The sequence below is a fragment of the Nannobrachium achirus genome, assembly GCF_963921795.1.
Source record: "Nannobrachium achirus genome assembly, chromosome: 8".
NCBI lineage: Eukaryota > Metazoa > Chordata > Actinopteri > Myctophiformes > Myctophidae > Nannobrachium > Nannobrachium achirus.
Window position 1 is genome coordinate 47,897,830 of NC_137817.1, and position 118,314 is coordinate 48,016,143.

Consider the following 118,314-nt stretch of genomic DNA (forward strand, 5'->3'; position numbering starts at 1 on the left):
ATAATGTTCTCATTTTGATCACAAGACCCAGTTACTGAATGTCAAGTCTTCAGGTTTTCTTCAGAACATATAACACTTTTACTATGACACTAAAGCTGCATATTAGGATTCCAACTAGTACTAATGGTTCTCAAATGTTTAATTTGTTTGGGTCCATTTCGTACTCAGACCTGATGGTCATTCAAGGCAAGCTCTTTATTTGTGTTTCTGGTAATATTATTGTCCACTCATTTTGTATGTCCGTGGCAAAAAAAAAGTTATTATATACTATTAGAAGTTTGCATAGGAAAAGGTAAAGTTTCATGACAATGCAGTTAACGGGTATAAGGTCAACTAAAAGGATAATCTCAGGAAAGCCGAGGCTTCTTTACATTAAGATTATTATTATATTTTTAAATTCATATAACAATGAATGACATAGAACACAGTACTATGCAGAAGATATCATCAGAAAGGTGTATATCACAGGGTAAGGTTAGGCTAGGTTTATTGTTTTTCAGAGCGGTTTTAAAGGAAGTTAGGGGATTTACACTCCTTTAAAGCCTTCGGTAGGGCATTCCACATTTTAGCGGTATAGCAGGAGAACGAATTTTACCCTTTGTTTGAGCCGAATCTGGGTTGAAGATGATTCGTGACACTGCCTCTGGTGATGTAATTGTGGACATCCTTGAAGTTTTGGAAGTATTTTGTCAGGTACATGGGTATCTTAGTTGTGTAGTGCAGTGGTTCTCAGCCTTTTCAGGCCACAACCCCCAAAATAATTATATTTCAACTGGGGACCCCCCACCCTGACAAGCACTAAAAGTTTAGGCAATCTCTGCCTCTAATATCTGACAATTTGGCCAATGTTTAATTTGTCATTTTAGAGGTATTAAAAAGTCCTTAAATTATCACTTTAGAAATGTGCTATAGCCTACACTTAAACTTTATAGTGTGGTTTGCTGTTGAGCGAGAACACAATTGCACACTAAAGTTAATCATCTGGGGACCCCGGACCCCCCCAAAATAAAACCCACAGGTTGAGAACCATTGGTGTAGTAGTGCAGTGTTATTATCAAAGTGGATTCCAGGGACTCTGAGGGTTCGTTTGTTTATGGGGTCTAAATGGACCCATACAAGTCTGTAACCCTGACAGTTTACAAATGGAACCGAATGAACCCTGAGGGGTCCATTTGGTTCCATTTGTACACTGTCAGAGTTCAGGAGAAACCTTGAAATGTAATAGTTAAGTTTGACAACCATTGGTGTAGTCGTGTATCTTGTACACCAGAGTGCAGATATCGACAGCAGATGGCGCCCGCACCGCCGTATAGAGAAACAAAGAAGAAGCTTCGGCTGTGGTAGCGGACTCCTGCCACCAGGGGGCTGTCGATACAATCCTGATGCAATCTGATCTTTTTACCAGTAGACCCGCGCAGCTCGTGTGTTGAGGAGGTAGGAGGAGAAGGCCTTTATCTTTATTTATTTTTAGCACAATTCCGTGTCGTTTAGCCGTGCACACTGAGCAACAAACATACACATATTAAATATTAGCAGCGCCTGCACGATTCAAAGGAAGCTACGCAACGGAAAAACCGCGCCTTCTGCACGTTCGGGTGTCCGTTAGCATTATTAGCAGCTTAGCTAACTCGTCGACGGAACGTTCAACGTCGCATGCGTCCAGGTTTGATATTTCATTCATTCAAACTGTCGTTTTCTCCATCTCAAACTGTTATTAATGCAGAAATGCGTGTTTTGTGCACAAGTTTAGTGGACCAAATGTTCGCTAAACGGCGCATTAATAATAATGTGGCTGCCGCCTACCGGTGTTGTAAGCCTGGTTTTAAGCTAGCCTAGCCCGCGTATGCTAAGTGGCATCAACAAACAGAATGACGCCATCGGCTCGGCGGGTTGTGTTGTGAGTGTTGTGCTATGGTGTTGTGCAGTGGTGGGAAAAAGTACTCACTCGTTTTATTGAAGTAAAAGTATCAATACTGCAATATGGAAATACTCTGTTACAAGTCCGGAATTCTAAAAATGTATTTGTAAAGTAAAAAAAATACCTAAAATGACATGTACTTGGTCACTTTACACCACATTAACTTTTTGAGGCACGTGTCCTTTGGACAAGTACATTTCCCATTCACTTGTCCGGGCACAAAAGTCACATCTCCGGATAAAAATTAGACATTTCACAGTGATTTCTTTGTTAAATGCATGCATAGGACTAGGAGTCATACATTAAAATAGAATGAATAACAAAAGGACTGCTAACGAACCTCCTTGCTCCCCCCACCCTCCACTCCATTGTATGGGCTATAGTCTGCATTACAGCAGCACAAAGCTGCTAGGGGCATCACCGACAAATTGAAACCATGCGCCACTTGTCCAATGGACATGTACATTTTTAATGAACTTGTCCGGAAGGATTTATTACTTGTCCTGGACAATAGGACAAGCTTTAATGTCAAGCCCTGACTGGTGTTTTGTTTTTAACGTGCATTGTGTGTGTTTTGTTTTGTTTTCCAAGGGTAAAAGGACATCCAGTCAGACAGACACCATGAGTGTAGACGTAAAGAAGCTCAAAGTGAACGAGCTCAAGGAGGAGCTCCAGCGCCGCGGCCTGGACACCAAGGGCCTGAAGGCGGACCTGGTGGAGCGGCTCAAAGTGGCCCTGGAGTCCGAGACCGGAGCTCCGGACAACCTGGACAAGGAGGAGGAGGCCGACGATCAGTTCTCTGCCGGAGAGGGACCTCCAGATGACGAGGAGGAGGAAGAGGTAGGGATGGGACGATACGCGATATTATTGTTTATCGTGATAAAAAACAGTCACGATAATCGTATCGTGGAGATTTAATTTATCGTGACATCGTCCTCCGTCATGCACTGGGATCAATTCACCTTTTATTTGCTGAGCTGCATAACCGGTACCACTTAAACCCTCTATAATTGGTAAAAGGTACTTATAATACACGTACTTGATACACTCTTTTTTTTCACTCTCTATCAATGTCTTTGCCAAAAAATTGCTGATCTACAAGCTCTCAACGCGCGTTGAGAGCTTGTAGATCTGCTATTTTTGGCAAATGTTCCGCCACCAGGATGATGGATTTTGATTATCGTGATAATATCGTAAATCGTGATTTCTTTTGTCACAATAATCGTGATATGAAGTTTTTATATCGTCCCATCCCTGGGTAGAGGTGGGCGATATGGTAATAAATATCGTTGAGACAATACAATGTCTCAGCGATATGCCTTCTCAGAGATTCGCATATACTGTGATAGAATGAGGGAGCCTTATAAAAAATCCTGTTGAATTGTTAATGCAGAGATTCATTGCAGAATTCAATTTAATCCTGCATTTTGGTCTAAATCAGTAGTTCTCAAACTTTCAAATGTCAAGGACCCCCCTTAACTCTGACGGTGGTGGTCTGTTACTCCTTTTAGTTTTTGTTACCTTGTAGTAGTTGTACTGTTAAGTAACTTGAAAAATAACCATAAAAAAAAAAACATGAAAAAGAATCGTGATAAGATTGTGTATCGTGATACAGCTTCGAAAAATATTGTGATATTGTATTTTTCCTTTTCGCCCACCCCAAGGAGGAGGACATGGGTGATGATGATGACGACGATGAGCTCTCCAGAGACGGCCCTCCGGTTCAGTTTTCCAGGGACAGACCTCCAGACATTGGAGGTGTTGTTGATGACGACGACGATGATGATGAGGAGGAGCTCTCCAGAGACGTCCCTCCGGTTCAGTTGTCCCGGGCCGGACCGCCAGACATACAGGAGATCATCGATGATGATGATGAGGAGGAGGAGTTATCCCGGGACGTGCCGAGTGAAGAAGATGAGGACGGCAAAGGCAAGTGGTTTTATGACTCTTTAAACTCATATGAAGATTTTATTTTATTTTATTGAATACTTTCCTAACAGTTCGCTTAGGAAAAGTACAGGACAGTATAGTTCAACTATAAGGTCTACTAATAGGATTTAAACTCAAGAAAGCACTATGTTTACATCGGGGTCCTTTGTACTCAATTCAATGAGAGAACTCATGCAAACATGATGTTCATTATTTACCCACATCCTGAAAGTGTTTTTTTTTTGTTTGTGAAACATTGTACATTTACAGTGTAAATCTAGGCTACTTTAAGCCCAGTAGTCTACAGTGGTTTATAATGCCATGTGAAGAATGTATTGCATATTGCCATATATACTATCTTGCTATTGGTGGCTGTTCATTCCTCCGGTCTTTGACTAATTGCCCATATCGGGGTTTTTGGGCCAACTGCCAACATATTTGTCATGAACTTTCTGGCGCTGCCCTCTGGTAGATATATTTTTGAACTTGAGAGAATTTATCTTTGCACTGACTGTCTTCATAAGCTCCCAAAATTGTATTGAATAAAGTTTTGGGAGCTTATGAAGGTGTGCAGTTCTCGTGTATTAGTATTTAACCAAATGTGATTGTGGGCACCTGTTGCGTCTATGCACAATCTATGAAGGTCAATGTGAAGGTTTGCATGAATTCCAAAACAACAACAACAAAGTTGTCCAGGCGTTAAATGTCTTCTTTTCAACTGCAGACGAAGCCGTCGAGGACGTCGAAAGAGTTGTGATCCAAGACCAGGAGGAGGAGGAGGACAAAGATTCGGGGGGAGATTTCGAGGCGGAGCAAGCAGAGGACGAGAGCGAGCCCGCTCCACAGATCCGCAGCATGCCCGACTTCACAGCGGACGTGGATGCCAGCCGGGACGACATGAAGCCCAGCGAGGACAGCAGGGATGACCTGTTGCCCGGCGACGACAGCATGGACGCCGTTATTCCCGGTAACGACAGCCGTGACGTCGCGATGCCCGATGACGACAGCGAGGATGCCGTCGTAATACCTGTCAAGTCCAAACCTCTGGAAGAACCAGAGGTCAAGCCGGAGGTTAAACAAGGTGACGTGACGTTGCACGGTTTTACAGTCCTGGGAATCCAGGTGTAAAGTCTACTAAAATCTAGAGACCAGTTGTCTACATCCCCTCCAGGTCCGGACAGTTGCATTGCTGGTTTACCACTGTATGAATGTAAAACGGTTTAAGACGGAAGGTATTTTTTGACCATTTTACATGCCTCGACATAATGATCTTATTACTACGGTAAAATTGTATCATACATGACCACATGACTGACTACTATGATTCTTTTCAATGAGACACCCAGCTTGCCCTCATGGTTATTTAGGTTGTCCTGAGACTGTGAGGTAGGGGTTCAATCCCTGGCCGAGTCATATCAAAGTGACGAATGGCACAATGCCTCACTGCTTGGCAATACATTTTGGATTGCGGCTTGGCATTCAAGGGTCGGATTGGGGCTAAGTCTCTGTGACATACTAGCATCATGTCCAGGGGTTGTACTTGCATATCAGGCGTCCTCACACTAAGGAAGCAGGAAATGGGCTTCCGACCTGTGGGCCATATGGCGCAGGAACTGTTCCCAAGGCTCTACTTACTTGATAAACCACGAATAGCATTAGTTATTTTGTCTTGGAACTTTCACAGATTGTCTGAACATCACAGCGCTGGTCTGTGGCCACTTCCATGTTTGCCCTTCCAGTATGTTTTGCTTTGAAAACATTACTACGGCAACTGTGACCATAAATGCCAAGAATGTTGTTTTGATGGCATGTTCTTTAAACAGATAGATGCTAGGTTTGCCTATTATCCTAGTTAGTTTTCTTTGCACTCTTATTTACATGACCAATTACCCTGTCGTTTGTTGATTGGTCTTCATGTCATTTAATGCCAATCTTGCACTTAATTAGCTCGGGATAAGGGCGTCTGCTAGATGTGTAAATAAATTACATATTAGAACTTTTGGTGACTTTTGGTGCCAAAGGTCTTATAGTTGCACTTGTTGACCAGTCAACTGAATTCTCATGCCAATAAAGCTAATAAAGAATTAAATTATCAACATTGTAACTAATATGTAATCACTGTCGTTCAAACAGAGATTAAAAAGGAGAAAGATGAGGAGAGCTCCACTGCAGAGACACCACAGGCAGAGCCTCAGCCTCCAGTGGCCAGTGAGTCGAAGCCACAGGCGGACCACCAGCCAGCTGACAGTGAAGTCAAGACAGAAGGCGAGAAACCCCAGAGCCGCAAGAGACCCCATGACGAAGCCAACAGGGGCTACGGGTACTATGAGCACCGGGAAGAGAAAAGGTATAGTTTACAGACAAAACCTGTTTGCTGGTTGTGTGTGCGACTGTACGTGGTGTGCTTTGATAAAGTTATTAGGTTTGTTGGAAGTGTAATTCATTTGTATTTTGCAGGTCCCGTACGCCACAGCCTCCTGCTGAGGACGAGGAAGAGAACATTGATAATACTCTGGTTACGATTGATACATGTAAGTATGGGGTTGCCATTTGACCCCTTGATTTAATTTCTAAAATAAATAAATACTGCTGTTTTTGTATTGTCTTATTTTAATTATCGTTATCAACACCGGACCCACTGAAATGACAATACATTTGAATCATCTGTTTTTGCAGACAACTGTGACCTGCACTTCAAGGTGTCCAGAGATCGCTACACTGGTTATCCCCTGACCATCGAGGGCTTTGCCTACCTGTGGGCTGGAGCCCGCGCCACTCACGGTGTCTTCAGTGGCCGTGTCTGTTATGAGCTGAAGGTTAGTTGTTTGCCCGATTAATTAAGGCCCAAATGTCAGTGTGTCAAAACGGATTAAATATTGATCTATAGACATTTTTACATAATTACACAAACGGTGTGCTTGCATGTATTTATGTTCTTGTCCCAGGATGTAGTGTTTATGTTAACGGCTCGCAAATGGGTTGAACCACCAGGGTTCATTAAGCCTGATAAAACCCTTTCCCTGTTTCCTTCCTAAGATCAATGAGGAAATCCCTGTAAAACATCTGCCCAGCAGTGAGGCTGATCCCCACGTTGTTCGCATTGGATGGTCCCTGAACAGCTGCAGCATTCAGCTCGGTGAGAAGAGTAGTCATAGTGACTAATATGAACATTTAACCACCGTCAAAGTTTTCAGCAATGGCAGATTTACAAGCTTACAACACATTGTAACATGTTGTGAGCTTGTAGATCGGCTAGACATTAACCAAACTAAAATAAATGCGGGGAGTCGGGCAGTGTGTTTGTTTTGAACAGAAGGAATGAATATTGTGGTGCTGTATTTCAGGCGAGGAGCCCTTCTCCTTTGGCTACGGAGGGACGGGAAAGAAATCCTCTGACTGCAAGTTTTTTGATTATGGAGAGAAGTTTGGTGAAAATGACGTCATTGGTTGTTACATTGTAAGTAGTTGTGGTATTATAGTTTGTTTGTATTTTGTATATACTTTATTTTGTAGGCCAAAATGGATTTTCAGGGTTTACTTTTATTTCTGTATTTCTTTTTATTATTTGTCCAATTTCAGAAATGCTTACTCTGACATTACTTTCAAACAAAGTTGGGGGTTGTAAGTGTACTGTACACATACCATACAAATGGAGCTTGGGTTATTCATTGTCACCAGGATCTTTATGGATCACATGTCAATATGCTATGTCTCCATGTTTTTGTTTTTGCTATACTTCCACTTTGAATTCAACGATGCACCCTTTACTGAGATCAGATGTGAATAATTGAAGAGAGTGCTACTTTGCTGCATTGCGATCACACTTTGAAAATGGCACTGCTGAAAAGATATAGTATCTTTTATAGTTTCTTTGAAATTATAGACAATATATATTATTGTATATCCAGCAGTAGATGTATAATCATTGTTTCCAGCCATAACCTCCCAACTTTCCCCTTTGTTTTTGTTGACTAACTTTAGGACTTTGACAAAGATGATGGAGATGTGGAGATGTCTTACTCTAAGAACGGAGAGACGCTGGGCTCGGCGTTCACATGCAGCAAGGAGTCGCTGTCGGGCCGCGCCCTCTTCCCCCACGTCCTGGTGAAGAACTGTGCCATCGAGTTCAACTTCGGCCAGAGGCCGCAGCCATTCTTCCCGGTGCCGGAGGGATACACCTTCATCCACGACGTCAGCCTGGAGAACAAGATCCGAGGCACCGAGGGACCCAGCGTCAAGTCTGATTGCGAGGTAGGACCACGCCACAGCGTGGATGTGGGGATCCCACGGTCTGATTATTTTCTTAAAAGATGATTCTATCGAGTTTCGAGAGGGAAGAAATAAATACATTAATGGCAATGCATTGTGAGCATATAGATCAGCTATACGCTATTTTTGAAGATTTGTATCACCTAGATTCTAGGTGATACAAATCTTCTAGGTCCTAGAATGGGCGCTCGAGCCTTGCTTAAGCTATGCTGCTAGGCTAGCAGTTTTCATGGGAAGTTCACAGACGGTGCACAGTAGCCAAATCTGAATCTCACATTTCTACCTCATATCTTAGTGACAATAAGATTGAGCTTACAGTCAAGTTTAGTTTCGCTATGTATTTAGATTGGTAAAAGTTGTCTGGCGCACAGCCATATAAATGTGACTGGAGTGGCTGAGTAAACAGCCACTCCAGTGATCGGCTCTGCCTTGTTCCTAACCGCAACACTGTCCTGCCAATCACTAACGCACACCCTCTCGTGTAATCTTGCTTAATTGTATTATATTTGGTGTTTGGAAAACTATACCAAAATGACGGGGCTGCAGAGCATTTTTTTAAGTTGTTTATGCAAAAACTATTGGTAGTTGTCGAATCAGTGTGTTCCTATTGGTTTCACTCACACGATGTAGATCTGGCGTCATTTAAATGAATATGTATGAAGTAGTTTGGGTAATTTCTTTCAGATTTTGATGATGGTGGGCCTGCCTGCTTGTGGGAAGACAACTTGGGCCATAAAACATGCTGAGACCCACCCTGACAAGAAATACAACATCTTGGGAACCAACGCGATCATGGACAAGATGAAGGTCATGCTCAATGCCATTTTCATAGAGTGCTTTTCCTTTGCATAGAGCCGAATCAGCTCAGCTTGAGACTAGCTTGACGTCACATGCAACCTTCTGCCTAGGAGAGTGCTAAACAATTAACTAATCACTAATGCTACCAGGGAACTGTCTATTTATCCTGTACAGTCTCACAGGAACTGTTCTGGTAACATTTTAGGATAGAAATAGGCCATGATAGTGCTCATTGTGAATTCAATTCACATTTATGTCTAGTTTGAAAGCTTAACAGCACATTTGGTATCCCCAGGTGATGGCAAAAATACCTGGTACTTTTTTGTTAATTGAAAACACATGGTTGAGTTGAGCAATGGAGAAGTGAATAAATTCAGTTGAAGCTTAATGGTTTAGTAGTTAAAATAATGTAAAGGATGCACATGCTACTTACTGGCTTTCTTTTATTTCTGAAAAACAGTTTATAGGCCAATGCAATGCTTTTATTGTAGCCTAGGATGGTCATTTGAAAAAAATTAAATTGGCGTTTGAATAATCGAATACCAGTATTCATTATTAATAGTGGTAGAATAGTCGACTTTGATTTTGGTCAGTGATGCACATCCCTAGGCTGAGCGTAAAGTGACCCCCAGGCCTGTGCTGCTGGACCCCTACAGGTGATGGGCCTCCGCCGGCAGCGGAACTACGCGGGCCGCTGGGACATTCTGATCCAGCAGGCCACCCAGTGTCTCAACAGGCTCATCGAGATCGCCGCCCGGAAAAAAAGGAACTACATCCTGGACCAGGTACTGCCAACACGCACTCTGCTCTCATTACACCGTTGATGTGCTCTGACATGCTCAACCAACCCTTTCTAATGGTCTATTTATTTATCTTTCAGGGATGTATGAATTTTGTATTGCTATGCTAAGCCTTGATCAGCCTCTTGTCACTTGCTTGTTATGTATTGTAAAAAAGAAAAATGGCTCTCATTTAAGTGACAGAATACTCCACGTTGTCATCCCTCAGTATATATTTTGTACTTTTCCTATCTTGTCATGATCCAGTATTGTTTTGTCTTGTGAATTTTCAACAATGTACAAAGTAAACCATGACTATGTAAAGATGTTGAGAAACAAGTAAGCTCTACCTGGTGAGTAAGAAAAACACCTTCTGTTGCTATGGTAATTTTAAGAGAGACAGTCAATAGCTTCCTTTTTGTTTTACTTATCAGTTAGATATACTTGGAACTGTTGAGTGTTTAAAAAAAATGTGACCCCGAAGGTAAGTGAAGACTAACCCATTTTCAGCTTTTCAGCACCGTGTGTTCAGCAAAAAATTGCCAACTAAAGGTAGGTGGGTCTCTCCCTGGGCGTGTCCAAGGACAACGTGAGTATCAGCAGGTAGGTCTTACTTGTCTGTCTGTCTGTCTTATGAGGTCAAGAAAGATGCGTATGAAGACCAGGTGAGTCCAGGTATGTGTGGGCACTACCAGCAGGTTAGACCTCAAGGACAGGGCAGGGAAGGAGCAGTTCTGACTTTAGGATGTTGTTATTATCAAGATTATAACGCCATTCAAAGTAATGATGTTTATTGCTATTCAGCCAGAGGACCGTCAGAAATGAGGACAATGAGGTGCAGTCATTGATCTAAATATTACTAGAATGCTGCTAAAACTTGGACCTAATATTTTTTGACAGACTAGAACACAGGATGTTAAGTTGAGTGAAGGAATAACATCTATTACGTAACAACGCACCTATTGTTATAAAACACATTTTTTGTTTCAATATGCATTTTCCTACTTTCTCCTTGACTTGTCAATAAACAACTAAACGAGTTAGTTCCAACGACTGAACGAATGAAAAGGTTGACAGAATGACAGCTTAGCTTAGATGTTGGAAGGGGTTGGGATGCAAGATGGACTCCGGAAGGGCAGCATTACAAGGTAAGCCTGTGGAGTGATGAGAGGCCATTAGTATAAAACTGAAGTAAATACAAACCCATAGACATGACAAACCAAGCCAAACCTCTCTCACTTCATTATTGCAGGGTTCCAGCCTTCTTCCCGGCGGAAAGCCGATTACGACAAGTAAAACGCTAACAAACAAGCTTCTACTTCTTTCTTGTCACCATTGCTAGACAAATGTATATGGATCAGCCCAGAGACGAAAAATGCGTCCTTTTGAAGGTTTTCAACGCAAGGCTATTGTAATTTGTCCCACGGACGAGGATTTTAAAGAGCGAACATTAAAGCAACAGGGTCAGCAGGGGAAGGATGTGCCCGATCATGCTGTTTTAGAAATGAAAGGTAGGAACGATGTGTAAAAAAAAAAAAAAAAAAAAAAAACACAACCAACAAACTTATTTTTTTCTTTCTGTTTTTATGTCTTAAATCAATCTTGGAAGATGAACCTACCCCGCCTTTCCCTTTTACCCAATCCCCTATCATAGTCTCATTTGGCTTTGGCCCGATTTTTCAGATTTGGACTTTATTTTATTTTTTATTTTTTAAACAGGCCACCTGAATTGAAATTATCCACCTTACTCTCCCGCCTCCCCCCTTATCTTCCACCCACCATACAACTTCTCCCCTCAATGCACTGCAAACTGAGACCTGGTCTGTGAGTTGGGGTGGCTGTGCACTTTCAGAATGAACATTTCCATGATTGGCTAACCCAGTATGTGACGTTCTAAACTTGTTCTTGGTTAACCTTTTAGTGCTATTAGTACACATTAACCTTTTAGTACACATTTTGGTACGTTTGGCTGAAGTTTTCAGAAGTTGTATTGAAACCTCAGGGGCCCTTGGTTTGCAGTGCTCTCCCTTCCTCCCTCCTCCAGTCTCCTAGTTGTTTTGTCCTTACACCTGTTCTGAAGTCTTCTCTACTGTGTTTGCTTGAACAAATGTTCCCTCCACGTTCCTTCTGGAGGTAATGTTTGTTCCATACCCTGCCAAACACATTGCCACCTGCTTTCATCTACTTGCCTTTTTTAGTTTTTCTTTCTCTGTTGTGTTCCGTTGCCTCTGCGTGGTATTAATTGTGTTACATTTTGTCTTCCGGTGGTGTGGCCGCTCTGGTCCTCACTACCTTCCCCCTCCCCGTCTCTCTCACCCCATCCCTTTCTCGTTGGGCGGGTGCGTGTCTTCTGTCCCGTTCCCGTGGTTACTCCCTGTTCTCCGTTACCAAGCCAACTTTACCCTCCCCAACGCTGGCGACTTCCTGGACGATGTGACGTTCGCCGAGGTGCAGCGTGAAGAGGCTGAGAAGCTTGTGAAGCAGTACAACGAGGAGGGACGCAAGGCCGGGCCGCCGCCCGACAAGCGCTTCGACAACAGGCCGGGCGGCTTCCGTGGGCGCGGTGGCAGCGGAGGTGGCGGTGGCGGCGGCAGCGGGGGCTTCCAGCGCTATGAAAGCCGCGATGGAAACCGCGGCGGCAGTGGCTACCAGAGCCGAGGAGGAAACGGAGGCGACGGATACAGAGGAGGTTTGAGACATGCTAATATTATTTGTTAGGGGTCACGATACATGGTTGATGATACGATACATGGACGATATTGGTTCAGTCATGGCGATATGGTACGATTCGATTCAATGATTTAAAATCGATATAAATGTAGTAACTATTTAGCAAAGAAATTAAATCTGTGGGAAATGTGTCAATAGTGCAGTTTTTTACGTGAAAAATGTATTATGAATATGATACATATAAAAATATAAATAACTAGACTCTCATTCTCTAGCAAATACACAGACATTATATTTCAACACATGGACAAACCCACACCTTGACATGAACACAGATTACACACATTTATCGATAGACCAAGAGTAGCTATATTGATGGAATAGAAAAGTAATTAGACTCTTTTTAATTTTTCTTCTTAAAATGGATAAATGCAAGGCACGTACCTGTACAGAAACCACAATTGTCACCTTTCATGATTCAAATAAAAAAAATGGCAAAAGTAGCAGATCTACAAGCTCAAAGCGTGCCGCGTTTCAAGCTGCTACTTCCGGCATTCATTTTAGAAAAAAAGTCAGAATATTGAGGTAGGTTTCTGCCCGACTGAGACGAATGTACAGGAGAAGCTGCATTCGAAGGTTTTATCACAATAGCAATGTTTTTACCGTGCCTTGTCTTTGTCAGGTTACAATCGCAACAATAACCAGAACCGGTGGAGTGGCGGCAGCGGTGGTGGCGGCGGCGGCGGCGGCAGCAGCAGCAGCAGCGGCGGCGGCGGCGGCTACCGCGACAGCGGTTCAAATGGACGAGGTGGAGGATACAACCGCAACCCACCACCTCCTGCTGCAAGCAGCTACAACCGCCCTTCCAACTACAGCAAGGGAGGAGGATACAGTCAGCAGCAGGTACGCAACAGTTAACATTACATGATGGTGCACCTGTTCTGCCACTCTCGTAGAATGTGAAAAAGAAAATGTGTGCGCAGTCGTCTGTGAGGAACCTCGGCCCATCTGACTCCAACATGTTGTGATCAAATTGCTCCATAGAGTAACGTGGGAAGTGTCGAGTGTAAACACGTCTTAGGCGTGTTTACAGTGTGTTAAAGAAGTAATTTGTGATCTTGTAAGACCTAGAATTTACTTGCAGAACTGGAATTGGGTGGATTTGGGTGTACATTCAAATCATCAATCAACATGGTGCCAGCTGGTTTTATTTATTTACAATTGTGGGCCAAGCATGTACTGAATTGAATTACTCATGTTGGGTCAAAGGCAACACTAGATGGCAGTCTTGTACACGTTGCTACTGTCTTGGAAGTAATTGTTAAAATGTCTAAAATGAGTCTGTTTTGCTGTCGTAGAACTGGAATTGGTTCATGATTCACATCACAGCCTTACTGTCAGGATGCTGTTATTGCAATTCCATAATGACAAAAAAAACCCTAGGCTACTATTAGATAGAGTCACATTGAAAAGTTGTCTTCTTTCTTCTTCCAGTCTTACAGCCAGCCGGGCTACAACCAAGGCTACAACCAGGGCAGCTACAACCAAGGATACTACGGCAACTACAGCCAGTATCCAGGCTACAGTCAGAGCTACAGCCAGACGCCCGCTGCTCCTGCCCAGACGTACAGCCAGCAGCCGCCTGCTGCCGCACAGACGCCAACACAGACCCAGCAGAGCTACAACCAGCAGTACCAGCAGGTACCTGGAAATGACGTAAAGTTTTTTTTATTTTTTACTCTACCAAATTTCTGTTGGCAAATGTTCCGCCCCCGGATGATGGATGTTGGGGATATTTAGATTAATATCGCGATAATATCATAAATCGCAATTTCTTTGGTCACAGTAATTGTGACATAAAGTTTTCAAATTGTCCCATCCCCAACAGTGGTGCAAACATTTTCAGGTCAAGGCCCCCGAAATGGATACGTATAGCCCACAGATCCCAACTGGGGAAAAGATTTTATTTTTCAAGTGATAACTTTCATACTACAGGGCTTCCACCACGTAAATCCTACTTATTTATTTTGTATGTCAAAAAGCCTTGCCTCGCGATGTGTTTTGAGTTTGGAGATGGGCTATTTTGCTACTTCACCTACCTGCTGGCGAGATGTGTCCAAGTAATTGAAAAGGATTGGGAAAGAAATTAACAGGGGATAAACCATTACTTAATGCTGCAATCCGGAAGTTATTAACAACATAATAACTAGTACATCTACAGTGGTTGGTGGTGGTCTCCTTAACTCTTACATTGAGACATTTGGACCCTGGTGTCAGGTTGGACACCTAGTGGTTGAGAAGTGCTACTGCGACAAACTCTGCAAGCGCAGTGGTCTCTGTGCACAACTGTAGCCACGGTTCTCTAGAAGTACCTTTTTCCTCATTAGCATATATGAACACGTATCAAGGTGTCTTATTTGTGTCTGTTCCAAATGTACAGAGCCTATATCTCCAAGAAGGTATTCCATCTTGATTAGCTTTGGGATCCATCTCTTAATGGCCTGATTTCTTAATAGTTCCCTTTACAACTCATATATATGGGGTTCCATTTCCAAATGGACCCTTACAGGTCTGTAACTCTTTGAGTTTACAAATGGAAATCAAAATTTGTATTTTTACAAATTTTCATTTGTAAACTCACCACTTATGGTGGTCCTTGCAATGTAAAATTCTGAACATTAACTGTATAGTAGACATTCAGTCCACATACCAGCTCTGACAGTGTGATAAAACCGGTTCCAGAAAAGGTTCCATGTCATGGAACCAATTCCAGGTTCCTCAATGTTGGATCCGATTCCTCCGGTTCCTGATCCCAACCCTAGTCTTGATGGAGGCTAGAAGTCTGCATAGGACATGAAACTTGTTGATTATAACTTTAATTGATTCAATGTCTTTCCCTTTTCCCCCTCTAGTATGCTCAGCAGTGGCAGCAATACTACCAGAACCAGAGCCAGTGGAACCAGTATTACAGCCAGTATGGCAACTACGGACAGGGACAGGGCAGCCAGGGATCGTCTGGCTCCCAGTAAAACGCCACTGTCCCCTGCTCCTTGGAGCCTCCGCCCAGCATCGTATCCTGAATTAACCCTCCAAACAGGATTTTAATATGTACAGTCACGCCTACCTTTTAACCACTTAAACCCTATATACTTCCTTAACCGGGGGTCCCCTTCTCTTGTTGGCCTATTATGACACGGCCAGAATGCGGGACGCTAGGGTTCAACTGGTTACAGGTCTTTGTAGCCCTCATTCCCTTCAACTCAAGTCAATTCACATTACAGTAAATGTACACATTAGGGCTGCAACGATATTGGTCAGAAGTATTAATAAAAACATACTACGACGATCATGTGTGTGGTTGCGGTAGGAATTGTGTTAACGTGCGTCTTATCTTATTTCTTTCTGTGTACTGAAAAACGTGTAACACATAACTAGAGGGGGCGTCTTCACGTTTTCCATTTGCTTAGTTTTAATACATTAGCGACGCTTTCAAATGTGCACAACGGCACCAGAATCTAATCCGCTTGGGGAAAACATTGCTTTGGCAACGGTAAGATTTTATTTTTGCAACTGATCGTGCAGCCCTAGTACGCATCACCTGTATAGTTTGTTGATCGCTCTTTTGTTTTCTTATTTTCTTTTAATTAACTGATGTCTTACTCTGAAGCCATGGCTGTGAGTTGGTAGAGTAATAGTAGATGTGTAATGAATGTTATTTCAGCTGTTTGCATTTTGAATGTGGTTTGTCTGTCTCAACCAGACTGCTGCATTTTCTACAGATAGAAGTAAGAACATAGTATGTTATATTCCTGAGATGCATATGGTACAGGTTTAAAAAGAAAAAGAAGCATTGGAGCAAGACAAGAATAGGCTGCGACTGAATCAGTTTGCTTGTTTGACGGCTTAACCAAGAACAAAAAAAGATGCATGCTTTTTTTTCATAGAAGCTTTCCCCATGCCTTCTCCTTTTTATTTTTAGTTACCACATTGCTTTTCTTTCTTCGTATTCACTCCCAATAGACGTTGACATGAAAGAATATTTTTTTTAATAGATGTTGATGTAGTATTTAATCGTCCATACAGTCCCTTGATTGAGCAGGATTTCGTAGTTGTGTGCAAAAGTTCTTTTTTTATGCTTTTTCTTTTTTTGTTCAAACATTTCTTTTATTTTGTTTTTTTGATTGGTGTTCCAATGAATCCCGAACATTTATATCCTGTTCTTCCCATCATTTTTTTTTTCTAACTGAACGTTGAGAACCTGATAAGAAAAGATATCACACACTGTCTGTGTCTTTATACAATAAAAAGCATTTGAATATTCCTGGAGACATCCATGAGAGTTGTTTGCTTTTTTTTTTTTTCCAGTCTTTATCAGTCACTTAGATGGATATTGACGTGACTTGAGGAGCCGCAGTTCCGCCACTTCAAATTGAGTGTAGCATACAGGGGCGTCACACCAAACTCTGGGCCCCCCATGAATGTTAACTATTGAAAAATAGCAGATATACAAGCTCACAGCGCAGCACCGAGTGCCACGCTGCGAGCTTGTAGATCTGCTATTTTTGAAAAATTGTGAAAAAGTGTGCAAGAAACCCAAGTTTCCATGTCAGTGATGCTCAAACTTTTTCATGTGAAGGACCCCCAAAATGATATGAATTTGGCCACGGACCCCCATCTCAAAATATTTAGTTCCAGGGACCCCCCCCCCCCCGGAAGCAAAATTTGAGTTACAAATGTCTGCTTAAAAAATACATATTCAAAGATTTGCACACATTTTCACGACCTTTCAAAAATAGCAGATCTACAAGCTCGCAGCGCGGCACCGATATCTGCTATTTTTCAATAGCTAAAGTTACTAGGGCCCCTCCACCTTGGGCCCTGGTAACTCAGTCCCACTTTCCTACCCCTTGTGACGCCCCTGGTTGCATACATACTGTGATGTATACATCATTAAAAACATGGAGCAAGATAAGTTTAGGCTACGACTTGAGACCTCTTAACTTGTGCACTTGTCGATGATGGATTTAGCACCAGACGACAAAACCAGAAAACGGGTTCTTCATAAAGTAGAAAAAAGTGGCTTTTGGAGAACAAAAAAGTCATTTTGAAAGTCGAAAACAAAGATCTGGTCAAAACCCAAAAAGTTGTACAACCGTGACTGAATGAATCTTCCTGAAGTCCATTACACGTAACTTATGTCATTTTATAGCATCCTAGTTGCAATGGCCTGTAGCGCAGTGCCCCCTGGCGACCTTTTCCCAAGTGTTTTCAGGTGGCAGGATGTTCTGCTGTCCATGTGGAGAGTGAGAATGTCTGGCCTGCACGTTTCAGTCTGGTTCTCTGCTGTTGTCTTTGTAGAGCTGCAGTTCCTCCATCTTGTCCCGCAGTAGAGTAGTAGAGACTGGCATGGAGGACCCTCTGGCTCTCTGAGGCAGTGTGTTGGCCTGAAAGATGACAAAAAGCAGCACTGTAGACCCAAGAGAATCCCTTGACACAGATTAAACAACTGGCACAATTTTCGGTTAACTTATATTAACCGTTGATGTTGATACTCCAACACTTAAATACAGTATTCAAGTGTACTTATAACTTTAATACAATACTAAAGTGTACTTCTACTGTGACTGTCCACCACTACAAGTTTGAATAATTTGAACAGGCTGATAATTCTTCACCTGTCATTTGAGATACCCGTCAGTCACAGTGTGTGACGGTCGCAGTAAGGGTTCAGGCTAATTGAGAATCTTGTGAACATTCAGGTAGAACGTAGGATCACACTTTTTGATTGCCTGCGACAACATTTTAGTTTTACAGTGAGTGCATTTTAGTGTGTGTGAGGGTGGGGTGCCCCCACCAGGCCCCAATGGGAGCTTGTCGCTGTTACTACGTTCATCTTTTCGACACCCGACTCTAACCCTCACCCTAACCCTCCAGTCGAAATGATGGGCGTTCGCAAAAGCGAGATTTCCCCGCCCCAATGGGTTGTGGCCCTAAACAACCACATAGTCTGCCTATGGCAGTGGCCGGCCCTGTCACCATCGCAATGAATCCTGCGTCATTGCTTCACCTTTACTGCCGGGAGGGAGTGGTGGTGGTGTCCCCGCTGCTTGTCTCTCCTGTCCGGCATCCACACGCCCGGGTCCGTCTGCGTGGAGCAGTCACTGATGCTGTTCTTCCCTCCGTCGGAGCAGGAGGTGCCCTTGGAGGCGTCCGTCTCGTTGCAGTGGGGGAACACAAAGGCGTTCTCCTCCTCTGTGGAGCCTAACGGGCACACAGGGTCTGAGTGAGTTTGGGGTCGGACCAGGACAGGTAGAGTAGAGCAGTGGTTCTCAACCTTGTCAGGCCGTGACCCCTAAAATAATCATATTTTAACTGGAGACCCGACGAGCACTAAGAGTTGAGGCATTACATTTTCTTCTAAATCCTTCTGAGGTTTTTGAAAAACGCATGTTTCTACGTCAGTGGTTCTCTAAACATTTTCATGTCAGGGACCCCTAGAATTATACGTGATTGTCCTCTGACCCCCCCATCTCAAAATATTATGTATCAGGGACCCACCCAGAAGCTGTGATGTTGTATCTGCTTATTGTAAGTCGCTTTGGATTAAAAGCGTCTGCTAAATGCCTAAACTGTAAGCTGTAAGCAAATATTTGAGTTTTTCGAAAAATAGCAGGTTTTAGCTATGCTTTAGCTATTTTTCAATAGCTAAAGCATGTGAAGAGAAGAGAGTCGCACACTCAGTAGTTCCTCTCAAGCAGGTGCGTAGGTCACAAAGTAGTCGAATGAATGAATTTCAGTGAAGAAATACACCCGCACACTGCCACTTGCAGGTTCCAATGAGGAAGGTCTAACGACCGAAACGTTGCTTTTAATAAATTGATACTTGGAACCTGCAAGTGGCAGTGTGTGGGTGTATTTCTTCACTGAAATTCATTCATTCGAGTAGCTAAAGCATAGAACGATTCCAGGTCTATGGGTTCAAAAAGAGAATGACGTACTCCAGCTGTTGCCCTTGGTTCTGAAGTCCGGTGCAGGCGTGCACGGGCAGGAACCGGCCGACGCCTTGTGTTTCTTCAAGCACTCTTTTGCCACCAGATCCCTGCAGTGTTTGTGACAGTTCACCCCACAGTCTAGAGGAGATGGGTTTAAACCAGAGAGACAGAGACAGAGTGAAATGATCAGTGGAAAAGTGGAAAGTAACATATCGTCGTTGTCGGATGAAAACCTTGTATGTCCAAAACCGTTCGGTTTGCATTTATCATTTTGAAAATGATTTAAACTAGTGAAAACAGCCGATCTACAAGCACACAACGCCTCGCACCGCGAGGCGTTGTGTGCTTGTAGATCTGCTGTTTTCACTACTTTTGTGCAACAGCCTTGTATGATGAAGCAGGGCTTTACTTTGCGAAAGAACATACAAATTTGAAACTTGGAGATATGTACTTTTACACATAATTTGTTATACTTTAAATTTGACTCCACTACATCTCAGAGTCAAATATTGTACTTTTTACTCCACTACAATCATTAAAAAAACGTTATTTGATTAATTATTAGTTACTTTGTAAATTTTGTTAGGCCTATTACAAAACTATTTCAGATGTATATATTCTTGGCAATTTAAAAATTGACGATCTACAAGCTCACAATGCGACGTTGTGAGCTATTTGATTTTTATACATTTTAAAACGTGTTAAACGTATTGAATGAATTCCGTACTATTACTTGGAACAGAGTATCATTCTACATTGCAGTATTTATACTTTTACTTAAGTAAAACATTTCTACTTTTTCCACCAGTTGGTGATAAGGCACCGTTTTGGGAAAGATTCCCGCCCCTGAATTCGGTGCTGCTCAGATAGAATCTACCTTTACTGACAAGCCTAGCTTCTTTGTTCAAGGAACGGTAGAGAGACAGGAAAGAGGGGGTAGATAGAAAAGAAAGGGGTGATGCGTGACACACTGTTGCTGCATGTCACATTCCAATTCAGGACACCAAAGTGAGGTCTGTGCGTTTTCTCTTTTATTTTATTTCATCAAAGACATCAGTGCTCAACCAAGATGCTAATCTTGTTTTTTAACGTGATTGTGACATGTCAGTTGAACCACATGAACCCTAGCGTGCGTCCCTATTCTGGGGCAAACATTTGACGAAAAATAGCTGCTCCACATGCTCACAACGTGTTGCAGATCAGCTATTTTCTGCTGAGAGATTAAAGGTTATGGACCCCTGGGGAACTCCAGTCAGCAAAGGGTTTTAAGCTGTCATATCTTACCTTTGCAGTGGTAGCCCTGTTTGATGACTCCCCATAACTACAAGAGAGGAGGCAAGAATTCAGATATGAGTCAGTAGCGTAGCTGCGCTGAACCGGGCTGACATTAAAACATAACAAACAACAAAATCAAAACACGGACGATGACTAGTAAAACTGTACACTCACAAAACCTCTGCACTTGTCGCAGAACGTCGGCCGCTTGTACGTGGTCTCGTGGAAGTTGTGCACGGCGTTGAAGTTGTAGCCCAGCTTGGCGCACACGGACATTCCCCTCATGAAGTAAGAGGTGATTTCCTCATGACTGATCTGGCCCTGTCTGGGGTTGGAGGAACGCAAGATGACTGGAGCCGAGCCAGAGCAGACATTTAATACAGTGGTTCTCAACCTTTTCAGGCCGCGACCCCCAAAAGAATCATATTTTAACTGGGGACCCCCCCCCCCCCCCCCAGCCTACGAGCACTAAGAGTTGATGCATTAGGTCTACATTTTGTATAACATGGTTCTATTGTGAAAATAGCCGATCTACATGCTCTCAACGCCTCGCAACACGAGGCGTTGTGAGCATGTAGATCTGCTATTTTCACAATTTCTGCCACTAATATTTGACAATTTGGCCAATGTTTTATCAATTTGTCATTTTAGAAGTATTAAAAAAGACCTTAAATTGTCACTTTAGAAATGTGCAGATACCCTCTATACACTTAAACTTTATGTTGGTTTTTATACTGTTGAGTGAGAAAACAGTGTTGCACATTATGTTATGTCATCTGGGGACCCCCCAAAATAATTTGGGAACCTCCCTGGGGGTCCCGACCCACAGGTTGAGAACCACTGATTCAATACACTTCTTGTTACAGTAGTTATTGAATCAGTCTTGAAGACAGCAGGTCTTCAAGCACCTTCGTGGGCTGTGAAGTCACGTCATAAGTCACCTTAGTGCAGTGGTTCTCTATAGGTTTTGGTTCAGGGCACCCCTGTAAATAACGCCTGAATTACACTATAACTTTTCAGGTGACTGAAATACGACTAAAACTAAATGAAATGTTAATGAAAAGACTATGACTAAACTAAATCTAACAATCTTCAGTCATAATTAACACTGGATGTGACAGATTGTGAGCTGGTAGATCTGATTGACTATTTTCTAAATAATGGTGATATTGATTTGAAGTTGTCGCCCAGCCCAAGTCCATTCTCTTTTTTCTGACTTTATTGATAGTGAACAGTAGACTAACAGGAAAAGGGGAGAGAGAGATGGGGAGTGACACGCAGCATTGGCTGCAAAGGTCTTCAGGATCGGGAGTCGAACCCGCGACACATCTGCAGCCTAGGTGCCTGGACAGCTAGACTAGTCACCCTAGCCACCCAGACCATTCATTTAAAAAAAAATAATAGAAGTAGACAATTATTTGAGCTACTTCTGATTTTTGAGTGGTTCACAACAAAGAAAGAATTCTCCACCTCATCCATTAGTTTTTACACCGTAATGTGTTTCACACAATGACTCAAAGTTCCCAACTAATGGTTCCTGTGCCTGTGCCCTTATCAGCCAGGTACTCAAACTAAAAACTAAAACCTTTCATTCTTACAAAGCATAGAAACACTACAGAAGCATGACCACCTGCCCCCACTACTCTTCTCATGAAGATGCTTCCGTGCCAGGGACCCGTACACAGAACATATTCAATATGCATAAAAGAAAACATTAAGAGGGTCACTCTCACAAATATATGCCATTATGCCTCAAGGGTTCAACCATCAGTGATGAAAGCTGGATAGACAAAATAGGCATTCATTCATTCAATCGTCAGGCCACGGTCACACTGCACTTTTATGCTGCCTCTGAGGGCAGATTCTGCCAAAGCATTTCAATGGGAATGGAGGGGTTTGCTGCCATTTGTGTATTTCTGCAAAAATAAAAGAAAAAAGAAAGAAACCGCTCCATTCCCATTGTAATGCATTGGCATTATCCTCCCTCATAGCTAGAATGAAAGTGCGGTGTGAACGTGCCCTTATTCATTTATTGGTGTTTTACAGAGTCCTGAAAAGCAGTGGTGGAAATTAACTTTAGTACATGTACTATTTGGAGGTTTATAGTGGAGTATACTTCCATACTCGCGTTGCGAGGCGTTGTGTACTTGAGCAAAGAACCTTTTACTTGAGCAAAGAACAAGGGTACTTTTTACACCGCTGCTAAAAAAGACACCTTAAAAGCAGAGGCGGTGCCGCGAACTGTGCTTCCTCACCTTTCAGTTTCGTGCGTGCAAAAGGAGAAGGGGAAGTTGGCCGCTATCTTCTCAAAGTCCTCCAGGGCCATGCAGCCCTCTTGGTTCTGGTCGTAATTCATCATTATGGACTGCAGGGGGAGACAAAGGCAACTGTCAGCGAAATGAGCTGAGTTTCACTTTTGCAAGACACGCAGCAGGGTTGTTGAGTTGGTTCTGCTTTAGCGATGAGGAAGTGAAAGAAGAAGAAGAATGGGGCCATTGGCAGGGTTAGAGTGAACATAAGAGGATATGTCACGGCTTACATGTCTGCAGGCACCCAGGGGTGTGATAGATCAGTGGTTCTCAACCTTTTCATGACAATGACCCCCCAAAATAATCATATTTTAACTGGTGACCCCCCACCACCCTGACATTAAGAGGCATTACATTTTGTATAACACGGTTCTATTGAGAAAATAGCAGATCTACATGCTCACAACAGGCGTTGTGAGCTTGTACATTGGCTATTTTCACAATCTCTGCCTCTAATATTTGACAATTTGGCCAATGTTTAATTTGATATTTTAGAGGTATTAAAAAGGAGCTATAGTCAACTTTTTCTTGAAAAACGGATGCTAAAATAAAAATAATGTTTCGAAAATATTTTATAAAAAAATAAGCTTCATATATGTGTTTCTTTTCAAAAATGACCACAAAAAGCGTAAAATAATGATAAAATAACCATTTTGGCCATTGTCAGACTGACACTTTGTTTACATTCTAGTCTATAGACTAGGATGTAAACAAAGTGTCGGCCCTACAATGAAAAAGTTGACTATAGCTCCTTTAAATTGTCACTTTAGAAACGTGCAGATACCCTCTATACACTTAAACATTATGTTGGTTTGTTTACTGTTGAGTGAGAAAACAAATGTTGCACATTAAGTGAATCATCTGAGGACCCCCCTAACCCTAACCCAAAAAAAAAAAAAAAAATTTGGGGACCCCACTGGGGGTCCCAACCCACAGGTTGAGAACCACTGTGATAGATAAGCACAAGCGCAGTTAGAAGTTGGTCTGCCTTTCAGCCAGATGCATGGAGTGTGCTCTTGTGCCATCTATTGCAGTACTCCAGAAGTCCATCATTTTCATTGTACACGTTATGACTCATACCCTGGGTGAGGCTGTCTCGGGTGCAGGCTATAGAGCGTTTTCCTTGAGCGCTCCCCTGTAGAGAGCGCCGCCACCATTGCTGCGGTGTAAACAGCAGCCAGTGGTTCAGTAGAAGTAACATGATTGAAAATGGGAATATTGTACTTAACCCTGCAAGACCCGAATTCATTTCTACTGGCCAAAAGGGTTATGTTTTTGTAAGGTTTTATAGCCATAAATCATAAATCATACTCTAATTTACATTTTGGGGATACTTTTCACAATAATAACATATGTACATGTTCTAATCTAGACATTCTAATGATCACCAAAAAAAAATATTACAGGCATTTTACTTATGTTTTTGTGAGGTATAGCTTCAGTGAAAAAGTGAGATGTTGTTTGTCCAGACTCTGGACTCCATAGATCTGGAAGTTGTGTGAATATCAGCCTCTGTGGGGGGTATTTATATGCAAATATTGTGGCCAATGGCATTGTAATACTAAACAATAGGATCCAATGGTGATGTTAATGTGAAAAAAAGAACAGGAAAACTCATTATTTAAACTCTTTTTTTGATAAAATAAAAATGTTGCCAAAAAGCCACGCTGGGCCTCGCAGGGTTAAGTACAGTACTTAAGTAAATGTAGGCTACTGGTTACTTTACACTACTGCAGGGGTCTTCAACCGACGTTTTCAGGCCAAGGACCCCTTAGTTAAGAGACAGATGAAGCAGGGACCCCCACAACCTGTTCACAGATTCCATATAGTTTCATCTTTTGACAGCACAATCATTTTGGATTCATGTCAATTTGTGTTTTCAGATATTTAACCACTTGAACTGTCAATACTTAAAACACTTGACCTTTCACTCTGTACTTGGTCTGCTCTTGTTCCCCTCTACAACAAAGCTCTTTGCCGAAAATAGCCGATCTACAAGCTTGTAGATCTGCTATTTTTGTCTAAAGCTGTCAGAATATGGACGCTAGGGTTCAAGTTATAAAAAAGGAGAAACAACGTTTCTATCACTGAAATATCTGTAGTAACTCTGAGGACCCCCTGTTGAAGACCCCTGCACTACTGTAGTAACTCTGAGGACCCCCTGTTGAAGACCCCTGCACTACAGCGGCGTCCTCTACAGGGGCCACACCAGTGCCCTCTGGTCCTATATCCCAACGCACCCTGGGTTACAAAAAGACCCGCCCCCATCTGCTTCTGATTGGCCTACCGAACTTCCGTTTCTGTGACGCACATGGAAGCGTGCTTCAGAATTCCGTTAGCTTGCCTTCCCTTTTTTTTTTTTTACAGCGGGAGGAGGCAGACATCTACCTTTCTATGTCTATGATCCTCTGGATTCAAAGCCCTGTTCGGTACTCACGTCCACCAGATGTTTGACGTGTTTGGAGATGGTGTTGGGGTCCAGCCTCGGTTTGACCCCGGAGCCCCACTCTGCCACCACGTCCACCGGCGGTTTGACGGGAGTCACAGGCTGGGAGGGAGAGAGAGAGAGAGAGAGAGAGAGAGAGAGAGAGAGAGAGAGAGAGAGACCTTTAAACACGCTTTTAGTAACCTTTGATTTACACTCAAACACACTCAGTCATCAGGACAATCCTACAAAATGCATGCTTTAAACACCCACAATAATATGTATTATTTTCTTAAAGAGACAAAACCAGTAGGGGTGGATATTGGCAAGAATCTTGCGATGCAATACGTATCACGATACTTGGGTCACGATGCAATAATATCACGATATATTGCGAATCTTTGTGATACGATACTATTGTGATATATCAGCTTTGAAAGCTGAAGACGCTGCTCTATTGTTATTGTTTTCGTCGCAGCCATTTTCTCGAGAGACTTCACTCACTGAACCGTGGGAAGGGGAAGTATAGCTACTATAGTAAAGCGACATCTAGAGGCAGCGGAGTGTCAGAACCGGACTTCTACCATTGGTTCCTATGCATGGGAATATATTTTACTTTCTACAAAGTAACGTGATACTACGGCCTGAAGTATCGATACAGTATTGGCAAATAAACTATCGCGATGTATTGCCAAATCGGTTATATTGCCCACCCCTAAAAAAACAGTGAATCTTGATCAATGCTACACAAGATGCTCCCCTTGCCCCCACATCTCAACAAATCATTCTAGACAGGACATCATTTTATAATAGGAAAACTATTCTGAGACAAGCTGCTACCCACCCTTTTGCCACGAGTTAAGCTTTGACCCACCCTGATGCTCCTTGGATTTTGTTCCTTCTTGAAAGCCAGATACAAATTTTTACCTGCTCAACCAAAGAATTAAAGAATCCCACCCGTCTCTTTTGTGATGCTTGTTACTTTGGCCCAAATATAAACTTCAGCTCTTCATTGAAACAGTTAAACCATCCCTGTTGCAGTGCAAACAAACCACCAAGCCTTGGGCAACTTAACCACAGATGTTTGAGAGAGAGAGAGAGAGAGAGAGAGAGAGAGAGAGAGAGAGACGAGCCATGATGCGACAGGGATGATGTTAGTTGAACACATACACCCACCACAGAACACGCTAACGTATTCCCCTTTGATGTGGCTACCTTTGATGATTTCTCAACAATCCGGTCGATGGATGCTATTTCTTTTGTTTTGTACCAGAATTGACACCCACAGCCACGGCATGATGCCGTTGTCCTTCCTTGAGTGGAAACGGGGCCACCATGATACAGAGTAAAACCCTCTACTCTGAGAGTGTACAAATGATGTATGCTCTCAATTATTATTATGTTATCAAACACAGTACTGAGGGTGCAGTGTCTTTGTCTTTCCCCCTTGCCCCCCATCCCCCTTCTTCTTCTTCTTCTTCTTCTTCTGTTTCTTTTTTGAGCGGTGCAAACCGCTCCTATAAGTGGCTGTGCGTGTGTCCGTAGCCTTTTTCCTCAGAGTTTTGCCATAGTAAAATGTGTGTGCGTAGCATCATGTTTGTCTAGTGATGTCATATGTCGTATGTCTGTAGCCTTTTTCCTCAGCGTTTTGCCATAGCAAAATGTGTGTGTGTAGCATAGCCTGTACATCCTAGACTTAAATCCTAGTCAGAAGATGTTATGCAAGCACGACCACCGCTCACTTCATATTGGGTGTGATTTTTTTCTATGGAAATGGGAACTATGCACAAAAATGAATTTCACTCACTTTTGTACTTCTGTAAACCTGTGATGTGACAATAAAGCTGATTCTGATACATCAACACTGAGGATTCTACTGTGTATGACAGGTGTCATGATAGTGCCATGTTACAAACTCACAAAAGGTTCAATATTATAGGTTAATTGATTGTGAATGATGAAATTCTTATAAGAGACATTTCAGCGTCTTGATTCGACCATGAGACACTAAAGATTTTACTGTGTAAGGGTCTCGATTCTACCATTCATCATCAACTTCACTGTGTAGGCTATGGATATAGTGTGTTGTACTTGTATGTTGTGAAATGTCCTGTTGGACCTTGCGCTAAGGGTATACTGTACGTGCCAAGGCATCGAACATATTAATTACTCAAATTGTCTTGTGGGCAGCTTAGACATAAATAGATAGGACGCCTCATTGGAGCACATCCGTACCACCCCCATATTATCTGGGTAAGCTGCTCGCCATAACTCCACTGCAAGAAATATGTGAGTGATATAGAAGTACCTGAGATTTAACTTTTGTTCTGTTTTATAGCCATTATTGTTACTATCTATAAGGTGTTTTGGTATGAAACCCGCATTTCTTATGTAACCTATATCCTATGTCATAACATAACTACATGTCTCTCATATCTCTAACAAACCAAACTATGAAAATCGGTTGAGTATTCAGCGAGTTAGGATTGTTTAAATTGTGGAGACATCCTGCTTCAATAGACATACATGCTTTAGGAGGCACATACTGTATATTCGATCCCGCAGAATGGAAGTGAACAGGACGCTGATACTTCTGCCTTGTATGTGTGATCATGCGTTAAATGTCAGTACTACACGATCATACTCTGATCGTTTAATATAAAATTACAACTTTGTTTTTTTATAACAAGGGTTCATATTTTAGATAGTCATTAGAGAGAACAAAAGATGAGTTTTAAAATGTAAAACAATAGAAAGCAGTAAATGAAAACATTTTAACACTCATATTTTCTTTTCTCTAATTACAATCTAAAATATGAACCCATGTTGTAAAAAAACAAAGTTGTCCTTTAATAGTGCACCACATGGGGCGCCCGCTGGCCTAGTGGTCAAGGCGCGTGCCACATACTAGGCTATGATGCCTGCTGGCGTCGCCGGTTCGATTCCCAATCCGGACAACCTTTGCTGCGTGTCGTTCCCCATCTCTCTCCCCATTTCCTGTCGGTCTACTATCCTATCAAATAAAGGCATAAAAAGCCCAAAAACAAACCTTAAAAAAAAAGGAAAAAGAATAGTGCACCACATGCTAAAACAAATTGTTTGTGGCTCTGAATACTAACCTGCGTCTTAGGGTTCCTGGGCTCCTTGGTGTAAGACAGCTCATAGATCTCGTCTTCCGTGTAGTACAGATCTAGTGAGAGCTGAGGAAATAACAGGCAGAGGATAGAGCTTACATGTAAACCCATTAAGACCTGAGGCCGATTCTACAAAAGCCTTCTAAATCAGTAGTTTTCACACTTTCAACATTTTTCAAAACTTTTCAAAAATAGCAGATGTAAAAGCTCGCAGCGTGGCACAAAGTGACGCCCTGTGAGCTTGTAGAGCTGCTATTTTTGGAGCCGTGTGCAGAGCACATGGGCTCCCTCTGAGTGGCAATGTGTGTCCTGTCTCACCAGAGTCTGTGTCCAGTCGAGCATGAACAGGATCTGCCCATGCGCAATTCTTTGGATGGGATTTATGTCACTTTGAAGTGAGCCGATTTTTTGGATGGGATTTATGTCACTTTGAAGTGAGCCGATTTTTTGGATGGGATTTATGTCACTTTGAAGTGAGCCGATTTTTTGGATGGGATTTATGTCACTTTGAAGTGAGCCGAATCTCTGGGATCCGTTCTTTTCAAAGAGCCGTTCAAAAGTTATTTATTTTGTAAATACTTTGTAGATTTTGATTATAATTACAAATCACTTCAATCAAAAACATAGACCTGGAACTGCTCAAATTCACGGCTCCACTTCGAACCGAGGTTTGATTTTTTAATATGCACAACACAGAAAAACGAAAATGACACAGACGCTTTCCCCGTTTTAATGGGTGGTGTTCCCCATAACCATTCTCCCACGTAATAAATTATCAACCAGAAAGGTGTGCGCAGTAGAGCGCAAATCTCCACCAGTTGGCACGTGTTAGTAATCATAATAGTGATGTATACGAGTGAGCTAATGGGGTAGAGTGGCCGGTAGAGTGGCCTTCACTTTGACAAAATATGTAACAAATATAATGCTGGCCGGCACAGATTAGCTGTGGACACACACACACACACACACACACACACACACACACACACACACACACACACACACACACACACACACACACACAATCCTGGTGGAGATTAATTACATGCGTCAAACAAAGTTCACAGGTGATTGAGGAAATGAAGGTGAAACTTTGGCCAAAACATGCTTTGGGTTTTCTTCTTTTGTTACTTTCAAGAGGGAGGCAGGGTAAGAGCTGAGTGGGAGAGACCGACAGTAGGACCCGTGCACCCAGGATGACTTAGTTCTACTGGATCTCTTCTCTACTAGTCTCTCCCAAACATTTTTATGTTTTATTTGTTGACGAAATTATCATTATAAGAGAAAAAACGTAGCCAGAGAATCATTGTCTTTACTTATTTATATCCATAATAATAAATGTTTTCCTTAAAAAAACCTGCACTATGCACACGTTTCACATAGATACTTCTTTTTGCTAAATAGTTATTGTATCGGATTTTAAATTATTGAATTGTAGCGTGTTGTATTGCCATGAACCAATATCGTCAACGTATCATATCGTCAACCACGTATCGTGATGCGTATCGTATCGCTGTTAAAATGTATCTAGAAAAAGGTAGTCGACGGGCATTATTTTGCCATACTGTAGCTTTAGTCGACGAAAATGAACACTGGCTCTCTGCCCCGGTGTCTTAGTGCAGTGGTTCTCAAAGTGGATTCCGGGGACTCTGTGGGTTCCTTTAGTTGGGTCTAAATTGACCCATACAAGTATGTAACCCTGACAGTGTACAAATGGAACCAAATGAACCCGTTAGGGTTCATTTGGTTCCATTTGTACACTGTCAAGAGTTAAGGTAAGACCTTGAAATTTGACAGTTTGTGAAACGCTGTCTCAGTGCACTCACGGTGAGCAGGTGAAGGAGGTCCTTGTTGGATTCAAAGGGCGGCGCCTGGCGGTGGATGGCCAGCAGGTCAGTGATGTTGCTGTGCAGGTGCTGCAGCTTGCCCAGGTTGATCTTGTCCTCGTCCAGGTAGTCGGGCAGGGCCTCGTTCAGCGAGATCAGGTCCTTCAGGTGCACGCCCAGGATGGGCACCTTGAAGCCGGAGCACTCGCCGTACACGCGCCGGTAGTTGCTGTAGTTGCTGCGCGAGGAGAGCAGCTCTGTCATCTCGCCCAGCGCCTGGAGAGCGGAGATATGAAGAGTGGGAGAGGAAGGAAGGAATCAGCTTCAGCGCCCAGAGAAACTTCTCATTGCCAATTATACGCCTCATATTGGTTAGTTCAGAGGTCTTCAACGTTTTCAGGCCAAGGACCCCTTAGTTGAGAGAGAGATGAAGCAGGGACCCCCACAACCTGTTCATAGGTTCCATATAGTTTCATCGTTTGACAGCACAATTCGTCAGTGTATTTTGGATTCATTTCAGATATTTAACCACTTATTTAACCAATACTTAATAAACTTGACCTTTCACAATCTACTCTACAATCTACACTGCGAGGCGTTGTGAGCTTGTAGATCTGCTATTTTTGGCAAAAGTTCTCAGAATAGGAACTAGGGTTCAAGCTAGGGTTCAAGTGGTTAATATAAAAAAGGAGAAAAAAAATCACACAAAGATTTGGAGGACCCCCTGTAGTAACTCTGAGGACCCCCTAGGGGTCCCGGACCTCCTGTTGAAGATCCTTAGGTTAGTTAGTGTCAATGGCTACGAGCCAGACGGACAGGGCTGGTTACGGTCCATAGCCTTTGCAGGACAAATATCTTATAGCCTGGACAGAGGATTGTCCCGCAATTATGAATTCACAAAAAGATTAACAGTTATTGACCTATTGTTATTATTTCTTTTGATATATCAATATTTCCCAAGACAAATCAGAATGCATCCCTCTTATGTACGTTACCCGTAACCTAGCAAGTAAGTAGCAGCGTAATTTTAGTTTTCTCCGAAATAACGTCACTGTAGTATAATACCAGTAAGACTCCCTAATCGGGAGATAAGCGACCGTCAGGTCACATGTATACACAAATAGGACGGATCCATGTTGATGACATGACTCTAGACCGCTTTGCGTGTTTAGGGCAAAATCTGTAGGAGCAGTGTCCAAAAATGTTTTTGAAAAAAATCGGCCTGATGGTGGCGCTAAATGGGACAGATCCATGTTGATGACATGACTCTAGACCAGGGTTCCCCAATAGGCGGCCCGCGATCCATTTGCGGCCCGTGGGGGGCTACCGTCTGGCCCCCACCAACCCCAGTAATAATGGTGGTATAAGAGCAGCAACAACACTAGTATATCGTCGTTGTCGGGTGGAAACCTCTGTCTCCAAATGTGTACGTTCTTTCACAAAGCAAAGCCCTGCTTCATCGTACGAGGCCGTCGCACAAAAGTAGTGAAAACAGCAGATCTACAAGCACACAACGCCTCGCGGTGCGAGGCGTTGTGTGCTTGTAGATCGGCTGTTTTCACTAGTTTAAATCATTTTTAAAATGATGAATGCAAAACGAACGGTTTTGGACATACAAGATTTTCACCCAAACAAAGACGATATCTGAACTGTCGCTGGAGTAGCAGGAATGCCACCGTCGCCCCCTGCAATGCTGTGGCCCTCGGCTTGGTACCCTAGACATAATTCGGCCATTGGGGAAAACTAATTGGGGAACCCTGCTCTAGACATACTGTGTACCGCTTTGCGTGATTTTAGGGCAACATTTTTAGGAGCAGTGTCCAAAAATGTGTTTTGCAATAACGCAGGTCATGCTATACTGTGGGATATGGTACTGGTATGCTGATCTTCGCCGTTGCCTTTCATTGCATCCTGCCTCCAATACTCTTACCGCACTTCCATGCCAATGACCTGTGCACAGAAAAACACTGAACACCGATATGAATGTATGGGTGAATGTAATGCACAATCTATGCAAATTGCTTTGGAAGAAAGCGCTATATACAGTAAATGCACCATTTACCGTGTATATAAATGCACCATTTTCCACAACAAACGGTTAACCACGAACATTTTGTTCATTTCTATTGTCACGGTCACGTGGCCCCCCGGGTTCAAGTCATTTTTGCTATTGTGGACCCCCTGCCTAATCTAGTTGAATAGCCCTGACATGGAGCCTCCGTCCTACTCCTCCCGCCCAACACTCCCTGCTGACAGTTGCCAGCACAGACTGTTATAATACATGCAGGGATAAATATCACCCCATTGTGTTCGTACAGACGCTCGACAAAGACTAAATGCACGCGGCGGTGGGACAGAACTACTGCACCACCCGAGCGTCCAATAACTGTCGGGCAGAAACCTCGTATCTCCAAGTTTCAGATGTGTACGTTTTTTCGTAAAGTAAAGCCCTGCTTCATCATACAAGACTATCGCACAAAACGAACGAAAATAGCAGATCTACAAGCACACAACGCCTCGCACCGCGAGGCGTTGTGTGCTTGTAGATCGGCTATTTTCACTAGTTTCAATCATTTTTTTATATGATAAATACAAAACGAACGGTTTCGGACATACAAGGTTTCCACCTTACAACAACGAATTGTATGTTCCAACCGGTAAGCTCAGCAGGGGTACGGTACCTTAGTGACGTCCGGCGGCAGGAGGTTGGAGGTGTCTTTGAGCCTGGAGATGGAGCTGTGACACAGACCCCCGGTCACTGCCATCAGGGTGTTGAAGTTCTGCAGGGCACGCAACTTCTACGGATCAAGAGATGATGGACAAATCAGTACGTGCAGAGAATGTTAGAGAGTCAGGGGCTGACATTGCTAAAAGGGCCATTTGGTGAAAATATCGAAAATAGCTGACCTCCAAGCTCACAACGCGTCGCGCTGCGACGTGTTGTGAGCTTGAAGGTCGGCTATTTTCGGTGCTTGATACCACATTGAACTAAGCATAATCAAGTCAATACTGGAGATGTGGCGTGGATTTCTACCCAGAGAGGGCAATTCTTTCAACATAAGATGCTGCATTCAAGTTCAGGAGAGTTTGGACAAGGCAATTCTCTTGAATGCTGCCTTCAGGTATGGCATGGAAAGAGGGCATTTTCCATTTCTTTCACCATAGTAAAAACTGCTTTCCTGGTCTGGAGAGGGCAGACGGATAAAGGGGCAGGGGTTCAAGCCCCCTTTGATGTCTATTGTGTGCACCATCGTGCCTGCAGTACAGCCCTAGCTACGGGATGAGGTTGCTTTTTTTAAACGTAGCTTTGAAGCAACAAAAAATTACAGTACAAAAGTGTAAGCATCAAAACATACTTACTGTATCAAAAGTAAAAGTACTCGTAGAATGTTCCTACAAGCTCACAAGCTCACAATGCGTCACTTTGCAACGCAGCTTGTAAATCTGCTATTTTCAAGCAGTCAAAGTATAAAATAGAAGTGGTTAAAGCAATGATAATAATCTGAATCTTTAAAGTAAATAGTAACTAAAGTTTTCAAATTGTGTTGAGAGTAAAAGTACAATATTTGCCTCTGAGATGTAGTGGAGTAGAAGGGAAATATTTAAAAAATAAATATAAATAACTCAGAAGTGTACTTACTGGAAGTACTACTTGAGTTACTTTACACCTCTGGTAGGAAGCACTGAAAAAATGTAAGGGCTGAGGTTGTCACGGTCATTGTAAACAAATCACCGGTTTCGTAACCAGTTTACATTTATTTTGTACCGACAAATAATATGGACAAAAGAACATGAATCACCATTATAAACCCAGAGCCCAACAAGAACGCTGGACATAAATGAAGTGATTCACCGTGTTGTTGTGCAATACTCGGCACGTGCACAGCATTACCTGTGCACGTGCCTAATATTGCACAACAACAATTTATTAGGTTGTGAGCAGAGCTTTCATCTTGAGGGACAGACGTCAACGCTGTGCGAAAGGCCACGGAAAACAATTTTACAAGTGACCCAGTTCTGGGCCAGCCAGGCCTTTGTTTGTCAAGACGGGGAGCCTGCCCATTACTAGGAGTGTAAGTTAGCAGGAGTTAATACAGTACTTTCTTCCTCTTTGACAAAAAAAAAAGATAAGCCTCCATATGTCCATGTCGTCTCAGGGTAATGAAAAATAATAAAATCTGCCCACCAATGAAGGGGTGCATCTCTCCACTCCGACATGTCTCCTTTCCGACATGTCTCCATTCCGACACTAACCCTATCTCTAACCCTAACCCTAAACCTAACCCCTATGGGAGTGTCGCCACTCCGACAATAAGAAGTCAATTTCGGAGTGGCGACATGTCGGAATGGAGAGAGCCTCCCCCAACGAAGTACTCCCGTTTACATTTTTCTTTTTAATTACCAAATACATTTTTGCAAACTTCATCTGTAAATGGTGGATTTGTATAGCGCCTTTATCCAAGGCGCTTTATATAGATTGTGCATTACATTCACCCATTCACACACACACTCATACACCGATGGCAGAGGAAACCATGGAAGGCTCCAACCTGCTCACCGGGAGCAACTAGGGATTCAGAGTCTTGCTCAAGGACTCTTCGACACTAACTCTGTGTGCCAATGTTATTCTTTTTCATTACATGTTGAGCTTTTGATCCAGCACCCAGCAGCCTAGTAGGTCCGGGATGTGCTGCATGTCTTTTGTCTTTTTCTCATGTTGTCTGTCTGAGGCAGCAAACTTACAGTATATAACCGAGCAATCGTCAGACCAATGCTACAGGGTTAGGGTTCGGGTTCGAACAGTGATAATCAAATGAACACTACGCTCCCTCCCCATCTATTTTTGTTAACGTTAATCTTAACATTTTGTGGTGACAGAATGACTCACCTTCACTCAAATACGCGGTGCGTCCGAGCATCTATAGCGTTGCACTCTTGTGTAAATGTGCGTACGTTTTATTTATCTGCCTGGGTTCAGGGTAGCAGTGAAGATGTGGTGTGGAACGTCATTGATTTGTGCATTCTCTCAGTGAGAAGTGCTCTAAAAAGACTGCAGACTGCACAAACAGACAGCACTAAATTTAATATATTGTACATTTTATTTATTTTTACTTTACATTTTCATCCCATGGTTTTTGTAACCCATTTCTTTCACCCAGTGTCAATTGTCTAATGTTATCCTGGGTGCTACACTCCCTGGGGAGAGCTCATGCTTCCTTCAATGCACGAGGAGTCTTGTAGTCTTTTCAACTGACAGGGGGGACCTTCTCCGGTTGGACGTAGAGCGTGGAAGGAACATGTTATTCCAACCAGTTCCTTTCCCAGCTTTACTCTACCAGTGGGTGAAGTTAAGGCTGTGAGGATCCAGGACACAGCTTTGATGGGTTGTTTCAAATGTGGGGTCCTGAGTTAATGGGGTATAACTAGCATCATATAGAAAACTCACTGACACAAAGAGAAGATATGTACTGTAACTAGGGCCAATAAATGAGGTCAGATTCTACCATATAGGTAGAATAAAAGTTTGGTCTCACCGTGCCCTTAAATATTATTGGCAGCTAGTAATAAAGCAAGGCTATAGTACAAAGCAGAACCTCCAATTTGTGAGCAGTGGCTGAGCATTGTGCAGGAGCTATTTGTAATGGACTCATTTGGAACTCATAAACCTGAGATTGCAAGAGACTCTCTATTCCTCAAAAAAATGGGAGAAATGGACTGAACTCAACAAAGAAGACACTACTAACAATGGTGGACTGGAATATGATGCTTGATAATGCTATGAGTGTGACTGTCCTTTTCTTGCACTAGTATGCTTGAACTGCACCTACTGTACAAAGAATATAGGCCTACTGTAAAGTTGAACTAACCTATTGCACATATACTGTGTGAAGTTGTTTACACAAAGTTAATAGCAGCTACTGGAAAAAAAATGCCGTTGGTGTATTACAATACAAATGTTTATGCACATGTACATTTGATGAGTAAGCCATTTCTACCACTTTTACCAGAAAACACAGTTGTAACTTGCAAAGATCTTTAGTTACAATCATTAATTGTTTCAGTGGGCGGGGTCCATGAGCCAACTCAAGGTTGTTGACTGATTTACCACTGTTTTAAGCCAATCAGAATCCAGTATTTGAACATGTGACCACAAAAAGTGGTAGAATGCTCTTTTTATTGTCTCTTTGCTCTTCTTTTCCACTCTTTCTTTTCCTTAAATCTTTCCACGTTATTTTTATTCTGCTATTGTTATTTAGAAAAAATAACAATCATGTTTTCTGTGCTTGTAGATCTGCTATTTCCATTAGTTTTGTGCGACAGTCTTGTATGATGAAGCAGGGCCTTACTTTACGAAAACGAGTGGTGCAGTGGTTAAGTAACCGTCCACCGCCACGGTGAATGCCGGTTTTGTCGAGCGTCCATACAAACACAATTTCCAGGGCAGGGAGGTTGAAAAAAGAAATGAATACGGTGAGTTTACCTGGGCAACATGGATGTATTTGGTGAAGACCTCGGCTCTCTGCTGGGCCGTGTGTCTGCTGAGAATCATGAGCTGGACCCACTGGGACACGCCGTTGCACATCATGACCGAGCGCTCCAGCGAAGGATTGTCCCTCACAGAGCCCCGTATCACGTAGCTGCGGTAGTCCAGGAACTGTAGCGAAAAGGACAAGGGGGGCAGTGGAAAGATGAGAGGACTAAGAACTAAGACTAGCGGAGGAGAGATCCAGTAGAACTAAGACTAGCGGAGAAGAGATCCAGTAGAACTAAAACTAATGGAGAAGAGATCCAGTAGAACTAAAAGACAAGTCGGGCTTTGTTGTGTGCGGGTGTTGCGCCTCAGAAATAGCCGATTTACTTGTAGATCGGCTATTATTCGATAGAAGATCTACAAATTTAGCATCATTATCAAATGCAGTAGACTGAATCAGCTGTAGATTTTAGTTGACTAACATCTTATGACATTTAATGAACTAAAACTAAGACTAAAACCAAGACTAAAAAATTACCTAAACGAAATCAGAATGAACAGTTATACCAAACCTCTACCAAAGTGTCATTTAGCTTGAACCCATTATTGTCTGCTTTATCTATGAGCAGATATACAAGCTATGAGTTTGTATATCTGCAGTTTTTTCAATAGCTAAAGTATAACATAATTCCTGATCTTAACCCATTCAGAAAGGGTACACATTATTGTGTATTATTATTGTTTTATGCTTTAGCTATTGAAAAATAGCAGATATGCAGGCTCGGTGCCGCGCTGCGAGCTTGTAGAGCTGCTATTTTTGAAAAATCATGAAAATTAGAATTTTGACCCGATTCTATAGGTGTCTTTTGAATCCTTCTAAGACTTTTTGAAAAACCTATGTTATTATGTCAGCAATCTGGCCAGCCATCGTCAAAGAAAAGGTCCTTTTCACTTAACTGGAGCTCAGTTAGTCTGCTCTTGAGAGACTACTATTTCAGTGGTTCTCAAACCTTTTTCATGTGAAGGACCCCCAAAATGATATGTATTTGGCCACGGACCCCCATCTCAAAATATCTAGTTCCAGGGACCCCCCAGAAGCAACATTTGAGTACAAACGTTAGCTTTGAAAATACATATAGTCAAAGATTTGCACACATTTTCACTACTTTTTTCAGGAGTGGCAGATCTACAAGCTCGCAGCGCGGCACTCGGTGCCACGCTGTGAGCTTGTATATCTGCTGTTTTTCACTGGTTAAAGCATTCAATAATTCTAGGCCTAAATGGGTTTTAATCACATGTATCCTCCTCATTGTGAGGTGAAAACGAGCATGAATTAATTGAAAATGGCCGATCTAAGATCTCAAGTTGTTGCTGTGCGTTGTGTGCTTGTAGATCAGCTGTTGTTTTTTTTTGGTCAAAGATATTTTTATACAGTAAGAATTAAAGGAGTAGTTCACACACAAAAAAGAAAAGAAAGATGAGAGGTTACATGTGTTTAAATGACAAGGGTTACAGTGGACAGAGGAGAGGTTACATGGGTTTAAAGGACAAGGGGGGCAGTGGACAGAGGGGAGGTTACATGGGTTTAAATGACAAGGGGGGCAGTGGAAAGAGGGGAGGTTACATGGGTTTAAAGGACAAGGGTTGCAGTGGAAAGAGGAGAGGTTACATGGGTTTAAAGGACAAGGGGGGCAGTGGACAGAGGAGAGGTTACATGGGTTTAAAGGACAAGGGGGGCAGTGGACAGAGGGGAGGTTACATGGGTTTAAATGACAAGGGGGGCAGTGGACAGAGGAGAGGTTACATGGATTTCATCCATAAAACCACAAATCCCCATAATATGGATACCCTGATGTAGTCGTTTTCAACCTTTTTCATATCAAGGTCCATTATTTATTCAGCGTTTGAGCCACGGACCACCAAATCTGATGAGATTTAGCCTCTCAGACCGAGAACCTAGAATATTTTGTTATCGTTGCACAAGATTTTGTCCACAATTCCATACTGTATTGATGTGGTACGAATAGGAGAGTTAACAGGCCAAAGTTGATCAAAATAACAATTATTCTACTTTCTCTAATTGTGTAGACTTCTTGTAGATTGAGTAATGCAGGTGTTTAACAATAAGTCAATTCTTGAAAGTGTAGTGTCATTTAGCTGGGGACCACCTGGAACCCCCACCAGGACCACTGGTGGTCCCCGGACCACTGGTTGAAAACCACTGCCCTGATGTCATCAATTTAACGTTATAGATCTGGCCTGGACTCCATATCTAGGCAACCCCTGCCACGGAACTCCATTATAGGCATAAAAGGGACACAGACAGACAGACAGACGGTTACAATGGGTACTCTGATGCGGGTACAACGGGGTAACGCATAAACCCGGGTGTGGAATACATTTCCAACTTGCATCATTTCGACCCATTAACAAATTCTAGTGTCAGAATTGTAAGAAAAAAGTATCTTGGTTGCAGTTATGATTAAATGAAGTTCTTCCACACAACAAAGGGCTTGAACAAACAAAAGGAAACACTCCAGCAGTAAGAACGTGCATGTGAGTGGGTGAGGTGTGAATTGGGAGGTGGAGGAGGGGGGTGGGGGTAGGTGGGGTTGGGGTAAACCGTGGTTTAGTATCCAGAGCCTGGTTCAAGGAAAGGGCACAGGGTAGGGTTGTGATATTAACCCTGGTGAGACTAACTAACTGCAGGAAATAACATCAAAGACAACACAATTATGTTCAACAACTTATCCTAATGAGCAGTGTGATTGTTTAAAAGGGCAATTCAAAGGGCTTTATTGGCACCGGAAAATATACGTTAACACATTGCCAAAGCAAAAGTGGAACAACACAATCAAAACAAAACAATGCATGCACAACTGAAAAGGAAACTCACAGAGATGTTACAGAAGTTCTTGAACTCCAGGTAGCTGAGGTGCTCAGCCATCTCGTCGGGCTCCATGTGGTCGAAGATCAAAGACACCTTCCTCTTCTTCACCGCGGGCGTCTCCGATATGTAGACGTGAGAGCTTCTGGGGGAAACACCGCCACATTGTTGTTTTATTTCTTATATTCTATTATCTGTTTTATATTAGAATGTTTTGTTCGTTGTTTTTTTTTTGAGGATATGGACTGAGGTCGATTCTAAAAAACGCCTTCTAAATCTTGACCTAAGTTTTTTGTTCAAATATTTATGTTGCTATATACTGTATACTGTAGCAACAAGAACCCCAAAAGGGGTTCCCGTCCAAATTGGGTTCAACAAATTAACACAGCCATGATAATTCATAAGTCACATTATTTAATCAATATGTCCAAAACAGTTACTTTTTCAGGATTGCAATTCTAAAATAGCAAAGGTAGCAGATCTACAAGATCAAGCAGTGTATGATCAAGCAGTTCATTCATTTACGAAAAAACACAAAATGTTTCAATATGGAGATGAGAGATTTCTGCCCAACAGCCCACAGTATATTAAAAAAATCAAACCTCGGTTCGAAGTGGAGCGGTGAATTTGAGCAGCTGTACCCTATGTGAGTGGGTGAGTGAGTGTAAACTGTGCCTGTGAGTGAGTGGTGAGTGTGCCTGGCCTGCACAAAACAGCGCCCCTCCTTTAACTAGTGTTTTGTGTGTGGCCACTCAAGGTATTGCCAGACTACGGACACGGCCAGCCACCCAGCCAGCCACCCAGCCAGCCACCCAGCCACATACCCACAGACATACCTGTTCATTGGGAGCGCTTTCACCGCTCCAAAAAGACAAGTGAAATTGATTGACAAGAGCGTCGCCACTGCATGCACACAAGGTTTTAGTAAAGGCATGGGTCGTGGTTGTATTGTATTGTCCAACTCAAGGTGCACATTTACTGGCCCAAGACCATCTCAAACAATAAACTTCTCAGCACCACTCAGCAAGATGACATGGACAGCATCCGTGTCCTCAAAATGGACAACACTATCCCAAGAGTCGCATTACAATGGACCCCAGAAGGCAAAAGGAAAGGCATTAGCCTGAGGTCCGCTCAGAGAGTGGGCGGGTCTATGGGCTGGAGCCAGGCTAATAAGAGAAGATAGCCAGAGACAGATGGTAGTGGAGTGACTTTACTGTTGCCCCGTTATGCGCCAGCCGGCATAATGAGGATAACTAAAAAGTAAGTTATGTTAGAATGTTAATACAATATTATTATTAACTAGTACATCTGCAGTGGTTGGAGGTGGCCTCCCTACTCTTTCCATCAGTGGCGTAAATATGGCCCGTGCAGCCAGTGCGCTGCACCGGGGCCTAGACACGCAGGGGGGCCATTAATGAAGGAAGAAGAAGAAGAAGAAAAAACAATGGGCGGCAGATATGCAAAGGCAGTTGAGAAAATATTGAAGCAGCCTGATGGCTTGGTCAAAATCTCGCACTGGGGTCTGGCGGGGGCACGCCACTGCTTTCCATTGAGACATGTAGACCCTGGTGTCGGTTGGCACGCCTACTTGTTGACAAGTAGTACTGCCTCAAGCTCATATGTCCAATATTTCCCCAGGCCAAGCAGGGACGCGTCTATTTATTCTGCATCTAGTTTAAGGCAACACCCAAATTTAGAGAGAACATTTTTAACTCATATTTGCTTCTGGGGGTCCCTGGAACAAAATATTTTGAGATGGGGGTCCGTGGCCAAATACATCTAATTTTTGGGGGCCTTGACATGACAAAGTTTGAGAACCACTGATATAGGCCGATTCTACAAAATTCTACAAAACAGTTTTCTGAAAAAACGTAAGTTGCTTTATACACGCAGCAGGCGTTGCCTCTTGGCTGAACGGTGGAGATAGATTGAGAGGGTATACAGGACATCCAGTAAAATGCACAGATTTGCAGTGCTAACATCGTGACCACTCACGGGCAGGAGGTGTCGCTGTACATCTGAGAGGTGTTCTCCTCTCCGTCGGGCCGGACCAGAGCCCACAGGTCCCCCATGATCTGCTCCAGCAGGGGGTCTGCCTCGAACACGGCCGGTACCTGGCTGATCCACTGCCTTACCCAGGACAGGACAGAGAAAACGCACATGTTTACTTATGGTGTATGTGGCAACAAGATCCTGTATGTGGGAATACCAAGGGTGAGTGAGAAAATTGCAGCCAGGAGAATGAGACTCGCAGGACACTGCCAAAGGCATCAGGAGCTGCCAGCCAGCAAATTGTTGCTGTGGGAGCCAACACATGGGCACCGGTCACGAGGACGCCCCACACTAACATAATGTGGATGTACTCAAGAAAGACGCAGGAGCGCAAAGCACCAACAAGCTGTTAGGATGTATGGAGAACCGAGATGACTGGTCGAGGACGACCTAGACCTAGAGAGTATATGCCCCAGAAACCACAGCGGAGCCAGCAGTTCAGCCAGCAGTTCTGACTCAGACGCATACATGCAGGGGAGATATTTGGAATGTAATGATCAAATGATTCAACTGAAACTCCACTATTACCGTATTTTCCGGACTATAAGGCGCACTCAAAAGCCTTTAATTTTCTCAAAAAACTACAGTGCGCCTTATAGTCCAGTGCGCCTTATATATGGACCATTCATTGACATTGACATTCCCTTTAGCACAGCTCCATCTGTTGGATGCATAACGCAACGGTAGCGTCTATTATGTGCGCCTTATAGTCAGGTGCGCCTTATATATGAAAACAGTTTGAAAATAGACCATTCATTGACAGTGCGCCTTATAGTCAGGTGCGCCTTATAGTCCAGAAAATACTGTAATACAAGTTTTTGGTTAAAAGAAAACTTTGTCCTCGTTTTGTTAAAAGGTTAAAGCTCTATTTTCAGATTCTTCAGCTTGTGGTTCAGTTAAAATTTTGTCCACTCATTTTGTCTGTTTCATCACTTCCAATTTCACTTCTTTATCCTGTATCCTGTATGAGTTCCCCTCTCCCGATTGGACGAAACCGCTATCCTGTGTTTACTAAACAGCAACCCTGTTACTGCTGTACAAACAATATAGCAATGATTACTATCAGAACGTATAGATCTATTTAATACTCATTTTAACAAAAATATATCACTTACAGCTCATTTAAATGATAAATATCTGACATATGAATGCGAATCATCCTCACTATTCACTTGTGTAGTGGCGCGACTACAGAAACTCATGCACACACAGTGACCACACGTGGTTTGATGAAGTCATACACACACACACACACACACACACACACACACACACACACACACACACACACACACACACACACTAACCTGATAAGATGACAGATCTGTGGTCTCCTCAGTCCCCTCTTCTCAAGGGGACAGTCCTTATAGGTGCCAGAATGTCAAGGAAGATCAATGATATGACAGCTCAGCTCACGACACAGCGGACGGCAAACACACAACACACTTCAAATCGGCTTTGTCCAAAGTCAGTAAATACGGCAGCGTGAAACAAAGCCACTTCTGTTATATTGTGTTAGAGATTAACTCTCATGTGACTGGGACCAATAGGGACCTGGATAGGCCAATAGCGGTGCACTCTTATGATGAGGATGATAATGATGATGGTGGTGCTGTGAGTGCAAACCCATTGTAATAATATAATAATACTAGCTACCTGTCTTGTCCCACAGGGGAACTTCAGTTTTCAGCTTAACCCAGCTGATTAGGGTGTCTTGCTCAGGGTGACTTCGACACATTGCTGAGAGCTGGAATCGTACCTGGGACCTCCAGGGCCTCTGGAGTCTGGAGTCCTAGGCGGGCTCACTAGCTATGGCCCCCCTACCTGTATTTATGTCACTCTGTTAACTGTTCTGCTGCCGTTGACAATCCTCACCGTCATTGAAAGGGTTAAAACCATGGTGCCATTGACGGTGAGGACTGCCAATCTTACTGTATATATACAGTAAAGGTATGATGTACGTCGCTCCCGTCGCGCCCGCATCGGTAATGTCCGCGATTTGTTTACAACGCACGTCGGGCGCGCACGCGAAGTGAACGTCCTCCATAGTAAATCCATTGAGAGGCCCATAAAGAGACTTCATTTACTCCAAAAGAGACATTGTACAGTATACATGGCCTGTATAAGGTACACAAATACACTCGGCTGGGCGCAGCCATGTTTCTCTTCTGGGCTCACACTGTCATGTGACTAGATGACGTAATCGTTGCCGGCAAGTGATAATCCAAAAAAACAAAAACAACCCCCTTCCGGCCCTTCAAAATAATAGCGGCGGCCTACGGAGGAAACGGCGCGGCACCAAGGCACCAAGCAAACTTCAGATTAAAAGGCAGTAATTGTGTTAAAAGGTTTACCCACCTGAGGGCACTAAAAGAAGCAACACAAGCTTGGGCTGAAACACACTTGGTAGACAGCCCACACGGAAGGCTTTGAGCCGCATGTGTGTACTGATTTACAAGATTTGTTGATAAAATCTGTAGGAGTTATATAAAAATTCGGCCTCCTGGTGGCGCTATAAAAGGCAGATGTGAAAAATGCAGGGAAAAGGTTTTTCCTTGACCTTTCCTTGAAATAGTGTAGATACAATATTTTACACTGATCGGTGGAGTTATACGTAGGTAAAAACACAAATCGGCCTGTTATATTTGTGCCACCATGATTTGAACATTTTGAAGTGGCATTTCTTCCTCGGCCAAGTGGGAATGTGCGTGCACAATTTCACCAAAATTGCATGCTGTGTGCATGATTTGAGGCATTTTGTTCAAAATGGACCAATCCTGCAAACTTTGGAAGCCAATCTTAGCCAATCAGGAGGATGGAATATGGAACATTGGACAGATCCATGTTGATCACATGACTATTAGAGATACTGTCTACAAATCTGCGTGATTTTTGGACAAAATCCGTACGAGTACTGTAAAAAAATTGTGTTTTGCAAATATCAACCTCATGGTGACGCTAGAACAAACCCATGTGAAAAATGTGGGACAGAGGTTCTGTATTGGCATCCAGGGAGTGACCGGGTCAACGGTGCCAGAGATTAGCTGGTAACAGACGGACGACACACAGATACACACGGATGGACGGACACACGGACGGATGGACAGGGGGCAAAACGTAGAGAAAAAAAACAATGAGAGACAGTGAGGGACAATCAGCAGACCGTTATAAAGGATATAGGTTGAGGAGTTTCTGGGCGAAGGTCTGGGACGGGACCACCCAGCTGTGCATCATCAGCGTCATATGGACCAGCTGGGAGCCTCTGGTGCTGGTCAGCTTGCCCTCTGAGTCTGAAACCAACACAACACAACCACTTAAAGCAGGGGTCTTCAACGTTTTCAGGCCAAGGACCCCTTAGTTGAGAGAGAGATGAAGCAGGGACCCCCACAACCTTATCATAGATTCCATAGTTTCATCCTTTGACAGCACAATCGTCAGTGTATTTTGGATTCATGTCAATGTGTGTTTCAGATATTTATCCATTTGGATCGGCCAATACTTAATAAACTTGACCTTTCACTCTGTACTCTGCTCCTTTTCCCCTCTACACCAAACCTCTTTGCCGAAAATAGCCGATCTACAAGCTCACAACGCCTCGCAGCGCGAGGCGTTGTGAGCTTGTAGATCTGCTATTTTTGGCAAAAGTTCTCCGAATATGGACGTTAGGGTTCAAGTGGTTAATTTAAGAAAGGAGAAAAAGGTTTCTATCACACAAAAATGTGGATGACCCCCTGTAGTAACTCTGAGGACCCCCTAGGGGTCCCAGACCCCCTGTTGAAGACCCCTGACTTAAAGGTTTACTGACAGGACGTTAAGAGCATACCTTCTACAAGTGGCTAGTTAAAAGGTAGTGGTAAGTGATTTCAATCAATCAGCCTTCCTCCAATCATGATCAAGTGGGGGAGGGCTTTGGAGCGTGTAAGGCCCGCCCCCACTCGACCATGATTGGAGGAAGGCCCCACTCTATCCTGATTGGAGGAAAACCTGTCTCCTCCACTTGAAACTGAAACTGCATATTTCTCCTCGCAGGGGATAAATATGGACCAAACACCCGCTAGTAACTAGTACTATCAGAACATATTACTTGCGCCAGCAGAGCGTGCAAGTAGTGTGTGTTGGCTGCGTATGTAATATGTCGGTGTTTGCCTGTGTTTAAGCCCGTAGCCCAATCAGGGACCAGCATTTCTGTCAACGTCATCATTAACAGCCAATGAGGGACCAGCATTCCTGGTGATGTCAGTGGTGAGCGCACCTCATGGCGCACTCTGCTGGCGCACAAGTAGGAGCTATGAAAGACAGTCACGTTTGTTGGAAGCGACAGTACAACCCAGTGAATGAAATAATTCCAAAAGAGACTAACGGACCAAAAGAATTGAGACAGCGCTGTATGAGTTCATCCAGGCTGGCAGCGCCGGGGCTGGGGGGCGCCGGGCTGGGGGACTGCAAGGCTCGGTTTATGTCCTGGGGGCTCGGACACGTGTTCCTCCTCCTCGACACCGGCTTCTTGCTCTTGACCCGAACAGGGCTCTCCGCGTGGGGTTTCCTGAGAGAGAGGGAGAGAGAGAGAGAGAGAGAGAGAGGGTGGTGAGGACCGTAGAGAGTAAGCAGGGGCATTATTCAGGGGATGTCAATTGCCACCCCCTAGTGTTAATTTTTGCTGATTAATCTGATTTACCGGTAATCGTTTTCAAACATGTTCTCTTTTTGCCCCCCAAACCATCCACAAAATTTGCTAAGTGGGGCTAATGTGCCAACTTATTTTTTTCTTTTTCTCTTTCTGAAATTACGCCTATGATGATATTGAACGTTTTTGATGCTACTTTATATGTTGATGAATTGAATACCAAGGACTCTAACGGAAACTAGACCGCAAGGACTTTTTTGGTGTGTTCCTTTTAGGTAGGGTGTTTTGACAATACTAATTCTTTTTGGTTTTGACTGTAGTTGTGCTGTTCTTTTGTCTACTAGAATATTCAATCAATCAACCAATCAATCAACCAATCAATCAATCAATCAATCAATCAATCAACCAATCAATCAATCAATCAGAGTAATAAATCAGAGTAATAAATAGAGAAAGTGATCAACAGAGAGGAGAGAGAGACAGAGACAGACAGAGAGGGGCAGGGGGAGAAAGAGTCAGACTAACTAGGCAACAGTGCAACACTGTGGTGAGTGTATTCAGGTTGTTACTGCATGAAGCACTCCTTGCATCTGATCAAACCTAACTGTGTCACAGTCACAGTTCTCTGAATAGAACCATCCCTACGTCAGGCTGAGACCAACAACACAGCTTGCTATCTGCACAACAATCACATTTAGCATCAACAGTGTCATGCCTTTACATTACATGCTGAAATAATTTGCAATTAAATTAATTTATCTGGTTGTTTTTATTTAATCAAGAAAGTAAAAAATAAAGGAATAGAAAAGAATATATAAATAAGGGGAACGAGACCTCTTCCAAGCACATGCTGGGATGGTATTAAAATACGACTGGTATTAAAATCGTTTGGGATTACACTTTGCATTGGGGAGCTGGCTTCATGATCAAAAGCACAAGAGGCCATGACGAAATCATAATTAAGAGAAACACCAGTGGCTAACATAGGTGAATGTTATGATGTGTTGATGTGTGTTATTTAACATGTAACCAGGAAGTGTGACTTCAGAGAACAGAGCTCACAACAAGTTCCCTGAATGACCAGATCTACATCCCCTTATCTAGGCCTCGCTTCAACCACACTCACGCACATACACATACACACACACACACACACACACACACACACACACACACACACACACACACACACACACACACACACACACACACACACACTCTTTATCCAGAGCGACTTTATAGTAAGCAGTGGGGGAAAGTAACTAATTAATTAAGTAAAATTTTTAGGTATTTGTACTTCACGTGAGTATTTCTGATTTCCATTACTTTTTACTTCGACTCCACTACATCTCGGTTCCAAATATCGTACTTTTACTCCACTACAATTATTTATAAAACTTAAAGGAGCTATAGTCAACTTTTTCATTGTAGGTGTACATCCTAGTCTACAGACTAGGATGTAAACAAAGTACGGGCCCTGTAAATGTAAACAAAGGGCCAAAATGATTATTTTATCATTATTTTACGCTTTTTGTGGTCATTTTTTAATTGAAACACATATATGAAGCTTATTTTTTTATAAAATATTTTCGAAACATTATTTATATTTTAGCATCCGTTTTTCAAGAAAAAGTTGACTATAGCTCCTTTAAGTTACTACTATGCAGATATAAATTATAATATTATAAAACATACATAACCCACTTATGTATGTTCTGATCTACAAGCCCACAACGCGTCGCATCGCTATTTTCAAACAATTTGTACTTCTACTTTTGGTACTTATATTTCGATACCAATATACTTTTGTACTTTTACACAAGTACATTTTGAATTATGGACTTTTACTTTTAACAGAGTATTTCTACATTGCAATATTGATACTTTTTTAGTACAACATTTGAGTATTATTTCCACCACTGATAGTAAGCAAGGTAAACACATGGAATGAGAGACAGACAGTGCAGTGCCAGAGACAGAGACAGTTGCCCAGTACAAACACTGCCTTTTACAGTTAGCCACTGGAGGATTGATTTTGGGGTTTGTATTGCAAATCACAATTTGATGACATCACACCATTGTACTTTACAATACAAACCCCAAAATCAATCCTCCAGTTCTAGGCAACACAGAAGAGGGGGAACTTTTTTTTGAGCGGGCTAACCGCTCCTATAGACCGCTTTTTTACCAAAACTATGATGTCACAAATGATGATGACATGAGTTCGCTAGACCAATGAAACACTTCGATTCTGTTGATCTGTCCATGATGTCATAGTCACAGAGGCACCCGATTGGTTCACCCTGATTTAGAACGCGTTTAGGCCGCGTAAATTACGTCATAAAAAATTATTGAGCGGTGCTAACCTTCAATTTCAAAATTGTATTAGATGAATATCACTTATAAGCGATAAAATAACCACACTTTTAGACAGACTGTGGAAAATCTTACAGGTTATAAATGATAGGCAACTAATACAAGTTTTAAATACAAATAAACAGCTTTTGAAAAAAAAAAAATTATGCTGTCACTAATGATGATAACATGAGTTAACAAGACCAATGAAACACTTCGATTCTGTTCATTTGTCCATGATTTCATAGGCACAGAGGCACCTGATTGGTTCACTCTGATTTAGAACGCGTCTAGGCCGCAGAAAATACGTTATAAAAAAGTGATGTCATAGACACGGAGGCACCTGATTGGTTCACCCTTTAGGCCATTGAATTTGTTGACGAACAGATCATCTTCTGGCCTCTGTCGTTCTGCACCATCTTGAAGAAGGATCTTTTTTCTAGAACATCCTGACTCAAGGTCTGTGGTTCTGGAATCTCCTTGACAAGGGTCTGTGGTTCTTTTGTATTCTTGCCCAGGGTCTGTGTTTCCGGAGCCTACTGGTCCATGCTCTTCGGGCACTTACAGAAGGTCTTCTTGAAAGATTCAGTCAAGTCAGTGGTCTTGAACATAGCTGACAGCTGTTCTACTTGGCCCTCGCCCTCTGAGTAGTCTTTGGCGGTCCAGACCAAGGTTTTGGCTGATGATGATCTCATGGGTTTGAGCTCCATGGCCTGGTAGATGGTGTGGTTGGCACACACCTTCAGCATCTGCTCACGCCTCATCAGGATGTGGTAGAAGTGTTTGACAGGGTGAAAGAGAATTCTGATTTTTCTCTTCTATTCACTCTTTGACTGCCACCAGGCTGTTAATGGCCAGGCTGTTTGTCTGACCTCCTGTCTGTTCTCCCTCTGTCTCCCCCTTGCTTTATAACTCACAAGAAGCTCTATTTGGCTCTATCTGTTTTCAGACAGCGACATTTAGGAGTTTCTCCTGCAAATGGAGTTTCTGGTGACACATAAATGTGCACGATAAATTGTTATTAGCCTTTGGTCTGGTCAAGGATACTAACAAACCTGGCTGGTATGTTGCGCATAATATACTCCTGATGGTGTAACCGACATAATCTGTTTCCAAGAGGCAACCCAGCACTTCTTCACGTTGGCCGTCAGTCAAAGTTAGAGGGAAAAGTCTGACCAACCACATATCCTGGACCTTTCTGGCACAAATCGACCACCACCCAGGATTCAAGACAGCGACCACACTACATCACCCTCGCAGACTATGGTTGCTGTTTCGAATCCTGGGTTTTGTTCAATATGAGCCGGTGTAAAGGTCAGGACACACGAAAACCTTATATAGTCTGAGCAGACCTCTAGACTGACATCATACACAACAAAAAGAATATTGCCATGCATGCCTATCAACACTGATTCGCGCAGGCGCCCTTGCAGGAATTAGTTTGCACCGCTCACTTCGCACAGGTGCGATTTTTTTATTTCCACATAACTCCTCTAAGGTATATTAATGACATAGTTCAATATTAAACATGGGTGGTCTTCCCCTTTAAGTAGTTTTCCCCCTTTGTTCTGCATAGTACTGTGTTCTATCTGTCTGTCATTCAATCTTATATGAGTTTGAAAAAAAAAAGGATCTAAATGTAAATAAGCCATGTGCTTTCCTGAGCGAATCCTTTTAGTTGAAAAAGTGAACTCTACTGTCATGAAACTGTACCTTTTCCTATGCAAACTTCTAATAAATTCTTCAATCAATCAATCAAGCCCATCGAACTGGTTCTAAATTGCCTGGCTCCAGCCCATAGACCCGCCCACTCTCTGAGCGGACTGGTTTTGGTCTGGTGTTGTCATATGACGCTTAACTTGATATGGTATCTTGGCGTACCAGCCAATGAAATCAATGCAAGACGGAGGAGGGGGTGGGTCTAACTTTTGAAAATCAACAGAAACAGTGGAGAGGGGGAGCTCAGCCAAAGCTCTTAATTGCTCCCTTTGAACTTCAAAGGGGGGTTGTGCACACCTCGTTAGCATCAAAGACAACGACCTGTTTGATGCCTGTCATAGAGGGGAGGGGGAGGGGGGAATGTTTTTGTGTACACACAAGTCAAACACAACCCCTCCCACCAGATCTCTTGTGATTGGGAATTTCAAATTTCAAATCCCCTCCCCTTTGAAATCTCTTGTCAATGGGACAATGTCAGACTCAAGCTCAGCGCAGAGTCTGAAATCAGGCTAGGTTCTAAAGCCAGACTGCCTCTGTGTAGAGATGGGATGTATGGCTCTTTAAAGTGAGCCGGATCTCTGGGATCCGTTCCTTTCAAAGAGCCGTTCAAAAGACTAGCTCATTCTAGTTACTAGTTACTTTGTAGATTTTGATTATTATTTCAAATCACTTCAACCCTACAGTATATACATTTATTTTGGACATATATACCGGTAGGTACATACCTGTCATTTGAAAATAGCAGATCTACAAGCTCACAATGCGTAGCAACTATTTTCAAATGATTTTTCTACATTTTATTCATTTGAAAACCTGTGAAACAGGACATTGACCTCTAAGGACCTTCCAGGGAGGGTGTTTTTGTGCGTCTTGCCGCATCACCCTTTCTTGTTTTTTTATTTTCTTTTGCTAGTTGTTTTTATCGCTCTGACATTTGGACACTGCACTATTAGGTTGTGTTAGTAGTTTTTTTTTTTGTATTTCTGCTTGTGTTTGACATGATGTAGAGATACTTGTTGCACTAACTAGCATTGACTGTTATGGTCTCTTTGATGTGGGCACTGTATTATTTTTGATAGTCGTGCTTTAGGACACTTTATGTATATATTATTCGTTCCCTTTCCTGTTGTACCTTGCTCTTACTGTACTTACTGTACTCTGTTCTTGTTTTTTTCTTTTTATCTTTTTCATACTTCTCTGTAACTTTGTAAATAATCTTATACTGCTGTGCTGCCTCTGGGCAACTAATTGGAGAGACAGCCGCTGGCCGCCGCGTCCACGTCCATGGACGCGACCGTGGACGCGTCCATGGACGCGGCCGCGAAAAAAACGTCCGTGGACGCGAGGCCGCGTCCACGGACGCAAACGGCCGGCCGTCCCGGCCGTGGACGCGACCGTGGACGCGGCCGTGGACGCAGACGGCCGGGGACGCGGCCGTGGACGCGGCCGTGGACGAGGCCGCGGCCGTGGACGCAAACGGCCGGCCGTGGACGCAAACGGCCGGCCGTGGACGGGTCCATGGACGAGGTCGCGAAAAAAAGGCAGCGAAAAAGAAAAAAAAAGGTGTCTATTGTATGTATTTTTTGATGGAGAATTCAAATATGACCTTCTTTTTTGCATAGGACAACTCTAACCTGCATCAATTGGTATTTTATAATTGCCAATTGTACCCTATCCATCTAAAAAACAAATTGGATGTCTATTGTATGTATTTTTTGATGGAGAATTCAAATATTACCTTCTTTTTGGGATAGGACAACTCTAACCTGCATCAATTGGTATTTTATAATTGCCAATTGTACCCTATCCATCTCAAAAACAAATTGGATGTCTATTGTATGTATTTTTTGATGGGGAATTCAAATGTTACCTTCTTTTTTAGATATGACAACTCTGACCTGCATCAATTGGTGCATCAACCTACTTACTATCTATCTATCTATCTATCTATCTATCTATCTATCTATCTATCTATCTATCTATCTATCCATCTATCCATCTATCTATCCATCTATTTATTTATACTTCACCTTTAGTCCAGAAGAGAGTTCAGCCTCAGGAACTTGCACACATGGAACTGTGTCATGACTGTGTCATGGAGCTAAAACAGAGCCATGTTAAATACTCACAAAGACTCTGATGGACCAATCAGGGTGGTGGTGGGGGGAGGGATCAACAATAGACAGAAACTGGATAATGCTTTGTTAACTGTCCCACCTAAGTCCCTGCTAGTCTGAACAAACATCACCTTCCCTCTCATAACACTACTACTACTACATTTATATAAAGCTGCTCTTGCATTTGAATTCAAGTCTGACACAAGTTAAGGTTAACTTAGGTAGTATTTCATTTTGCTGGCTTTTAGGGTCTGTGTGAGTGTGTAGGCTCACAAATTATTATAATTGTCATTAAGTGACTCTGAGATCTATCCATCCATCCATCCATCCATCCATCCATCCATCCATCCATCCATCCATTTATACTTACTTTTTACATTTTCTATAAATATTTATTTCTATATAAAACTCAGTTGTGTGGAGTTATTGTGTGCCTTTTCTTGTTGCTAAAGAGTCCATTTGTTCACTAGACATTAAGTCAAGGTTACTATTTTGAGTTGAAGCTAAGTGTTTTATTGCTTTGTGGTTTAACATGATTTAAAAGGCAAATTCATTGTTATGGTTACTTTAGAAGACTGCTTTTGCATTCATGAGTTAAGAGAGCCAAGCTAATTCAAAGAGTTAGGTTAAAGGAACACAAAACATGACCTAACTCACAGCTGCCATTGGACAGACAGTTACAACATACTCTTATCTTTCACAGAACAGACAATTATCATTTATTTGATCTATTTGAGACTATGTAGCTGCTCTAGGGGAAATAGAGCATTATATCAGCCTATTCAATTGATAATGACCAATGGGTGCCAGTTTCTAAGTAGTTAAAGCATATTAACATAACAATATATGTGGCCTAGACATGGACATTGCCCAATCAACTCGTAATCTACAGAAATGTCCACCACATCACACAGTATAAAACCTAGTAGGCTTAGTGGATTACCTATGTTAAATCATGTCAGGTTAGTTTGGTTCAAGATTCAAGTATAATAATTTATGAGACAAAAATGTAAACAGCACAAATGTACAATCACATCTAGGCTAGAATGATAACATAAAGTCCTGACTACTCCTTGTTATTGTGGTCCTAAATACTACAATGATTAGTTTGGATGCATTGCTTCTATCATGTCCAATTAAAAATAAATACATTACATACATACAGAAATCTGCCTTCTCCTGTATTGTATTAGTGACATTCATTATAAATAGTAAAATAACAGGACAGAGCAAAAAAGGCCTCTGTTGTGTCTTTATCTGATCACATGCAATCAGACACTCACACTGCACAGCAATACTTTATTACAGGCTCAAGGCCCACAGGGTAGGAAGACCATACATTACAAAGATAATAATTAAAAAAACAACAACAGAGTACATTCACCAAGCCCCAACAGAGCTAAAAAGGCACTCATGCCAGTGGCCTCTAACGGTAGACATGTACCTGACAGAGTTTTCCCCACATTGGTTACAGATATAAGGTTTCTCTCCGGTGTGAATTTGTTGGTGTATTTTGATATGTTCCAGTCTAGGAAAGCTCTTTCCACACTGGTCACAGCAATAAGGTTTCTTTCCAGTGTGATTTTTCTGGTGTGCTTTGAGATGATGAATATCACTGAACCTTTTCTCACACTGGACACAGCAGTATATGGCTTCTCACCAGTGTGGATTTGCAGGTGTCTTTTCAGAGCCGTCTTCAGAGTGAACCTTTTCCCACATTGGTGACAGCAGTAAGGTCTCTCTCAAGTGTGAATCTTCTTGTGTTGTACGAGGCTAGATTTTACAGTGAAACGTTTGCCACAGTGTTCACAGCAGTAAGGCTTTTCTTCGGTGTGAAATCTCTGGTGTACTTTCAGAGCAGCCGTTAAACTGAACTTTTCCCCACATTGGACACAGCTGTACGGTTTCTCTCCTGTGTGAATTCGTTCATGTATTTTGAGATAAGACAATCGAGTAAAGCTTTTCCCACACTGGTCACAGCAATAGGGCTTCTCTCTAGTGTGAATTCTCTGGTGTTCTTTTAAAATCCCCTTTTGAACAAATCTTTTCCCACACTGGTCACAACAATAAGGTTTCTCTCCAGTATGTGAACGCTTATGATCTTTTAATTGTCCAGACGAGCAAAATACTTCCCACATTGTTCACAGCTGAATGGCTTCACTCCGGTATGAATTCTCTGGTCTACTTTGAGATAATAAATTGAGCTGAAGGCTTTTTCCACATTGGTCACAACAGTACTGTCTTGGTTTAACTGAGGACAGCACAGGACAGGGAGAGAAAACACACACCTGATAAGAGCCAGATTCACACATTGATCAGCATTTAAGTAACATCATCATTATTATTGTTGAGTCTGAAAAGAACAATACAATGTGATAGATCTTTACACATCTGACCCATAACATTATTAGCAATTCACATGGTTACTATAATAGGTGAGTCTTCTAGCTTTTAAAAAAAATATATGTCATTAATTCTTTCTCTTACTAAGTGGAACATCCCACTTCTTAATTGTATATTATTTGGAAAGGGTTGAGTAGCAAAATGTTTGCCATAAATTCAATGCTGAGTTGCATTTGTTTTCCTACATTTCCCCTTCAATGTATTATTACAATGTATTTACTATTTCTTACTTAGGTCTACTTAACTTTGTATTTTTACATTATTATATTGATCAACATTAACACATAGTGTGTGTTAGGTTAGGTTAGTTGCAGAGGCCTTTTTTGCAGAGGCCTTTTTTGCTCTGTCCTGTTATTTTACTATTTATAATGAATGTCACTAATACAATACAGGAGAAGGCAGATTTCTGTATATGTAATGTATTTATTTTTAATTGGACATGATAGAAGCAATGCATCCAAACTAATCATTGTAGTATTTAGGACCACAATAACAAGGAGTAGTCAGGACTTTATGTTATCATTCTAGCCTAGATGTGATTGTACATTTGTGCACATTTTTGGCTCATAAATTATTATACTTGAACCTTGAACCAAACTAACCTGACATGATTTAACATAGGTAATCCACTAAGCCTACTAGGTTTTATACTGTGTGATGTGGTGGACATTTCTGTAGATTACGAGTTGATTGGGCAATATCCATGTCTAGGCCACATATATTGTTATGTTAATATGCTTTAACTACTTAGAAACTGGCACCCATTGGTCATTATCAATTGAATAGGCTGATATAATGCTCTATTTCCCCTAGAGCAGCTACATAGTCTCAAATAGATCAAATAAATGATAATTGTCTGTTCTGTGAAAGATAAGAGTATGTTGTAACTGTCTGTCCAATGGCAGCTGTGAGTTAGGTCATGTTTTGTGTTCCTTTAACCTAACTCTTTGAATTAGCTTGGCTCTCTTAACTCATGAATGCAAAAGCAGTCTTCTAAAGTAACCATAACAATGAATTTGCCTTTTAAATCATGTTAAACCACAAAGCAATAAAACACTTAGCTTCAACTCAAAATAGTAACCTTGACTTAATGTCTAGTGAACAAATGGACTCTTTAGCAACAAGAAAGGGCACACAATAACTCCACACAACTGAGTTTTATATAGAAATAAATATTTATAGAAAATGTAAACAGTAAGTATAAATAAATAGATGGATGGATGGATGGATGGATGGCTAGATCTCAGAGTCACTTAATGACAATTATAATAATTTGTGAGCCTACACACTCACACAGACCCTAAAAGCCAGCAAAATGAAATACTACCTAAGTTAACCTTAACTTGTGTCAGACTTGAATTCAAATGCAAGAGCAGCTTTATATAAATGTAGTAGTAGTAGTGTTATGAGAGGGAAGGTGATGTTTGTTCAGACTAGCAGGGACTTAGGTGGGACAGTTAACAAAGCATTATCCAGTTTCTGTCTATTGTTGATCCCTCCCCCCACCACCACCCTGATTGGTCCATCAGAGTCATTGTGAGTATTTAACATAGCTCTGTTTTAGCTCCATGACACAGTCATGACACAGTTCCATGTGTGCAAGTTCCTGAGGCTGAACTCTCTTCTGGACTAAAGGTGAAGTATAGATAGATAGATAGATAGATAGATAGATAGATAGATAGATAGATAGATAGATAGATAGATAGATAGATAGATAGATAGATAGATAGATAGACAGACAGACAGATAGATAGATAGATAGATAGTAAGTAGGTTGATGCACCAATTGATTTAGGTTAGAGTTGTCATATCTAAAAAAGAAGGTAACATTTGAATTCCCCATCAAAAAATACATACAATAGACATCCAATTTGTTTTTGAGATGGATAGGGTACAATTGGCAATTATAAAATACCAATTGATGCAGGTTAGAGTTGTCCTATCCCAAAAAGAAATTAATATTTGAATTCTCCATCAAAAAATACATACAATAGACATCCAATTTGTTTTTTAGATGGATGGGGTACAATTGGCAATTATAAAATACCAATTGATGCAGGTTAGAGTTGTCCTATGCAAAAAAGAAGGTCATATTTGAAATCTCCATCAAAAAATACATACAATAGCCACCTTTTTTTTCTTTTTCGCTGCCTTTTTTTCGCGGCCTCGTCCATGGACCCGTCCACGGCCGGCCGTTTGCGTCCACGGCCGGCCGTTTGCGTCCACGGCCGCGGCCTCGTCCACGGCCGCGTCCACGGCCGCGTCCCCGGCCGTCTGCGTCCACGGCCGCGTCCACGGCCGGGACGGCCGGCCGTTTGCGTCCGTGGACGCGGCCTCGCGTCCACGGACGTTTTTTTCGCGGCCGCGTCCATGGACGCGTCCACGGCCGCGTCCATGGACGTGGACGCGGCGGCCAACGGCTCTTGCTGACTAATTGTCCCCTTGGGATAATAAAGGTATCTATCTATCTATCTACATTCAGCATAATGAGTACTTTCTACTATTGGTACTTTAAGTGCATTTTTATACCAATACTTTTGTACTTTTACTCAAGTGCATTTTAATTCCAAACTTCTACTTGTGGTATAGTATTTCTACATTGCAGTATTGTTACTTTTACATAAGTAAAAAAATGTTTGTACTTTTTTCCACAACTGTTCATTTAGAAAGGAACGGCTCCCTACTGCGAACCGGATCCCATCGTTCATTTCAAAGAGCCGTTCAAAAGACTCGATTCGTTCACGAACATCCCATCTCTACCTCTGTGCCTCCTCACTCCTCCTCCTGTCCTGTCCTCTCTCCTGTCCTCCTCCTTGGTCTCGCCTCATTACACTGGAGTACTGAACCACTTACACAAGAATCGCTAATCGTCACAACACACGGGTACGTTGGCACGCTGTGTCAATGTGGGCAGGGGTGGTAAGGAAGGACACGGGGAGGTCACGGTCTCTGCCACCTGGTATGGGTTTACAGATTATGGCCGTCAACTGTTCTATCCAGGTTCAATCAGGGACTAATGTATCACCAAGCTGGGAGCCTGGTGACAGAAATGAACAACCAAGTAGGAACGTAATTGACTGTATAGCTGGGCCCTCAGGACCACAGCTAAGGTCCAATTGAGTAGAAAACCAACAGTTCGCAACGATCGACACGGCGACTCGCTTGCTGCCGCTCACTCGGCGGTGTCTCGCATGGCTCAAGGTCGCCTGAGACGACGTGCCTCCGTCGCATTTGTTGGGAAAGTAATGTCGGAGTCGGTGTCTATGTTTTCTAGGTCTTGCATTCAGCCAATGAGAACGCAGGGAGGGCGGCGCTTGCCCGAATGTCGCTACGATTCACTATTATGCTTCTCAAATAGGCTCTATGCACAGCAGCCATATTGCAAAGAGTTTGGGCCCCTGCCTTACTTCGTTCACAGGTGTTACCAATGACACTAATGAAGGATCTGTTCCATTTAGAGTAGCGCAGCCAGTAATTTCAAGGACCATCATAACTCATTATAATTGAGAATGTACATATGGAAAACCAGTAAGGACACTTTCAAACCCACTGGTATAGCAGAGACTAGAGCGTTTCCAGTGAGCCAACATGCACAATATCAGCACCCTGACTCTGTTTGACCAGAATGGAACAGAGCCTTAATCAGTAGCATTGGTTACACCTGTGAATACCTTTGTAAGGAAGGCCCCAAGATGCCATCTCCCTCCTTTTGTTGGCTAGCTACTTACTTCTGAGGTATGAGTGGTTTTGGTCCTTCACACCAAAGAAAGAATTCTCCATCTCATCCATTCGTTTTTAGATTTCATTCATACAAACATAGAAACACTCCAGAACCATGTCAGCCTGCCCTGCCCTCACTACTCTTCTCACAAAGACCCTTCTGTGCCAGGGACCTGCACACAGAACACATTGAAATGCATACTTCATATTTTCTCAAATTCAAAGCCTGTGCACTAAAGAGGTCTGGCACAAATATACAGTAGTCCTTCCTCTAAAACATCAAAATGTGTAATTGTATAAAGCAGTCATTACATTACATTATGGTCCTATAGTAGGCTACCTAAAGTACCTACAGTATAGCACATACCTGTACAGTACTGTGCAATGGACATGGACATGGACATGCTTTTATACTATAGCACATAACACTGGACAGCAGGCAACATGCTGATGTAGCCTAACGAGTTTTGGGTAACGGTAATTTTCATCCTGTATACAACCATCTTATATAATTTGGTCCACGGGCCTCCAGTTGAATATCACTGCTCTAAACAGTGATATATAGGCCTAAGTGTTGTTGGGGGGGTATAAAAAAGGCATATAAAAGGCAATATGGATACCTTACTTAATCCCATTCAAAAATCTTGTTCTTTACATGTTCTCATTCAAAAGCAGATTGCTCAACACGTCTGTGAGCATGCTGACATCACTGATAGTAAACAGTGTAGCCTCCATTGGTAACAGCCGCATGCTGAAACAATGCCCGGCATCACTGACTGACATCACGGAACACCATATATGGGCATAAACAGGTGAAACAATCACTGATAGTGTCACCGCCATTGGTAACAGCCGCATGTTGAAACAATGCCCACATGTCTGTCTGACATGATGAAACAAGTGACCAAATTTGGAGATGACTAACATCACTGACTGACATCACTACAGTGCCCAAATTTGGAGATGACGTCACATACTAGCCTGGACACAGAACACCATATGGGCATAAAAGAGAGCCAGACAGACAGAGATAAGAGATTCATATAATGTATGGGCATGAAAGGGACACAGACAGACAGACAGACAGACAGACAGACAGACAGACAGACAGACAGACAGACAGACATCAATGGTGACTTTTCTGCCCAACAGGCACCGGTCTGGGTTTTCCAACATTACTTCTGAGACTCCTCAGGGACATTCAATACCTCATATACTGTGCACTCATATACTGTGCACAGCCCCGGGCCCCAGGACTATATACAGTAATTTTAGATAAACTACATTATTAGGTTATTAATATTCTGATAGTTTGTTTATGTGGTACAGTACAGATACCTGGACTTTCCTGCCCCAAACATGATGACCAGCAGTAACTGTAACTCCCATTCAGAATGACTTAATTTGTCTTTTTCTTTTTATGTCTAAAGAAATTAGATTTGATGAAGATAAGAGTGAACATTATCTTAACACAAGTGTTAGGCTTTTTTGTCTCCTTTGCCTTATTCGGATTTGCCTTTTTCAGAGATTGGGGTAGGTGTAAAGAATAGCCAAAAAAGAAAAAAGAAAAAAAAAAGAAGACCCTAAAGATAAGAAAAAACATGGTTGCGTTTAGTTCTAACTCAGGTGGGGGTATCACAGAATCTGAGGGCCTCTGCTGCTAGACTATTATTAGGGCTCTATTATGATCCAGGTCTTATGCCTTATGCCTTAACTTCTTTGCCTTTTTTTTACTATTTTGAAGAAAAAAAATTAAATACTTCAAATGCTGATCTAGATCTGCACGTTGTGAGCTTGCAGATCAGCTATTTGAAATATTTAAAAAAATATGTCTATATAGTAAAAAAAAGGCAAAGAAGTTAAGGCATAAGGCATAAGACCTGGATCATAATAGAGTGTGGTATCAAGTACTGAAAATAGCCAACCTCCAAGCTCACAATGCATCGCGCTGCGACGCGTCGTGAGCTTGGAGATCTGCTATTTTCAATATTTTCACCAAAAGAAAAGTTTTAGAAAAGTCAGCTCCTGCCTCTCTAAAATTCTCTGCACATCCCTGGGTCAAACCTATACCAGGTGACTAACCATGACTTGGAGGGGTTCCCTCTCATCAACCCTTGCCCTCTTGATCGAAGTGGGTCAGTTCTCGAATCTCGATCCCCTCCTATTTGTGCTAAAGCAGGTATCGCACAGGAATCATCTCTTCTTTTGTAGCTACCAATGTGCGTTTAGAGACTGGAGGTCAGTGACTCCCACGCATGCAAATCCAACTGCGTGGAATCGATTTGCATTCGTCATTTTCTTAGAGAGAGACACCAAGCGTGACTAAATATAGGACAATACGCTCTCTATAACTATTAATAACATTCCAGACTGTGTGTGTGTGTGTGTGTGTGTGTGTGTGTGTGTGTGTGTGTGTGTGTGTGTGTGTGTGTGTGTGTGTACGAGAGAGAGAGAGAGAGAGAGAGAGAGAGAGAGAGAGAGAGAGAGAGAGAGAGAGAGAGAGAGAGAGATGGTGATGACATTGAACAATGAGGAAAAGCCATCAGATGATCAGACATGACATTGAACAATGGGGAAAAGCCATCAGACATGACATTGAACAATGAGGAAAAGCCATCAGACTTGGTCATATGTAATAAAGGTCGTGTTTCAGAAACAGCCCACACACCTCCTTTCTTCGTTCCCCTCTTCCTTCATCCTTGCTCTATTCAGTCCATTCACAAAAAGTCTTCTTTTTTTTCATTGGATGCATACATTCCTGGCCAGAAGTCCAGTGCAGTGCCCCTGCACTCTCTCTCTCTCTCTCTACACACCCACGTGCATGTGAGCACGCAGCCATGCACACACACACACACACACACACACACACACACACACACACACACACACACACACACACACACACACACACACACTGGTGGGGAATATGCAAATTCCTCTTTCTTTCTGTCCTTAATTGATTAATTGAAGCCAGGGGCCTTTGAAGGTCTTGCTTGTTTGCTGCTGCTCACTCACTCTCTCTCTCTCTCTCTCTCTCTCTCTCTCTCTCTCTCTCTCTCTCTCTCTCTCTCTCTCTCTCTCTCTCTTACACACACACACACACACACACACACACACACACACACACACACACACACACACACACACACACACACACACACACACACACACACAGCCTAGTCTCTTGTTCCTCTTCCACATCGTGGGACAAATAAATGGGTTCAAATGAACCATTCATCCATTTATTTTCGTCCAGCAGACTGTACAGACTGTATAGGAAATGTTCAAACCCTGACGAAGACGTTTTAGAGTTTGAAACCTTGAGTGTCTAAATGTCTTTATCAGGGTTTGATACATCTATACACACTCACACAGGCTCGGTGGACGTTGTTACAGCATGAAGAGTGTGTTCCTATCAGTGAATAGTATTCAACACATCGCTTCTTTCTTACATTTGCAGTCATTGCTCTGTCGGGTGGAAACCAAAACTGTTTCAGGATTCAAATTCAAAAACAGCAAAAGCTGCTTGCAGATCTATTATTAGCCCGCGGACCCCCATTCGAAATGATACACCAGGGACCCCCATAAGAGAAGATTTGTATGGCTCTATAGCAGTGATTCCCAACCATTTTAATTTCAAGGACCCCCAGTTTGACATGCATTAGGCTACAGACCCCCATTTAGTGGCATTTCTATCTCTGAGACTATCTCATTTGTATTGTAGAATCAATGTTAATTTAACTCTGAGTGTGTACAAATGGAAGCAAATTGGGGTCCATTTGTGCACTCTCTGAGTGCACAAATTAGGGTCCATTTGGTTCCTAACTATCATTTATCTGGGGACCCCCCGGAACCCACTATAGCGCATTTTCCACAGGCCCAACACCACACCACTCCACACCACACCGCCCACTTGTGTCAGGTTTTCCACTACAAGGAACTGGGTAGAGTGGTGTGAAAGTGGTACTAAACGGGGTACTAAAAAGTATCCAGTCTAGAGCAGGTCTGAGCTAGGCCACACAGGGCCAAACACTTCATAATGACTGATCATTCACTGACTTTTCATTTAGACCACCAGGATATAGTTGTAATACATGATAATAGATTCTATTGTGTTATAACCACTATTATAATCTATTATAGTGTATTATAATTATCATAGTAATACATTAATACTTTATAGTTTATTATAATTACAGTTATAATCCATTATAGTGTATTATAATTTAGGATAGTTGTAATACAAATTTATATTGTATTATAATCACAGTTAAAAGGGTCAATTTGTTTCTTACCGATAGGGGTACTTTTGTGTAATGGAAAATGTGGATATTTTTATGTGGTGCGGTGTGGTGTGGTGTGGTGTAGTGTGGTGTGGTGCTAAAGCTGCAGTCGAAAACTGGCTTTTGAGAACCAATGAAGTAGGGTGTTCATTTACGAAAAGTGTTTGTGGATTGGCTGTTTTTGAAAATATTTGGAATTTATCAATATCACTTCAGTTAAACCACTTTTACTTAAAGGGGAAACCACCCATTTTCAATAATGAACTATGTCATTTATATACCTTTGAGTTGTTATGTGGAAATAAGAAAAAAGTCCCCCCCCCCCCTTCTGTGTTGGCTAGAACTGGGGCAAAGTACACCATGTTGATGTCCCCCCTGAATAGGGATGCTGGGGTTTAAGTGGTTAAACGCCAAGTATAGAAGTTATTTTTGATCCGTCCTGAATGGAAACAGATATTTTCTCTGGTAAGTTTTCCTCGCGAAACATACTGTATCTTAGGGGGAAAGATTTACATATTTGACATAAATGTACTGTAAAGTAATAATGTAATTCAGGGGTGCCGTGGATGAAAAGGTTATTTACAGGGGTGCCCTGAGGGCTGAGGCCTGAGCCAAAGATGTTCATAAACAGAACCGCTGGTGTATATGATGCGAGGTCGATATGTACATTCATACAGTGTCATATAAACGTCATGTATCCATTTAGGGTACACACACAGTCCACACCACCTGCAGTCCACCTTAAATGTGGATGCCTGTGTGTACATCACATCTCTAAGCTCTGACAACCTTAACAGTGACACCCACAGCTCTGCTCTCTTTCCAGGTAATCAGATAAGAGAGAGCTGTGGTCACAAACTACAACAGATGGAGAGAGAGAGAGAGAGAGAGAGAGAGAGAGAGAGAGAGAGAGAGAGAGAGAGAGAAAGAGATGACAGTGCAGACTGCTATGCAAAGTTTGGTTTAGCAATAGTCTAGTAACTCTAGTTATTTGCCACACATCTGATCTGACCTGTATGTAGGCTACTGTTGTAGTTATTCCCCAAACGAACTTCATTCGATAAATTGAGTACAAACTATCTAAGGACCCCAATGGAAACAATTAAGCCATAGTGCTTTCTTGGGTTTAAAATCCTCTTAGCACTAGCAAGACATGAACTTAATATATTTATATATCATATACTATATCTTCCTGTACTTGTTTGTGCCAACTGTTAATAAAGTATTCAATCAATCAAACATATGTATATGTGTTAATAGCCAGGCTACATAGAACATTACGACTTTAAATGTCAAAGTTTGGGCCTCAAAACCTTGAAGTAACCCGGGGGATACTAGACTTTTGAGGCTTCAGGCTGGGGCCGCGACTCTCTCCACCACATTCACACCCCTTCAGACCTCCTCCCACAGGGATACTCAGTCCCACCTGGGTTGCCAGTGTAGCGGCGGGGCTTCCGCGTGAAAGTCCAATATCTTCACCATTAGATCAAAGAGACATCTTTTTGGTCTGATATTAGACTTTTGAGGCTTCAGGCTGGAGACTCTCTCTGCCACAGGTCTTAATGTCTCAATTTCTCAAATGAAAACATAAATAAATAAATGTGTGGCGACTTCACGGTGTGTATACGTCATGAATGATTTTCCAACACAATTGACACAGGCATGTACATGAGGGCATGCTTGTGTGCAGTAGACACAACCCGTGGAGAACATGGCATTATTTTGACGTTCATTATTCTGACAGCTGACATGCAGGCAAGGCAACAACAAAAATCATAGCACTGATTGCGTGTGTGTGTGTGTGTGTGTGTGTGTGTGTGTGTGTGTGTGTGTGTGTGTGTGTGTGTGTGTGTGAACTGTATCTTAAAGTGTCAAACAGTTCATAACCGTCACTGTGTGATGTTATGCGAGATCTTTTAGGTACAAGTACGTCAGGCTGTGTGGAAAATAGAAAAAACACCCACTCTTTCTCAAGAAACTTGACAAAAAGCCACAAAGGTTCACACAGTAGGCCACACACACACACACACACACACACACACACACACACACACACACACACACACACACACACACACACACACACACACACACACACACACATGCACTGACTGTACCCTGAAACCCTGAAAACAGTCAAACAGACACATGTCACCCAGCTGAGTTCACATATCCATAATATAGCCATACTGTATTGACATCTAGACCTATACTGCACACAGTATGAAACGGAGCTGCTACCTTTAAATGCATTTTGAGAAACTATTTGTTCCAAAAGCTTTATACCCCGTTTATAAAATGTGAAATAGCTCTTTACACAATGCTGTACCCCCTCCAACTGTATTATGTTCCCCATTTTCAACTGTTTTTATTTTATTTGTGACACTTGCTTTGGGCAATGTAAACGTGTTTTCTCATGCCAATAAAGCTCCTTTGAAATTGAATTGAATTGTATTCTGCCTGCGTGCAACTATCTGCGCCCCCCCTCCAGTCCCAACACATCCATTCATTCATTCATGTCACGGTATGGTACGGTACCTCTTGGCTTTGTTCATACTAGCTGCCGAGCTCTTGCTCTTCTCGTCGGATCTCCTCCTACGCTGCAGGGCATCCTCCGCCGGGGCATCCATCTGAACTTCTCCTCCGCCGGTGCATCACAGGCTCACCAGCCCCACCATCACCATCACCATCACCATCATCTTAGCTGCTCCACTCCAACTCCTCCAGCTCCGGGCCCCTCCTCCTGCTCCCGGCGGCGTGAGGTGAGCACTGAGCGGCGTTCTGGATGGATGGATGGAGACCGGAGAGGAGAGGAGTGGTCGAGTGGAGAGGGGTTGATGATCGATGTTCTGCCTACACTCCTAGGCTAGCCTGTTAGACCTGGTGTAACGCTCCTGTCACTGCATGTCAGCCCGCACTCTGATATGAAACTCTGTCACTTTTGTCTGCAAACAACCCCCACACAGCTGACTGAGTTGACTGCATATATGAATATGCCTATTAAACAAAATTCCTTCATGAGAACCAACGAGACCAAAACAAAGTCATTAAAAAGTCAATACACGTCCACACACACGAGCGCTCTCTCAGCATAAACAAATCGGCATCTTAAATGGAGGAACTGGCTTGTATCTATGAGAGTCTAGATAGGGAACTTGTCTGGCGGCGTGTCGTGTGTATACTAGCAAGGCAAGCGTGGTGGTGGTGGTGTGTGCGTGCGTGCTTGCTTGCGTGCGTGCGTGCATGTGTGTGTGTAGGGGAGGGGGAACAGTGATAGTACAGAGGAAGAGGAGAGAGAGAGAGAGAGAGAGAGAGAGAGAGAGAGAGAGAGAGAGAGAGAGAGAGTATGTGTGATAGTGATGAGCAATCATCTTAGTAGAGAGAGAAGTGCATAACATCTGCGGTTCCTCGTCAGAACAGAAATAGGCCACACCTATAGAACTTTGATCTAGTCTGAAACTATAGAGCTATCTATCAGTCAGTTGAAGCCTTGTGGTTGTTGTAACAAAAGAAAAAAACACGTTTCCTTTTAACTAGGCTATTGCAACTGTTAATGTTTATTTAGTCTCAGTGGTTCTCAAAGTGTGGTCCTTGAGGAAGTTCCAGGGGGTCCCCAGCTAAATGATAGTTAGGAACCAAATGGACCCTTATGGGTGTGTAACTCAGACTCTGAGTTTGTATCTGGAACCAAATGGACCCTAATAGTCACAGATATAAATTAACATTGATTTTACAACATAAATTGGGGTCTCAAGAGATTACAAAATACCATTAAATGGGGGTCCGTATAGCCTAATAATGCATGTCAAACTGGGTGTCCTTGAAATTAAAAGGGTTTGGAATCACAGCTAGAGCAGTAGGCTACAATTCTTCTCTTATCGGGGTCCCTGGAATATCTTTTCAAATGGAGTCCATGGGCTGATTAAGTATCCATTTGGGGGTCCTTTACATGAAAAAGTTTGAGAAGCAGTGCTCTAGACCAGTGTTTCTCAAACTTTTCCCACTTAACTCTGACCAGTTAGGGTCCATTTGGTTCCATTTGTACACTGTCAGAATAATAGACTTGTATGGGTCCATTTTTAGATCCCCCAAAAGGAACCCATAGAGTCCCTGGAATCAACTTTGAGAAACACTGCTCTAGACTAGACTAGGATGTCTAGCTATCTATCTATCTGGGTGAGCACTGCTGCAGCAAAGACACTATAGGAACAGTGGAGGTAGTGTTTGTGCTTTTGAATTTAAACTGTGCAGCTGGACGTGGTGGCCCTCAAAGACACCCTTGTTCAAACACACCAAAGGCAGGGGGAAGAGAAGTCGAGAGGAGATCCAACAGGGGATATTTTAATGTTCTGTGACTGCAGAGGTGTCTGTCTCAATGCTGGAGGAGGAAGCCGAGAGAGGTGGTGGGCGAGATGGCCATTCAGCACCAGGGGAGATAGTGCTATGCATGATGAAGCAAGAAGCACCCCCAGAGTCTGGGTGGTTCAAAACCATAGATTAGAATGCAGAATGGGCTGTGAGAGCTGAGAGGGGAGGGCTGAAGCGGTAGGGGGGCGGGAGGGGGAGACCTTTTCCTGACAATGTGTCAATCACTTTACAGTAATCTGTAGCAATGGTCTAGAAACAGGAAGGGTTGCGTAGCTGTATACGTAAGCACAACAACTCAACTGGTGTTTGACAATCTGGGACTGTTTGACTGACATCTATTCTCGGCTATTCCACCAATTATTCACGTACACATACTTCTTTCTTTCTTCCTTTATTTATTCAGGGGAGCCCATTGAGAGCAAGCTCTCCTCAAGGACACCCTGATCACAGCATATATAAAACACAAACAAGTAATGAAAAATAACACAACAACAAGCAGTCGAATCACAGTACAACGTAACAGATGCAAAAATATAATTGTTACACAAAGCAGGTACAGTCACTATAGTATGTAGTGTGGAGCACTTTAAATTCCTCCATTGAGACCAATTGACTTTCAGAGGGTCCTGAAGTTTGTCCCATTTTTGTGGAGCATAATACATGAAGGCAGTCTTTCCTTGCTCACTGTTCATACGTGGACAGGTATATCTAATGTGTGCCTATGAACATGTTGAATGTCCAGTGACTATTCGATCTACACATGCTAATACGCATGTAAACCTAGAAGCTCAAGGTTCAAGGTTGTACTTCATTGTTACATCATTGTTACATCTTGTTACAGGTACAAAAGAGTTCCTTCAGACAATGCAGCAGCATAACAACAGCAGAATAAAAATAACGTCGAAAGATTTAAGGAAAATAAAGAGAGTGCAAAAGAAGAGCAAAGAGAGAATAAAAAGAGCATCATCAAATGTACATGTGCATAAAGGTCTGGTATACACCAACAGCATTTGTTTTTTTTTGGTAGCTGTTACCTTAACTTTGTGTAAACAACTTCACTCTATGTGCAACAGGTTACGGTAGTTTAATCAACTTGATTTGATTGATTGAAGATTTTATTAGAGGTTTGAATAGGAAAAGGTAGGCTACAGAACAGTACAGTTCACAGGTACAAGGTCAACCAAAAGGATAAAAAAAGACAAGAAAGCTTTTGGCTTGTTTAAATTGGGGTCCCTTTTACAACTAATACAACAACAACTTCACAGTATATTATTTGATTGATTGATTGACTGACTGACTGACTGACTGACTGACTGAAGAATTAGAATTTTCTTAGGAAAAGGTACACTTTCATAACAGTTCAGCAACTACAGTTCACTGGTACAAGGTCAACTGAAAGGATAAAGAAAGCACATTTCTTCATATAACATGTGCAGTAGGTGCAGGTGCATTTCAAGCACAATGCTGGTCTGACCAGAACACAAGGAGGTCATCTGTGTAAATCAGTTGTTTGTTACTTTAGAAAGACCTCGGCTACAGCAAACTGCAGTGTGCAAACATGTCATACTTTGAGCCTCTATGTCAAGGATGGTAGGATGTTGCCACCTTGTGGCCTGATATTGAAACTACAGTAACCAGGGTGATGGAGTCATATTACCTCAGGACGGTGCCATAGAGTTAGGACGGTGCTTTAGAGTTTTATTTTATGATTTTGTATTGTAGGAGTGCGGTTGCAGACAGAGAAACTAACTACGGAGATTTATTCCTCTTGAACCAAGTTAGCACTCAATTTAATTCAGACAGTGAACAACAACAAAACACCTGTCGCAGAGCAGGTAATACGTCAACACCCGCAGGTGTGGAATGCCTTTGGTAAGTAGAATCACAGTAAAACAAACAAGGGCTAGAATACAACGCAGTGAATTAGCCTATAACTGTAATAATCACACAAACAATCAACTGGTTTTCTGTCCAACATTTGACCCCAAATGTGGTCTATGTGTCTCTCACACACACACACACACACACACACACACACACACACACACACACACACACACACACACACACACACACACACACACACACACACACACACACACACACACACACACACACACACACACACACACACACACACACACCATTTATCTAATTCAGATTACAATCCATTGACAGATAGTTAATTAAATGTTCTTTACTGGACAGCTATTTTGAGTATGAATCTGGTGTTTTCTTGAATCTCTTACTTGAAGCCAAAGATGACAATCTTGGAGTCATCATTGGGCCACTCACACACAGTAAGATATAGGTCACTGTAGATGTCCTCTCCTGCAAATAGCCGCACATGATGGACAGACACTAGAGTTATACTGTGTGAGCTGAAAGGCCTCTGGGACGAGGCGTACAATAACAAGATAGGCTTTACCAAAACGATAGTTACTGAGGCCTACTGAAGGCCTCTCTACTCCTAACTATCAAGTATTAGTATCATCATACAGACCTAGATATTAATATAATCAATGAATACATGATCTACTCTATAACGTGACACACATAATCAATCATGATAACCTCTAATCTACGACACAGTCCAGTCATCTCCGGAGTTGGACAAAGTTTCAGTCCAATGCGACCTACATTATAAAATAAAAGTTGAATATTTGAATATATTCAGTGATTAGTTCCTTGGCCTCCTTAGCAGCCTGCACAATAATGCTGGTGCTCATCGGGTCCAGTGGTTTTGTCTGTGGCCTAAATACTAAGGGGACAAACGTCTGGAGCTGAGCGTGCTCTGCTGTCAGTTGATTAAGAGAGAAGGACCGACGGGTGCAGACTCTCAGTGAACGTTCTACAGAAACAGCCGAAACACGTCTGTAAATTAAAGAAAAGGTTGAGAATCACTGCTTTCTAAACCAGTGGTTCTCAACCTTTTCAGGCCACAACCCCCAAAAGAATCATATTTTAACTGGCGAGTACTAAGTGTTAAGGCATTACATTTTGTATAACACGGCTCTATTGTGAAAATAGCAGATCTACTGTACATGCTCACAATGCCTCACAACGCAATTTCTGCCTCTAATATTTGGCAATTTGGCCAATGTTTAATTTGTAATTTTAGAGGTAGGCTATTAAAAAGTCCTTAAATTGTCAATTTAGAAATGTGAAGATACCCTCTATACGCTTAAACTTTATGTTGGTTAATTTACTGTTGAGGGAGAAAACAATGTTGCACATTAAGTTAATCATCAGGGGACCCCTCCAAAAACATTTCTCAAGTCACACTCACTTGAGGGTCTCTGCAGACATCTGGAGGTTGTAGTTCCTCTCTGGCTCAGGGAGGCTCTGGAAGTCCACAAGACAGGGATGAAGCTTCTTGTTGTCGTCCCTGAACTGTGAGAGAACACAAGGAAAGTTAGAGGCTACTCATTCCAGCAACAGACAGCTTGAAACACTATTACCACTGTTGACACACACACACACACACACACACACACACACACACACACACACACACACACACACACACACACACACACACACACACACACACACACACACACACACACACACACACACACAAACACACACACACAGAAGTGATTCACAAGCTTTGACTGAGCCAAAGAGGTGTCCTGCTACTCACCGATCCATAGGTCCAGCCCTGCTCGATGCGTGTGACCGCCCACAGCTCGTGGATGTTCTCTGCCAACTTCTCCCGGATACGCTCCAAATGGGGCGGCAGCACGATCTACGATGCAAAGCACAACATAACAGGTAGGTAGGTACGCCACGATGATATACTAGTGTTGATGCTACTGGTGGTGGGGGCCAGACAGTAGCCCCTCGCGGCCCGCGTATGGCCCACGGGCCGCCTATTGGGGAACCCTGCTGTACAGTATGTTGTATTGTTGTGGTTGATGTTTTTTTTACCTGCACCGTGTCCACAGGGCAGGGTGTGAAGGAGGTGTGGGTCAGGGACTGGGTGGGGCCCAGCAGGTTGCGGACGCCGTCAAAGTCGTGCTTGTACTCCTTGATGGGCTCGATGCGCATCCTGTCCTTGGGCAGCAGGGCCTCGTAGCACGGTGCTGCTTGTAAAAGTCCAAGCCATGTTTGAACACAAGGATAGGATTTACGGGTATGATATGCTTAACACTGAGTGTACACATGGAACCAAATAGACCTGTAAAGGTCCATTTGGTTCTATTTGAACACTCTCAGATTGTCATTCAGGGCTAGCTCTTTATTGATCTAAACTGACCCATACAAGTCTGTAACTCTGACAATGTACAAATGGAACCAAATGAACCCTGGTTCCATTTGTACACTGTCAGAGCTAATGGGAGACATTGAAATTTTAAAGTTTGAGAAACACTGCTGTCAGGTATACGTGAAGCCACTTACTTGATTCCGGCAGAGAAGCTGATGACGGGGAAGAAGAGGCCGTCCACGTTGAAGTTCTCAAACATGCCCTGGACGGGGTGGCCGTTGATACGGAAGGAAATGCTGGGAACGCTCAGGTCCAGGCAGCACGAGACCACGTCGTCCGCTGCCAGGGTGTGAGCACCAGGGGACGCCACCTGGCGAGGGACTGTCCCTGTGTGTCGGGTTACAAAGTAAAAGTCAGTCTGGATTCTCCGGAATTCAAAATTGACTTGAAGTACAAAGGTATTGTCCGGATAAAAATGAGACATTTCACAGTAATTTCTTTCTTAAATGCATGCATAGGAGTCAGACATTGAAATAGAATAAATAACAAAACGACCACCCTTGCTCTCTCCACCCTCCACTCCATAGTATCACCAGTCCATAGTCTGCATACAGCACAAAAGCTGCTAGGAGCGTCACAGAAAAAGAGCCACTTGTCCAACGGACAGGTACATTTTTAATGAGCTTGTCCGGGAGGAGTTATTACTTGTCCCAGACAACAGGACAAGCCTTAATGTCAAGCCCTGATATTGATGTCAAATTATCATTAAAATCGTATTATTTTGCTAATTATTTGGGAGACCACTTGCAGTATCCTCATGGCCAACCAGTAGGCCCACAGTTTGGGCATCACTTTATTTGGAATTCTTTTGCAAAATGTTTCATTCCTTTTCCCTTTTTCTCTCACCTGACCACAGGTTGAGGCCGTCATAGCCGTAGGAGTAGAGGTCATCACCCACTCCGTTGCCTCCCCAGCCCTCTCCTCCTCCAGGGTAGGGGCTGTAGCCCTCCGTCAGAGCCCAGCCCACACGCAGGTGGGAGGCCTGCGCTGTAACGAACGCCTCCACGTGGTCCACCATCACCTCAAAGTACCACTTCTTAAACTGCGTGGACCCCTCACACGTACCCAGGAAGATGTTGGGCCTCACACTGAGGGATGAAACGGAAGAGAATCTGTATCCCTCACTTTGACACATTTTCAGACCACAATTTTTCTGCTGCTATCGATCAAAACTTTCAACCTGATTGCTGTGTTGTAGGGCAAACATTTCATTCGCCAGCCATAACATTCTGAAATGCCACTGAAGTCGTGCAGAAAACATCGATAAATGTGAAAACTACGACTCCTACTTCCTGTTTTCTTTTGCTATTACCCTCAAAGATTGTCCTTGTTCCCTGTGATAGCGATCTGGACTTCAGAAAATCTCAATCAGGTCTGGGGACATAAACCATATGGGTTTGCCAGGCCATGCATGTCTGTGAAATGCATGGTGGGAATTGTAGGAGAATTTTCTCTTCCAATATACAGTTGACCAGGAAGACCAGGGACTGCTGGATTCTGTGTTTCGACTAACTGTACTGCCCTCTGGTGCCCCACCGACAGAAGTGCAAATACCTGGTTACGTGTAGTTCACGATGGCAGTCTGCTGCAGGAGGTCACGACCCGGAAGCAGATTTTCCGTGATGAGGTTCTGATTGGACCTCACAGCCACACCGTTACACACACACAGAGAGCGCAGGACGTCCAACACCTAGGAGGAGAGAGAGAGAGAGAGAGAGAGAGAGAGAGAGAGAGAGAGACACACGGGAGGAAATGATGTCCGACTGCATGAACATTGACACGGTATGCCACCTTCAGCCTGATTTATACTTTGTTGTACAACGTACAAATTAGGTTTTCGGTGGCGCCGCAAAAGCACATTCCTGGCGTGCATTTCATACTTGGCATTGAAATGTTTGAGCGTGTGTGTGTGTGTGTGTGTGTGCGTGCGTGCGTGCGTGCGTGCGTGTCCGTCCGTCTGTCCTAAGAAAGGACCAACCTTGTGGTTGCGTCCATGTTTGTCCAGAAGAGAGATGATGGACTTGATGTGGTTCTCCTGGATGATGTTGAGTACTTCAGGACTCTCTATCAAGACACAGTACAGCACCTCCAGAATACCTGAACAGGCCAACAACAATAATGATTAGTTTGTTTGTTTGTTTAAATATTTTAGTGCGACCTCACGGTCGCAAGGTTCCCTCCTGATTGGCTACAATTGCCTTCTAAAGTTTGTGTATGCGACCTGACGGTCGCTTATCTCCCGATTGGGACCGTACCTATGTTCCCCAGGTTCTATGTTCCCCAGGTTCTATGTTCCCCACTTTCTTACCACCTAAACCTACCCCTAACCCTACCCCTAACCCTAACCTCACTAAACTAATGCTGTGAGGTGGGGAACATAGAACCTGGGGAACAAAGAACCTGGGGAACATAGGTTGGACCCCTCCCGATTAGGGAGTCTTACTGGTAGATATTGAAGTGGAGATGGACAGGAAACAGGGAGAGAGAGATGGAGAGAGGCATGCAGCAAAGACTGTCGGGAACGGGACTCGAACACGCAATGCTACATTAGAGCCAAACTGCCCAGACCGCTAGGCTAGCTGTCCGGGCCATGATTAGTTACTTTAAATGTGTTGTTTAGTATGATTCATTACAATTTGTTTTTAAAACGTGCTTCACATTGAATACTGTTTAAAGAGCTTGTAAGCTAATGTTTGCTCTACTGCTAAAAGCGCTCGTATGCTTCAGAGTTCAAGTAAATGGCACAGCCTCAGGATATGTACTGTTCCTGAGGCAAAGATGTCCTACATCTGAAACTGTGGAATCTCCTCCCAGAGGGAAGGGATTTGAAGACGGAGCTATAGCAGGCTGAGAGGAGTCCGCCATCACCTTCTGTTGTCATTGCGTCTGATACGTGTGACATATGGAGGAGACACAGGGAAGGTCACAGAAAGTGATGACGATCTCAGAATCTGTGCGTATACAACTCTTTCAAACTGTTCACCCTCTCAAGGGCAGTTGTGTTGAAGCTTTTCAAGTCTAGCCTCTGATGTTCACCTCCCACTTCAAAGCGTGCAGTGATTCTCAATCGACATGGACCCCCGTTATTTGATATGATTTGTATCTTTCGGACACCAATCTAAACTGCAAATTCCTTGAGTGAGCAGTGCTATTTATTAGTTAATCCTCCTGTGAAGCTTGGCCAATGTGGGATGGGTGATACATACGTATAAACAGACACAGGACATTATGTACAAACAGACAAAGACAGATGTAGGAGCTGTTAGCACTGAAAACGAAAAAGGGGGAAAAGCTACTGCTGAGCCTTTAGTTCTTTTTTTCCCCTCTTAGTTTTATGTTAGCTATAATATCCCTGGTATGCAGTTACTATGAGAACAAGTGAGTCGCAGCAGCAGGCGTGCAGTACCTGAGGAGGCCTCCAGGCGGTCCAGCTTGCTGACCAGCCAGTCCAGGTTGTCACAGAACAGAGCACAGTTGGAGTGGTTCCCTCTGATCAGAGAGGCTGTTGGTTGGAGAAGACACACATTTGAATAATGATGACATAATGTCAGCAGCACTGTATTCTAACTGTTTGAGAAGAAGGCACTGCATCTACATAATGTCTGGATGTGCAAAGTGATAGATTTACATCCATGCAGTGTGCCTGTATACATGCGTTTTAATCTACAAGCTCGCAACGTGTCACATCACGATGGTCCCTTTTCAATCAAAATAACTTTGGTTCTAGAACTGGTTAGGTTCTAGCTTCTTGGAACCTTGGTGCTTTGATGGAACCAGCAGCCATTTTTTGGTTCCAGTTCCGAACCAACTTTTAGGGTTCTGAACCAATTCATTTTCAGTGAAAACACTGAACTGGTTCGATATTAGGCAGGAAAAAATAATTGAACCAGTTCAACCCTGAGATGGTAAAAGGCAAAAACGATGTGTTGTGAGCTGGTAGATCTGTCAATTTCTCTATTCTTGATACTTTTAGAAGATTCTTTTTACATTCTGGCCTATGATGACATCCCCAAAATAGGGACGGCCAGGCTGAAAGGGTTAGGGCTAGGGTAACCTCGCCTACCAGGCTTTCTCCCGGGAGAGAGCCTGGTGCTCGTTCACAACAGACCCTTTGGTTTCCGCCTAAAGCGCGGAAACCACTAGAAGAAGCGGCGTCGCTTTGATTTGGTTCCCACCGTTTGTTTCCCCAATCCCTATTAAAATGCTCGAGTAGCCTAGTGTGGTTTTGCCGGTCGCTAAAAGTTGGACTAAAACATGCATATACCAAACTAATTTTTCAAAAGCAAAACTACTCCGCATCGAGGAGTTTATTAGGTAGGCCATAAAAGTATGTCCTTGAGCGCAGGGGAATTATTTTGGGTTAAAACTGTTTCCGGTGGATAGTTCCGGCCAAATTGTAGTCCTTGAGTACTACAACATGACGTTTTGTGGTTTCCGCTCCAGACCGGTTACAAACCCGAAAAGTGAAGTGATCCCAGACTAGGGCTAGGGTATACATCAGCGATGCAATGAACTGCACGCAATGAACTATAGTCAAGAATTGGGAACAGCCTTATCGAGATGCGAGTCGCGTCCGAAGACAGATGGTGGCGAGGACAGGTTTCTGGTTTATTTTTTAGACTCTTGGACAGCTGCTGCACAGCAGAGGACAGACAGGGCGTCCTACCCAGCAGCTCGTAGAGCAGGTTGACGATCTCCTTCCAGGCCTCTCCGGCCTCCTCTCCGGCGAACTCTGAGAAGTGGGCGGCCGTGTTGTAGACGTTCAGCCGGTCCACGCACTCCAGCACGATGGTGATCATGCCCTGGTGACGTCCACAAGAGAGAAGGAATGATCAGTTTGTGTAGCTAGATCATCAAATGTGTGCCCATTTTCACTGAATAATAGCCTATTATGACATTAGGAACGCTGTATAGGGCAGGGGTTTTCAAACCCCCGTAATGGACCAATCCCCAATCACATACACACCCATTGTAACTGTTACAATGGGTGTGTATGTGATTGGGGATTGGTCCATTACCACTGTAAATAACTTGTTCATCCACGGCACCCCTGAATTACACTGTTCATTTTTACAACCTTATGTCATATTAGAGAAATATCTGTTTCCATCAGAACTGACTGAAAACAACTATACACTGAACCCCAGCAAGAATCAGTTGAGAAAAAACTTTTACAGGCGAATCCACGTTCAGCCAAAAATCACCATTTGGCTCCCGGACTAGCATCTTGCTCACCTGGCTCACACGACCACATGAGCCTGGCCGGGGACAAGCAGGACGGCCCTGGACTGTTGGGCGGAGTAGAAGAGCACCAGGACTGTGAAGAGGACGAAGACATACCGGAGAGGGAAAGGTGGAAGCAGATGTGTAAAGCATCTGAGATGACTCGCTCTGTTCACCTGCAGGAGAAACAAAGTACATAATAGATGAGAAATTTGAATTGTTTATTATGATGATTTTGGGGGGAAGGTACACCAAAAATAGCCGATCTACAAGCTCACAACGCTGTGACGCATTGTGAGCTGCTATTTTTGGTGAAGAGAGTTGGCTGTAGATGGAAAAAAGTACTCATCAAGTACAGTGCAAATCAGGTGTGTCTTACTAAGCATAGATAGGTCTACAGTTCACTTTCGACCTCCTCCATGACTCACGCTTTTCTTTTTCTTGTTCGCTGTCTGTGTTCGCCTTTGCTTGTACAACTAACGCACTTCTGTCTGAGATCTGCAACAATCAACACCGTGGCCCACAACGCACACATGCAGCACCCGCCTTCCTGCTGTGGCTGCGTGTGACGTAAGACGTTGAACACGCAGTGACGTGAGACGTTGAATACAGAAAGGAGTTTAAGTCGAGGGCGACCTCTGGTGGCCAAATCGCGATTCGTTTAAAAAAAAAACGATTTTCACCGTCCCCCAATAAAATCGATTTAAATCGATTTTTTCGTACATCGTGACAGGCCTAGCAGGCGGTTGAGAGTAGGTGGTCGTGGAGCAGAAAGTCCAGTAGCCAGTTTTGTGTTGGAAAAAGAAAGAAAGAATGCAAAAAGGCAATGCTGTGAAGCTTATAACGGAAGGAAAGGTAAAGAAAAGGAAAGGTTGGGAGGCAATCGGCTCAATTCTGCCTCTAATATTTGACAGTTTGACCAATGTTTACTGTCAGTTGTAGGCTACAGTTCGCTGCCTGTGTTTATGGCTTTAACCTTTTTGAGTGTTTTAATCTTTGCAGTGTTTAGCATATGTGTGGGCCTAAACGATAAGAGCCTAAAATGTGAATTAATTATTGACGTCAATAAACGGAGGAAACATCAGTTTCCATACGTTATAATAGTATTTGGGGTTATTCCATGGAAAGGGATCTCTCAAGCATTAGAACAATATGGTTCCAGATCAATTCTTTCTACGTTAACACAGAGATACAAAGGTTTTATACACATTGTGGGTTACATATGACGTCTTTACGTCTTTACGTCAGTCGACATATTAATGTGCTCCGTTTCCTAGGCAACTAGGGTTGGCGTGACACCAGAACTTTAAACAACTCTGTGGTTAACTTCATATTATGGTTTTCTGTGAGAGATTCTACCAAAACAATGATGATAACTGATGGAATTTAGATCATATTCCATATGGATAAACAGTTTTCCCCAACCATAATAAAGTACTCCACACAATGAATGAGACCACACCGGGGAATATGCGTTTTTTGGTAAGTTATATTGAAAATATAGTTCAGAGTTCAAATGGTAGCAAGTACAGCAAGTACAGTAGAGCAAAATCACCCATCGTAGCTCTCAGGTTAATAGACAGTTGACATGATTTTATATAGTTACTGTGAAGCAGTATGATGTAATATCGTGACCGTGGTCACCTCATCGGCTGACCTGACCTTTATCAATGGTCAGAACACAACAGAATTGTTGATTAAAGATGGTTTGCCAGTTACATACTGTATCAGGCCCTTGTACAGTGTCAAGGCTGTAGGAACAACAACGTTAGAACAACAGGGTTTGTTTTGGAACAGGGTGGCAAACAGCACAATCAAAGAGTTAAGATATTTGACCGTTATACACAAATTGGTACACACTATATTAATATTATTTTAAATAATATTAATCCATCAATTCCATCCCCTTGTACCAATTTGGGATAGGTCAAAGAAAAATAAACAACAAGGGAAGAAGACATGGGTTAAACTTTTTAAAGGTATTTGAAACAGAACATAATAGTTGAACAGTTTAAGTCAAAAACATTTCGATAGCTTTAAGTTTTAAAGAGGAGAGTCAAAAGAACTGTATATTTCCAAAGGTATTTAAGTATTTTTAAAGGTATTTAAATCAGAATACAACCAAAGGTAAAAATATTTTGATAATGAAAGATAAAGGACTGTATAATTTGGAATCATTAGGGGGAGTGCGTCAAAGGGCAGTCTGAGATTAAACCAAGGATATTTTCTCTTATAATTTGGGGCCTGTAACGTTTAGTTAACATGAGTTAGAATATTTTTATGAGAGTGAGGAGAAAATCACACGTTCCTTAAAATATATTGATAGGAAAAGGAAACCTTTGATCCATCAATAACAAACATTGTCCTGTCGCACCATGACAAACTTTATCACTAAATTTAGAATCTTTCCAAAGTTTCTTCACAGCCTCACCTGGGTTGATGGTGGGATGCACTACAAAGAGTGCCTTTAATGAAAGAGAATATATATATATATATATATATATATATATATATATATATATATATATTTTTTTTTTAACGTTTTGATTTGTTTGGTGAAGTCGCCTCACCTGAGAATTTTAAAAATTTGATTAGTGTGGTGGAGCGGTCATGGTCCATTCCTTGCTTGACCTATGACCTTCGCCAGGGTGTCCCAGCCAGGGTGGACTTTTTGACTCCACAACAGTAAGGTAGGACCTCTGTCCTCATCATTTCAGTAAGGTTTTATAACCAAATATGACATTTCAGTATTTAACATTTCCAAGACGAGGCTATGAGATCTTATCAAAATAAGAGAGTTGTATGTTGTGACAAGACAGCTGTAAATATTAACAAAAATTATATAGGAACTCATGTGACTTGAATCCTCGTACTCACGAAAAATGATCCTTCGTCACAGATCATGGGAAGAGATATGGACCGTCTGTCATAGATAAGTCAATTAATCTGAAAAATAAAATAAACATCAGAATTACTTGGAAGTTAAGACCATTGGGTGTATTTATGTATAGAAAGGTTTGATTTGTTTTAGATATACATCACCAAGGGACACGGTTTGTGTCTAATTGTAATAAGTTTGTTCTGTTAGGGGGAAACAGATTTAAACAGGGTTAAGCAGAATGAAATATATATATATTCTGAAATAAAATGAGATGAAAATGTAGTGGAATATGTAAATATGAAATCAGAAAATAAAATATGAATTCAGAAAATGAAAATATGAAAGAAGTTAAAATGGAAAGATATTAAAATAAATTAAAAATGAAAAAATATTAAATTCTCCTTCATTCTCCAAACACATTCCCTCCCGTTTGGCACAGACAAAAATTGGGTGTGACAAAAATTGTAAAATATGGTCAAATGGGAAACAGATTGTCAAGTGTACAGACGTACAGTGATTCTGCTCACTGTCAGAGTTAGAGTGAGCTTCCAAGCCTGTGAGGGGGGGAGTGTATCATAACAAGATAAGCATTTACCAAACTATTAAAATGGTTAGAAAACCAGAAAATGAATGAAACTTAAAGAAATAAAATAAGAAAAATGAAATAGAAACACATAACATAATCATAATGTCATTCTTTTTTTTCTTCTTTTTTTTTTCTCATATGTGTAATACTGTATAAGCTGTCAATAGAGTCGTAATAATTGTGGGATTTGACTAGTTTTTTTTTTTTTTTTTTTATATATTCTGAACAAGGTCCCCGCCTGCAGTCGGCAGCTGGGGAGTAAGTAACTTAAGTACCTTTACTCGAGTAAAGAGAATGAAGGATTACCCAAAATAAACTGATAGGCCTCTTCCATCTTTAACCCATACTGCAGTTTACGTGTTAAAGATGGATTTCGGCAAATATTGGTGAAAGTAACGTTTTTGGTACATGTCCCTAAAATGTGGTTTAACAGAAAAGGATTACTAAATAATTGAGGATCTATTTTGAGTTGGTTGGGGGATGTTGACATTAATAATAAATCTCACACACACAGACCCTCTAACCTTGAAGGCCTGTCTTCCAGCAGACAGGCACACTATCAGTTGTTTTTTGTTGTGTTTTGAAAGGAATGAAAACAATCTCAACAAGTCAGCCAGCGTTCAGTTGTTACAGGAAATAGTGTATTTCACGACAAAACAGAAGGACAGAAGAAAACCCGTTAAAAATAAAATTGAAATAAAACAGTCAGTCAGTCAGTCAGTCAGTCAAGTTGGTTAGCGAGTGTAGTGGAGTTTCCACTATACCTGTCTATCCAGGTCGATTCCATCCTGTCATAATAATGAAATAACTTAAGTAAAAATAATCCCTGTCACCTGTCATTGAAAAAAAATAATTAAGGCAGAGGGAGAAAAACCAAAGACAGATTCAAATATAACCCCAGTGCATTGTTATCCAAAGGTCATATGTACACATAATTCAGACAGGGAGGTAAACCGGGCAAGTGGGTAGAACAGAGGGAGAAAAAGAAAGTGAGACCCCTTTTTCGAGAGAGAGCGAGGTCAAACACAGAGTAAAAATGCTTGTGGCCTCTCAAAATAAAATCAGGAAAATGAGATAAAAACAGATTATTGAGCCATTCCAGCAATCCCCTCAAGTTTTTTCAAAATAAAACAATAAAATAACACATAGGCCGTGCCAGCCTATAAGCAGCGTAAGCAGCTCACGCGAGCAGCAGGCATTGAGCAAGCAAGCAGCATAAGCCAAGCACATATTGTACCGTATTGTACACAGAAGTAGCACCGCTCACTTCATACTTGGTTTGATTTTCCTGCTTTCATAATAGACAAACCGAAATGTAACCAGGGGAGGAAAATTGGATTAGAGATGATTAGACAGATAATATATCAAAAACATTTAACACATGGGTTTGTCAGTCAGAACTTGATTTTTTTTTTTTTTCTCTCAGAAGTCGTACTTAGTCAAAAGTAAACAAAATATATAGTACCATTATCTCGGGGCGTCCCCAGGGTCAAAAGAGTGTTTGTTCTTTTCGGGACATTGTAATCCATGAAAGTCACGTAGCAGATCTACAAGCTCACAACGCGCCCCATCGCGTTGTGAAAGGCAGTGCCAGCCAGGTTCGGCTGGGGGGGGGGGGGGGGGGGCATTGTCAAGCCCTTCAGAAAACATTGTTTGCGTTGTCTGTTCCTTCCTAATGAGGTTTGCAGATCTACAAGCTCACAACGCGTCCCATCGCGTTGTGAGTGAAAGGCATCCAGTGGCAAATAATGTCCGATTTCTCCGCAGCTCCGCACATATCCATTGAAATGTTCCAGGAAATGATTGGGTCAGGGTATTAACATCTCATCCGTGTGGGTCCAGGTTTTACACGATAAAAACACTGCTTCTCGGAGCAGGGGGCTTTTTTAGCTTGAATGGTCATGTTTCTTAAAAATGTTCTTGGGAGCGCTGAGATAAAAAGCTCCTGTATTCAACATCTCAGAGTCGCCTGAGACGGAAATAAAAAATAAATAAAATAAGATAAGACTGAGACGAAAACGAAGACGTGTAAGCGTAAAGCATGAAGATTTCCGTCAGAACGTTCTGTTCTGGAACATAAAGGAAATCTACCAATTAAAATAACCACGCTATTTCTTATGTGATTAAGTGGCTCTAATCAGCCGTATTGGGTACCGTACTGGCCGAAGAGACATTCCTTCAGAACAAAATATGTTCTGGCCCCAAAAAAAAGATTTCCGTCAGAACGTCTTGAAAAAGCTGTTCTGGAGCATAAAATGAAATCTATACTGATGTCTCGTACTGATACACCAACCTTAGACAAGCAATCTCCGTGGCCAAACGGCTGCTATGTCCTCAAAACATGTAACAAAAAGCGACAAAACAATAGACTAAAACATTAAACAATAAAAACGCAGCTGTGTTAAGAGCTAGCTAGACTCTTAAGACAGCAGGTATAAACGTATGACCTGGGTTCTGTTGAATGAGGACTTAGTGTGTGAGAATGAAGCATGTCGCCCTCTCAAAGTCTCTGTGCGTTGAGATGAGGGGAGAGAGATCGTCCGTGAAAGGCTCCTGGTGTGGAACGTTGTGCCAGAGCCAAACCTGGCCGCCTCCATTTCGGCTTTCTTCAGACCGTTGTGAGGTTTTATCGATATGTTGATGTGGGAGAGAGTCATCATATCCGAATTCCTTTCTCCATATGGGCAAAAATGGTGCAATTGTGGGGCACCTAGAAACAACCTGTTTCATTTCCTCATTGTCTATCTTAGCCATTAAAGCTGTTATCAGTTCATTCTCCAAGCTTTGAAGAGACGCTTCAAACTCAAAGGTGTTGTTCCGTTTGTAAAAAGGTTGTTTAGATTTCGGCAGGTGTTTTCTGCCTCCCTGTGCATTTCCCATTTTGGAGCTGGTCGGGTAGGTGGAGGATGAAATAAAAGCTAGTTTGCTTGCAGGGGAAACGTCTGATAATATCCTCGGCTGGTTGTTACTAGCAGAGATGAACGAAGTGGGATTCCAAAACAAACTGTCCAGCCCTATCGAATCCATAAACGTCAACTCAGTAGAAATCCGTAACTGGTTCTAGCAGCGGAGAAGAGAATGAGTCCAACAAAGTTGAGTCCCCAATATCTCCTCGGAGCTAATCCGGCAATCGAATGGGCCATTTGATGGAATTTAGATCATATTCCATATGGATAAACAGTTTTCCCCAACCATAATAAAGTACTCCACACAATGAATGAGACCACACCGGGGAATATGCGTTTTTTGGTAAGTTATATTGAAAATATAGTTCAGAGTTCAAATGGTAGCAAGTACAGCAAGTACAGTAGAGCAAAATCACCCATCGTAGCTCTCAGGTTAATAGACAGTTGACATGATTTTATATAGTTACTGTGAAGCAGTATGATGTAATATCGTGACCGTGGTCACCTCATCGGCTGACCTGACCTTTATCAATGGTCAGAACACAACAGAATTGTTGATTAAAGATGGTTTGCCAGTTACATACTGTATCAGGCCCTTGTACAGTGTCAAGGCTGTAGGAACAACAACGTTAGAACAACAGGGTTTGTTTTGGAACAGGGTGGCAAACAGCACAATCAAAGAGTTAAGATATTTGACCGTTATACACAAATTGGTACACACTATATTAATATTATTTTAAATAATATTAATCTATCAATAACAGCCTCAGAGGCACAGACATTCAGTGGTGGAAAAAGTACTCACATTTTGTACTTAAGTAAAAGTATCAATTCTGCAATGTAGATGTACTCCGTTACAAGTAAAAGTCTGAAATTCAAAATGTACTTGAGTAAAAGTATGAACGTATTGGCATCAAAATGTACTTAAAGCACCAAAAGTAAAAGTACAAAATGTTTGAAAATAGCAGATCTACAAGCTCACAACGCGTCGCGATGCGACGCGTTGTGAGCTTGTAGATCGGCTATTTTCAAAAAGCCGATGTAACCCACGTTTAAAATGGGTATGTACAAAGTATTACAAGAAATGAATAAATATGAACAGTTCATTAAAATGCATAACTAATTCATTAAAACACTCAAGTGATGAATAAATACAGAATTCATATGTTTGGGTTAAAATGGGAATGGTTTTATTATGTTTAGAAGCAGCAATAAAACTGTACATGTACAGAAAACACAACATATGCCTTTAAGTGGCAGATGACATACTTCCCCTTTAAGGGCAGAGTGTGTGTGCAGCCTGTCATTACCTGGAGAGGAGAGAGAGAGGAGTGAACGTCAGAAGTCAGAACTGAAAAGTGAATTGATTTAAGATAATAAAACTACTAGAAACTGTTTGATTACAAGCCTAAAAGTGTGACAAGCAAGCCACCTTTTGGGGGAACGTTTGGTCAAACCTGGGAGCAGCCCTTGTACAGGAAGAAGCTGTTTGTTTGTGTTTGTACAGCCAATTGTTTTGGTGAGTTACAAACGGAATCATTGCACTAAATCATTGTTTTTGCACTTGTAATGAAAACGTTTTGCATTATTTAAGGAATACAAGGGTAATGTGCATGTTTCTGGTGTTAAATGTGAAGATTTATCCATGGTAAAAAACGGATTTAAGTAATCAGAGTAACTGAGCTGGGCAGCCAGCTGACAGCAATTAGCCATCAATTTGGGCCTAGTTGTCTACAGCAGCTAGTGTTAATTGGCCCACAGTCACACAGTGCCTGAATCACCAGCTTTATTTTATTTTTTGGACTGAACTTACAGTATTGAGGCACCACCATGTGCCTTCGGATTCAGACACACTGAGCTTAAAGAGGACAGTATTAAAGTGTCATATTGTTTCTTTTTGGATCTAACCGATAAAGGACTGAGCCACAGAATCAGATATATTTTATTTTTGAATCAGAGAACATTTTATTTTGAATTGAACATTGAGCATTGAAGTACATACTTTTTTGTATTTTCTTATTTTCATTACATTTCATGTGATTGAAATTCATTGTTCTACTTTGATTTTGGATACTTACCTCTACTTGTGAAAATTGATCATCCATATTTTGGTTTGGGTTTTTACCTGTGGAGAAGAAGAAAAAGAAAAGAGTTAACTCAGGATATTTGAACATAGATAGAAACAAAATAAATAGACTAGTTTACTCAAATTAGTTTTACTTATCTAAAATAGTTGACCTAAAATAGGAAACTAAAATAGGTTAAAGAAGTAAAATAGAAAAGGGAAAGTGAAGAACTTACCTTTAATTGGGATACCCGCGGGATTTTCTTTATTTTTTGGATTTACAAGGTTATTGTACTGTATCTGTTGTGTGTTGTTTGTCTTTTTGTCTAACTACTTGCTATTTACTTATATAAAACTTTGCCGGCTATTGAATGTAAAGGAAGTGGTCTCTGGTCTATCATTTTATTGTGTCCCACTCTTCCTACGAACCTAGAAACTAGCCCAGTGATCAAGCCCGGGGATACGGGTGTTACACCTAGGTATGAAATAGGGCTACAGTGGTTTATGTGTGTTTAATAACATTATAATGTATACCTGCAAAGTAACTAGTAAAGTTTTAAAATAATTGTAGTGGAGTAAAAGTACAATATTTGGCTCTGAGATGTAGTGGAGTAGAAGTAAAAGTATTGGAAATTGGAAATACTCAAGTAAAGTACAAATTACTCAAAAGTGTACTTAAGTACATTACTTAAGTAAATGTACTTAGTTACTTTACAACACTGCAGACATTTTAACCAAAGCTCACTCATAATCCTACACCAACAGTGCATCTCTCATGGCTCACTCTTTCCACATGTTCCACAGCTGGCCGGACAGGTTTCTCAGCACCTGTTCAGGGAACTTCCACACCGTGCGTGTGTCCCCTTGAACATTGTCAGTGACGACTTTCTTAGTGCAGGGTAAGTGTGCGTGTTCTAATGGAAAATTACCAGTTGATTACTGGCTTTATGTGCAGTTTATTATGTGGTACTAACTGGTGCATGTGTTACTAAACACACACTGTCTCTTTGTGTCCAGACACTTTCTTCTTGGGTTTACCAAGTGTGGCCGCTACGTTCTGTCCTACACCAGTGACTGGGGAGAGGGCGATGATTTCTCTCTCTACCATCTGTATTGGTGGGAGTTTAATCTGCACAGACTCAAACAGGTAATGTATGTGCAAACATGCACAATATTAGTTTTGCTAACATTACTTTACGTTATACATAAATAAAATGTGTGTACATCTGTAAAAATGAACAGAGTGGGGCATACAACTAGAATGTCCAGCTGAGTTGTATTATAGTACTGGCAAGTCCCTTTTCTCATATGCTTGCCTCTTTTTTTTCCTGACTCTCTTTCTACCAAGGTCCATCATATGCGGCTATTTGCAGGAGAGGACATCGACAGTGACCTATATATTACTGTGTGTGAGTGGCCCAATGATGACTCCAAGATTGTCATCTTTGGCTTCAAGTAAGAGATTCAAGAAAACACCAGATTCATACTCAAAATAGCTGTCCAGTAAAGAACATTTAATTAACTATCTGTCAATGGATTGTAATCTGAATTAGATAAATGGGGTGTGTGTGTGTGTGTGTGTGTGTGTGTGTGTGTGTGTGTGTGTGTGTGTGTGTGTGTGTGTGTGTGTGTGTGTGTGTGTGTGTGTGTGTGTGTGTGTGTGTGACAGACACATAGACCACATTTGGGGTCAAATGTTGGACAGGTCTGTGAGGGGCTGAACAGACAGCCAGCAGTCTATGAGGCTGTGCAGGCCAATGTCCGAAAACAACAGGACAGGGTCAGGAAGCTGGAGCAGGGCAGGGATGACCACCTGGCAGTTGGGGAGAATGTTCTGAAAAAGAACATCAGGGAGGAGCAGAGGAAGGGTGGGAAAATGGCCCCAGAGATGCTGGGGCCATTTACCATCACTGACATAAAGGGGAAAGTGGTGTACTTGGTAGGGACCAAACATGAGAAGCTAATTGCTAATTTGGACCAGCTGAAACGCTATATAGAGCCAGAGGAGAGGATTCCAGCAAAGCTTAAGCTAGCTGGAACCTCTTCTTTGGCTCACCCCCCTCCACCACTTTCCCCTTTATGTCAGCCTCCTGCTCCCCACCCTCCCCAACTGTCACCCAGTCCCTCCAGCCCTCTTCCTGGCCTGGACCCTGGGCCTGCACAGCCTCTGTTCAGCCCCTCTGGGCCTCCTCCTGTCCACCAATCACCACCACCACCTCCACCTCCATTCAGCCACTCTGGGCCTCCTCCTGGCCACCAGTCGTCACCACCACCACCACCACCACCACCATTCAGCCCCTCTGGGCCTCCTCCTGGCCACCAGTCCCCACCACCTGGCCCCCTCCACACCACCTCCAGCCCTCCAACCTGCAGCCCTAACGCCATTGGTAAATCCCATTCAATAATGTAACATCAAGAATAATAATGCCATCTACAATATCAAATGACAACTTTTTTATTTATTTTTTAGTCCTCAACGATATATGGACCGGGGCCGTCAAGGGTGTAGTAGTGTGGGCAAAAATGGGCCCATACGCACTACTCACCCTTGACATGCTAAGTGTGGCACCACAGGAAAAGCTGACAGATGCAGTAAGTCTTGTTTTGTGAGCAAGTGTTGTAATTGATATTAAAGTGATTTTTAATTGTATACATTTTTTTGTGTGTAGAAAATAAATGCATATCTGACATGGGTGGCCAAAAGGGCCCAAAGGGCCATCCATGTCTTCTCTATCAAGGACAGGGATGAATACCAGAAGAGAGAGGTGTACGTCACCATTGCTGCCTCAGCCACTTCAATACGCACAGGTAAACGACTCAGAGGCTGCTAAGCTGGCACCTGGGGCCCGTTGCACGAAACCTAGATTAGGGATAAAGCCTGGCTTTATCAGCTATCCTGGCTTTAGTAAGTCTGAGTCAGAGCTCAATCGGTTTCATGAAAGCTGAGTTTATTCTACTTCCGTGAAACAGGCCCCTGATGCGACAACGGTGTTCTGTAATAAGTTATACACTTGTGCTCTTTTCCCTGCTGTCTCTCCAGGTGGTGAATGGGCTGGCTATGTGCTCAACAGCAGGTACCAGGTGGTTTATCCCTTCCCCACCTTCCAGCCAGCCTTCCAGCTGAAAAAAGACCAGGTCATCCTTTTAAATACCAGCTACTCACTGATAGCCTGTGGCATCTCCCTCTGCGCAGGTAACACACACACACACACACACACACTCACACTCACACTCTCACACACACTCTTCTTTTAATGTTTTTCAGGACTCCTCATAGAAATTATGTATGGTGGTATGAAAATAATTCTGTTACTATTGTGTACAAAATGTGAAACCCTAGTTTGCCTGGACTATAAGCCAATCAAATAAATCAAGCTTTTTTTTATATACCAATCCAATCGTAGTTGAATTTTTAGATTCGATTATTCTGTTACATAAACCAGCATTTTATCATTTCACATCTTGACTTAATATTACAACAGTAGTTATAGTGAATATTGGCAATATCTCTACTGTGTGGCCAGTATGGTACATTTGTTAACTGCAGAGGGCCATCATAATAAACAATTCAAATTTCTCATCTATTATGTACTTTGTTTCTCCTGCAGGTGAACAGAGCGAGTCATCTCAGATGCTTTACACATCTGCTTCCACCTTTCCCTCTCCGGTATGCCTTCGTCCTCTTCACAGTCCTGGTGCTCTTCTACTCCGCCCAACAGTCCAGGGCCGTCCTGCTTGTCCCCGGCCAGGCTCATGTGGTCGTGTGAGCCAGGTGAGCAAGATGCTAGTCCGGGAGCCAAATGGTGATTTTTGGCTGAACGTGGATTCGCCTGTAAAAGTTTTTTTCTCAACTGATTCTTGTAGCTTGGGGTCACCTCTTAAGGATTCAAGATGATGACCAGTGATATCCATTGAGCATTTTTTATTAATAAAAAATGCTTTTTTCTATTAATAAAAAATGCTCAATGGATATCACTAGTCATCATCTTGAATCCTTAAGAGGTGACCCCAAGCTACAAGAATCAGTTGAGAAAAAAACGTTTACAGGCGAATCCATGTTCACCCCCATGGGTTAAACTGCAAACAGCAGGTTTGCTTTTGGCAATATTTTATAATTGTCAAAGGCTTGGGGGAGAGTATGTTTTCGCCCCTGTCCGTCCGTCTGTCCGTGTGTGCATGCGTGCGTGCGTGCGTCCGTGTGTCCTCCAGTTTGTTACCAGCTAATCTCCGGCGCCGTTGGCCCGGTCGCTGCCAAACTGAGCACACACACTCCCTGAATGCCAATTCAGATTTTCACATGGGCCTGTTCTAGCGCCACCAGGAGGCTTTTGGCCAGTACTCCTACAGATTTTGTCCAAAAATCACACAAATCGGTAGACAGTATCTCTACAGTCATGTGATCAACATGGATCTGTCTGATTGTCCATATTCCATCCTGATTGGCTGAGATTGTTTTCAAAGTTTGTAAGATTGGTCAGTGTTGAACAAAATGCCTCAAATCACGAACACAGCGTGCAATTTTTGTGAAATTGTGCACGCACATTCCCACTAGGCAGAGGAAGAAATGCCACTTCAAACTTTTCAAATCAGCCTCATGGTGGCCGCCTGGCCTGGTGGAGACCTGTGCTCGGAAGAGCACTGTTTCTAGTTATATCATGTTTTTAGACCCCACGCACGCACGCACGCACGCACTGTTTCTAGTTATATCATGTTTTTAGACCGCACGCACGCACGCACCCCACATTGTCTCTCATACCCTATTTGAGAAGCACTGTGCTAGACTCTAGAACCTAGTCTAGGTTATGTGGATGATAATGTGCTGTTGCTCTTTGTCTCTCTAGGTTATGTGGAGGATAAGGTGGAGCAGTTGACGCTGGACTTTGAGGCTTTTGCACCCATCCTCCACTCGGAGCAGGTGATGTCGCCCGCTGCCTCGTCCTCGTCGTCTTCCCCGCCAACCCCACCGTCATCCTTGTCTCAAGAGGCGAGTCTCAACGAGCCTGGCTACGTCAACTACACCCGCTTGCACTACCGCCTGCCACAGCCAGGGGCAGCGGAGCAAGATGCCGGAGGTAAGGTTTTAACACACACACACACACACACACACACACACACACACACACACACACACACACACACACACACACACACACATACACACACACACACACACCACTTTCTCTCTCATACCCCATTTGTAGGAAGTAGTGTAGGTTATGTGGATGTTGATGTGCTCTTGCTCTGTGTCTGTCTAGTGGATGTTGATATGGAGGTGAAGCTGCCATTCACTGTCACCGATCTGAAGGGAAGGAACCTGCAGTTGGTCACCGGTTCACATAACGGACAGGTGTGTGTTTGTTTCACTACATCTGGGCACTGAAAGGGAAACGACACACATACTGTTGATTCTGTACGTGTCGTTGTGAGCTTGTAGATCTGCTGTTTTCACTAGTTTTGGTACCGGGCAAACGTCTATTTTCTATTTTGGGTCACGGGCTAAAACGTTCTAAAGGGCCATACACACTGAGCAGTATAACTATAAAAGTATATATTTAAAAATCTAGTTGATGGCAGTGTTCAGAGACTATAACAACATTGAACGATATGCTTGGTGGGAATGGCACCTAAGTGTACAGGACTAGGAGGCGGGTATGGTGTTGTAAGGTTGTTGTCTGCCGTCTATTGCAGAGTGTGTGTGTGGAGCAGTTAACGCTGGACTTTGAGCATCTCATAAACGAGGTGATCAGGAGCGAGGCCCCTCAGTTCTGCTCTCACACTGTTGAGGACTTTGATGTTTTCATACTGGAGGTAAACCAATGCACACAAGCACCAATACTGTATATACTGTATGTGTGTGTACTGTATATATTATTAAAATGTAGTTTGTCATTTTGGGGTCCTTGACATAAATAAAATTGAGAACCACTAACCCCACCTGGCGTTTCTGTACTTTAGGTTACAGCAGAGCGAATGGAGGAGTTGGTGATGCAGGAGGAGGTCTGTGAGGGGCTGAACAGACAGCCAGCAGTCTATGAGGCTGTGCAGGCCAATGTCCGAAAACAACAGGACAGGGTCAGGAAGCTGGAGCAGGGCAGGGATGACCACCTGGCAGTTGGGGAGAAGGTTCTGAAAAAGAACATCAGGGAGGAGCAGGGAAATCTCTGGGAACTTTGAGTATCTCATAAACGAGGTGATCAGGAGCGAGGCCCCTCAGTTCTGCTCTCACACTGTTGAGGACTTTGATGTTTTCATACTGGAGGTAAACCAATGCACACAAGCACCACCAATACTGTATATACTGTATGTGTGAAATCTCTGGGAAAATGGCCCCAGAGATGCTGGGGCCATTTACCATCACTGACATAAAGGGGAAAGTGGTGTACTTGGTAGGGACCAAACATGAGAAGCTAATTGCTAATTTGGACCAGCTGAAACGCTATATAGAGCCAGAGGAGAGGATTCCAGCAAAGCTTAAGCTAGCTGGAACCTCTTCTTTGGCTCACCCCCCTCCACCACTTTCCCCTTTATGTCAGCCTCCTGCTCCCCACCCTCCCCAACTGTCACCCAGTCCCTCCAGCCCTCTTCCTGGCCTGGACCCTGGGCCTGCACAGCCTCCGTTCAGCCCCTCTGGGCCTCCTCCTGTCCACCAATCACCACCTCCACCTCCATTCAGCCACTCTGGGCCTCCTCCTGGCCACAAGTCGCCACCACCACCACCATTCAGCCCCTCTGGGCCTCCTCCTGGCCACCAGTCCCCACCACCTGGCCCCCTCCACACCACCTCCAGCCCTCCAACCTGCAGCCCTAACGCCATTGGTAAATCCCATTCAATAATGTAACATCAAGAATAATAATGCCATCTACAATATCAAATGACAACTTTTTTCTTTTTTTTTTTAGTCCTCAACGATATATGGACCGGGGACGTCAAGGGTGTAGTAGTGTGGGCAAAAATGGGCCCATACGCACTACTCACCCTTGACATGCTAAGTGTGGCACCACAGGAAAAGCTGACAGATGCAGTAAGTCTTGTTTTGTGAGCAAGTGTTGTAATTGATATTAAAGTGATTTTTAATTGTATACATTTTTTTGTGTGTAGACAATAAATGCATATCTGACATGGGTGGCCAAAAGGGCCCAAAGGGCCATCCATGTCTTCTCTATCAAGGAGATGCAGTTGCTGTGGGACCAAAAACGGAGGGGGGTAAAAAACGTAAGTATAATGTTTGCTTTTAAAAGTCTGGGTTATGATCACACCATAGTCACAAATGTAATTATCAATTGCAGATCGATGTCCTTGCATTTGACGTGGTCATGGGAGTGGTCCAGAAGCATGACCACTACACTCTAGTAGTAAGTGAACTTTAATCAATGCAAATTATGCAACGATATTTACAACTAATCTTTTGAAGTATTAAAGTATCCTATCTGCTGAAGGTGATGTATGTCAAAGACAACAAATGCATATTCATAAACCCCTTGGGAGCAACACCTGCAGAAATCAAACACTGCCAAACGGTAACAAGGCAAGTAACTCCTAAATGTATTGTGCTTCAAGTATGTTCCATGGTTTCTGATATGCAAGTAACAAGGGAAATCTTTTTTTCCTCAGATCTTATATGCGCAGGATGAGAGGCGGGACCATCTCACATTGGCAGTGTGAAACCGTCTCTCATCCTGCGCAAAGAGACGCCGTTTCCTGTGGGGTGTTTGTTTGCAAAGTAAGATTATATAGCCTAGAATATGTGTTCAAATAACACTTTAATACATTGTAAAATAACATTAACCTGTGTTCTAAGATGGCTGAGCACCTGATCCTGGACACTCCTGGGATTGAGCAGGGCCTCCTGGGAGACCTCAAGGCAATGAGAATGAGCATTGCCCTGAATCTCCTTGAGGACTCTGGTACGCTTCAATCAGATTTACAGTATACACAGACACACCTACTGTAGTGTGTGTGCGCCCTCACCAAAACATTTGACTTCACTTAAATCAAAATATGTTTTACAGATGACATGACCAGCATATGCAGGTGGTGTGGGGAGGAAACTCCTCTGGGAATGGCAACTATAGATGACTGGGTAGGAAACCTTTAAAGTTCTTTAGATGGAGAGCAATTTTTTTTTAAATAAATAAAAACATAATAATAATAACAATGTATCCATCTTTTTCCAGATTCAATGCTCAACGTGTTCATTGTGGTTCCACTGGGTATGTGCAGATAAGCCTAATCTAAAGGAGGATTACGCCTGCGCAACCTGCACATAACCCAGTGGAATCACAATGCCCATCTCCACTCCACCTCCAGTCATTGTTGGTGTGTGTGTGTGTGTGTGTGTGTGTGTGTGTGTGTGTGTGTGTGTGTGTGTGTGTGTGTGTGTGTGTGTGTGTGTGTGTGTGTGTGTGTGTGTGTGTGTGTGTTTTAAAGAGCATTTGTGTTCAATCACTGCACACTAGGTGTGTGTGTTTTTTTTAATCACTGCACACTAGGTGTGTGTGTTTTTTATTATTATTATTATTATTATATTTATGTTTACTTTCCTTTATTTTTGTTCTTTTGGCCCAAAAAAGCCGACCTGATAAGGGCCTGCTCACTCCTCATGCATTGAAGGAAGCATGAGCTCAGTTTCAGGCTCCCCAGGTTGGCAGAGGGAGAGCAGTGCCCAAGATGATATCTTGAGCAATTGGCACTGAGTGAAAAATGGGTTACAAAATTGTGGGATAAAAAAATAGACCTAGTCTGGATGACCATGCAGACTTCTGCAAAGGTTAACATTGGAGGCCTATTTACGTGGCATGCAATTTTGACAGATGCTAGGTTCATTATTATCTAAAACCCTGGAGTCTGCAGAATGCAGATTATTAATTGTTCTCACAGTTTGCTGAGGCAACGTTTGTCTTGTTGCAGTGTACCCTGCTTATTGTAAGTCTCTCTGGATGAAAGCATCTGCTAAATGACTAAACTTTACGTTCAACCCTACCAAAGTACATTATGATGTATTTGTAAAGGTTACAACCTGATACACAGAAGCATACTGCAATGTATCACTGATCAGGAACAATCAGAAATGTGCCCGTTTGGGCCCTTTCGTGGCAATTATTGTTACACTGTAGAAGAGACTATAAAGGCAAGAATCGTACTCTTGTGTGCCATGTATGGTATGTGACAAATAAAAGAATGCTACTTTTGAATCATGTGGTTGTGTGATTTACTTGGTCCTCTTTATTTGCTCTTTGTGTAATGGGGGAATTTCATGTACATGGTGACTATCAGAGCATAGGGCTGTCCTGGATAATATTGTCAAGTCTAAGTGGACATGCCTAGCCTCTGTGCAACGGCTGCAACTGCATCTTATAACATAGGCTTACAACTTCTAGGTGATTACATCAAATCACCTTAAAATTAGACTGTTCATGAGGTCAGTTATGAGGTCATGCTATAAACTGTCTGAATAGATTTCATAATTAGAAGTTTGTATAAGAAAAGTACAGGGCAGTACATTTCAGATACAAGGTCTACTATAGGATTTAAAATCAAAGAAAGCACAATGGCTTGCTTACATTGGGGTTAATTAATACAAAAGAAATGTCAATAAAAACAAAAAACAGTATTCAAAAAAGGCTAATATTACACTCCAAACACGATCTTGGTGTAAGAAACAGTTCAAAAACGTTTTATTCCAACTCACAAGGAGACAGGTAAAATGTGCTTCTCTTAACAGCGTGTTCCCTCTCACATCTCCCTCCAGAACTAGTGTGTTCCCACAATGCTATTCCTCTGGAAACTACTACTGTGGTATAATACTGCCACCTATTGACAGGTGGACGCTACAATACTTGTAAATATCTTACTCTCAGACATGTACATAGTACTGTGTGAACAGAAATAATATCAACCTCTTCCTTTTACAGATATGACTATTATACTATTAGCTTTTCAGGTAGGAATAAACAGGTAGGTATGATGCCATTTTGACATGTGTGTAGTTATATATATATATATATGAGTATTAACAGACAGTCAAGCATAATCCTTACAGGTGCTACACTAACTTCAGACTAAGATTTTGTTATAATTTCATGACAGTCAAATCACTGGTACAAGGTCAACTAAAAGGAAATCCTAGTCAGCTTTTTGGCTCATTTACAGAGGAACCACTTTCGATATCTCAGATAACATAGGTACTCTGTAAAGGGAATTCAGTAACAAAGGGGTAAACAATAAAAAAAAAAGCAGTTATAAAAAACAATAATAATGAAGTGAAATAGGAGATATTTCCAAAGGCAAGAGGGAGGTAGGTATATGCCTTGGTCTATGGTCAGGGGGAGGGGCTTTGTCTTTTTTTATACCAGTTCGAGTTGCTATACTAGACTAACTTTATATCATGCGTCATATTTACAATTTCCAAGTAGGCTGTATACCATGAAGACTAAATCTGATGAATGATGGCGAGTGAGATGTTGAGAGACAAATCGGTTGCCTATTAAACAGCCGAGTTGGAAATGCAGTGTCAATGTCTCAAGTTAATCCATGTCGTCTGTGTGTGAAGGCTGTTTGTCTTTACTCTGTATGGGGAGTCCAAATGACAACCTGCGTGGCCATCGTGGTGCAGCGGTCTATGCTTTGAAACGGTGAATTTATGCCGAGAATGAGAGGAGATCGAATTCCGTTGACTTTTTTTTTAATTTTTTTATTTGTATTCATTAATTTATTGATGCGTTTATTTGTACGCTTTAATAGGTCTGAATAATGAATGGAGCCTACGTGACACATGTTTACTCATGGCAAATAGTTTTATTTTTAAACATATTGTAAACACAGTGACAGGAAGAAGTGGTTTGTTTGTCTTCCTGTTTCAAACAACAACAGAAAGCAACCTACGGCACCACGGTCCACCACAGCGCGACAACGTGACTACGTGAGCAGGCTTGTCAACTCTCCTGGATTTCCCAGGAGTCTCCTGGATTTTGAACCCCTCTCCTGGGAGTCTCCTGGATTGGCAAATCTCCTGGATTTCTCCTGGATTTTGTATCAAACTAGAGGTCTTCACGGGTCCAATTTGAACTACCCGAACCCAAAAGGACCCGGGGGAAATGGACCCGGACCCATATGGCCCCGTCTATCATTTGGAATTTGAGAACCGTTACCCGATCAGCCCCGAGACGTGATGGATCCGATCCGAACGGCCCCGCCTGTTATTAGAAAAATTGGATCCGAAACCCGAGCAGAACGGGAGATCCGAGACCCGAACCTGTCGCCCCGAAATGAAAGAATGCCAACGTTATTATATTAAGAGTTGTATCAGACATATTTCTTACCTAACGTCGCCACGGTGCTGCTGTTGCTGTCAGCGGCGCTGTGCCTCTCGCCAAAAGATGATCTTTTCCCAGACCAGTAAGTCAATGCGGACAGTTTGTAAATACAAATAAATCCATGTTTTTATTCCTTCTTCTTTGGCTAGCAAATGCTAATGCTATCGTTTTCTGTCGCATGTGTTGTTCATTATATCTTTCTGCTTTGAGTGTCCATTTTGCTCTGCAGAGCATGACAACACGCAATGACAACTCCATTGTAAACCGTTAACCAAAACGTTACGTTAATATCTTTGATAATAATAACAATCCAACTGATACAGTCAGTGTTGTTGTGACTGAGTGAGTCAGTTCTCACAACCAATGCAACAGATTACATGCTGCATCTTTAGTGCCATCGTGTGGCGTTATCTATTTGGTGCAGTTGTTGCGTTCGCTTTCACTTCAATCTCGGCCTGTCTCGGCTCCACTCGGGTAACAGGAGATACCCGGGGAACCGGGGCAGACGGCCCCGGCCCCGGCCCGCCCCGCGGTAAAAGCTCGAAAACGGCCCGTTACCCGGCTCGGGGCGGTTCGGATCGCGGGTAATTTCGGATCTCGGGCAGGTCCGAAGACCTCTATATCAAACTCCCAAAATTCACCAGAACACAGGAAATGACATCTACTATGTTAAAAAAATTATGGGGGAGGATCCCCAGACCCCCGTTTTAGGGGTGGGGGCAATGCATGCAAGAAAGATCATACAGATATTCACTTCAGTAATGACTTACTGTAAAGATGAGAAATCATTATTAAAGATGTCCTTTTGCTTCTGTCATCAAATCTGTACACCAACATTTGGAATTTTTAAGGCTGAAATTGCACCCATGCTAGTGTAGCCAGTTGGAAATTGAGCCTCAGAGGCCACCATTAAGCAGCTGCCTGGTCCACTTCCTCATTGATAATCAGGTGACTATTTAAATGCCCTGCAATACACCAGAACATTAGGATGCTGGTGGTTACTGGCTGTGGGTCTCGAGACCTGGGTCTTGCACTTATGCTTGTGTAATGCTGGTGCCAGGGTGAGTGATGTGTTTCAGGTTTATTGTTTTATGTTTATAATAATGTTTATCAGTTATTGAAACTAACTACTGCATTTGATAATGCAGGTCAATCAGGCTGAACTGATTGCTGTGGGGAGAGGGAGTGTTTAAAAGACAGTTGAAGGTATGCAAACAAGCAACTTGTTATACAGCCATACTTTGTGTTTGTTGGTTCACTAAATGTTTGTTTTTATATCCCCTCCTTCAGATTGCCACTGCTGCTTTGTTTAGCTTAGTTTATGCATTGATTTTATTATTTGTTCATGGTTTTTGAGCTATTTCCTATCAATTATTAATTATTATTATTAAATCTAATTTTGTTCATCTTTTCCCCCTATGCCAAGTGCTGTAACCAGGGTCCATGTGGTGCACGCAGCCAACCTACAACAAGGGGTTTTCACAATAGGTCTCACTAATAGCCCACAGTCCTACAGGTTTGTTTTATTGTTGTGAATGAGTGCACCTCTTTTCACGGTGACACTCTTTTTATTCTTATGCATGGTGTGCGTGTGAGTGCTGTGTTCCTAGGCTTTAGGTGTAGTGAGTGGCCTATCACTGTAGCTGTTTAGCTTAAACCCCTTTGTTACCAGGTTGTTGCCCACTGGATCTGTATTACACTTGCGTTTTCTTTCTGTCCTGAAATATATTTTTGTGACTATTAATAAATGGCAAATGTCTGGGGCCAACTCACGTCTCTCTCTCATTGTTCTGATCTGTGTTTGGGAAACCCAATTTATTGAAATGATACAGTATATATTTATTTAATTCTGTTCCCTGGTGCAGATACAATCATCAGGGTGGCGTTGTCATACATTTATTAAAAGTAAATTCCTTGCCACCAGGTTACATTCTGGCGCTGTCGGCAGGGTTTCAATGAGATTAAAGAGACGTGAGATTTTATTTTATTTTATTTGTTTTATTGTTGAAATGGCTCAAAGGGAAAATTGTTTATATTAACAAAGCAGCAGTTGGCGCTCCGTGGGACCGGTCGATCGCTCCCATCTCCTCAAGTCCTACAACAGAAGTGTCTGTTCACTTCCAATGCCTAGTGAGCTCCAGGACTTGGTGCAGCAGCTACAGGTCGAAATGGAGCAACTACAGAGCAAACAGGCAGAGGCTCATCTCTCCAAGTCAGCACTTTGTCCAACATGCAATGGTAACAATATGGACTCATTGCCTCCTGAATATGTACTCTATGTTCCGAGAGAACGGAAGTGTCCTGTATTTAGGGGGGCCTCAGGGATCCCAGTAGAGGACTGGGCTGAAGAAGTGAAGGCTACAATCAGGGCTCGACACCTTAGGCCTATTGATCATGCTGATTTTATTTATGACCATTTGGAGGGGGAGGCAAAAGATGAAATTAGGTATAGGCCCAGGTCAGACAAAGAGGACCCAGAGCGAATACTACTCATTCTTCAGGACCTGTATGGCTGCACTAAACCTTATGTTTCTCTCCACCAGAGTTTCTTCTCTAGAAAGCAACTGGAGGGTGAATCTCTACTGGAGTTTTCTCATGCCCTTTGTTGCCTAATGAAAAAAATTGAACGTTTTGTCCAGGATCGAAGGCCTAACTATGCCACCCTGCTGCGTGACCAGTTTGTGGAGAGTGTCTGTAACTCTGACCTACGCAGGGAATTGAAGCGGGTGGTACGTAATAACCCTGACTATTCCCTCCTTCAGGTCAGGGCTGAGGCTGTCCGCTGGGAGTGCGAGAGGCGGACAGATGAACATGGGGGTAGGAGTTGTCCTCTCCCTGCTTCATGTGCCTCCCAGCATGTGGGTAAGATGCTACCTAGTAATAGCCCAGCTATGGCAGAGATGGTGGAGCTTAAAAAAATGATGCAACAGCAGCAAGAGCAGCTTAACAAACTAACACAGGCCTTTACCAGAACCCCACTACCTGTGGCTGTCCGGAAAGGTACACATGTCAAACGGCTAACGGCCTTCCAGGCATCCAAGTCTGCCTTGCCAGAACGATCAAATACTGAACTGGCTGCCCTACAAGCTGCTGACCTCTCTATAAGTGCTTTATTTCCATTCTGGCAGGAACGACGGATGCCTGGACGCTTTGAAAAGCAGGACCTCCCTTTCGAAACCCTGGGTCTACTGAAGCAGTGGAATCGTCTCACCTTGGAGGACGGGCTGCTGTACAGAGTGTATAGAAGGCCAGATGGAGGGGGCAAAGTCTATCAACTGCTTCTGCCAGAGTGTCTGAGGGAGGAGGTTTTCCACCAGCTACACCGTAACCATGGAAGTAAGGGTGCCGAGCGAACCACTGAGCTGATACGGGAGAGGTGTTACTGGCCAGGTATGGGGAAGATGATCCAAAGCTGGTGCCAGCAGTGCCAACGATGTACCTTCCTGAAAGACACTCAAACTCGGGAAAGGGCCCCTACTATTCGTCGGGTCATCAGCCCCCCTAAGTCAAGAGGCTATATCTACACAGAGCGGTCTAACAGTCCAGGGGATGCAGAGGAAGAAGAAAATGGTGAGCTCTATGTCCTTGTGGGCCCTGCTGCCTCCACAAGGTCACGCCGAGATGCCCTGGTAGCTGACTCCTCCTCCCCTGCGCCTTCGGTAGCACTGAGCCCTCCTCCTGCCCCGGTGAATCCACCAGCCCCCCCCTGCGAAGTAGTACGAAGGTCTGCCCGCGAGACAGCGGGCAGACATTCAAATCTCCATCATCTACCAATGAAGATTGGTGAAAGGGTTCCTGGTGTAAGCAACACAACATCAGCTATGTTTAGGCCTTGGTGATAGACTAGTAGTTCATTGTCGGGACGACAATGGAAAAAAAAGTGGGGGTAAATGTAGCCAGTTGGAAATTGAGCCTCAGAGGCCACCATTAAGCAGCTGCCTGGTCCACTTCCTCATTGATAATCAGGTGACTATTTAAATGCCCTGCAATACACCAGAACATTAGGATGCTGGTGGTTACTGGCTGTGGGTCTCGAGACCTGGGTCTTGCACTTATGCTTGTGTAATGCTGGTGCCAGGGTGAGTGATGTGTTTCAGGTTTATTGTTTTATGTTTATAATAATGTTTATCAGTTATTGAAACTAACTACTGCATTTGATAATGCAGGTCAATCAGGCTGAACTGATTGCTGTGGGGAGAGGGAGTGTTTAAAAGACAGTTGAAGGTATGCAAACAAGCAACTTGTTATACAGCCATACTTTGTGTTTGTTGGTTCACTAAATGTTTGTTTTTATATCCCCTCCTTCAGATTGCCACTGCTGCTTTGTTTAGCTTAGTTTATGCATTGATTTTATTATTTGTTCATGGTTTTTGAGCTATTTCCTATCAATTATTAATTATTATTATTAAATCTAATTTTGTTCATCTTTTCCCCCTATGCCAAGTGCTGTAACCAGGGTCCATGTGGTGCACGCAGCCAACCTACAACAAGGGGTTTTCACAATAGGTCTCACTAATAGCCCACAGTCCTACAGGTTTGTTTTATTGTTGTGAATGAGTGCACCTCTTTTCACGGTGACACTCTTTTTATTCTTATGCATGGTGTGCGTGTGAGTGCTGTGTTCCTAGGCTTTAGGTGTAGTGAGTGGCCTATCACTGTAGCTGTTTAGCTTAAACCCCTTTGTTACCAGGTTGTTGCCCACTGGATCTGTATTACACTTGCGTTTTCTTTCTGTCCTGAAATATATTTTTGTGACTATTAATAAATGGCAAATGTCTGGGGCCAACTCACGTCTCTCTCTCATTGTTCTGATCTGTGTTTGGGAAACCCAATTTATTGAAATGATACAGTATATATTTATTTAATTCTGTTCCCTGGTGCAGATACAATCATCAGGGTGGCGTTGTCATACATTTATTAAAAGTAAATTCCTTGCCACCAGGTTACACTAGTAAAGCAAGCCTGATAAAAGTATCAAACATGCACAAAATTCACCAGAACACAGGAGATTAAATCTACCATGTTAAAAATGTTCTGGGGGAGGACCGCTTTAGGGGTGGGGGCAATGCATGCAAGATCATATAGATATTCACTAAGTAATGACTTACAGATGAGACGTCATTATTAAAGATGTCTTACTTTGCTTCTGTCATCAGATCTGTACACCTACATTTGGCATATTAGGCTGAAATTGTACACATGCTAGTAAAGTAAGCCTGATAAATGTATCAAACATAAACAAAATTCAACAGAACACAGGAAAATATATCTATTAATACGTTTTGGGGAGAGGACCCCACAGACCCCGGTTGGGGAGTTCCGCGCACCCCCCAAAAATAAATCTCCTGGATTCTGACAATCCAATGTTGACAACCCTGCTACGTGAGTGTCCTACATTTCTTAATCTAAACAAGATTCAGATAGGTATTTTTAATATAGTTTTAAGATAGGCACTGACGCGGACAGCTTCGCGTTTTGTCGCCATGTCCAACATCTGCCGTTTCTAGGACGACGACCGACGCCGTCTGATCTTAAAATGGTCTCTTCATAAAATAAATATCTTTGCAGTAGTTTTATAGCGTAAATATCTTTGCAGTAGTTTGCTCATAATGTGTTAATGGAGCAGAACATGTAAACTGTTTAAACTATGCTGCAAATGTGCGTGTCGATTGAGACCGTTTACATGAACAACGTTAGGGGAAAGTATACAAAAGTATACATACATAGACCTACATACATTGCGTTCACTGTCAAACGTGATTCTTACCTGGGCAAAATGACGTAGTAGTTTGTCTGCTTTCTGTGCTTTCTCTGTAAAAAAGATGGTTCAACAAAATGTTCCTCCGTAGAAAAAGTTTAGTTGCTGTTGTCGTCTCGAAAATCAAAGTAGCTGTGTTGTTGTCTTTTGTCGTTCGCGTGTTTGTGTGTGTGTGAGGTGTGCGTGCGACTGTGCGTGCGTTACTTGAGGGGAGGGGGCAAGGGGAGGGCAGTGGGTAGCCGTGACATAGGCCTAGGCAGGCAGAGCCGTTGCCATGGTTACCAGCTGCGCGAAATTTAACAGTTGCGTCTAGGGTTTGTTGATAAACTCACACGCGCCGCTCGCTGCATGCCCTAATGTAGACGGCTCTGGGCCTAGGGTGCCTAGGGGGCGGGGCCAAACACGCCCCCTGCAAGAATCTCCAGTCTGCTCCAGACGAATGAGCTCCTCGCAAGCTAAGAAAGCAGCGTGTCACCACACCATATATGGTCATCATCAACAAACCAAAACGTGTCACAAGGAGGTGACGTGGCAGAATTTGGCCCTATAAAAGGAGATCACAGCCACACATCAGTCGATCTACAAGCACACAATGATTTCAATACTTAAAAGCCAGCTACTAGCCAGAAATTCTACTCATTGTTAAGATACACATGGATAAAGTACATTGAACAATTCTACTCATTGTGACTTCATGGATAAAATAAATTGGACAATAATACAGTTTTTTGAACGTATACATGCCGGAAGACGGGAAGGTTTTCAATCCCATTATGACCAACAACAACAAAATGGAGAAGCCCTTCAACGACATGGAGAAGAAGCCTCTCACTGACGAGGAGGAAGGAGACAAGGGGACGATCGGAGGAGAGGAGTCCAGGGAGAAGATGGAGGCATCCAAGGAGGTGGAATGGGGGGAGGGGGCGGGAGAAGACACAGAGCTGAACATTTTCAACCAGATGAAAAAAAAGAAGAAGCCTAAGGTGTTTGACCGCCAACTCGAGGACGGAATAAAAGACCTGAAGATCACTGAGCAGACTATGGAGGCTATGGAGGAGGACGGCGCCGATCTCATGTTTCCGGCCAAGAAGAAGAAGAGGTCAAAGAAGGTCCACTTCGATGATGGAGAGACGCAGGAGAACGACGACGCTCTGGAGGGCGACAAGCCTCCGGTACGTCTGGCCTTGGCCCCAGACTCAGAGAGAGAGGAGTACGAGGAGTTGCTCGACCGACTCTACAGCAACATGAGGGAGAAGAACCCGTCCATGGTGCCCGGAGAGATGAAGAGTTTTCGGTGGAAGCCTCCTCAACTGTTCCGCGTTGGCACCAAGAAGACCTCCTTAGTGAACTTCACAGACATCTGCCGTCAGTTTCATCGTCAGCCAAAGCACCTCATGGCCTTCCTCTTGGCCGAGTTGGGCACGAGCGGCTCCATAGACGGAAACAACCAGCTTTTGATCAAAGGCAGATTTAAAGCCGTCCAGATAGAGGAGATTCTGAAGGGATACATCAAGGAGTATGTGATGTGTCACGCCTGCCGCTCCCCCAAGACCATCCTCCAAAAGGACACGCGTCTCTACTTCCTGCAGTGTGAGACGTGTCACTCCCGCTGGTGCGTCTCTAGCATCAGGACCGGATTCCAGGCCCTCACGGGCAAGAGGGCACAGATCCGCGCCAAAGAAAACTAAACATGCTTTTACCTATGTTCCTTTGAATGTAACTCAGATTTAGACTGACAAGTGTCAGTTGTTGTTTGTTTGGATATTGTATGTTTATGTTGTGATGTTTTATGTGATATATGTTATTTTATGTGAATAAAGAATAACAAAAATGAAGAATGTGTAGTAACAAAACTGTCACCTCCGTTCATCTACCGAAATGTGAGCCAAAAAACTAGGTTTGAACCTCCCCAATATTTTGTCATGGCCTGAGCCAGTTGTGACATTCTCTTCCTCTTGTCTAGATAATTCTGTTGAAAAGATGCAATTGGAAACGGCAAGTGTGGTTGCTGTGATGCGAGTCATACTCGCAAATTAACCATTTGAATTTTCACCATTCAGCAAAATTAATTCACTAATATATTAATGGTCATATATGGAGATCTCTTTGTCAGTCCCTTTTATGCACAGAGACATCATGTTACCGCGCTGTGCTATATATGGTGATCCCTAATGTTATCATATCTTGGAATGCCCATTTATGGACATATACTGTGTCAGTCTCATCATGTGGTCTATGATGTCAGTCATCTCCATATTTGGGAAAAGTTTTTTTTTTTTTTTTACAAAGATGGATGGAATAAAGTTGGACAATATACAGTAGTCACACTAATACAAATCATGAAAGTAATTAAACAGACAAAAAGTTCCCCCCCACCGGTAGTTCATAGACCCCAGTTTGAAAACCTGTACTCTGGCCTGTACAGTACCCTTGCAGCTGCATCATCTTCTTCCCTTTGTCCTCAGCATCCCTATTCCCCGCAGAGCCACGTCCACTCTGGAGATCAGCTTTTCATGGAAGTCCCACAGCCGGGTGTCGGCACATAGCTGCTCCATGGTCAAGCCCTTCTTTATGGTTTCCTTGATGCTGCTATGTTATTATTGTAAGACCATTTCTTTTACACGGTCCACCGTGAGATTTAACCTCTCAAGACTTCCATGCTGTATTGATGTGGTACCATAGGAGAGAACACTACAGGCAAATGTTGATAAAAAATAACAATTCTTCTACATTCTCTAATTGTGTAGACCAGGGGTCTTCAACGTTTTCAGGACAAGGACCAGGGACCCCCACAACCTTTTCACCTTTAGTTTCCATATAGTTTCATTGTTTGACAGCACAATCATCAGTGTATTTTGGATTCATGTCAATTTGTGTTTTCAGATATTTAAAGGAGTAGTTCACCCCCAAAATGACTTTTTTCTATTGATTACTCGTGCCATGGAGAGTAGAGTTCAATAATATTTATTGGTTTTTGTCGCATTCCTAAGACAAAAATTTGATTTGAGTAAATTTACCCCCATTGATTCCGGATGGTGACCCGTTTCGAAACGGGTCACCATCCGGAATCAATGGGGGTAAATTTATTGTTATCACATTTTTGTCTTAGGAATGCGACAAAAACCTAAAAATATTATTGAACTCTACTCTCCATGGCATGAGTAATCAATAGAAAAAAAGTCATTTTGGGGGTGAACTACTCCTTTAATCTCTTGAACCGTCAATACAAAAACATTTTTTTTACCGAAGTAACTCTGTACTTAGTCTGCTCTTTTTCACCAAAAAAAATAGCCGATTTACAAGCTTTACTTTAGATCTGCTATTTTTGGCTAAAGTTCTCAGAATATGGGCGCTAGGGTTCAAGTGGTTAATATAAAAAAGGAGAAAAAAAAGTTTCTATCACACAAAGATTTGGAGGACCCCCTGTAGTAACTCTGAGGACCCCCTAGGGGTCCCGGACCCCCTGTTGAAGACCTCTGGTGTAGACTTATTGAAGCAATAATTTAACTCTTGAGAGCGTAAAATGAAACCAAAATCACCCGAAAGGGTTTTACACTCTCAAGAGTTAAAGATATACAGTATAAGGGTCCTTTTGGTTACAAACTCCACATCATTTAGTTGGGGACCACATGGAACCCCTCAAGGACCACTGGTGGTTCTCGGACAACTGGTTGAAAACCACTGATCTAATGTAGTCATAAATAATGTACTGTATGCTTGTTGTAGAGAATAGTGGAGAACGAGAAAGCCAACACAGAGAAGATCTCCAAGCAGAAAGTGGACCTGCAGTCCCTCCAGGGCCTACCTGGATCAGACCGTCGTGCCCATTCTGCTTCAAGGCTTATCAGTGCTGGCCAAGGACAGGTAGCTTCAATGGGATCACTGATTTTATCATTAGAAATTCATATTAGGATCTACTAGTTTGCAGTCTACATCTACAGAAGTAATTTCTTATTCTCTCCTTCTGATTTCTTCTCTTCCAGACCACCGAATCCAATTGAATATTTAGCAGCTTAGCCTACCTTCTCAAGAACAAGTCACAGTTTGAAGACCGAAATTAGACCCTGGACCTGAATAGACCCTTAGGCTTGCCCACCTGCCCCCGGCAGGTAAATAAAACCTTCGGGCAGGTGAAGTTTGCTTTCAGGTTGCCTGACCGGGCAAGTGCTCATTTAAGAGAGGACGCAACCGTCTATAAAGACAAAAACAGATATCTGTCTAAACACCTGAACATGCCAGCACACTCCTCTTCTGGTCTGCGGAATGTCAAAAAAGAGCACTGTTTTTACTGTTGCTACACTTAAAAATGTAAAAGAAGTGTGAAACCATAGACATATTCAATCATAGCTATAGGTATTTGGATTTGTAAGTATTGAGGTACAGTATGAACTCTTTATCGCACAGCCAGAGAAAGTAAAAGAAATAAGTTGTAGCTGTCCCAGCAATGGGGGGGCTAGGTAAATATTATTTTATTGTTGGTTTGGATGGAATTTTGCAACTGCTGAATGTATTTGCCAGACCCAGGGGGTCGGCCTACATAAGGCTTTGTCGGTCTGTCGGTCGGTCGGTCCCTCTTTTCCTCAGTGTCCCTCTTTTCCTCAGTGTGCCTGTGTTTGCCTCTGACTGCTCATCTGCCCCTCCCTTCCCTTGCTCGGCTGATTGCCTTGAGTGCCGTCACCTGTACGGGACCAGCAGAGTTGAGTTGGCTGACGAGCTGCTGAGACTATAAATTCCTGTGTGTTCATGTGTTAGTTCAGTGCTGCAAAACATTTGCCCCACAGCCATACTAGTGAAAACAGCCCATCTACAAGCTCACAAACATTTCCAGCTGCTCAGCCTATAAAATCCTGTGTGTTCATGTGTTAGTTCAGTGCCATACTAGTCAAAACAGCCGATCTACAAGCTCACTACGCTTTGTTGCTGAGACTATAAAATCCTGTGTGTTCATGTGTTAGTTCAGTGCCATACTAGTGAAAACAGCCGATCTACAAGCTCACTACGCTTTGTTGCTGAGACTATAAAATCCTGTGTGTTCATGTGTTAGTTCAGTGCCATACTAGTTTTCATTGCGGGTCTGGCACAACCAGGTGACCTGGTCTAGTTTTCTTTGGGTGACATTGTGTAGGTTTATGGTGTGATCTAGTGCCATCTGGGGTTCAGGTAGGCTACTGTCCTTTGTATGGCACAGGTAGGCCTAGAGGTCACATGATAATTAGCAATTACCAATCACTTATAGAGGGAGGCCACCTGCTGAGGCTTAGGTAGAAGACTGATGAGAACAGAGCACACTGGGTGCTACAGAGAGGAGCTCTCTGAGTGTTCTCCAATACAAAATATAAGACAGAGCCAAAAGGTTGGTCTCTACAAGATAAGAAAGAAGAGAACCTTAACTACTCCTAAATATTGGTACAGAAGGCGCACACGGTATGTCACCTTTTATTGTTTTGGTTGTCATTGTTTTGTAAAGTTGTTTTGTTTGTACATCTTGCATTTGTCTTTTATTGTTGTATAATCATTCCATTGTTTAGTTGTATGTTTCACTGTGCTAAAAGATATGTTTGTCATTTATTGCAGTTTCTCACGGTGAATTTTCATCGGGAAAATAAAAGACTCCTTGTGAACATCATCAGTTGAGCCGTAGTCCATTCTGTACCAGAAGAGCACTTTAGGGGCAGTTACAGTGAGAAACGTCAGCCTTCACTGCCAGCCAAGGTGGACGTCAGGAGGCTACAGAGGGCGTCGGCCATTCACCTGGCAGTGAACCTCGACACTGCGGTCTGAATCTCTACACAACAATCTAAATCTACAGTACGCAACATTGGAGAGGAGTGTCTTCAAGGCCACGCATCAGCCTGCCTGTCTGCTGCGACATGTACACCTGACCAACCGGACGGCCCGTGAGCTAGAGAGGAGCAATAAGTTGGCGCTGTGGTGGAGTTGGCCACAAGAACGCAGCGTCGTCTCCTTTCAGCTTCCTATGAGAGGTGGTGGATCGTTCTGTGTGCATAAGAGTCAAAATATCCTTGGCTTAGGATATCACAGGTCAGACTGGTGTGTGTGTGTGGAAAAGAAAGCACTTTGAGAAGTTGATTTTATTGTTGGAAGGTTGATTTAAAGTAATATTGCACACTGCATTATTTTATTGTTGGTTGAATACTTAAGTTGTTTATTAAACTATTTAGTTATTCCACTGCAATAGTAATTTACAAACTGACTAGGCTACCAAGAGTTTAGACACTTTAAGATTTTCTGACAAGAGCAAAGGTCACTGTATTTGGAGTATGCAACAATGCAAAGTCACTTTATTCTGGGGTGTCCTTTAATTTGGGCACTTTAACCTAATGGAGAAATGGATGGGTTTACCCCAGAACAGATTTCTGCAGCTTTAGAAGAAGAAAAGTTATACCTAGAGGAACTATTGGAAACTGAAACTGAGTCAGAGAGAAAGTTAATTAATGAGAGAATAACAGAAATTGATGCATACTTTGCACAGTTTGTAAAGCAACCTGAGCCCAAACCTGAAATTAACATCAGTGTACTACAGTCAGAAGTGGAAACCCACCCAACACGATTTGTTAACCATGAAATTCAAACCCAAGAGAGAAGGTTTTTGTCCTTATATAATACATTTAAAACGGATGTTGAATATGCTAGACTGAAAGTAAAAGAACAATGCTCAAAAAGTGAATTGGAATGCTGTGTGCTAATTCTAAAGAAATGGGAATCTGACATAAAGGGACAATATGCATGTTTGTGGGAGCTGACCACTCCATGTCAGGATTTGAGGGGGAAAATGTCAAGCTGTGTCTTAGTGACAAGTGAAGTAGTTGCTCTACTGAGAAGGTCCTCAGCTGAGTCTGAGACGATGGCGTTTGACTCGGACGGCACCCAAAAGGAGAAGTTGGAAATGATGGTGCCACAAAGAGACTTGGAAGTCAAGGAGGTGGACATGGACACCTCCAAACATTTCCTGGAGCCAGCACCAACTTCTATGGAAGCAGAGTGTTCTCTCTGTGCAGTGGAGAGCACCTCCTCAGAACCCCCTGATCATGTGGCCATAGAAGTAGAGCAAGATGTACTGCATACTAAATCCTGTGAAGAAGGCACAGAGAAGAAAGCAGAGACGGCTGTCTCAACTGGGGGGGCCGCAGCCACCAATCCAGTTCCCTTTCCCGTGCTGGGCACAGACGGGGCCACCAACTCGGGGCCCAGTGCTGAATGCCCAAAGAGGGAACCTTGCCCAGTGGACGGCGACGAGCAAAGCCAACAACCAGCGGTAGCACTGCGGAGAGGGGGAGGCCCAAGAGGTCCTCAAATCATTCTAAACCCCAAAGAAAAGACAAGAGAGTGGGTGAGACTGGGCAGACAGAAGCTGAGATGGCTGGTGGAAAACCCAAGAAAAGACACAAGCGGAAAAAGACTAAAATCACGGCGCCGGATCAGGAAGAGAAAAGGAAGAAATGGAAGGAGAAAAGTCAAGATGAAGGTCCATGGGGGCAGTGGAACTTAAGTCGGAAAGGTTTGACAAACAACCTCCAATTCAAAGCTTGAGCTATTTGAGAATGGGTCCTAAATGAAATTGGTCTCACTAAGGTCTCTAAAAGCAAAGGAAACCTTAAAAAATATGTATCAATGTTGGTTGGTTAAAGGGTTAAATAATGTGACTCTTTGGTTATTTCAATTAGAAAATTACAGATTTATACAGCCCAAATAGTCCTTGTAGCAGTATGTAAATCTTTGTAATTTTGGGGGCAGTGTAGCTGTCCCAGCAATGGGGGGGCTAGGTAAATATTATTTTATTGTTGGTTTGGATGGAATTTTGCAACTGCTGAATGCATTTTTCTTTGGGTGACATTGTGTAGGTTTATGGTGTGATCTAGTGCCATCTGGGGTTCAGGTAGGCTACTGTCCTTTGTATGGCACAGGTAGGCCTAGAGGTCACATGATAATTAGCAATTACCAATCACTTATAGAGGGAGGCCACCTGCTGAGGCTTAGGTAGAAGACTGATGAGAACAGAGCACACTGGGTGCTACAGAGAGGAGCTCTCTGAGTGTTCTCCAATACAAAATATAAGACAGAGCCAAAAGGTTGGTCTCTACAAGATAAGAAAGAAGAGAACCTTAACTACTCCTAAATATTGGTACAGAAGGTGCACACGGTATGTCACCTTTTATTGTTTTGGTTGTCATTGTTTTGTAAAGTTGTTTTGTTTGTACATCTTGCATTTGTCTTTTATTGTTGTATAATCATTCCATTGTTTAGTTGTATGTTTCACTGTGCTAAAAGATATGTTTGTCATTTATTGCAGTTTCTCACGGTGAATTTTCATCGGGAAAATAAAAGACTCCTTGTGAACATCATCAGTTGAGCCGTAGTCCATTCTGTACCAGAAGAGCACTTTAGGGGCAGTTACAGTGAGAAACGTCAGCCTTCACTGCCAGCCAAGGTGGACGTCAGGAGGCTACAGAGGGCGTCGGCCATTCACCTGGCAGTGAACCTCGACACTGCGGTCTGAATCTCTACACAACAATCTAAATCTACAGTACGCAACATTGGAGAGGAGTGTCTTCAAGGCCACGCATCAGCCTGCCTGTCTGCTGCGACATGTACACCTGACCAACCGGACGGCCCGTGAGCTAGAGAGGAGCAATAAGTTGGCGCTGTGGTGGAGTTGGCCACAAGAACGCAGCGTCGTCTCCTTTCAGCTTCCTATGAGAGGTGGTGGATCGTTCTGTGTGCATAAGAGTCAAAATATCCTTGGCTTAGGATATCACAGGTCAGACTGGTGTGTGTGTGTGGAAAAGAAAGCACTTTGAGAAGTTGATTTTATTGTTGGAAGGTTGATTTAAAGTAATATTGCACACTGCATTATTTTATTGTTGGTTGAATACTTAAGTTGTTTATTAAACTATTTAGTTATTCCACTGCAATAGTAATTTACAAACTGACTAGGCTACCAAGAGTTTAGACACTTTAAGATTTTCTGACAAGAGCAAAGGTCACTGTATTTGGAGTATGCAACAATGCAAAGTCACTTTATTCTGGGGTGTCCTTTAATTTGGGCACTTTAACCTAATGGAGAAATGGATGGGTTTACCCCAGAACAGATTTCTGCAGCTTTAGAAGAAGAAAAGTTATACCTAGAGGAACTATTGGAAACTGAAACTGAGTCAGAGAGAAAGTTAATTAATGAGAGAATAACAGAAATTGATGCATACTTTGCACAGTTTGTAAAGCAACCTGAGCCCAAACCTGAAATTAACATCAGTGTACTACAGTCAGAAGTGGAAACCCACCCAACACGATTTGTTAACCATGAAATTCAAACCCAAGAGAGAAGGTTTTTGTCCTTATATAATACATTTAAAACGGATGTTGAATATGCTAGACTGAAAGTAAAAGAACAATGCTCAAAAAGGGAATTGGAATGCTGTGTGCTAATTCTAAAGAAATGGGAATCTGACATAAAGGGACAATATGCATGTTTGTGGGAGCTGACCACTCCATGTCAGGATTTGAGGAGGAAAATGTCAAGCTGTGTCTTAGTGACAAGTGAAGTAGTTGCTCTACTGAGAAGGTCCTCAGCTGAGTCTGAGACGATGGCGTTTGACTCGGACGGCACCCAAAAGGAGAAGTTGGAAATGATGGTGCCCCAAAGAGACTTGGAAGTCAAGGAGGTGGACATGGACACCTCCAAACATTTCCTGGAGCCAGCACCAACTTCTATGGAAGCAGAGTGTTCTCTCTGTGCAGTGGAGAGCACCTCCTCAGAACCCCCTGATCATGTGGCCATAGAAGTAGAGCAAGATGTACTGCATACTAAATCCTGTGAAGAAGGCACAGAGAAGAAAGCAGAGACGGCTGTCTCAACTGGGGGGGCCGCAGCCACCAATCCAGTTCCCTTTCCCGTGCTGGGCACAGACGGGGCCACCAACTCGGGGCCCAGTGCTGAATGCCCAAAGAGGGAACCTTGCCCAGTGGACGGCGACGAGCAAAGCCAACAACCAGCGGTAGCACTGCGGAGAGGGGGAGGCCCAAGAGGTCCTCAAATCATTCTAAACCCCAAAGAAAAGACAAGAGAGTGGGTGAGACTGGGCAGACAGAAGCTGAGATGGCTGGTGGAAAACCCAAGAAAAGACACAAGCGGAAAAAGACTAAAATCACGGCGCCGGATCAGGAAGAGAAAAGGAAGAAATGGAAGGAGAAAAGTCAAGATGAAGGTCCATGGGGGCAGTGGAACTTAAGTCGGAAAGGTTTGACAAACAACCTCCAATTCAAAGCTTGAGCTATTTGAGAATGGGTCCTAAACAAATGAAATTGGTCTCACTAAGGTCTCTAAAAGCAAAGGAAACCTTAAAAAATATGTATCAATGTTGGTTGGTTAAAGGGTTAAATAATGTGACACTTTGGTTATTTCAATTAGAAAATTACAGATTTATACAGCCCAAATAGTCCTTGTAGCAGTATGTAAATCTTTGTAATTTTGGGGGCAGTGTAGCTGTCCCAGCAATGGGGGGGCTAGGTAAATATTATTTTATTGTTGGTTTGGATGGAATTTTGCAACTGCTGGGTGGGTGACGTGACGTAGCGTTTTCGCTGTCCTCGGTGTCAAACATGTATAAATAAAAAATATATTTGTCAAAAACCTTCTGAATATTGTGCAGGACATTAAGCTTTATGTGAACTTACTCAAGATTAAAACATTTCATTCCTCATTTCTTCAGAATCTTCAACCAAACATGGTAAATGTCATCTGGTGTGACTGTCCCGACCTTGTTTCTCAAAGTGGGAACTTGAATAAAACTAAGAAAAAGAATTGCTAAAATTCATTTAAAAATGAATTTAGGCAAAGAAAATGTCTATTTGTGAGCCTATATCTTTTCAAAGTCCAAGCATAATGTTTTCAGTCATTTCTGATCAAAAAGATTTTGTCCCCCAAACCAAAATCATCTGGTGTGACACTAGTTTGGAAAAATTACAGGCAATAATTTGGACACCTACTGGGCTAGAGAGGTCCTTCTTCTGTAAGGCTATTCAGCACTCCCAGCACAACTGCAAGACAGGTGTCTGAGGTGAGTTATGATTTTAACATTTTCATGAAATGCCATCTTGTTGAAACTTTGACAAGTGTGGCACTTCTGGATGTCATCTGGTGTGACACCTTTTTCATTAATAAAGCAAAAGTTATTTGAAACTTTGGTCATAATTACATGTAAATCGAGGTTGTTTTGTTATAGCTAGCATGTTGTTAGCATGCTGATGTGTACCTGGTAGCCTCAAGGTAGTCCTAAATGCAGAAAACGTCATCTGGTGTGACACTTCGTCATCTGGTGTGACATATCTGCTTGTCACGCCAGATGACTTGATTGTCACACCAGATGATATATACTGTATTTTCCTACAGACATAACAATAAATAACAAGTCCCATGTTTCTTTTGTCCATTTAAAACATTTTAACATGTTTAAAACAACGTTTTAAACATTTTTACATAATTTAATTTAGCTTCATTCGGTGATACAGCAAATTCATCAGACAGAGCAGAAACCCCTTCACAGAAACCTAAACCTTATATTGTGGTAACACTTTATAATAACTATCCGTTATAAGCAGTTAATATAAGACACTTGACAACAGAAAATGGGTGGTACAGAAAATGTGATTTTATTATTTCCAAAATACACAAACATACTGTATAGTGATGAATGAATGGATATGGAGGAAGGGCATTTAAACAAAACCATAGCTGTTCTTATCCTTACTTGGATACAGCAAAACAAAAAAAAAGAAGGAAAAAAAGTAGGACTACTAGTTATAGATTTAGCACAATTCAAATAAATTGATTAATTTGGACTCACTGGTGTGTTCAACCAGAGGCTCAGTGCGATTGCAAGTCATCAGCTCAACTGGCTTCATCAGGTGAAGCAGTTCAGACACATCAAGGAGAGCATCCAACCCAATGAAATGGTCTTGCATATAGACTTTTCTGAGAACTATGCATGTAAACTAAACACAGAGATTCAGGCGTTTCATTTTGGTGGCAATAGGCAGCAGGCAACAGTGCATACCGGAGTTGCCTACTCAGTCAGTGGCTCCCAGTGCTATGCCACCATTTCACAGTCCTTACGCCATGATGAGCGTGCTGTGTGGGCACACATCAAGCCAGTTATTGATGATTTCCGAGGAAAACAAGACAATGCAATTGACACCCTGCATGTCCTCAGTGATGGGCCAGCAACCCAGTACCGGAATCGCACAAACTGCTTCCTCATGAGCAGCATTCCTTATACATGGGGATTCAAGAGGGTCACCTGGAACTTTTCAGAGCGTTCCCATGGAAAGGGCGCACCTGATGGTGTGGGAGGGGTGCTGAAGCGTAAGGCAGACATGTATGTCCTCGGAGGCAGTGACCTACAAACACCGAGGGATCTGTGTGAGTATTTACAGAAGTCCTCTGAAAAAGTCACTGTCATGTGGATCGAAGAAGAGAAGATATCCAACATGGATGAAATGGTCCCTCCATCAGTGCGTCCAGTGACTGGCATCAGCACTACGCACCAGGTTCTTTCTATCTTCCCGGGAAAGATAGTTTACAGAGACCTGAGTTGTTTCTGCCAGTTTCCTCAGATCTGCACCTGTCACAACCCACGGAAATTACAGTTCGACCAAGTCTCCAGGGCTGAGGTGCCAGGTGACAAGACAAGTGATGAGTAAGTATAACTAAATCATTCTCTTTGCCAATTTTATGATACCTGTAATTGTACCTGTTTAATGACAATAAAGTAACTTATGTCATCCATTCATTCCTTTTCTTCCTTAACTAAGTGGTGGCCCATCTGCGGAACTGCCCCCTTCCCAGGTCAGCTGCAGGCCCAAAACAGCTTCCGGAGCTCAGTGAGTATAACATACTTGGCAAACTTGAGGACTTGCTAGTAATTACATTTTACTACTAAAAACAATCTACCTGACAAATAAATTACATTTAAATGTCTCCTCCTGAAGGTCTTCTACTCAGGTGCTGGACACAAGTGCATCTATTGGAGAGGCCCAAGCTGAGGATTCAGACACCTCCTCAGATGAATACACACAAGGACAGTTTGTCATAATCAAATATGAGGGAAAGCCATATGTGGGGCAGATTGTTACCATTAATAAGGAGGGGCTAGAGATAAACTGCATGAATCAACTTGGAAAAATGAAAAATGGTTTTGTCTGGCCAAAGGGGCGAGACTGCATTTTCTACAAAGAGCAGGAAGTTGTCTGTGGCATAGCAGAACCGCAACAGGGCAAACGGTTTGCTACCCTCACCAAATGTGACTGGCTGATGTACAATACAGTCTAAATGTCTAGATACCCTCACCAAATGTGACTGGCTGATGTACAATGCAGTCTAAATGTCTATTCTAATCTAATCTAATACTTTTGTACTTTCACTCACTGGACTGGACAATGAGGTAAGGTAGGACCCGAGACAAACATAGCGAAAATAGCTGATCTACAAGCTCTCAACGCATTGTGCTGCGAGAGCTTGTAGATCAGCTATTTTCGGAGTTGCACAACCCAGCACTCTTTAGCTAGTGGAGATGTGGTGTAACGACATGATTCGTAAATAAATTTGTTCAACTCAAAATGCTGTGTTCAAGTTCAGGAGACTTCGGAAAAAAGTAATACACCTGAATGCTGAGTTGTTTCCAATAATTGGTGTTAATAAAATGTTGCCTTGGCTCCCAGTGTGGCTATGCACCTTATTGTCTCTTTAAGATCCTTCTGCCGTGGGCCGGCAGAAGACTTAGGTGTGCGTAGCATTCCTGTGCACATCCTCATCATCCATCTACTACTACAATTCTTTGTTATCCTATGTTAAGGCCCAACAATACTATCCTGTTCAGAAATATTAAGGCCATGTTATTTAATGTTAAAGCAATTTTACTGTTGCTGTTTTTCCTGGGTAATTGTTTAATCAATCAGTAAAGTTCAGTACTCACTAATAGGTAGGTTAAAACACAGTTTGCTTTGACACATGAAGATATGGTCATCTGGTGTGACACTAAGTCATCTGGTGTGACATTCCAAATAGTGAGAAATCATACCTTTATTAATGATGAAACCGAAAAAATGTGTATGGTTTACATAGAAAATAGTATCAGGAAGAGTCACAAATATTTGTGTAATTTTAAAGAAAGTTTTTGTCAGAATAAAATTAAAATATGTTGAAAGATCGACAACATGGGCCTCACACAGAGTGTTGATTATGAAAAAAATATACAGATTCAATTAATTTTCACAAAACTATAGTGGATCACAGGTTAGTTATGATAAAGGACTTTGATAAAGTGAGTAACTTAAGAAAGGTGTACTCCATTTTCATTTTATGAACAATTATTGTCATGTCACACCAGATGACGGTTTTAGGCACAAGTACAACAAACTGCTCAATAAAGTCTGATTCCAATAAAATATCTAAAAACAAAATGTGTTTCCATAAAGTTGAGAGTGAGTAGAACAAAAGTAAATAATTTTTATGCCTGCTATTTAAAGTTTTTTTAAAAACATGTTTTTTGGGGCGTCACGTCACTGACCCACGTATTTTTCTTTGGGTGACATTGTGTAGGTTTATGGTGTGATCTAGTGCCATCTGGGGTTCAGGTAGGCTACTGTCCTTTGTATGGCACAGGTAGGCCTAGAGGTCACATGATAATTAGCAATTACCAATCACTTATAGAGGGAGGCCACCTGCTGAGGCTTAGGTAGAAGACTGATGAGAACAGAGCACACTGGGTGCTACAGAGAGGAGCTCTCTGAGTGTTCTCCAATACAAAATATAAGACAGAGCCAAAAGGTTAGTCTCTACAAGATAAGAAAGAAGAGAACCTTAACTACTCCTAAATATTGGTACAGAAGGCGCACACGGTATGTCACCTTTTATTGTTTTGGTTGTCATTGTTTTGTAAAGTTGTTTTGTTTGTACATCTTGCATTTGTCTTTTATTGTTGTATAATCATTCCATTGTTTAGTTGTATGTTTCACTGTGCTAAAAGATATGTTTGTCATTTATTGCAGTTTCTCACGGTGAATTTTCATCGGGAAAATAAAAGACTCCTTGTGAACATCATCAGTTGAGCCGTAGTCCATTCTGTACCAGAAGAGCACTTTAGGGGCAGTTACATAAGTGTTAAATTGAGCGGTAATTAAAAGCTCAACTATAATTTCATAATGGACGATTTACTTTTCGGGGAAGTGGGCCTGACCTTTGGGCAAGTAGAACATGACCTGTACTTGCCCGACCGGCAAGTGCCTCTGAGACCTTAGTGTCAACCCCTGCCATTGTTACACCAGCCAGTGTACAGGTACAAAAGAGTTCCTTCAGACAATGCAGCAGCATAACAACAGCAATAAAAATAACGTAGAAAGATTTAAGGAAAATAAAGAGTGCAAAAGAAGAGCAAAGAGAATAAAAAGAGCATCATCAAATGTACATGTGCATAAAGGTCTGGTATACACCAACAGCATTTTATTTTATTTTTTTTGGTAGCTGTTACCTAACTTTGTGTAAACAACTTCATTCTATGTGCAACATGTTCATATATTCAACTTGATTTGATTGATTGAAGATTTTATTGGAGGTTTGAATAGGAAAAGGTAGGCTACAGAACAGTAGGCTACTGTTCACAGGTACAAGGTCAACTAAAAGGATAAAAAAAGACAAGAAAGCTTTTGGCTTGTTTAATTGGGGCCCCTTTTACAACTACCGTAATACAACAACTTTGATTGATTGATTGATTGAAGAATTTATTAGAAGTTTGCAATAGAAAAAAGTACAGTTTCATGACAGTACAAATCACTGGTACAAGGTCAACTAAAAGGAGATCCTAGAAAGCCGAGGCTTATTTCCACAGGAACCACACTTTAAGTATCTCATATAACATTGAAAGACAGACGGATAGAACATAGTACTTTATCTAGGATAATATCAGTTTCAAAA

The 118,314-nt window shown here is 42.5% G+C and overlaps 3 protein-coding genes across 5 annotated transcripts; 2 read left to right on the forward strand and 1 right to left on the reverse strand.

Annotated features, from left to right (window-relative positions):
- The first annotated feature begins 1,417 nt into the window (after nt 1-1,417).
- On the forward strand, nt 1,418-16,697 carry hnrnpul1 (heterogeneous nuclear ribonucleoprotein U-like 1). Of its 3 annotated transcripts, none has more exons than XM_080730843.1 (17): nt 1,418-1,434; nt 2,510-2,758; nt 3,583-3,847; nt 4,572-4,928; nt 5,981-6,194; nt 6,305-6,378; nt 6,524-6,663; nt 6,884-6,983; nt 7,192-7,304; nt 7,829-8,098; nt 8,801-8,923; nt 9,571-9,699; nt 11,036-11,204; nt 12,086-12,382; nt 13,046-13,266; nt 13,858-14,079; nt 15,276-16,697. In XM_080730843.1, the coding sequence occupies exons 2-17, from the start codon at nt 2,540-2,542 to the stop codon at nt 15,390-15,392; spliced, it is 3,030 nt and encodes a 1,009-aa protein (XP_080586969.1). In that variant the 5' UTR covers nt 1,418-1,434; nt 2,510-2,539; the 3' UTR covers nt 15,393-16,697. The 3 variants fall into 3 exon arrangements, with proteins under 3 accessions (XP_080586969.1, XP_080586968.1, XP_080586970.1); XM_080730842.1 differs by lacking the exon at nt 1,418-1,434 and adding an exon at nt 1,447-1,663; XM_080730844.1 differs by lacking the exon at nt 1,418-1,434 and adding an exon at nt 1,447-1,663 and having other exon boundaries at nt 13,858-14,064.
- Nucleotides 16,698-17,690: 993 nt separating this feature from the next.
- Nucleotides 17,691-65,568, reverse strand: rasgrp4 (RAS guanyl releasing protein 4; the record flags this gene model as incomplete). Its single annotated transcript, XM_080731945.1, has 17 exons — nt 65,498-65,568; nt 46,103-46,281; nt 44,910-45,028; nt 43,042-43,101; nt 41,682-41,812; nt 39,693-39,828; nt 36,806-36,979; nt 33,006-33,122; nt 30,325-30,600; nt 28,484-28,564; nt 25,377-25,487; nt 22,886-22,995; nt 20,805-20,955; nt 20,640-20,676; nt 19,362-19,493; nt 18,431-18,624; nt 17,691-17,807 (listed from the first exon to the last, which is right to left on the reverse strand). The coding sequence occupies exons 1-17, from the start codon at nt 65,512-65,514 to the stop codon at nt 17,691-17,693; spliced, it is 2,142 nt and encodes a 713-aa protein (XP_080588071.1). The 5' UTR covers nt 65,515-65,568.
- Nucleotides 65,569-103,069: 37,501 nt separating this feature from the next.
- Nucleotides 103,070-104,017, forward strand: LOC308290171 (eukaryotic translation initiation factor 2 subunit 2-like; the record flags this gene model as incomplete). The annotated part of the gene is made up of 1 exon (XM_080731946.1): nt 103,070-104,017. One exon carries the CDS (start codon nt 103,070-103,072, stop codon nt 104,015-104,017), a length of 948 nt encoding a protein of 315 aa, XP_080588072.1.
- Between the last annotated feature and the right edge of the window lie 14,297 nt (nt 104,018-118,314).

Bases quoted from the DNA above. Each gene is read 5' to 3' on its own strand.
- hnrnpul1 (XM_080730843.1), top strand. From the start codon at position 2,540: ATGAGTGTAGACGTAAAGAAGCTCAAAGTGAACGAGCTCAAGGAGGAG. The intron at 3,848-4,571 runs GCAAGTGGTTTT...TTTCAACTGCAG, and splicing joins AGAAGATGAGGACGGCAAAG to ACGAAGCCGTCGAGGACGTC. The intron at 14,080-15,275 runs GTAAAGTTTTTT...TTCCCCCTCTAG, and splicing joins AGCAGGTACCTGGAAATGAC to TATGCTCAGCAGTGGCAGCA.